Genomic DNA, 144,179 nt, shown 5'->3' on the forward strand with positions numbered 1-144,179 from the left:
TGTGCTTATCAGTGGCTAGCATCGTCATATCTCTTTTATGAGAAAATCACTCTGACATAGCTACTGAGCATGGGAATGCCCAACTCCAGACATGCTTTTAGTTGTTTTATATATATGTGTTGTATCAGGTTTCCCATACTGCTCGAAGCTCCAAACCTCTCTCTCTTTTTGTCAAAGAAGGAAAATTACAATTAACAAAAGTATTTCGGCCATTGTCGTAGCCTCTAATCTCACACTTTAGGGGGAATCTATTATATATAAAAATGACCTCCTCATCATCTCGGAGGAGAAAGACATGATGGTTGAAGCAATATCAAAAATCACATGCCTGGTTTCCACATTAACGTTGTCTATACACTGACAACATGCTTTATAAATCTTCTCTGTAAGCCTAAGGGAGCCTTAGTGACCCTACTAACTCTACTTGTTGGTTCGGGGATAGCGTTAGTGGATCCTAATGAGAATCTAGAGGTCAAAGGAGTGAATTGAATCATAAATATCTCTATATTCCCTCCTAAATCTACTCAGAAAGGCAAGGAAACATCTAAAGTTCAAACAATTTGTGGGATTTCTAATCCTAATGAAAGAGGAAAATGGGAAAGAGCTCAAAAGCATGGCAACATCATTTCTTTTACCTAAATAAACTCATGGAGGAACTTGGCAACCCTAACTTGAATGCTACATAAGCAGAGTGAGGGCTATTGTGATAGAGGTCAGATCATTTGAAAGGATAGCTTACTTGATAAGAAGTTGGTAAGAAGGGAGAGAGAGATAGAAGTTGGAGGGGTAAGGGAAGGCTCATGCAACCGATGGTTGTAATCACTCTTCTGACATTAATATAGAACTGCAGTTGTACTATCTACTCTATGGTGTTGGTACTATCATTCATTTATTTGTTTGTCTAATACCTTTTAGCATGAGTAGCTTAGTTATGTGTAACTATACGTCTTTTATATTTTCATGTATTAATTATCAAAGTTGTATGTTGTGATTATGCTTGTCTCTTCTATGTGCAGGACTTGATCTGAAGCTGGCTCAGGGGACTTCCACCTAGCTACATTGTGGTCTCCAACAAATCTACATGGAGGCTTGAGGTAATGAATCAGTTTTGCTTTGATAGTTAGTTAAGGATTATGGACATACATTTAACTTTGTGACGGCTGCAAATAATCTTACTATCTACTAAGGGTCCTGGGAATACCCTTGAGGGTATCCCCATTCTCCATACACCGTGCATTTTATCCTATAGCATAAAACTCCCTTATTGAAACTTGATATTGAATTCGAATTTCCTATGTACAATGGTGAGGTTAATGCTAAAAGACTAGATAATTGGGTTAGTCAACTTGAAGTATATTGTAGGAAACAAAACATCAAGGATGATGAAATGAAGATTCAATTGGATTCATTAAGGTTGGAGAGTGCAACATTGATTTGGTGGGAAGCCAAAACACAAGAGTAAATGAAAAAACATGGTAAGGTATCAACCTCTTGGATTGATTTTGTTGATGCACTTAGAAGATAGTTTTATTCATTAGCTTATATGCAGAAGGCTATTATGGAATTGTAGAATTTTAGCTTATTAAAAGGACAATGTGTTCAAAATACACTCAATATTTTAGGATAAGCGCACTAGTATTGGGTGTAGATTTTTCATCTCAAGGCACTGTTAAAATATATTGGAGGTTTACATAGATACCTTAGGCACACTATTCTCATGTTCAACCCCACAAATTTAGATGAGGTTTGTGTTCAAGCCACACATCTAGAAGCAGGAGGGGAACATGTTTCAAATAAGGAAATTGAGAATTCCCTTGAAATTGGAGAAAAAGGAAAGGGTAAGTTTAAGGGAAAAGGGAAGAAGAATGATTCTATTAAATTGGAAAAATAAAAACTCACATGCAAACATTGTTTGAAAAATTGCCATGATGAAGACCATTGCTAGAAACTCCATCCAGAGTTGAAACCCAACAAACTTAAAATAAAGAGAATGATAAAAGAACTGCAATTATAGAACATGACTTAGGTTCCTATTTACGAGATGAAACCAATATTACAACTATGGATTTGAAAGGTGTTAGTCCTTACAATCTCCTAGGTTGAGAAGGGAATCGACAAGGGTAACCTCAAACCACTTCAGCTCAATAGCTAGCCCTACTGAGCATGAGAGGGATCTCTCTAAGTCTCGTATCAGTGATATGAATTTAAACCAAATGAATTTTAGGCTAGATATGTGTATTTTTTGGTTTGTTTGTGTAGATTTGGTTTTTTAAGGATTTGCTGAACTTAGGGTTTGGAGCCACAAGTAGGTCTAGGCTATGGGAATGCAGGAGAAAACATAAGGAGCTAGATTTTAGAAGCCATGGTGTAATTTGAGTATTTTTTAGTGCATTATAGATGATATAGAATGGAAAAAACTAATGAGCATTAAAAAATGATTTCATTAGCTTAAGAAGACAAAACACATAACTATGAAAACCAGATAATAGAGCTTGGAAAACAAGAATTTTGGGTATTTTATCACAAGGTATCCATAAAGAGAAGAAATATAATGTGTGTAAAGATGTTTAGACCATGATAAAACAAAAATATTTAAACACAAAAACCATGAACTCATTGGGCTAGAGTTCCTTGAAAATAGCTGCAAATTGTATCTGTATTAGTTGAAAGATGATTACAATGCAAGCCTCCTTCACAAAAAGTTCAAAATTATTCTCCTGAAGTGAGATAGTACTTATAGACTCTCCTAGACCACTTTCCCACCTTCAGGAGTCAAATTCCTTGGTGGAAGTACTGACTCTAAGATTCTCTCAACCAACAGGTGAGAGTGAGAAGGTGCAACTCAAACACCTCATGAAGAGTTTGATTAGGAGTTTGCTTCTTTTATGAGGCCTAATAAACATAAAAAACAACCTATGATATACATTTATTCATTCCTACATCACCTAGCCTCATAACTTGTGCCATTACAAAGAGAATCTTGACTTTGACCAAGTTTGACTAGAAACTAGAAAATTTACATAGTGAAATTTTACAAATAAAACATAGAAAATGTTGAAGCACAGCGCTGACTTTGAGCTGATTTTGAGGTGCCTTCCAGGGGTAAAAATGAAAATATGGGAGAATAGTGAACTATCTCTTCAAGACTATCTTCTAAAATAGTTTGAATTTTTGAATTTGTCGCACAGTAAGACCTTCCAAAATCCATTCTCCCAAGGTCGCTCCAGAAGCGCAGTGCCTATCAAAAAATGGTCCACAATGCTAGTTTTTTGCGAATTTTTTGCACTGTTCTCCCAAAATAAGCCTCCTCTATAAAATATGGGCAAACAAGTTTTTATAGGATGTAAATACCTTTCCAAAAATGTAGACCTTTCTTCAAATGGATTCCTGAGGAAAAAGCGCAACGCCAAGGAGCTACGCTTCTCGACAGGCCAAATTTCTGAATTTAGACCAAAATTTGCCAAAAAAATGTCAGCTGCTCATAAAACCCTACTTCAGTTACTATTTTACAAAATTCCAAACAATGAACATCCTCAAATCATTGTTTGATGAAAGGATAGCGGTTGATTTGGTTGCAATCTGATGGTTCATATCTAAGAATCCTCCCTCCTTTGTGTTGTCTCTTCCTTTCTAGTGAAGATTCAACCTCCATGATGACACAAAGTCCTAACAGCAGGAAGTGAAAATAGATGTGAGGTGAGAATGAAAATGAAGTGATATGTTAGAGATTTTGACAAAATGATGGGAGGGGTTTTATGAAAGATGAGATGGCTTTGAAAAACTGATGGAAATGAATGAGGAAAACAGTTAACAAATGTGGTTGCTTGTAAGTGAGACCAAGAAGGTTTATGATGAGATTTGCCCAAAATAACTCTAGGAATGAGCTAGGATTTTGTTTCTTTAGTGTTTAAACTTTGTTTGGAGGTGGATGAACTGGTCAAAATGACTCATCAGACATGTGTGCAAGTGTAGAAAGTCAATTTACATGTTTTAGAGATGAAAAGTTATGATGACCATTTCTACCCTAGCATTTCCCATGGAACTTTTGCTACGAACCCTAGCTTGAGAAATTATTGTCATGGAATGCAAATAGGAAAGAAAATATGGATGGAAATGATGTACTTACTTGTTCCTCAGCCTTAGAAATCAATTTGACTGAGCTTGAAAGCAAAAATTTTGATTTTTGGGAAAATTTGGGTGAGTTTCAGGTACTTTGTCCTGCGCATAGCGCATTTCTCCTACGCGCAGTGCCAAAGCGTAGCACAGTTCACATACACGCAGTGCTTGCCTCAAAGGCACAACACAGTGTATCTATGCGTAGCGCCTGCAATTTTTGGTCAATTTCTCAAAAGGAAAGAAGTTTTTTTCTTTTTTTGGGAGAGTGAGCTTGGTGATGAGGAGTGAATGAGACATAAATGAAAAGGTTTTGAGTCTTTTTGAGTTTATATAGGGATAATTTCTTCACTTTTTCAAAAAGAGAAAAGAAACTAACCCTCCTTTGTGAACTAATTTCACTTTCTGAAGATAGATTTTACCTTTACCATTTCAAATGTGCTTTTTTACATCTCCTGAGTGCTGGAGCTTCCTTCTTCTAAAACCTTTGATGTCATGAGAATATGAAGAGTGTGTGAATGAATCATGATTCCATTTTTCCACTTATTTCTGGTTTTTTATGGATATGGTGGACCTTAAAGACCCTTGTGAGCTAATGGATGATCTAAGACCTAATGGAATGATGATGATGACTTGAGCCATTTTCATGGTGTATGAAAAGAAACCAACACGAGTGAAATTTCAGACAATGACTCCATCTTGGACGTACAATACAATGACCAAATTTGTTGTGTAAACTTAGTAACAGAAAAATTTGATGATGAAAACCTGAAAAGATCATGGTAAAAGCATTTTTTCATCCAGGTGGCAGGCTAACAATATTGACACTTAGAAAAAGGTATGAACATAGCAAGAACTAGTTATTCAAGTTGTTCAAATGATACTCAAGACAATGACACAAGAATCAAATTTTTTCACATCAGAGTTGTTTCAAAGCATATCAAAATAGATGCACTATTTGATAGTGGTTCTCAAGCAAATTTGATTTCTAAAGACTTAGTCAAGAAGTTAAATCTAGAAACTGTTGCACATCCAAGGCCGTATCCTTTAGGCTGTATATGTAAGAATGAAAATTTTTTGGTGACAAGGAAGTGTATCCTAAGATTTGCAATCAATGTAAGCTTTCTTGATGAAGTTGAACTTGATGTAGTTCCGCTTGAGATTTCAGGTATTGTTTTGGGAAGCCCATATATTTATGATAGGAGGGAAATATTTCGTCGCCATGAGAATAAGTACCACCTATTCAAGAATGGAAATGAGTACATAGTTAGAGCACATAGAAAGAAGATGAGTTTATCTCTTATGCATGTGGGACAAATGAAAAGAATTGTGAATGCAAGTCAAAAATTTTCTTTGTTAGTGTTTAAGCATAAAGATTATGTGAATGAGGCCTTTTGAGGAGATGCATCAAATGAACAATTTGATTTCATTCAAGTTTCTAACTGTTGTAATAAGTTCTTTCAGGGCTCTAAAATGTTTCCTTCCAAAATAGGTAAACAAGATGAGAAATAATCACAACAACATACATCATTGTTGAACAGTGGTGGGAACATGATTTTGGTGCTAAAGGGTGAAAGGATCAAAGAGAAAGTGCCAAAGAAAACCGATAAAGAAGGAATAGGTTCCAAAAGTTCTTATTGGGGGTTTCAAAAGGGTACATGGCAATGGTGAACACACTTGGTCAAGAGTTGAGCCAAGTATAAGGCAAGACAAGCTAAATATCATCAGGTCGATACTGTTTGAGGTGAGAAAGATGTCAAGTTGATTAAGTTTCCTTTGATTGACAACCAATGAAGGAATATCTTTGTTTCTTCAAGGAAGGTTTGTTGTACTGTAAATTCTGGGAAATTGCAGCAAGATGGTATCTACAATAGCAACACATGGTCTCAAGAATCAAGGAAAAATATCAGTTTTCATGAAAAGTTCAAATCGTTGAATTCAAGCAAATCTTAATGGATTGAGACTAGAAGGGTGAGGAGGATGTACCCTCATCTAATTGTTCAGTAATAAAATAGAATTTTCGGTCTAAAATATTTTAATCGGAACGAGTGATCAGGTGCTCAAAAATGAAATTTTTTGTATTGACGCGAAGCGTGAATGACCATGTAGACATAATCCTCCTGAATCCTCCGCAACTCATTTCGTGGAAAACGAACATCGTATGCTCTCAAAAATGAGTTCTAACTGATTTGGCAAGCATTCAAATTTTTTTACAGAGTTCCCCAGTAAAATGTTCATATTCCTGATGTGGCATGCTGATTGGGCCTACTAAGTTTGCGAACAACTAGGCTTCAAAAAGAGCCAATGACAGCTCGCCACATCTCAGAATATTTTCGGTGCTGAGTTGGTGATTATTTATTGGTCAGTTTTTTGTTGGTTAGGTGGACCAACTGGAGGCCACCACACGGCCTAGCTAGAGGATGCCACATGGCCACTTAAATTTTTTTGGGGCAAGCTAGATTACACTCCGCAGGATTCGAACACTGCACCGACCTCCAACTAAATTCCACACATACCAACACACCACACATAGTCCTTGTGCATAGGACGCACATAATTTATAGAAAAAAGAGAAAAAAAAAGATCTTAGGTGAAAACCTCCTTTGAGGCGCCTAGGCAGACCTACTAGTTGAAAACCTCATTGAGGCGGCCAATAGGCCCAGAAGAAAAAAAAATGAAAAAATAAAAAATCTTTGCTCCATGTATCTCTCTGATGAATGTAGATTCTCTCCAACATCTGCAAGCAACAAAAACAAGTTGGCACCAAAGAAAAAAAAATGGTTAAAATTCTAGTTAAAGGAAGTCAAACTTGGACTTTCTCCTCCTTCGCTCAAATGCTCCAGAAGGGCAAAGGCCATGCTAATCCATCACCCTCATATATTTCCACCATGCACTCATCATTCCCAAACTTTTACCACTCATTTTCCTTGTTGTCCTAAAAAGCTACAGGAATGCTCTGTTTTACTACAGGAAACAGCAATACATATAGTAGAAATTTATTTTTGTCATATCTTGAAAACCCTGCATCCATTTTCCATGTTGTTTCAGGTGCAGATGCCTATGGATAATGGTAACATGCTCAAGTGATTTCAGCAAATTCCAGTGCATAATTTTCGATAAATCAGTCTCCATCACCTATAACAATTTTTGAATTTTCTCGATATTTGTGCATCCATTGACCAAAATTTTTTTATGGGGAGGTGCATAAGGATGATGGAAACATGCTCAGAAAATTTCAGGTCAATCCAGTCTACCGTGTGGGAGATATGGACAAAACAAGTCTGGTACAAGAGGTTGTCATGAATTACTACAGGAAGATCCTGTAGTACTAGAGGATGGTCGAGAAGAAGCTACAAGAGGAAATATGATTGGAGAAATGGGTCAAAATGTAATTTACTATTTAGGGAAGGTTGATATAGGTCCCCCAACACCACTTTCATCACTCATCCACTCCATCTAACTAAAATCCATCTTCAAATTCCACTTTCCCTTACATGAAAAAAAATAAAAATGTCATCAACTTTTCCACCACCTACACCACCTCTTGATGTTTTTAACCATTTCCTTATACCTCTTATGACTTTACATAATTCCCACATGCATCAATGAGGTCTCAAAGAGGAATTAAATGAAGTATACATGAAGAGGATTCCTCCTGTAAGAAATTTGCACAGTTACAATAGATTTCAGCATCAATTATTTTTTCACTCACACAGTAGAAGATCTAGCCACCTTGAGCAACATGAACCCAATTCTGAAGATTGAAAAGGGGGAACACCCTCCTTAGGAAGCAGTCCATCCACTCCACCAGCAAAATATTGAACACTTGAAAGAAAATTGCACACAACAACCTTATCAGTCAAAGAATCGGCAAGCTATGAAGGCCTATGCAGAAGCAAGCAAAGAAACTTAGCACGTCTAGGGAAGAAAATATCGATTATCAACTCAGAAGTAGTATGCATGTCTCTCCAACAACCATCAGGTAGGCATAGATATGAAATATTCTTGACCTCTTCTCTTGAGCATATTATAGTTATAAATTTGTTGTCAATACGTGAGAGATGAGGTTTTATAAGCTAAGGATGGATCAGCAGTCTCAACTGCATTCAATTAGTTAATTGCATCTCACTCCTTCACTCATGCAATGTGGAAAAGCCAAATTATGAATCGTGATCATTTTGAGGAATGGGGAAAATAGTTAAAAGAAAAAAAATCTGCAAAGGCCAAGTCACCACAACACTCCAGTCCCTTCATCCACTTCATATCCACTATCAATCCATCATTCATCCATCCCATTTCATAAGAAAAAATTGATATTTTTCAAGAACAAACCCTACACTTTGTCTCACCCTAAAAATTTCTTGAAAAAAAAAACAAACAGAGCATCCTCTCCATTTTCACAAACCTACACTACTCCCTTTGAGCCCTAGCATCATCCTCCAAGCCCTCTACATCAGTTCTGATCACTCCCATATAGTTAGAAGACCCTGAAAGAGGAGGAATGACTGGTACTAGAAGGCAGAATGTTGCTACAAGAAGGAAGAAAGGAAAAAATTATGCTAAAACCCAAAATGGCAATGCCTAAGAGAGACCTAATCAAAACAGAGAAATCCAAGGCCATTTGGCAATCATCTAGGCCACAAAAGAGAAGAAGAAGACAATAAAAGGAAATAAGGTATTCACCATCAAAATAGAACTCAAACTACAGTTATGAAAAGAGGTTTTCCAAGATGTCTCTATTCTCTTTCTAGCTTTTGTCTAAGGCTTAAAATATGTTATAGAAATGGGATAAAGGAATGGAAGTCAAGCTGAGGGCCTACCCTACATTCAGACTACCATTTCTGCTCAAAACAGGTTTAAACAGGGTTTCCTATAGCACAACAGGAACCGCTGCAAGGTTTCCTATAGCTTTTATAGGAATTACTACAGGATGTTCTAGTTCACATCTAAAGGCATTTTGAAGGTTTCAGAGGTTTCCGAATGGTGGAAAAAGGCAGCATAAGGTTGGAAAAGGATGTGGAGGACCTTGCCAAACTGAAAAATATTCAAGAACCCATGCTGAATAAGGGGAAGAAAGCAGGTTAATGGTCTCAAGAAAATTGTGATTTTTTTTTCTGTGCACAAACAGTTTCGGAAAAATGAGTGAAAATGGAATGAAGGTTTCAAGGGAGAGGATATGAATGAAATGAATCTACAAGCCAACAAATTTCACTTGCAAAGAGAAAAGTTATGTCTTTTTTGCTTGAAAGACTATTAAACAATCATGATCAGAACAACTACATCTTTATGCTTTTCCTTGCTGTAGAGCATTGGGAAGGTATGTTTTAATAAATAATTTAGTGATGTTTTAAGCAATAGTTGTAATCTTTTCTTTATTATAAAGTAGGGAAAATGCAACGAGAACGAGTCCAAAATGATCCAATCACTAATAGTTGTCTTCTCTACGCAGGGAAAGGTAAAAGCAGGAAGGCGCAACGCAAAACGAGAATTTGATGAGAAGATAACGGCTATCCCTCCAATTCTAAATAAGGTTCAGACCAGGTCGAGTAAATCAAGGAAGATCAGTCCGGAACGAGATGAAGGACTGCCAGTTCGGAAATACAGGCCGAGTAAAGGAAGGCGTTAATAGTTTAGCAGATCACTCAGGATCTTTGATCCTGAGGGATCGCTACGTTCAATCGTTTTGTCGTCTGGTGAACTCCGCCGTTAATTGTATAAAAGGGGGCAGCATTGAAGATTAAAGAGTTGGGAATTATTTTGTATCTTTAACTTTCTGTTCACGGATTTTACTGTCAGTTGAACTCAGACTATTGAGTCTCTCTGAGACTTAGTTTTGTACTCTCGTTGATGCGTTAATATAATATCTTTGGTGTTAATTTCTCCCTGCGTCTGAAGTAGTTTACGGCAGTGCGCCATTGGAAGCTTTGGGCCCGGCTCCAACGGACACTGGCTGATTGTACCATTACAATTCTGCTTTGTGTGGTTTGTTTCTTATAATCCGTTATGATTGCATGTCGTTTCATACTTATTCATCTATAGCTTTCCTGTTATAAATCTCTGTAACAAGTTTACATCATACTTTCAGGATTCTTCGCATATTGTTGATCTAAGTTGTTTGCATCAATTACAGAATTCATAAGTAGAATATTTCAGCTACAGGTGATTGGGGGTAATGGACTATTGGTGATTATCGCAGATCATGTACATATGATTGACGTTTCCTGTCTTTAATGATTTGCTGTTCCATTTGATATGTATATGATTGACGTTTCCTGTCTTTAATAATTTGCTGTTCCATTTGGTTAAGCTGCAAACTTGTATAAACGATTGCTTTCCCTTTGTATGTAAGTGTCTGCCAAGGATTGGAAGTGTTGACCTCGCGAGACTTAGTTTCTTTACTGCCGTTCCATTTACTGCCGTTCCTTTTATTGTTGTTCCATTTCTGAAGTTGCTGTTCCATTCTGTTTTCTTGCTGTTCCTTTTTGCTTGCATTTATTGAAGTGGCATGAGAGGAGGATCAAGGCTGTTGTGAGATACAGCAGACGCTATAATGCTCCCAGATCGTGATCCATACTCCTTCATCAGTTTCTAGGGGGATAGGTTACTAATTCCATACCCTCGACCGATGAAGTTGCTACGTGTGTGATTTCTTTATGCAAAAGTAATTTAGCATAGCTTAGAATCCATTTACTCTTGTATTCTTTAGATCTATACTACGAAGCATTATCCTGACAAATAGCCTCAAATTGAGATATCCTTTACAATAACAAAACGCTCCCGGATTGACTAGTAATGTGAGATAACTAGAGGTGAAAAAGACCCTTGTTACAGCCCCACATTTTGGCGCCGTTGCCGGGGAAAGGGTATAGCCATTTGTCTTTTAACAGGGTAGTGTGCGAATCTGTTAGGGGAGAACTGGATTTTAAAAACAGAAGGTAAGAACCTGCGTGCGGAGCATGTAAAATCCCTGCTCCACCGTCCGCTTTCCTAGCAGAATTGATTTAGTAGTTTAATTGGAGTGCATGACTAAGCAGGAAAAGCCAGAAAAGAATCAAAAGCCTCCATCCAAAATCGAAAAAGCCAAGGGTTCGGCGACCCTTGGACGAAAGACCTTTATAGACAAAATTTATAAGAAAGTCGAATCTCAGCCATCAGTAGGTTATAGGAAAGTAAACTCTAAACAACCTGCTAGTTCCCTTCAGGCCTCAGAATCACCATCTGAAGCCTTTGCTGAGGTGCACAGTCAGACAGAGGAGCAGGACTTTCAAGAACTTGAAAATTCGACTCCTGGACCAGTGTACGAAGGAAATTTTAGCAACCTTTGCGAAGGAGAAGGAGAAACAGGGGAAATCGAGGAACCTAGATCTCCTATTGAACCAAACCAGCCTTTAAACAGTCCGGATAAAGGAAGCGCTGCAAAAATCCTCGTTGAAGGAATTCATTCACCTCAGACAGTAGGGGCCATCATTATCCCTGATAAAGGGAGTGCTGTAAAAACAGTTCCCGCTAAGATTACCCCTCCTCAACCAAGGAATACTCTCTTAGAAATTCCTGAAGATTACTGGCATATATTTGATTCCATGGCGCAGAATCAGCCAAATACCCAAACCTCTACTTTGCAATATCCCATAGTAGATTCCGCTGTGAATGCACCAATGAAGGCAATTCCGCTTCAACATATCCCGACGTTTCATGGACTCACATCAGAAGACCCTGATGCGTTTTTATTTGAATTTGATGTGTTATGCAGGGGATACGATTACACCACTGACCCCCAGAAGCTAAAGCTGTTTCCCTCTACTTTGAAGGGAGCAGCTCTGAGATGGTTCATGGGTTTAGGTGGTGGAGTCATAAACAATTGGGAAGAAATGAAAGTGGCCTTCTTAAAAAAATATCAGGATTACTGTAGATCAAGAGAACTAAAGGATGAAATCTTTCAAATGTCAGCCAGACCAAACGAAACTTTAGAAGAATATGTAGAACGTTTCCAATATAACTTGCAAAGATCTCCCTATGCATCGTTACCTCTGCCCGATAACGTGTTGAAAACTGCATTGATTAGAGGTATGAAAGAGCAATGGATTGAAACGTTGAATATTATGGGAAAAGGAGACATTTATCAGGAAAATTTTGCTGACATCATTAATCTGTGTATCAGGAGCTCAAGAGGCAGCACAAGGATAAAACCAGCAGAATATGATCGCTTCACTAGAGACAATAGAACATCAACAGAAGGAGTATCACGAGTGGAACTTGGAAATCTACTAGAAAATTTTAAAACTGATATCATGGGGACATTAACTACACAACTTGATATTGTGCAGGCTAAACAGAAGCAAGCAGAGGTGGAACAGAATCTGGCAATTTTCTGCCCTCGGTGCAGAAAGAAACATAGCCAGAAAGAATGCCCGCTCGATACAGTTCAAATATGTGCTATTTGTACCAAGGACCATCCGACTGAAAGTTGTCCCTCGCTTCCTGGTTTGAAGGCGGTGTACAAAGAAGCAGAAGAGGAACCAGAATCAGCATATTTTATTAACCAGCGTCGTCAATGGCAGCCTAGGCAATCTGGTATGTTTCAAGATCCCTCCTCTTCTTTTCAATCTCCGCAATTTAATGCTCAGCAACAGAATATGTGGCAAAATCAGTCTCAGCACCCGTTTTCAAATTGGTCGCCTCAAATGTTTCCTACTCCGAACCCTTGGATGAACCAAGCTGGTTGGCCAAACTTTCCTTATCCTCCACCATGTTGGCCAAATAATTCATATCCTCCGCAGTGGACCCCTTCCACTTCGCAAAGTTCACCCTGGCAGAGCAACTGGCCAAGATCGACATATCAAACACCAGGATCAATTCCGCTCCCTCAACCAACTCTGCCAGCCTTGCAACAAAATCCCCAGCCCAACCTAAGACCGTAGCTCCCAGCCCAACCCAACCCTAATCCAAATAATCGACCAGTTCAATCTCTTCAAATTATAGAATCTTCCGAGATTGAATCTGCTCTGCAGGAGTGCAATGATCTTCAGTTGAGATCTGGGCGAATAATAGAAACTGAGGGACATAGAACCGCTCATATTGAAAACCAGTTACCGATAGAACAGCCATCACAACAAGAAGATGTAAGTAAAGACCAGGATCATCAGCAAGTAATTACATCTTCTCCACCTTTCCCAGAACGACTGGCCATTCCGAGACAAATGCAATATCCGGATTTTGATATTCTGGGAGAACTCCAAAACTTGTATATAAGAATTCCATTCCTTCAGGCTATACAGGATATCCCCATATATGCAAAAACCATAAAAGACCTGTGTAGCAGAAAATCAAAAAGAAATATAACCCCTAACCCTAGAGTCCAGGTAGTCGACACCTTATCCGACCTCTTATCAGGGAAAGAAACACCAATTAAATATGAGGATCCTGGAAACCCAATTGTCACTGTTCAAGTCCGTGGGCAGACCCTGACCAACGTTTTAGTAGATCTAGGGGCTGCAATTAATATCCTGACAACATCAACCTGCCAGAAGCTTGGAATCACATCGGTAGAGCCTACTTCCACTTTACTAGAGCTAGCTGACCGATCAGTAATAAGACCAGAAGGCACCTTGTATGATGTCATGGTTTCAGTGGACTCTTGGGAATACCCGACCGATTTTCTGGTGATTAATCCAAAAACCCGACTAGATGGACATCCGCTAATTCTAGGTAGACCATGGCTCGCTACTGCTGACGCCTACATTGGATGCCGGCAGGGAAACATGACCATAACCAGAGGGCCGGATATCAAAAATTTAATCTTGTACCCGCCAGCCCAGCCAAGCATCACACCTCATATATCACTGACCAATCTGCGCCCTGCCTCATATATTACTGATAATATTAGACCACCATTAACAGTCCAGGAAGCGCTAGATTTTAAAGATCAAACGGAAGATGATGCCATCAATAAATTCATTAATCAAACAGAATCCACATCGTATACACAATGCTTTATGATAAAAGCGGCATTTGATAACGAATTAGAGGAAGATCCTCTAAAAGATGACCATGACCCAATTATACCTGTAACCTCTGTTGCTAACAGCAATGTAGTGCAAATTGAACCGGGCAAAACTTTAAATATTAACACTAATCTGACACCAGAGCAAGAGACCAAACTCATCCAGCTCCTACGAAAGTATCAGGAGGCATTTGCTTGGGACTATCCCGATATGAAAGGGATTGATCCCCAGCTATGTACACATCGTATCTATACCGAGAAAGATGCAAGACCTGTTCGCCAACCACAGAGAAGACTCAATCCCCATTTAAAAGATGTTGTAAAAGATGAGCTGCAGAAATTATTAGACGTTAATTTTATTTATCCTATTTCTGACAGCAAATGGGTCTCCCCACTTGTGGTAGTACCTAAAAAGAACGGGAAATGGAGGATCTGTGTCGATTACAGAGAATTAAACAAAGCCACACAAAAAGATCACTTCCCTCTCCCTTTCATAGACCAGGTATTGGACACCTTAGCAGGCAAGAAATTCTTTTCTTTCTTGGATGGCTTCAGCGGATATAACCAGATTCAGATTGCCCCTGAAGACCAGGACAAGACTACCTTTACTTGCCCCTGGGGAACGTTCGCCTACCGAGTCTTACCCTTTGGATTATGTAATGCTCCGGCCACATTCCAACGGGCTGTTCTTAGCATCTTTGCAGATTTAATTAATGATGGATTGGAAGTCTATATGGATGATTTCACACCATATGGAGATGACTTTGATCCAACCCTGGACACTCTCGAAAAAGTTCTAGAGCGCTGCATCGCTACCAGGCTTTGCTTGAGTCACGAAAAATGTTACATGATGATGACCGAAGGACTCATTCTGGGACATTACATCTCAGCAGCTGGCTTTCAGGTAGACCCGACTAAAATTCAAATACTCATGCTTATCCCAACCCCCACTAATCAAACAGAGGTACGCAGTTTTCTTGGTTTTTCTGGGTATTATAGACGATTTATACAACATTACTCACATATTGCCGCACCTCTACATGCATTAACTGGAAATGTTGATTTCTTATGGACAGAGAAATGTGATCGAGCCTTCACAGAATTAAAGAAGTTGCTATCTACAGCTCCAGTTCTCAGAGGACCTAATTGGAACTTACCATTCCAAATTTCAACCGACGCCTCAGACACAGCAATCGGTGCAGTTTTGGGCCAAGAAGAAGAGAAAAGACCATACGCTATCTATTACATCAACAAAAATTTGGCTCCGGCTGAATTAAATTACACTGTCACCGAAAAAGAATTTTTAGCTGTGATACATGCTATTAATAAATTTAGACACTATATTACAGGCTATCCCGTTATTTTGTATACAGACCATTCTGCTATTAGGTATTTAGCAAACAAGCCTGTTACAAATGGAAGAATAACCAGGTGGTTGATCTTGTTGCAGGAATTCAACATTACAATCAGAGACCGACCGGGGAAGGAGAACCCTGTAGCTGATTTTCTTTCACGAATACCAAAATCAGTTGAAACAGCAGCAGTTGAGGACCAATTCCCAGATGAACACTTATTTGCTGTCGCTGTTCAGACTCCCTGGTACGCTGATGTGGCTAATTATCTTGCAGTAGGTAAGCTTCCAAAACATTTAACTCCCAATGAACGGAAACAGATCGTCCAAAAAAGCAATCGATTTTCGTGGGTTGGGGGCTATCTGTTTCACACAGGCGCAGATATGGAAATCAGAAGATGTATTCGAGAAGACGAAATCTTTGATATCTTGAAAGCCTGCCATGACAGGCCATGTGGAGGACATTTCGCTGAACGAAGAACAACACACAAAGTATTACAAACGGGATATTACTGGCCTACAATTTTCAAAGATGCCAAAAAATTTGTCCAGGCCTGTGATAGTTGTCAGCGTGCAGGACGACCTGGCCCAGCAGACGAAATGCCTTTGCGGCATCAATTAGTGATCGAACCTTTCGAACGCTGGGCTCTGGACTTTTTCGAACCCATCAACCCCCCATCAAACCAAAAAACCTACATTTTGGTGGCAACTGAATATGTTACCAAATGGGTTGAGGCGGAGGCATTACCCAGAGCTACAGAGGAGTCGGTAATACAGTTCTTGTTCCATTTGTTTGTACGTTATGGTCTTCCAAGGGAAGTGGTTACAGATGGAGGACCACAATTTGTGGGACATAAATTAGCTGCAACACTCAATAACCATCACATCCACCACAAAATTACTACCCCATACCATCCGCAGGCAAATGGGCAAGTCGAGAACAGTAATAAGATAATAGAGTCAATTTTGACAAAAACTGTTGCCTCACATCGCCGCGATTGGGCCGCCCGACTACCGGAGGCACTGTGGGCTTATCAAACCACATGGAGAAGTACCACCTGCCATTCACCATATCACTTAGTGTTTGGAAAGCAACCCATTTTTCCTATAGAATTTGAGATCCAAACCCTGCGAACTGCCCAAGAAGTCGGATTGGATTTAAGTGAAGCACAGAAAAATCGATTACAGCAAATTAATGAGTTGGACGAAACAAGGCTCGCTGCATTACAGAATACAGCACTCATCCAACAGCAGCGAGCCAAGTGGCATGATGCGCTCATCAAAAACAAGATATTTCACGAAGGAGACTGGGCTCTGTTATATGATTCTAGATTTCAGGATTTCCCGGGGAAGCTTCAGACTCGATGGTTGGGACCATACGAGATTCAAAAATTCCATGACAATGGGACCCTTACTTTGATTACAATCGATGGATCTGGATATACATTTAAGGTAAACAGCCACCGAGTTCGTCTGTATCGCAAACCGCTCACTCGGGAATCATTTTGCCAGCAGCTACGCCAAGATACTAACATCGAGATTATGGGAGAGGAAGCAAAAACTTCCTCCCCTATAGATTGGTAAGAAGTTCATTCTTTATTACCACATTTTGTATATAAGATTGTAAATTTTGTATATATGTTTCGAGTGTGTGTTTTCGCTGTTCCTTTTCAAAAGGAACAGCACTTGCGTGTTTTGCTGTTCCTTTTCAAAAGGAACAGCACCCTTGAGTTTTTGCTGTTCCTTTTTCAAAAGGAACGGCACCCTTGAGTTTTTGCTGTTCCTTTTCAAAAGGAACATCACTTTTGAATTTTTGCTGTTCCTTTTCAAAAGGAACAGCACTTTTGAATTTTTTGCTGTTCCTTTTTAGAAGGAACAGCATTTGTGTGTTTTTTTCAGTTCTTTTTTTTAGCAAGCAGCATTTGAGTGCTTTTGTTATCTTAGGACATTGCATCAAAAGAACCCTCCCACCCTCCCTTGTAAGAAAGAAATAGTATGCCCTCGTCCTTTCTATAAGAAGAAAACGTTGTCCATCCTTTTCCCGAGGCCATAAGTAGCAGCTATATATTTATGCAACAAATATAAAAGGCATGATATATCGAGATCAGCACATCATAAATCACTATCTATAACAGCCCTAGTATTGATGCAACAAAGGAAGGATCCATACACTCATCATTTTTTTCAGCCATAAGTCTCACCTCCTCTGCCCTGTTGGAAAATTTCATCATGTTACGTTCCTCCAATTTTCTTCATTATTACTTGGAAATAAGAATAGAAAATTTATATCTTCCTATTGGGATAACAAGACTTCTTCCGCCATTCCCACTCTTAAGGAGGGCTGAACCACCCTTATGTGTAACTATACAAGAGCAAAAGTCCATCTCAAAAGAAAAAAAAAAAGCAAAAGCAAAATAAAAAGAAATTATTTGTCAAATGCAGGATAGGGGGTTTCATTAAAGAACCAGCCTACTATGATCATAAGATTGGAAGCGAAGTGGCATTCCCATCATGGCCACCACACCAGGGATATGGTCCAACAGGTTCATTATATAAACAAACCTTGGAACAGGGGGTCTCATCACGAGCCAGCCTGCCCACGTTTCGCGCCTCTCTGGTGAATGGCGTCATGGTTATCTGGTTACCAAGCCAGCATGATGGCCTGCATATTGATAAGAATTGCTCTTCAAAACTACACAGAGGACTATGGTTCCGGGGTGAAATAAACAACTCTGCCACGGTTATAAACACCGGTCGGCAACAAAGCTCTGTTAATGGTATTGGAGTCATAACATATACACCAATTTGGATCTTATTAAAAATTTCTTTCTATCCTCGTAATAATTATATCTTACACCTTAATGGATACGTCACATGAACATCTATCATTACCAATTATGGCAAAGGCATTGACTATGACTATCTCAGACTTTCCATGAGTGCTAGACGTCCTATCCTTATGTTCTGCATCACATCACGAAGGCTTATGTTAAACGCGATCTATCTGTCGCATCGATCTCGGTATTTCTTTGTCTAATCTGAAACATGGCAAAATTCTATAAGCTGTTCCATTATGACTCGGTGACGGGATGACCGCCTTCTTCTATTTGACGGCTGAGGCAGCCTATCATTTCGCGCGGGGGGGGAGGTGACTTCATTACTCCGCCGGCCACGTGTTAACACATCATTCGGAAATGATATGATACGAAGGTACGATATGCGTTAACGGCATGACAATGCTATTTTTGCAAAAGTTGTTATTTATGATCAATTATTCATGCATGCTCTGTGTCTCTTCTTTTTTTTGCCGCGATTACGTTCTTTGCATTGCTGTTCCATCTAGACCCTGAAACAGAACCATGGGGGGAAAGGCTATCAGAAGCGAGCCTAGCGAGCTAGTAGTCTCCGAAGCCACTAGGAAGATCTTAGAAAAGGCAGGGTGGTTAACTTATTTTGGCCGCCTGCGCAAATCAAATGAAATAGTGGCCATGGAATTCCTGCAGAATTTGCAGGAAGAACACTCAGTGGTAGGTGGGAAGCAGATAGCAGTCACGAAGGAAATAATCACGGAAGTAACCGGATTACCAGACTTAGGTCCAATATGGACGACAAAGAAAGAAAGACTGCAAAAGATCGTAGAAATCTTCCAAGATGAAGGGCAGAAGCTGACAGTGAAGGGAAAAGGAGTGCTGCCGGCAACACTGGGAGAACCTTGGAGCGAACTGGCAAAGGTAGTACAGAGCTACATCACCTACGAAGGGCGAAAAGATGTGGTAAGGCCGCGTCACCTTAAGCTCTTAGCTGTGTTAAAAGGAAAATGTGCTGTGAATCTCCCTGCATTGTTAAATTCATTGCTGCATGATGCCTCTCGGAGCCTGAAAAAGGCACACCATGAAGACGCAGTGGTTAGCCACCACAGGTTGATCCGCCTGATAGTGACATACAGTCTCGCTCAGCAGCAGAGTAGCTGGCGGGAACTTATTACAGCAATTGGAGGGGAAGTAGCATCACCATCCCCAAAGGCGAAGCACCCCGCTAGCACCTCTGAAACACCTAAAAAACCCAGAGAATCGCCAAAACCTAAGCAACCCTCGGGCACAACCGAGCAAACGAAGAAACGCATAAAGCTAGGGAAACAAAAATGTACCCCTAAAGTAACTAGACATGCAGAAAAACGTAAGGAATTGCCCGCAGAAAGACGTGCTACCTTAAAGCAAAGGCATTCCTCTGGCATGCCAGAACAGTTTGAAAAACGCAGAAAGGTGGAGGTGGAAGAACAGGTGGCCAGCACACCCGAACAGCCCGAGAGGCCTAGAAAGTCAGCTCGGTTGGCAAAGATAAGAGGTAGGCTGGAAAAAATCCAGCCAAACATTGACCAGCTGATTGAAATAATAGAGGAACCTCCAGCGCCAGAACAAATACCTGGGGAAAATGTGGGACAAACAGAGAACGAAGTAGAAGCTGAAGAAGGAAATAAGAATGATGACTCTGCGGCCGAGACCAGCTATCCAGAGGCAACTACTGAGCAGCCAATTCAGGAGAAGGAGATGGAACAATTGGGGGGTAGCCATCCACAAACCCCTGTGGAGGAAGAAGAGCTGGCCACCATCTTGGCCAGCCTTAGAGGTTATCCTTCACCCTCCAGTCCGGCAGAGCCTCCCGAAGGACCCTCTGAGGAAGAGACGCGTGAAGAATTGCATGATGGAATGGCAGGGGAAGAAAACCCCCCTGTCGTTGACAAAGAAAATGTGAATACCAATCAGGAACAAGCCGTTCCCAAAACACCAGAAGGAAATCCACCTGCTGATGGCGTGGAGAATGAAAATGTTTGTCGGGAACAGGACGTTCCCCGAATGACAGAAGAAACCCTCGATGAAAGAGGAGCAGAACTGAGGGCCGCTCATGTGCCCACAGCCGAGGCAAGAGAAATTAAGAAGTTGAGAAGAAAACAGCAGAAATTGCTGAATATTATAACCCAGCTTCGGCAGAAAATTCGAAGTCTGAAAGCCAGCTTGAGAATAAGGAGGACTGTAAGAAGAAAAAGAAGGACAAATACAGCTGGGTCCTGTCAGAGGAGAAGGCAGAGCACTTATAGGCATCTAGTAGGTCGATATTCTGCCAACAAACCTGCAGCTGTTCCAATTAGTACTGAGGAACAAAATGCTGTTCCATCTGGAACAGAGCACCAGAATGCCGTTCCTATTGACATAGAGGAGCAGGCTGATATTCCAAACAGCCCATTAGAACCAACTGTCGTTCCAATTAAAACTGAGCCACAAGACGACATCCCATTTACAGAGGGACCACCGTACCCCTTTATACATGTCAAGAAGGAAGGGGAAAATAGAGCAGTTCACACTGAGACACCACCTTCAGGGAAAATTAAGCGACGAAATGTGAAGGTCCAGGCGAAACTTCCTGCCTCCAAGGAATCATGGGAAAGGGATCCAAAAACCAAGGCCTTGCGCCGCGAGATAAGACAGGCCCAACAGGAGGCTGAACAGCTACGGGAACAAATGATTCCTCGAGAAAAATACGAGGAACTGCAACAAGCAGTTGAGCAGAGGATCCCTCGAGAGAAATATGAGGAACTGCAACAAGCAGTTGAACAAATGATTCCTCGAGAAAAATATGAGGAGCTGCAACAGGAAGTTGAGCAGAGGATTCCTCGAGAAAAATACGAAGAATTGCAGCAGAGGGCTGAGCAGTTAGAGGAACAAAGGATCCCTCTGGAAAAACATGAAGAACTGCAACAGCAGCTGAGAAACATGAGTCAATCGGAGAGTCAGGCTTTTGAAGGATGGCAGAAGGAACAGGAAAAGGTTGCTAAGGTAACACGTCGACTAGATGTTGTTATTAAACAATTGGACACTGTATGTTCGCTGTATGATGATGTTTTGACTTGCAGGGCCCCCGCGAAGAATTATGCTTTATTCCTCCTTGAAAGATACTTAAGATTGAAAATAAAAGCTGTCAGGGCAGGTGCCCCCATTCAGATTAATACTGTTAATGATTTTATTGATTGTTGCAAACATTATGGGGTTAAGGTCCAACGATTATTATGCGAATTTTATTTGCACAATATGGTGCTTGAGCAGGAAACTGATCTAAACCCTGGTCCCTTTGTGGGAGATATACAGCTGCAAGCCTTTGTTTCATTCGGGGTCAATCAGTTAAAGTGGCTCAGGGCTTACAATGCCTTTCAGAGGCAGGAGCACAGCCTAGATCTATGGGTCAGGGCTGAGCCTCAAGACCCAGTTCGCCTATGGCAATCACACAAAAGCCTTATGAGAAACCCAGGCGTTATAGAACTACTAGGACCCATGCATGAGGAGTTGATCCGAAATAGCTTAGAATACTTTCTGGTTATTAAAGATTCCGCCTTGGAGGCTGCCAAATTCCGTTATCGGATTTCCACCCCAAGCATCCAGCTCAGGGAGCCCTTCAAATATGAGAACTTTGAGCTGGCTGCTGAACGATTGCCCTTTTATGGCCAGTGCATTCTGCAAGCTGGACCATCATGGTTAGGATACCGGTTCCGTAGCCCAATTATCTGGCACCCTGCACCGGGGTACCAGGCCTTGTATAATATGCCTGCAGATCAGTTGCATTACTTCTTTGATAATCTGGTTGCCTATCATGGTTGCAGACCTCCTCATGAAGTACCCTCTCCAGCCTATTCTCTTACTGCTCTCCATGTTAATTATAACGTTTTCATGAGGCCATGAAACAGAGTAAGTCGGGGGGTGTGTAGAGCATTGGGAAGGTATGTTTTAATAAATAATTTAGTGATGTTTTAAGCAATAGTTGTAATCTTTTCTTTATTATAAAGTAGGGAAAACGCAACGAGAACGAGTCCAAAATGATCCAATCACTACTAGTTGTCTTCTCTACGCAGGGAAAGGTAAAAGCAGGAAGGTGCAACGCAAAACGAGAATTTGATGAGAAGATAACGGCTGTCCCTCCAATTCTAAATAAGGTTCAGACCAGGTCGAGTAAATCAAGGAAGATCAGTCCGGAACGAGATGAAGGACTGCCAGTTCGGAAATACAGGCCGAGTAAAGGAAGGCGTTAACAGTTTAGCGAATCACTCAGGATCTTTGATCCTGAGGGATCGCTACGTTCAATCGTTTTGTCATCTGGTGAACTCTGCCGTTAATTGTATAAAAGGGGGCAGCATTGAAGATTAAAGAGTTGGGAATTATTTTGTATCTTTAACTTTCTGTTCACGGATTTTACTGTCAGTTGAACTCAGACTATTGAGTCTCTCTGAGACTTAGTTTTGTACTCTCGTTGATGCGTTAATATAATATCTTTGGTGTTAATTTCTCCCTGCGTCTGAAGTAGTTTACGGCAGTGCGCCATTGGAAGCTTCGGGCCCGGCTCCAACGGACACTGGCTGATTGTACCATTACAATTCTGCTTTGTGTGGTTTGTTTCTTATAATCTGTTATGATTGCATGTCGTTTCATACTTATTCATCTGTAGCTTTCCTGTTATAAATCTCTGTAACAAGTTTACATCATACTTTCAGGATTCTTCGCATACTGTTGATCTAAGTTGTTTGCATCAATTACAGAATTCATAAGTAGAATATTTCAGCTACAGGTGATTGGGGGTAATGGACTATTGGTGATTATCGCAGATCATGTACATATGATTGACGTTTCCTGTCTTTAATGATTTGCTGTTCCATTTGATATGTATATGATTGACGTTTCCTGTCTTTAATAATTTGCTGTTCCATTTGATTAAGCTGCAAACTTGTATAAACGATTGCTTTCCCTTTGTATGTAAGTGTGTGCCAAGGATTGGAAGTGTTGACCTCGCGAGACTTAGTTTCTTTACTGACGTTCCATTTACTGCCGTTCCTTTTATTGCTGTTCCATTTCTGAAGTTGCTGTTCCATTCTGTTTTCTTGCTGTTCCTTTTTGCTTGCATTTATTGAAGTGGCATGAGAGGAGGATCAAGGCTGTTGTGAGATACAGCAGACGCTATAATGCTCCCAGATCGTGATCCATACTCCTTCATCAGTTTCTAGGGGGATAGGTTACTAATTCCATACCCTCGACCGACGAAGTTGCTGCGTGTGTGATTTCTTTATGCAAAAGTAATTTAGCATAGCTTAGCATCCATTTACTCTTGTATTCTTTAGATCTATACTACGAAGCATTATCCTGACAAATAGCCTCAAATTGAGATATCCTTTACAATAACAAAACGCTCCCGGATTGACTTGTAATGTGAGATAACTAGAGGTGAAAAAGACCCTTGTTACAGCTCCACACTTGCAAAACTTACTTCCAAGATTCTTAAGAGAAAGGACTGAAGAATGCACAAGAAAAGGGCCACCAGGGCCATGAATAAGGCACAATGAGGTCACTAAGTTGCTGAGAGGATGAGCAACAATTTCAGCAGGGGGTATGATGAGCCCTTAAATTAGACATAATATAAGGCCCATGCCTCTAAATTAAACATAAATTAAGACCCTTCTGACCATCCTTCAGCACACTAAACCTCTCTTTTTGCATTAGATAATGTATTTTTAATTTTAATATGTTCTTTAGGAAGGTTTATGAATAATTGCATATTTGTGCCTAATATTATTTATTTTTGTTGAATATTATGAGAATATTGGGCAGATTATAAAGATTTGGAAGAGATAATTTAGGGACTTTCTCCCTAATACATGAGGATCAATATTAAATAATAAATCAACAAGATATTATGGAATTATGGCATAGATTGTGGAACTCCAATGATTGAGAAAATCTAGGAATGTGTTCCATGCCATTTAATGCAGATTCCTAGCATTACGAACCAAATCCACTAATCAAGGGATTTTGGCGGGGAGATCTTCCTTCTTTCCTGGAGAATTATTCCTAATCATTTTTCATAAGTAACAAGTCAAATTTACCTCTAGAGGTGGATTTTTATTAGTCTTCTTGTGGAGAGAACTTGTATTTTTGCAACTCCATTGTAATTTCTTGCAGGGGTGTAATTGTATTGATGGAAATAATTAATATTGGTGACATGTTTGGCTTCTAGATATTGGTCTCCTTCATAGGACTCTGATTTTCCTTGGGCTTGGCCATACCAAGATCCCTAGAGCCCTTTCTTTTCTTCTTTTTACTGCTTATTCACATGCATCTCTTATTCTTGTTTCTTTCTATTTCTGCATTTAGTATTAATGATTTCTTCTTGTAGGATTGGGTTAAATGGTTGATATAAGTTATTTTGCACAATCACAAGCATCATTTTATCTTTGGAAAAGCTTTTGAAGGTCATATTAATCATTCATCTACTTGGATTAGTTTGCTTATTCCCAAATCTAGATTTTTGGAACTCCTTTGTGGCAAAGAATAGTAAATTTCAGCTATTTTTTGGATCATGCTAACGAGTTTCAATCGAGTTGGTTCCACTTTCATTAGATCACAAAAAAAATATAGTTAATAAAAAAAATTACCCCATTGCATTTTCACTTGATTAGCTTAGTCATTTGATAGATTTACTAGCCCATTAGTTCTTGAATTTCTAGATTTTATACTAGTAATTTTTCTGCTATTTTTTAGCATGGGTTAATAGAGGTATTTTTGAGTGATTCCACTAGGAATGGAGACCTAAGACATCCTATTCAATCAAAAAAATATTCTCATCCAATTTGGATTTGGTTTTCTCGATCATTATATGAATTATAACTTCCTGTAGTGTTATAGACATTTTTGTGCCTTACAGCATTTGAGCATGAAATGTCCATAATCCAAGGGATCCAAAGTCCCTAAGCATGTTGTTCCTACCCCTAGAGGAACAAGGCTAACAAACCACAGCAATTCACAGAAGTTCTCCACTAGAAACTGCTCAAAAACAAGTCAATTCAGGATCAATTCAGAGGCTCCACTAGCTGTCTGCGCTGAAATGCAAGGCTTACACTGGCTACCTGCACTGCAACGCAGGTAGAAGCACTACCAGGGTGCGTTGAGCGAGAAATGCCAAATGGCAAGGTCATTTAGCAAGGTGTCAAAGCACTGGAAGCTTCCAGAATCTTCCTCAATGACACTTGCCTCAGTGAATTCGACTAGTGATGAGTAAGAGGTTCTCAACCTCCAAGTGGAAGCAAGAACCTCCAAGTGGAAACAAGAACTAACAGAGGGAGAGGACACTAGTCAGATCTCAAGCTGACTCATCCTCTCTCCAAACATCTATATATGGATCTCTCACCCAGAGGTTCAGGAGGCTGGAATTTGGTATTTTGCAGAGAATTGTTGTTGGTTTGAGATTAGAACTATTGGGTGATTTTCTTTGAAGGAGGTGAAGAAGGGATTCCATTTGCTGGGAAGGTGATGCTGGATTGGGCCTCACTTGGTTGTATCTCTTCCTGAACTTTGTTATTTCATCAATAAAACCATTTGAGTTTCTCCTATATGCTTGTATACCAATGATGTTTTGTTATATTTGCATATTTAGTTTATTCTAATCCTAAACTAGTTATGAATGTGAATCCATATCTTTTGTGTAGTTTTCCTCTCTTGTGATTTTGCAGGAACTTGGTGTAGCTGGGCTAGTGAAGGAGCAAGCAGCGGGAAGCAAACAAAAGAGAGTGAGATTGGATCGACAAACTAGCGGAAGACATCGGTTAGTTACATCCTTCTCCTCTATTTACATTTCGTAAAGAAGAATACTCAGATAGTTTTGTCTTGTTTGTTGCTAAGGCACTATCACTCCTTAGAGTGGGATAGGGGCATTCCGTGTTGGATACTTTTCCCAACAACAAATTGGCGACTCCGCTGGGGAGAGTATCCTGTTGGTTTATTTGTGTTTTTGCTATTCATTTCATAAACTCAAAGAGTGTCGAATCGAACTGCATTTGTCTTCTTCAAATGCAAAGTAGAGAGCAGCTACTCTAGTCCACCCACTGGGCCTGTTTATGATCTGAAAAGCTGATCCACAAGTGCTCTAACAGCTCTTAGTGATAGATCTTCATCCTCCTTTGAATCATCCCTTAGATTCTACCTGATTGATAGCTTTTATTTGGCCAAAAACTGTGAATTTTACTGCAAACCGTAACCCAGAACCTAGAAACAATTCTCGTTTCTGCTTCAGCACAGACCTAGAGAAGAGGTTCTGCATTTCAACGTAGGTCCCGTGAAGGCTACCTGCGTTGAATGTCAAAACCTCTATGTTAGACCTGCACTGAACAGTCTTTGCCTTGTGCAGCTGTGGTTCCCTGTTTCCTTTTGCCCAGTTTTATCCCTGTTTTCTGCAGCCTGTTATCAGTCAGTGTTCCTATCTGAAGCCACTTCTCTTTGCCTAAATTCCGCCTCAGTTGTATAAAGAAACTGTATTTGTTCTTTGTGTATTTGTTACATCATTTGCAGTTTCCCATTACGAAAGTAAACTAGTCATACTGTCGCCCTTAGATCTAGACCTGTCATCAATGTCGTTTTGATCTTAGGAGTGAGTTTGTTTGTTGTTCACAGTTGATTTAGCTTTTACTTTCGTCGTTTGGTTTGAATTTATGTATTTCTAGTGTCCAAACAAGTAAATCATAAGGTGTCGTAATCGTCTTTTGATTTTGAAAAAGGAACTTGTTTATGTTTTCACTTGAAATCGAATTCAAAGTTATACAACATCTTTCTTTATATAAGCATCAATATTAAGAAAGAGAAAAGAAATACATGCATTTGTGCATTTGCATTTTGGCAGCTTGTATGTTGATTTAGGAAAAGTGCATTACTGTGTGCTCTATGCTCTGTGAGAAAAGATGATGTCTTTCTTTTCCCCTTGTAGCTAGGATTTTCATCTGTTGAAAAGATATAAAAAGCTTGCTTATCATCTTTAGACTGCATTTAGGAGTTGTACCATACATCTCGTGGTGATCCAAAAAGGAAAACTTCTAAAAAAGATCAACCTAAAATAAATTGAATGAACTTAACAACGCTTTGTAACATAACGCACAACATAGAGGTCTAGGCTAGAGACGTGTTCCGGCGTCGTAAAGCCTGATATCTTACCGTTGAGTGGTTGGGTGATTCCTCCACGGTGAAGCGATAAGTATCAGTACGGATTGTGCTCCCACATACCGTCGCGTATATATTGGGAGACCCCTATAGGAATAAAGCCTTTATCCATGGGAAGTCGTGTTGGTCGCCCTACTGATCGCAATGCACTGAACACAGCATTCAAGAAGATCGACCGCCCGTACCTTAAAAAGTATTCTGCGGTTTTGCGAAAAGTTTGGCACACCCTCTACCTAGAACTCCAGAGCAGTTCCTTTTGGCCTTTTTCAGACTCTATAACGGAAAATTTCCATCCGAGCATTTGTCACTTCGGGCTCGTTAAAACATCGAAGGAGACTAGAGTCATCTTTAGCTTTTTCTCGACTCTTTAAAATTGAAAAAGAAAGTTGTGTCTAAAGCGTCGTTAAAATTTATTTTAAACGGAACAAAATCACCCCCTTTTCCTGCGTTGAACTTTCAGTTGAGAAAATGGAACACACCAACCAAGGAATTCCCCTTAGTGGAAATCCTAGTCCCTTCTCCTCTTGGGGAGATGTTGGTGCGCCCCATATGGCCACATTGTCGCTTCCGGGACTGACAATTGGCTTGCCAGTCTGGCTCTTCTCAACCAATGTAGTTCAGAACACCACTATTCCTGAACAGTCGAATCGACAGCTAGATGAGTCTAAAGTTGCTCACCAGCCTTCTACCTCTTCTAACTCTTCCTCTCCTCCTTCCTCTTCGCTTGAAGGAACTGGTAAAGCTAAAAACCAAGTTCCTAAGGAGAAGAAGGAGAAGAAGAAGAAAGAGAAGAAGAAGAAGGAGCCAAAGGTGCCTGGGGGCAAACAGGAGTCGTCTAGAAAAAATCCACACACAGCACTGACCGGGCCTAAATCGTCATGTGTCATATGTAGAGGAGACCACTTCCACAGAGATTGTCTCTGTATTCCCCGGTGTTATAGACAATTTTGTGCCTTGCAGCAACAAGCATGAATTGTCAATAATCCAAGGGATCCAAAGTTCCCTAAACATGATTTTCCTACCCCTAGAGGAACAAGGTCAGCAAACCAACAGCTCTCAGATCAGTTCTCCACCTGAAAACACTCAAAAACAAGCAATCCTGAAATCAAAGCAGGTGCTCCACTGGGTTTCTGCGCTGAAACACAACTGCCCCATGGTGTACCTGCGTTGCAAAGCAGGCAGAACAAAGCCCACCTGCGTTGGGCGAGTTTGGACATGTGGCAGAGTGAGTCATAGCTTTGGAATCTTCCAAAATTGACACTTGGATCAGGTATTTCGCCTTGTGATGAGTCAGAGGCTTTGTTTCTCCAAGTGGAAGCAAGGTTCACCAAGTGGACTCAAGAACTGAAGATCAACTAAAGATCAACTGAAGAGAGAGAGGACACAAGGCAGCTACACATCAGTTGCAAGCTGACTCATCCTTTCTCAATTCATCTATATATTGAGCTCTCTCCTATGAGCTCAGGAGGCTGGAATTTGGTGCAAAGTAATGATATGCTGTTGGTTTCATTCTTGAGCTATTGGGTGATTGTTTGAGAGAGGTGAAGAAGAGCAATTCTTTCTGCTGGGAGGTGTTGCTGGGTTGGAGCCTGCAATGGTTGTAATCCTCTCAGAACCTTTATTTCTTCATTAATAAAAGCTATTGAGGTTCTTCTATGTGCTTTTGTTCAATTATATATTGTGATGATTGCATGTTTGGTTTACACTAATCCATAAACCAGTTATGATTGCATGCCTCTTGTAGTTTCCTTCTTTGTCATTGTGCAGGATCTCATTGTAGCTGGGCGAGCAGAAGGACAAAGAGCTAGGAGCAAGCGGCCAAAGAGGGGAGTTTGGATTCGACATTAAGCACAAGGCAACGGTTAGTGCTTCCTCCATCCTCTTTTGCTTTCATAAAGAAGTAAACTTTCATTAGTTTGTTTTACAGTTGTTGCTAAGGAATTGTCACCCTTAGAGTGGGTTAGGGTCATCCAAGTCGGATACTTTTCCCTACAACAAACTGGCGACTCCACTGGGGATCGTATCCATTTGATTGTGTTTGTAGTATCTTTGCTATTCATTTCCTGAACAAAAGAGTACCAAATCGAAAAGCTTTTGACTATATCAAAAGCGAAGTAGAGGGGCAGCTACTCTTGCTCATTTTCTGAGCAGATTCATGATTTGAAGAGCTGATCTACAAAGATCCTTGTAAGCTCTTAGTGATAGCTTTGCACCTTCTAAATCATCCCTTTGATTATACTTGACTAAATGCTTCTGATTTGAGCAAAAACCGTACATTTTTGAGAAAATTATAACCCGGAAACTGTGAAAACGCAACTCTCGTTTTCCAAAGCAGGTAGTACACAGGCTACCTGCTTTGCAACGCAGGTCCCGAACTGACTACCTGCGCTGAGAGCCAGTTTGACTGTGCAGAGCCTGCGTTGACCCAAATTTGCTTACTGCATTTGGGGTTTCCTCTTTTCTCTTGCCTGTTTTCACTTAGTTTTGCTGCTAGGTGTCAGTCTTGTGCCTGTTTTGAAACCAATATTACTTGCCATCATTCTGCCTCTGTTATATAACGAAATTGTACTTGTTCTTTGTATTTCTTGCTCATTTACAATTTCCCATAACGAAAAGTAAACTAGTCATGCTTTTGGCCTCTTAGATCTGAACCTGTGTTAGGCGTTTTGCTGGTCTAAAGAGTTAGCTTGTTTGTTGTCCATAGCTGGTTAGTCATTTTACTTTCGTTCATATGGTTTGATTTCATGTATTTCCAGTGATTAAGCAAGTGAATCTTAAGGTGTCTTTTGATTTTGGACAAACTTGTTTACTTTCGCTTTAAATCGAAATCAAAGTTATATAACCACTTTCTTTTTGTATCCATCCACATTAAGAAAGGGAAAAGAAAATACATGCATTGTGCATTTTGCATTTGACTGTGTGCTTGACGATTTAGAAAAATTTGCATTTTAGTGTGTGCTCTATGATCTGTGTGAAAAGATTTTCCTTTCTTTTCCCTCAGTAGTTAAGGTTTTCAAAGTTGAAAGATTGAAAAGTTTGCTTCTCATCTTAGATTGCATTCAGGAATTTCTTATATACATCTCGTGGTGATCCTTAAAGGCAAACTGATAAGCAAGATCAACATTAAAATAAATCCAATTTACATAACAACGCTTTGTAACATAACGCAAACACATAGAGGTCTAGGTAGAGACGTGTTCCGGCGTTGTTAAACATAGTGACTGTCGATCTCTACGAAGGTGGGTGATTCCTCCTGAGAGTCGGTGGCACTAATACGGACTTGTGCTCCCACGTACCGTCGCGTATATATTGGGAGACCCCTATAGGCAATTATCCTTTATCCATAGGAAGCCGTGTCGACCGCCCTACTGATCGCGATGCAGTGAACACAGCATTCACGAAGATCGACCACCCGTACCGTAAAACGTATTCTGTGGTTTCGCGAAAAGTTTGGCACACCCTGTGCCTAGAACTCCAGAGCAGTTTCTTTTGGCCTTTTTCAAACTCTATAACTGAAAAAGTCCATCCGAGCATTTGTCACTTCGGGCTCGTTAAAACATCGAAGGCGACTAGAGTCATCTTTAGCTTTTTCTCGACTCTTAAAACATGAAAAAGCAAGTTTGTGTCTAAAAGCGTCGTTAATAAAATTTATTTTAAGCGGAACAAAATCACCTGTTATTCCCACGTTGATCTTTCAGTTGAAAAGTATGGAGCCCACCAACCAAGGAGGCAACCTTGGCGGAAGTACAAATCCCTTCTCCTCTTGGGAGATGTTGGTGCGCCTCATATGGCAACATTGTCACTTCCAGGATTGACAATTGGCCTACCTGTATGGATCTTTTCAACTAATGTAGTCCAGATCGCCACTAATCCTGAGCAGTCGAATCAACAATCAGACCAGTCTAGGACTACCCACCAGCCTTCCACTTCTTACAATACTTCCTCTGATCCTTCATCTTCGCGAGGTAGAACTGGCAAAATTCAGCCTCCCAAGGAGAAGAAGGAAAGGAAGAAGAGAGAAAAGAAGCAGAAGGAGCCTATGGCGAAGGCGACTGGGGGCAAGCAAAAGACGGCTGACAAAAACCCACACACTGCACCGACCGGGCCTAAATCGCCATGTGTCATTTGCGAAGGGGCCCACTTCCATCGTGATTGTCCTTGTATTCCCCGGATACTAAGGGACTGGTCCCCAAGATTGCACAATCCGGTAGCATCAACCTCTGGCAGTCATGTTGATTGCAGTCCGTCAACTAGCGAGAGTGAAGGACGAAGAGGGAGACCAAGATCACCCTGTATATTGTGTGAAGGCGAGCACGCCATCCACAAATGTCCATTCTTAGATGAGGCAAAGAGAGTTTTGGAAGATCGTCCGGTTTCGCCATTACGACTTCCTCCTGGATACCAAAAACTCGCGCCTAATCCCTCGATAGTTGAAAATCCAGCTGACCCGCCCAAGTGGTCAGCTGAAGTGTCGGTCATTGAAAATGAACCTACTGAATCCAGACCAGACGAAAGTCTAAAGGTCGAAACGGCAGTTGACCCGGTTCTTCCTTCAGAGGTTTCATCGTCCAATGACTCTGTCATTGAAGATCCATCTTCAAATGACACCCTCACTGAAGAGGATAAGGATGACACCGTCCATATTCTTTTCATCAACACAGACTCTGATGAGCATCAGGGCAATGCGCCCATTCCTTTATCGCAGGAAGGAACATCGTCAGGGTCGTATCCGGCCGTATATTCGGTCCCACCACCAAGCAACCTAGTTGTATCCTTTGATTGGAATCAACTAGGCAGACCCCGGTTACCAGCCAGTATCCCATTCAGAATCATAGTCCAAATCTACAGAATGGTGATGGCTGGAACTATCATTGATGAAGGGGCATCTGTGAGTATCCTTTCCTCTGTTGCTTGGAAAGCACTGGGTTGCCCGGCGCTTTTACCTGAGATGAGAAATCTATCAGGTTTTGATAAAGGAACCAGTCACCAGTTAGGGATTCTCCCCAATGTTCCGCTTACATTGAAAGGGAAGTCAGTTCGCATGAACATCATGGTCATCCAGGGACCCTTGGCATATAACTTACTCCTTGGACGAGACTATATATATTGCATGGAGGCAATAGTGTCCTCGCTCTTTAGAGTCATGTGTTTTCCGCACGAAGGAAGAATGGTCCAGCTAGTAGACCAACTTTCATTTCCAGGATCACGCATTGTAAATAGTCAAATACCATCCCTTAACGGTTTATTCGCTCAAGGAATGCCACCGCCTCCGGTTCTACTTCCCGATGAATGCGAGTAATCAGGAAAGAAAGAACTGGGACCCAGGGGGCATGCACCCTGGCCTGCCTCGGGCAGAGAAAACCTTGGGTATAAAGTTAATTTCCGCAGAAGAATGGACTAGTCCGTACCCCGTCCGGCAGTGGAAGAGAGGGTTGTTCTAGGGTAAAATTCTTTTGTCAAAGTTATGTGAGCGAAGCGGTCGCTCCCTTTGTCTAAAGAAGTGGGCTCTCCTAAGGAGGGGGTCTATTTGTGGCAGCAAGAAGCCACCATCTTTGAATGTCAAGCCTCACCCATTAAAACAAGCTGTTTTGAAGGATAAGTAGGGGCAGTCTTCAAAGAAAGAGATGAAATTGCTGCAACAAGTGGTCACCATCCTTAACAACCTAATGATAGACATCGCCGAAAAGAGAGTTTAGTTTGCGGCAGCAAACAAAACCATTTTTCGGATAATAAGTAAGAGATGGCAGAATCTCGAAATTATACTTTATACCTGGGGGCATGCAAACCTTTTGGAATGCAAGCACGGGACGACTATTTATTTTTTTAAATTTTTAGGTCCTCCTTTTAAACCTGTAGGTCTAACCCGTTAAACTCGTAGGATTAGCCGTTTCCAGCTTGCATAAAGAAAGGATGAAGGGCAAAAGTTAAAACCTGCCAATTTGGAGTAATTAGTGAGGTATCGCTCCTTAAATAAGATTACCTCACCTAAAGCATTCCTTGTATTAAGACTGGTATAAATCGAGCAGTTTTAGCAATGTTCATGCTCGTTAAAAAATAAACGCAAGAATTGAGCAGTTTTGGCAATGTTCATGCTCGTTAAAAAATAAACGCAATCATCGAGCAGTTTTTGTGCAGAAGTTCATGCTCGTTAAAAAATAAACGTAGATTGTGAGCAATCTTTCCCTAGCAGTTCAAGCTCACGCATAAAAAATGAACCGGTAAACAACCTCGAGAAATGTAACCTTTGAAAGCCATATTAAAAGCCCTTGGTCGTGTTTATATGCCATCACCTCCATCTGTTCATTTGGCCAATCGTTCACCTCCATATGTTTGTTTACCCATTTTGAGGAATAGCTGCGAAGAGTGATTTCACTTAGCCATCCTTGTGACACTGCCATGATTGGAGAATTCCAACCTGTACCTGGAATCTGCTGCTATCCCTGTTCATCACTCGTTCCTCAAAAGACGAGTCTTCTTTGAGCTCTTTTCACTGACTCGTAAAATATGAAAAGTTTGCCGAGTTTTGGCCTTCCAGCTCGTTAAAGCGACCGGAAAGCTATCCCTCCTCTAGATTTTAATCTTTTTGGACCTGAGGGATTATTGCACAAAAAGATCGAGCGCTTGTTTTGTTCGGCTCGTTAAAGCAACCGAAAATTCATCCCTTCTGTATTGTTTTATACTTTTTTGGACTTAAGGGATTAGATGACGAAAAAGGAATTTTGGAGTTAACTTTTCGTGCCTTTTCAGACTCTCTAAAAATGAAAAGGACCGAGTTTTCCTTGTCGTTAGACTCGTTAAAATGATTAAATAGCGACAAACTTGTCTTTAGACGAGAACGAGTTTCCCTATCGCTAGGCTCGTTAAAACATAGCGATGGGCTTGCCCGAAGGGCAGGTTATAGAACAAGCATATGTTATCCTCCTCAAGCTTGACAAAAATAAAGAGGTACTGGTCAGCAATGACTGGGGAAAAATTGGGAGAACCTCACAGTATTAATGGTAGCAAGTCGCTCTTGAACATGACACTTTGTCCTCCATCCGCTTCGGGTTGGGTTGTTTCATTCACCGATCGCAGAATCATGGTCCTCGCCACACCATCCACAATTGGGGTAATGCTACCAATCCATCACATCAGTGTCGTTATATGTTCAAGAGATGTGGTTCTGTAAAGAGTCAACCCTGTTCCACCCACTGCCATACATTATCCTTCATCCACTTCATGACCGCCACCCTGAATCATACATCACAGTTTGTTTTCACCTCATCATTATCACTAGCTCCGTTCCGTGTCACTGATGTGGGATTCATTAAGGCCCTCCTTTGACGGATCGCTCCTTGTCGACATCAGCTCATTATCCAAGGAGTTGATCTAGGAACACCCCCCTCAGTACTTTGAAGCTTGCATGCCTCAATGGCAATTTTCTCACTTCCGGCGACAGGTATACATTAATGACCTTCGACCAGAAGATTTTGCATGGTGGTCGACGCCAAGTCCTTTATTCCCACCATGTAGATTGTACTGCCGTACCTTGAGGGTCATCATCCTTATCGGTGATTCCTCTCGCGCTTGTTAACGGTTTACATTATTGACCGGTAATCAAGCGATGTCTTTCCATGTTCGACTTCAAGAAATTCTCACATGGATCGACTTGTACATCGAGTGAAGATCGGAAGAGATTGAAGACCCCGGATCTAGTTTCATCCATCCGGGCTGCGATATATATTCAGGACATAAAGACATTTGATATGTACATCATTGCAACAGATGATCATCCTTCTCAAAAGATGATAAATTCGGCAGAGAATTATCAGTGAAGGATGATAAATTCGGCAGAGAATTATCAGTCTAGCATCAGACGATCGTTGTTCTATGTACCAAAGTGTATTTATAAAGCTGAGCATGGGAATGCCCGCCTCAGCTAGATCATGAAAAATGTATGAAAAATAATGTATTGTATTGTATCTTATTACAGGACACTTCTCAGCAGATTGAATGAACTTCGGATCCTCTCAATAAAGCATTTCACCCGATAAACGACCTCATACTTTAGGGGGCATCTGTTATAGACAATTTTGTGCCTTGCAGCAACAAGCATGAATTGTCAATAATCCAAGGGATCCAAAGTTCCCTAAACATGATGTTCCTACCCCTAGAGGAACAAGGTCAGCAAACCAACAGCTCTCAGATCAGTTCTCCACCTGAAAACACTCAAAAACAAGCAATCCTGAAATCAAAGCAGGTGCTCCACTGGGTTTCTGCGCTGAAACACAACTGCTCCATGGTGTACCTGCGTTGCAAAGCAGGCAGAACAAAGCCCACCTGCGTTGGGCGAGTTTGGACATGTGGCAGAGTGAGTCATAGCTTTGGAATCTTCCAAAATTGACACTTGGATAAGGTATTTCGCCTTGTGATGAGTCAGAGGCTTTGTTTCTCCAAGTGGAAGCAAGGTTCACCAAGTGGACTCAAGAACTGAAGATCAACTAAAGATCAACTGAAGAGAGAGAGGACACAAGGCAGCTACACATCAGTTGCAAGCTGACTCATCCTTTCTCAATTCATCTATATATTGAGCTCTCTCCTATGAGCTCAGGAGGCTGGAATTTGGTGCAAAGTAATGATATGCTGTTGGTTTCATTCTTGAGCTATCGGGTGATTGTTTGAGAGAGGTGAAGAAGAGCAATTCTTTCTGCTGGGAGGTGTTGCTGGGTTGGAGCCTGCAATGGTTGTAATCCTCTCAGAACCTTTATTTCTTCATTAATAAAAGCTATTGAGGTTCTTCTATGTGCTTTTGTTCAATTATATATTGTGATGATTGCATGTTTGGTTTACACTAATCCATAAACCAGTTATGATTGCATGCCTCTTGTAGTTTCCTTCTTTGTCATTGTGCAGGATCTCATTGTAGCTGGGCGAGCAGAAGGACAAAGAGCTAGGAGCAAGCGGCCAAAGACGGGAGTTTGGATTCGACATTAAGCGCAAGGCAACGGTTAGTGCTTCCTCCATTCTCTTTTGCTTTCATAAAGAAGTAAACTTTCATTAGTTTGTTTTACAGTTGTTGCTAAGGAACTGTCACCCTTAGAGTGGGTTAGGGTCATCCAAGTCGAATACTTTTCCCTACAACACCCGGATACTAAGGGACTGGTCTCCTTGTTTGCACAATCTGGTAGCATCAACCTCTGATAGCCATGTTGAATGCATACCGTCAACTAGCGAGGGTGAAGCTCCAGGACAAAGAGGGAGAGATAGATCTCCCTGTAGACTGTGTGAAGGCGATCACGCCATCCACCGTTGTCCCTTCTTAGACGAGGCGAAAAGAGTTTTGGAAGATCGTCCGGTTTCACCGTTACGACTTCCTCCTGGATATAAAAAACTCGTGCCAAGTCCTTCGTTAGTTGAGAATCCAGCTGGCCCGCTCAAGTGGTCGGCTGAAGCATCAGTCATTGAAAATGAACCTACTGAATCCATACCTGACGAAAGTCAAAAGGTCGAAACGACAGTTGACCCGGTCTTGCCTTCAGAGGACTCATCTTCGAATGATACTGTCACTGAAGAGAAGAAGGATGACACCATCTAGATTCTTTTCATCAACACAGACTCCGACGAACACAGGGGTACCCCTCCCATTCCTTTATCGCAGGAAGGAAGTTCGTCAGAGCGATATCCGGCCGTCTACTCGGTCCCACCACCAAGCAACCTAGTTGTATCCTTCGGCTAGAACCAACTAGGCAGACCCTGTTTGCCAGCAAGCATACCATTTCGAGTTATCGTCCAAATATACAGAATGGTCATGGTTGGCACCATCATCGATGAGGGGGCATCTGTGAGTATCCTTTCCTCTATTTCTTGTAAAGTGCTTGGTTCGCCAGCGCTTTTGCCTGAAATGAGAAATTTGACAGGCTTCGATAAAGGAACCAGTCGACCTTTAGGGATCCTCCCCAATGTTCCCATAACATTGAAAGGGAAGACCGTTCAAATGAACATGATGGTCGTTCAAGGACCCTTGGATTATAACCTACTCCTTGGACGAGACTATATATATTGCATGGGAGCAATTGTCTCCTCACTCTTTAGAGTAATGTGTTTTCCACACGAAGGAAGAGTGGTCAAGCTCGTAGACCAACTTTCATTTCCGGGATCACGCATCGCAAATAGTCATATACCAACCCTAAATGGTCTGTTCACGCAAGAAATGTCTCCACCCCCAGTCCTTCTTCCTGATGAGCGCGAGTGATTCGGAAGGATGTGACTGGAACCCAGGGGGCATGCATCCTGGTCTGCTTCGGGCAGAAAGAACTTTGGGTATAGAGTAGGTTTCCGCGGGAGAATATGACTAGTCCGTACCCCGTCCGTGATCGGAAGAGGGGTTGTTCTAGAATAAGATTCTTTTGTCAAAGTTATGTGTTTGAACTAAGTCACTCACCTTTGTCTATCTCGGTAGACATCGCCGAGGAAGTGTTTTATTCGTGGCCGCGAATAGAGCAATCTTTGGTAACCTGAAAGAGGTAGGCCTTTCCTGCTGAAGCACATGTTTCGGCGGACAAAGTAAGGGTAACCTTGAAACCATATTTTATACCTGGGGGCATGCATACCTTTTGGAGTGCAAGCAAGGGGCGACTATTTATTTTTTAAATTTTTAGGTCCTCCCTTTAAACCTGTAGGTCTAACCCTTTAAACTCGTAGGATTAGCCGTTTCCAAACTTGCATAATGGAAGGATTCGGGGCATAGCTTCGTGAGATGTAAGCTCCATAAAAAATAGCATCTTACAGGAGACATTCTTATCATATGACTGGGTAATCGAGCAGTTTTAGCACACAGTTCATGCTCGTTAAAAAATAAACGCAAGATCCGAGCAGTTTTAGCACATAGTTCATGCTCGTTAAAAAATAAACATAAGATCGAGCAAGTGTTTCAACCCGTGTTTAAGCTCGCTAAAAAATGAACTACCCGGTAAATAACCACTACGAAAGTAAATTTATCAGCCATTAAAAGCCTTGGTCGTGTTTGCACCGTCACCTCCACTTTTCATTTGGCCGATCATTCACCTCCATTTGATTGTTTACCCATTTTGAGGAACAACTGCGAAGAGTGATTTCATTAAGCCATCCTTGTGACACTGCCGTGATTGGAAAATTCCAAGCCTTACCTGGAATCAGTTGCTGCCTCGTTCATCACTCGTTCCTCAAAAGACGAGTCTTCTTTAAGCTCTTTGCATCTGACTCGTAAAATATGAAAAGATTGCCGAGTTTTGGCCTTCCAGCTCGTTAAAGTGACCGGAAGAGCTATCCCTCCTGTAGATTTTAATCTTTTTGGACCTGAGGGATTATTGCACAAAAAGATCGAGCACTTGTTTGGTTCGGCTCGTTAAAACTATTGAAAATTCATCCCTTCTGTATTGTTTTATACTTTTTTGGACTTAAGGGATTAGATGACGAAAAAGGAACTTTGGAGTTATCTTTACGTACCTTTTCAGACTCTCTAAAATTGAAAAGGACCGAGTTATCTTTGTCGTTAGACTCGTTAAAAGCATTAAATAGCGACAAACTTGTCTTTAGACGAGAACGAGTTTCACTATCGCTAGGCTCATTAAAACATAGCGATGGGTTTACCCGAAGGGTAAATTATAGAACAAGCATATGTTATCCTCCTCAAGCTTGACAAAAATAAAGAGGTACTGGTCAGAAATGACTGGGGAAAATTGGGAAGAAACTCAAATAACTTTATTGGTAGCAAAGTCGCTCTTGAACATGACACTTCCGCTTCGTGCCTGAGTCGGGTTGGGTTGTTTCATTCACCGGTCACATCGCCATGGTCTCACCATACCATCCACCTTTGGGGTAAATTCTACCAATCCATCACACAAGTGTCGCCGATATGTTCATGAGAAGTCATCCAGAGAAGTCAACCGTGTCCCATCCACTACCATACATTGCCCTTCATCCTTTCATGACCGCCACCCTGAATCATGTATCATCAGATCGTTTTCACCTCCATCAAAATCATTTGCTCCGTTCCGTGTCATTGATGTGGGATACATTAAGGCCCTCCTTTGACGGATCGCTTCTTGTCGACATCAGCTCACTATCCAAGAAGTTGATCTAGGGACAACCCCCTTCAGTACTTTGAAGCTTGCATGCCTCAATGGCAAGTTTCTCACTTCCGGCGACAGGTATACATCAATGACCTTCGACCGAAAGATTTTGCGTGGTGTTCGACGCCAAGTCCTTTATTCACACCACATGAATTGTACTGCAGTACCTTGAGGGTCATTATCATTATCGGTGATTCCTCTCGCGCTTGTTAACAGTTTACATCATTGACTGTTAATCAAGCGATGTCTTTCCATGTTCGACTTCAGAACAATTCTCACATGGATCGACTTGTACTTAGAGTGAAGATCGGACGACATTGAAGACCCCGGATCTAGTTTCATCCATCTGGGCTGTGATATATATTCAGGAAAAAGTAAAGACATTGACATGTACAGCATTGCAGCAGATAATCATCCTACCAAAAAGGATGGTGATTTCATCAAAATCATCAGTCTACCATCAGACGATTGTCTCTTCTATGTACAGAAAAATGAATTTATAAAGTTGAGCATGGGAATGCCCGCCTCAGCTAGATCATGAATGAAGTATGAAAAATAATGTATTGTATTGTATCTTATTACAAGTCATCCTCCCAGCATTGGAAGAACTTCGGATCCTCCTAATAAAGCATTTCACCCGATAAACAACCTCATACTTTAGGGGGCAACTGTTATAGACATTTTTGTGCCTTACAGCATTTGAGCATGAAATGTCCATAATCCAAGGGATCCAAATTCCATAAGCATGTTGTTCCTACCCCTAGAGGAACAAGGCTAACAAACCACAGCAATTCACGGAAGTTCTCCACCAGAAACTGCTCAAAAACAAGTCAATTCAGGATCAATTCAGAGGCTCCACTAGCTGTCTACGCTAAAATGCAAGGCTTACACTGGCTACCTTCACTGCAACGCAGGTAGAAGCACTACCAGGGTGCGTTGAGCGAGAAATGCCAAATGGCAAGGTCATTTAGCAAGGTGTCAAAGCAATGGAAGCTTCCAGAATCTTCCTCAATGACACTTGCCTCAGTGAATTCGACTAGTGATGAGTAAGAGGTTCTCAACCTCCAAGTGGAAGCAAGAACCTCCAAGTGGAAACAAGAACTAACAGAGGGAGAGGACACTAGTCAGATCTCAAGCTGACTCATCCTCTCTCCAAACATCTATATATGGATCTCTCACCCAGAGGTTCAGGAGGCTGGAATTTGGTATTTTGCAGAGAATTGCTGTTGGTTTGAGATTAGAACTATTGGGTGATTTGCTTTGAAGGAGGTGAAGAAGGGATTCCATTTGCTGGGAAGGTGATGCTGGATTGGGCCTCACTTGGTTGTATCTCTTCCTGAACTTTGTTATTTCATCAATAAAACCATTTGAGTTTCTCCTATATGCTTGTATACCAATGATGTTTTGTTATATTTGCATATTTAGTTTATTCTAATCCTAAACTAGTTATGAATGTGAATCTATATCTTTTGTGTAGTTTTCCTCTCTTGTGATCTTGCAGGAACTTGGTGTAGCTGGGCCAGTGAAGGAGCAAGCAGCGGGAAGCAAACAAAAGAGAGTGAGATTGGATCGACAAACTAGCGGAAGACATCGGTTAGTTACATCCTTCTCCTCTATTTACATTTCGTAAAGAAGAATACTCAGATAGTTTTGTCTTGTTTGTTGCTAAGGCACTATCACTCCTTAGAGTGGGATAGGGGCATTCCGTGTTGGATACTTTTCCCAACAACATGTAGTAAATCTATAACATCTTGTAGTTTCCAGTAATAGCCTTCCAACATGCATTTACTTGCCCAAATTCACTCAAGAAGCTTGGTTTTGGTCCCTTATGGTTGAATCATGACCCCTGGGATTTAAATAAATTATTATGGAAGACTAAAGACTGCTTAGGATTTTCCTTTTTACCAATACAAAACATTTCAGAAATTTGTGTTAATGGACAGATTTATGGATTGGATAATACAATGATGATTTTCTTGATTGCCGCCTCCAATGAACTCTGTTAATTGATCTAAACTATTTTAAATGTAATATTTTACATTTATTTCATTATATTTATGAAATTAAAATAGGTTTCTTTCCTTGTATTTTCTTTCTTGCAATAGGTTAAGGTTTCCATTTCGAGCATTTCATTTTCTACAATTAGTTTAGGATTTGACTTCAATACATGCACTCCATTACATCATGACAACAAAGGAAGGACACATTGTATGCTATACATATAGTGTTAATACCTCTTAAGTTTGTATGAACCCTGGGTTGATAATTAAAGTTGATAGCCTTGGGAGTTGCAGCATTCTTGTTGCAATACCGAGGCTCATCATAGATTTTAGCCATTATGTCACATTGAGGTGACCATAACATTTGCAGCTACTCTATAAAATTTGGCTCACGTACAGTCCAAAGATGACAGGGCTAATAGATTCGTTGAGTGCATTCAACACATCCACTATTAGGTCCATGATATATTAGACAAATATAATGCGAAGTAAAAGAAGTGCCATGATCAGCATCAGGTGCCACACAAGTTCTAGGTGGGCGACTAAGTTTGGCTACATTTGCAGAAGGAGTTCTCCACTAGACCCCACCACAAGCTTTTCCCACTCTGATATGGGACATACACCATCATGAAGGCTATAGGGGAAAATTCCTTAAAGCTCATCATTCCATCATTCCTTGATTTGCACCCAGTGTTCAATGTGGACCGCCTTTGCCCATACTTTCCACCATTGTTGGACACATCCAACATTGTAGAACAAATCACAACAATAGAGCTAAACCCAGATTTTATGGAACATAACACAATTGATCACATCATGGACACATAGATAAACAACACTCGCCAACATAGGATCCACCTATATCAAGTTTTCAAAGCAATCCAACTCCTTCACCAAGGCAAGTGGTTCACCAAGGACCAGGTTCAACAGAAATTTCCTCACCTCATGGAGGATTTTCACACAATGGGGACCATTTCTTCCTTAGGAGGGAGGAATAATCTAGGTGGATATTGGTGGCCACCTACCTATTCCACCTCGACCTCAAGTCAGTTTCATTTGTTTCCTTGTTTATTGCAACATTTACTATTTTAGCAGTTTTGGGTCATGAACTTCCGGAGCAGTTTTGACCCCCTAAACAGAATTTTTTTTAGGTCAAAAACAATGCTATAGCTTTGTGGTTGTAAATCTTGTAGTACTCAGATAGACCTTTCCAACAAGGTATCGTATGCGCCAAACAGAGATAATATGACCAAGTTACGATCCCAGCAAGTTGGTTGCCTAAATAAGCCCAACGGGGCCTACAAACTATTAGCATTCCATCTCTTGGGGTTAGTGTTTGGTTTTTTAGGGTTTTCCCTTGTTTTTTAATATTAAATAGTCCCTTGAGAATAATTGTAACACAGTTGGGAGGCATGTAGCCGCCACATCTCTTCTCAAAGATAAGCAACCATTGCCTGAGCTAGTTTATTTCCATTTTGTTTGTAAGAATATTTCAGTATTTGCTATTAATGAAATGAAGTGTTATTTCTCTACATCTCTATATTTATGGTTATTTTAAATTGTGATTTGTTGTGTTCTTGTTTAAGTTCAAATCGATGGTATCATAATGGTCTTCTCTTTCTTTATTTTTCTTTGCATGTCCCCAACAAGGTCGGGATATAAGCAGTTAGGGCTCGAACTAGTCAAACATTTGCAAGACCAGCCTCAACAATCTAGATGGCCTCCCATGGCTGAAGAGAAGAAAGATGAGGGGGTAGGATATCCTTTCAAAATCTTTCTCGAAGAAGCCCTCGAGTGATAGAGGAATGCAATGATGGACAACTTTGCCTAGATCCTTCAGTGGCTACCCAAAGGCGACGCATTGTTTTCAAGCAACCACTCTAACAGCCCCACAACCTTTAAGGTACAAGTTAACTTTGACTTCCCCATATTTGAACATAAGATAGATGTGGATGTCATAGATAAATGGTTAAATATGCTAGATGGATATTTTTATGTTCATGATTTTTCAAACTAGGAAAATATTACTTTTGGACTTCTTAAAGTTGCCCCCCATGTCAAGGACTAGTGGGAAACCTGTTGTGAGAAGAAGGATGAAAGTACACCCTCATTATTTTCAGCTTCACCCATTGGAATTCATTTTAGGATGCCATCAAAGGAGCAGTTCTAACCTGTCGGGAGCTATGAGGATAAATACATAAAGTGGACCATACTATGGCAGGAAAGGGACCAATACGTGTCGGAGTTTACCAATTTTTGTCTTACCCTTCGCATGAAGTTAGGTATCAATGATTATTAGTGGCATTTGGTACTCAAGTACCATAGCTGTCTACGTGGATATATCCAGGATGATATGGAGTTCATGTACATCTCTTTGCTCGGCACAACATACCAATACACTGTCAAGATTGAGCAGAAGTTTAAACAAAAGAAGTGATACTTTGGATATGTGAATATGAAGCAAGGGAAAGGCACCCCCATACCACAGAGTAAAAGACAAAACTAAGGCAAGGTGACCTAGGATAACTTGTCGAAGAAGCAAGGAAAGAAAAACACCCTGAAGACAAAGAAGGACATGGGAAAATAGTGTGAGTTCCATAAGTGCTCCACTCATAACACAAGTGACTGTCGATCCAAGAAGTCACTGGTGGCAGAGCTGAAGGCTTTTGAATCAGATGCATGTTCCAAATTTGAGTCAGAACCCGACAAGGGGAATGACAAAGGGAAGCAAATCATTGATGCAGAGCCCAGTGCCACCATGGATACCACCAAGATCTAGAAGAATGAGCTTGAAGATCCAAAGGATAGGGAACACCTCTTCCACTTATAGATGTCGGTGAAGGTTTCTTCGTTGCAGTTCATTGTCAGTAGTGGGATCTAAAAGAATCTCATTTTAGTAGAGATCATGAAGCGGGTGGGTCTATCGACTAAAACACATCCACATTCATACACCATCGGGGGGCTTCACCAAGGACGAGATCTCTATGTCAACCAACAGTGTCTCCTTCCCTATAAAATCAAGCCCTTCAAAGATGAGGTACTGTGTGATGTTTCTCCCCTTGACTTTTGTGATGTATTATTAGGAAAAAAATACTTGTGGAAGCGACATGTTGTATATGATTCTAGACCTCGCTCTGTGTTTATTACTTTGGGCAATAAGTTGTACAAGATACCGAAGGTAACCCCACCTACTGTTATCTCTTTAATCTCTACAAAGAAATGCAGTAAGATCATTCCACAGACCAGGAAATTTGATTTCCTTATGATACACCCTAAGGGAAATAATAATATTGTCACCATGACTTCCAAATAGGGCTCCACTACACAAAAATAGTAGATGGACAACGTCTTGGAGTAGTATGGGGGCATTTTCGCCTCACATATGGGGGTACCTCTGCACGCTTAGGTCAACCACTCCGTCGATCTAACCCCGAACGCGTCACTACCCAATGGACCGATCTATCAACCCTCGATTCTAGAGAATGATGAGATCAAGAGGTAGATTCAGGAGTTGTTGTGAAAAGGGCACATCAGGCCAATCTCTTCACCCTGTGGGAGCGTGATTATATTGTTACAGAAGAAGGACAGAAGCTAGAGACTATGTATTAACTATCAAGCATTGAACAAGATCACTATCTAGAATAGGTACCCAATCCCACAGATTGATGACCTTTTGGACCAGCTCAAGGGGGTGAAATATTTTAGCAATATTGACTTGATGTCCAATTATCACCGGGTGGCTATCGAACCCTTTGATGTGTAGAAGACTGCCTTCAAATCCAAGGAGGGCCTTTTGGATTCCCCTACAACCTTCATTAGGTTGATGGATGACATATTGTGACCCTTCATCAATGCATTTGTGGTGGTGTATTTTGATTATATCTTGATCTTCAACCAGAGTTGGGAAGAGCACATCCACCATATTCGGCAGGTCCTCCAAACCCTATGACAACATAAAATGTGTGCCAATCTCGAGAAATTCACTTTTGGAATGACCCTGGTTCAATATATAAGGTACATCATTGATGATCATGGTGTAAATGTGGACCCATCCAAGATACAAGTCATTCGGGATGGTCTAACCCCAACCACTCTAATAGAGCTTCGCAACTTTTTGAGCCTTGGCAATTTCTACCACAGGTTTGTGTTGGGGTTCTCTCATATCACTTGGGCCTCTAAGTCAAGTCACCAAGGGTGGAGCAAGAGAAAAAATATATTGGTCTGAAACACAAAAGGAGCTTTTTCTGAGGTTAAGAAGTGTCTCTACTCTGCACTAGTGCTCACATTACCTGACCTACAACAACCATTTGAGATTGAGACAAATGCCTCTGACTACTCTATTGGTGCAACAGTTCTTACTCAGTAGGGGAATCCAATGGATTACTACAGTGAGACACTTTAAGATAGAGTCCCAAAGTATCCCACCTATAACAAAGAAATGTATTCCATTGTGCAATCCTATCGTTAGTGGAAGAATTAGATTCTGGGGAAGGAAACGATCGCCACACAGACCAACGAGCCTTGTAGTTCATATAGACACAAGTGAAGTTGTAGAACGATCACCATTAGAAATGGTCCACATAATTGCAACAATTCCATTTGAAAATTAAGTACAAGAAGGGAAACACCAATAATGTTGGAGACTGCCTCAGTCGACTTCCATTCATGGCGCTGATGACTATGCCCAATTCCTGTGGGCACGAGACTTTGGGGTGGCCACATCTTTAAAAGAGCGATCGAGAATTTTGCAACACATAATAGACACTCCTAGAAGCTATGCAAGTTCCAATTTTTCACCTCCACGAGTTATGCCACTTGGGAAACATTTGTGTTCCTTCAAGCGAGTGTGCCAAGATGATTTTGGAAGCGCACTAAAGTCAGGTCGGTGGATATTTCATGGTAGAGAAAACAATGGTATTATTGTTGAAGTATTTTCATTCGTCGAACCTTCATCAAGATGCTGGGTGGTACATTAAATACTGCATTGTCTACACCATTACCAAACTAGCCATCAAGAAGCAACGCCTATAGACTCCTCTGCCTACTCCTAGTCGACCTTTGGAATCCATATCCATGGATTACATGTTGGGCCTCCCTTCTACTACGCACGAAAATGAATGTGTTTTCTTGGTCATCGATAGATTATCTAAGATGGTGATTATGGTAGCCTACAAGAAGAGTATCACAGTAGAGGCCACTGCTAACCTCTTCTTTGAGCAAGTGTGAGTGCACTTTGGGATCCCATAGTCCATTGTCTCGGACCAGGATAGAATATCACTAAGTGCATTTTGGTCAAGTCTTCAGTTAATTTTGGATACCAAACTTACTAATTCCATGACTTTCCATCCCTAAACTGATGCCCATATAGAGATCATCAACAGGATGATCGTACACATTCTTTACATGTACAACTCGAAGCATCCATGCACATGGGATGAAAACCTCCCCTATGTCCAACACAGCTACAACAGATCTCTCCACGGCTCAACAGACCACAACCCCTTTGAGGTAGGGTTGGGATTTCAGCCATTATGTCCCATTGATGTGGCCATACCATTTGCAGCTACTCAAATAGATTCAGCTCTCGTCCAGTCTGAAGCTGACAAGGCTATCAACTTCATTAAACACATTCAACACATCCACTAGCAGGTCCATGATATATTGGACAAAGCCAATGCTAAGTACAAGCATCGTCATGATCAGCATTGGATGTTGCACAAATTCCAAGTGGGCGACAAAGTTTGGCTACATTTGCAGAAGGAGCTCCTCACTAGACCCCACCACAAGCTACACCCACTTCGATATGGGCCATGCACCATCACCAAGGTTGTGGGGGACAATTCCTTCCTTCTTATCATTCCACCATTCCTTGTTTTGCACCCAATGTTCAATGTGGACCGTCTTTGGCCATACTTTCCACCATTGCTAGACACATATGACATTGCATAATAACTCACACAAATAGGCTAAACCCGGATTGCACGGAATAAGCAAAAACTAATCATATCATGGAAACATAGATCAAGAACACTCACCAACAAGGGATCCATCTATATTGAGTTGTCAAAGTAGGCCAACTCCTTCACTAGGGCAAGTGGTTCACCAAGGACCAGGTTCAATAGAAATTTCCTCACCTCATGGAGGCTTTACACATAATGGGAACCATTTCTTCCTAAGGTGGGAGGACTGATCCAGGTGGATATTGGTGGCCACCCACCTATTCCACCTTGACCTCCAATTGGTTTCATCTATTTCCTTGTTTATTGCAGCATTTACTATTTTTAGCAGTTTTGGGGTCCTCGACTTCTGGAGCAGTTTTGACCTCTTAAACTGTGTTTTTTTTAGGTCCGTAGCAAGCTCGTTGTCGCAGAGCTACAAATACCTTAGTTCGTGGAGAGATATTTCTGACAAGGTATCGTACGAGCCAAATGGAGATAATATTACCAAGTTACGAACCTGGGAAGTTGGTTTCCTAATTAATCCCAAGGACGCCCACAAACTCTTAGTGTTCCATCTCATGGGGTTAGAGTTTTGGATGTTTAGGGTTTTCCCTTGTTGTTCAATAATAAATAGGCATTTGAGCCTCATTGTAACACATTTCAAAGGCATGTAGCTGCCACATCTCTTCTCAAAGATAAGCTACCATCACCCAAGCTAGTTTATTTCCATTCGGTTTGAGAGCATATTTCAGTATTTGATATTAATGAAATGAAGTGTTATGTGTGCTTCATCTCTATATTTATGGTTATATATGTGATTTTTTGCGTTCCAGATTAATTTTGGTTCAATGGTATCAAAGCGGTCTGCTATTTCTCTTTTTTTCTTTGCATGTCCCCAACAAGGTCATGATATAAGAAGTTAGGGCTCAAGTTAGTTGAACCCTTGCAAGACCAGCCTCGTAAACCCCAACGACCTTCCATGGCAGAAGAGAAGAAAGACGAGGGGGTAGGAGATCCTTTCAAAATATTTCTTGAAGAAGCCCTCAAATGATAGAGTGTTATAGACATTTTTGTGCCTTACAGCATGAAGCATGAAATGTCAATAATCTAAGGGATCCAAAGTCCCTAAACATGATGTTCCTACCCCTAGAGGAACAAGGTCAGCAAACCACAGCTCTGAATATCAGTTCTCCACCTGAAAACACTCAAAAACAAGCAATTCTGGAATCAATTCAACTGCTCCACTAAGCAACTGCGCTGAAAGTCAAGTGCTCCATGGTGTACCTGCGTTGAAAGTCAAAATCAATGAAGGCCACCTGCGCTGAGCGAGATTGGACAAGTGGCACAGTGAGTCATTGCTCAGGAATCTTCCAAAATGACACTTGGATCAGGGAATTCGCCTTGTGATGAGTAAGAGGTTCTGTTTCTCCAAGTGGAAGCAAGATCCTCCAAGTGGACTCATGAACTGAAGATTAACTGAAGAGAGAGAGGACACAAGGCAGCTACACATCAGTTGCAAGCTGACTCATCCTTTCTCAATTCATCTATATATGGAGCTCTCTCCTATGAGCTCTGGAGGCTGGAATTTTGTGCAAGTAAAGAAATGTTGTTGGTTTCATCATAGAACTATTGGGTGATTGCTTGAAGGAGGTGAAGAGGAGATTTCTTTCTGCTGGGAGGTGTTGCTGGATTGGGCCTCTTATGGTTGTAACACTCTCAGAACTTTACTTCTTCCATTAATAAAAGCTATTGAGGTTCTTCTATATGCATTTGTCTCAATGATGTATTGTTATAATTGTGTATTTGATTTATTCTAATCCTTGAATCAGTTATGAATGCATGCTTCTTGTAGTTTCCTTCTCTTGCCATTTTGCAGGATCACATTGTAGCTGGGCCAGTGAAAGAGCAAAGAGCTGGAAGCAAGCAGCAAGGAGAGAAGATTGGATCAACCATTAAGCGCAAGACATCGGTTAGTGGATCCCTTTCTCCTCTTTTGCTTTCATAAAGAAGAAAATCTCAAATAGTTTTGTTTTCAGTTGTTGCTGAGGTACTATCACCCTTAGAGTGGGATAGGGTCATCCGAATCGGATACTTTTCCCTACAACATAGAGGAATGCGATGATAGACAACTTTTCTTAGATCCTTCAACACCTACCCAAAGGCGATGCATCTCTTTTCCAGTAGGCACTCTGGAAGTGCCACTCCCTTTAAGGTACAAGTTAAATTTGAAATCCCCATATTGGAAGGTTAGATAGATGTAGAGGTTGTAGATAAATGGTTAAATCTTCTAGAAGGATATGTTTTTGTTCATGATTTTTCCAGCTGGGAAAAGAGTACTTTTGCACTTCTCAAAGTTGTCCCCCACTTCAAGAAATGGTGGGAAACCTATTGTGAGAATAATGATGAAAGTACACCCTCACTATTTTCAACCACAACCACTTGGAATTCATTCCGAAAGTCCATTAAGGAGAAGTACTACCCTATCAAGAGCTATGAGGATAAATACATAAATTCGACCATGCTGTGGCAAGCAAGGGACAAAGACGTGCCAGATTTTACCAACTTTTTTCATACCCTTCACACAAAGTTGGGTATCAAGGATTCTGAGTGACATTTGGTACTAAAGTACTTCGGTTGTCTACACAAATACATTTAGGACGATATGGAGTTCTTGGACATATCCTCCCTCAACACAAAGTAATGATACACTCTCAAGATTGAGTAGAAGTTTAAATAGAAGAAGCAAGCCTTTGGATATAAAAATGTGAAGCAAGGGAAAGGCGCCCCCAAACCACGGAGAAAAGGCAAAATCCAAGGAGGGGTGACCCAAGACAACTTGTCAAAGCTGCAAGTAAAGAACACCACCTAGAAGATAAAGAAGGAAACGGGAAAACGTTGTAAGTTCCATAAGAGCTCCACTCACAACGCAAGTGAGTGTTGCACCGAGTAGTCATTGGTAGTCGAGTTGAAGGCTTCTGAATTAGAGGCATTTTCTTACTATGAATCATAACCTGATAAGGGGAATGAAAAAGGGAAGCAGATCATTAACGCAGAGCCCAGTGCCACCTTGGCCACCACCAAGATCTAGAAGAATGAGCCTGAAGATGCAGAGGAGGGGGAACCCCTCTTCCACTCATAGATGTGGGTGAAGGGTTCTCCATTTCATTTCATTGTCGACAACAGGAGCCAAAACAACCTCATTTTAGAAAAGGTCCTGAAGCAGTTGGGTCTACTAACTACAGCACATTCATAGTTGTACACCATCAGGTGGCTTCATCAAGGACAGTATCTCCATGTTAGCGAGTAGTTTCACCTTCCCAACAACATCAAGCCCTTCACGAATGATGTACTATGTGATGTTGCTCCTACTAAAGTTTGTGATATATTCTTAGGAAAACCATACTTGTGGAAGTGGCATGTTGTATATGAGTCTAGACCTCGTGTTGTCCAAGAGTATGAGAGAGAGAGAATAGAGTGAAAATTCCAAAATTGAACTGAAAAAAGCTTACACTGACCAGGCCCGAGAAAAAATCTTGAGAAAAAGCTTGCCAAATGATCCTCATAAGCATTTTTATCAGTGAGGTCTCTATTTTCTTCATTTTCTATTATTTTCCTTCAGTTTCCTCCTCATGTGCAACCTGTGACCTTTCACCTTCCTTTTCTCCTAATTTCCATTATTTTCATAAATAAATGTGCCAAAAATGCCATTTTTCCTTTCCAAAGCCTTTTTCATTTCCTTTGTCAATTTATTTAGCCATAATAACTGAAATCAATACCAACTAGGATTTTTTTTCCACCATTCATCTTGGAATACATGTCCCATGACCATGGTCTTATATTGTTATATTTACATGGATTTTTAACCAGGGTTGTTACATGGAGAAAAAATCTTGGAGGATTTTGAGTTGTTTTCCAAGATTTTAATGGTTCCTTTGCTAAAATAACAATATTGTCATCATAAAGGAGAAGAGTTATTACCATACCAGTGAGCATGGGGCCAACACAACTTGCATCATCTAAACACTCTTCTAGCTTATCATTATATATTTAACATCCCTCCAATTTTTCTGAGTAAATAATTAAGAATTACCATACATTAAACAATATTTTTTTAATATATATATATATATTATATCTATATCAATAAGATGATATTTTAATTTTACACACAGAGGGAAAGTATCTCATTGATTTCCATCCTCAAATCTGGTTTATCCTACCTTAAGTAACAATATAATGATCTCTGCAAATTTTTTCTTTTATCCAACTTGGCTCAATTATCTCCTATTGCACAATGTCTCTTATTTTGTTTATAAGTTTTAATACTAAAGCTTTGGCATGCCATTGATTCAACAAGAATTTCCTCCCAATATAATGAGGGGGGGCTTGTCATTTATATTTTTCTTTGTTATTATTACACTTTGACAACCCCTTGTCACACTTACCATATACCATTGCAAACTACAATATAACCATAGATTGATACATAATATACACACCTATATTCGTAATGTTTGATATTGAATAACCAAGTCTACCCATAATATGTGTTTGCATGTATAACTTTTTTGTTAAGTCTTTGCGTTGAAATATATATATACACAATGTTTTGGGATGGAAGTTCTAGATCTTGAAACCCTCATGGCATTTGACTACACATGGAGGTTAGCTAGCGATCCATCAATGTGAAAATAGTTTACATGGAAAGGGGGTTCATGATGTCTGACGGAACCTTATACAAGTGTCATAATTTAAACGATGATTATTTTCTTGTTTTGATCGATAATGGGGATGGTATTTGCATTGTTATGGTAACTACCTACCCCCGGTATCCCACCATATTGAGCTCATTTGGGCTTTGCATTGGTTGAGATCTGAGCGTTGCAACCACATGGATATTTGGTAAGGAAAAAGGTTTTTCTTTTAGCCTTCAAAGGTTTGAAACCATATTTCAATTACCATGTTGACATTTTGATGAGAATGAAGATTGCATTCCTGCTAAAACATAATTGGCACGTTAGGTCTCATAATTTGACCTTCTCATTCTATTTATTCATTCTCTTTGCTAAAGTGTACATATTCTACATATTTGGGTTAAATGATCATAGATTGCATCTTCTAATCTCATGGATTGGTGTTATGTTTCAAGTTAACTTTGGTTCGCACTGAGATTTTCAACATGACGTCAGCCCTTTGTCAAAATTTCATGACCATACTAACGATCCTTCATGGCATTTTCCCCTAGGTAAACATTTTTCCCAGAATTCAATTCAAACTAAAACCCTGACTTGAATTCCTTCTTCGAGGGGTATACATACATACATATATATATATATATATATAGACACACACACACACATAAATAAAAAAAACCCTCGAAGAAGGAATTCAAGTTAGGGTTTTAGTTCGAATTGAATTCTAGGAAATATGTTTACCTAAGGAGTATATATATATATATATATATATATATCTATATATATATATATATATATATATATATATATATATATATATATATATATATATATATATATATATATCTTTCTTCTTTTTTTCTCAGTTTGATGCTTCTCCCACTGTAACAGAGTGGAGTGGAGGTCTACACCTGTCCTCTTTAAGGTGATACTCTGGTTATCTTAAAATTTTCACAAAATTTTGATAAAAGTTTTTATTAATAATTTTTAAAGACAAACTAAGGAGTTATTCTTGTGTCCAGAGGTTGGTTTTCCATCGAACTAGTGTCTATCTTGAGGCATGATTTTGGATTAATTTCCTACAAAAAAATATTATTCACACTTTCACTCTTCAAGTACTTATTGTTTGATACCCTTCCACAAGTTTTGATGCCATATTTGGCTCCAAATTAATGTCAACCGCGTTGTTGTAGTTAGAGTGTAAAGAAAATCTCATTAATTGGATAGGGTTTTATATTGGCTTTCAGTGATATTCTTATGAAATATATTGAGGGTTTTATTAAAAATGGTGGTGGAAGGTCAGGAAAAAGAATAGACCAATGTAAATTGACTGTTAATTAAGGGTTCTTACCCCTCCTTTTCTTAATTGAGATTTTCATACTATTAGACATATTTACAACTGACTTGTGGCCTATTGATGCAATCTTTCATTCTATTTTCAAGAAGAGAAATTTACATTATTTATTTTATTTATTGTACATGATATAGTAGCTACAACTATGGTTTCCCATATTATTAATATTTCCATTTCTTTTTGGGTCCATGTATTTCTTTTAGGGTATCCCTTGTAGACTCTAGAATGTAATGTACATTCAGATTTATGCATAGTTGTGCCTATATACTTGAATAGATAATATGGTAATTGTTTACTTTTATTTTCTTTTTTGTAAGAGAATAAACACAAACATAGGCCAGAGGCCTCATGAACTCTTTTCGTGGGAATCTACTAAAATTATTCTTGAGGCCCTGTTATTGTCTTTCCTGGGACTTCGTGCCCAATAGCCAGTCGACAAAATTCTAGTTTTTGGCTTGTAACATACTAACTTTGGCATAAAATTTATTTACTATTTTACTGTAATTATCTTCTACTAAAGTATGGAAATGAAATAATTTCTATATGACAATGGGATTTATTGTTTTTAACCATATTTCTTATAATTTCTATTTTCTAATTCTACCTAAGATAATTTGTATTTTAGTAAAAACCATCTTATCTTACTTTTCATATTTCACTTGTATGGTAATTATTAAGATTAGTTCTTGCTTAGGGTTTCCTTCTTTCCCAGTTCCTCCAATAGAGGAATGTTTACTCTAGACCTGTAACAACTAGTTTTTCGAGCACAAAAGAACTCATAGATACATACAAATCCATACACATTTTATTTACAGAATATTAGTAAAGTTTAGACATTCCTTCCCTTTAATATAAACAAAAACACTTATAATCATAATAGATTTATATTCATTCATTCAAGACATAGATTCATTTACTTATCTAAAAGTTTCCTTGAAATAGATTAAAGGTTTTCATATTCCTCCCAACCATGAACTACATTTCTTAGTAGTTCCCCCTGTTGTAGCGACTGCAACACCCTCCAATATTTTGGCCTATACTTAAATTTCAGAGCCTACTGTGGGTCCTATGATCAAGCATTCCTTAGTCACTTATTTGGTAAGATGATGATCTCAAGCTTCCCTCTTCGATCTTAAGAGTCATTCACACGTTTATCTTTATATAGTATGTGTCATCCTTGGCTATGGGGATTATCGCTTGTTAGCCAAAGGGAAATTTGTTTTTCTTCAAGGGGAAATCTTTGTGAGAATGGGTTGCCCTCACCACATAGACATGTTTCACACTCATTTCACACACTCTTACACAAGTGTCGCATTTATCCTCCCAAAGTCTATCATCAGAGTCGCACTTGCCGTAAGTTGCCACAAAGGTTGTTGCATTAAGTGAAGTATGTGTTATATGTTCTGGATGGTCTATGGTGTGTCACTAAGTGTTCAATTCTATGATCCTAGTCAAGTTCTATCACTATTCACATCAGTTCCACTGATCCCACACTTAGCCAACTTCCAGAGTTTCCCTAGCAACCTAGCCTCATCTAGCTTTCTTAAACCACGCACTTCGCATATGTAACCCTCAATATTTTCCATTGCCTGCTGGAACTCCACAATGTGCAAAAATCCAAGCCTTCCTTAGAATTAAATATGCACATTGGTTTCCTCCAGTGTCCTTCCCTCAGTCAAAACTCGTTGTCTCCAGAAACTACGAAGTTTGTCCCTTAGGAATTCTAGTTACCCAATTCGCCTTGCATCCTCCCATGGCCTCATCCCACAACATTGCCTTTCATCCTAAAACTGGACATTTTTGTCCCTCAGTTGCCCAGTCTGCCTTGCATCCTGAAACTGCATAGATGTGTCCTCCCAGGGCCTCATCCCACAGTAGTGCCTTGCATCCTAAAACAACGCAATTCTGTCCCTCAGCTGCCTAGTTTTCCTTGCATCCTGAAACTGTGCAATGTTCCCTCTCAGGGCCTCATCCCACAATATTCATTTCCCACTGAAACTACGCAATTGTATCGCTCAGGGGCCATGAAGAAGGATGATCTGCTAGTTGACTCTCAAGGAGTTGAGGAGAAAGATAAGAAGACCAAGGAACCCAAGGTATGATAGAAGATCAATGTTGCATGAAGATTCCACCTGATGCATAACGCTTTGGAGGGTAGGTATGGAAAAAGAAAGCATATATTTTGAAATACACCTCTTAGTGTAGCTTGAAGGATTTTTTATCATTGTCATATCATTTTGTATTCAATGACATGCATGGTTGCAAGCACTAAAATTCATTCCATGTATTTCCCCTACGTGTCTTGCTCCCTTTTGCTTGTTGGATCAATTGTCTTCTGTTGACATGTTTGGTTGTTATGTCATGTTTGCGAACCATTCTAGTGACCTTGAAGGTTGGTATTTGTGTATACAAGTTGTCCTAGCCATGGAAACATCTATCACACTCATAAATAAATTTGTAAGCATTGTCACACAAGTGTTATCATAGTCGTCCAAAGGTCTATCCCAAGTGTCGCCCTTGTCACTTTTAACTCTATACAGTCTCACAGAGGGAAATACTTTGTCTTGTTGTCCTAGTGTTCTATGTTGTCATGTTGTCCAAGTATGCTAAATGTGTGATCACAATGTCAAGTCCTCACAAGTTCACTTGTCTCCCACACTTAGCCATTTTCCTTAAAATCCTTCCGACTAAACAACTCCACTTCACCAGACCCCAACTGAGTTGCATTGTAGTCTCAGCCCTCAATGATGTTGCTCTATTTCCTGGAATTATGTAGTGCTTGAGGCTACCCCCCAGGATAGTTACATTTTGTAATCCCAAAAGTGAGCAGCCTGCCTTCCTTCCTAGAATTGCGCAGAAAGTTCCTCAAATCCTGACCTAAAATGCGCACTTTGCAAGATCAGTCATCAATCCTCCCCTTCGCCTACTAGAACCCCTCAATACACAGAGAAATAAACCTACTTTTCCTCCTAGAACTGAGTAGAGGTGTACTCCCAATGTCTTCCCTCGATTGGGACTCACTTCTGCCAAAACCTGCACAGAACTATCCTCTCTAGTCCCTCTGTCGCTCTGTCTTGTCTTCCCTCATAAAATTGCATAGAGGTGCCCTAGGATCCCACCTTGTAACTGCCACTAGTGACCTCAATTGCGCAATCCTACCTCCCAGTGGCCACTGTGTAGTTTTCCCTGACATTCAAGATTGTATCCCGGAGTTCCTTAGTCAATCGTGAGCTACACTCTACACAGTCTTCGTAACAAGTTTCCCTCCCTGTCACCTAGAACCACACAGTGCGCAATTACTAGCCCCTCTTCCCCAGCCTGTCATATGTACTAGGCACGATCCATGGAAAACAATGCATCATCTTAGACTAGGAGGTTTTGGATTTGATGGTGTCCCATCATGAGTGAATTGCAGGAACAGGTACACTGATAAATCATGTTGAGAGGACGAACGAGATGGAGAAGGAGAAAACATTATAGAAGACTTATTTGCGGCTGGATGGATGAAAGAATCTCATCAAAGAACAAGTGAAGGGAACACAAGCATGCAACCATATTATAAGACCAAGATCATTGAAAACCCTGCAACATTAATCTATGTGGAGGAGAAGAGAAAGTGCATCCAAGAACACATCCATCACTCAGCAACAACAACATCTTGACATTTCCACCACAGCCAGCCAGTCCATGTCAGCATTGTCATGTCAAGTTGTGTCATGAGTTGTCGACGCCACATCACAACTATGGGCCATATCTATTGTAACTGAATGTAATGTAAATTGAGATTCCAACGGACACACAATGAAGATGAAGAGTCGTGTTATTTTAGAATTAATGGAAGTTGAACGGTCATGAGTGTATTTAGGAGTCACAAGGTTCAAGCATCATCCTTGGCTATATATACCCCTCCCATTGTATGAGAAAGGAATTTTCACCTTGGCTCCTCCCATGAAGCATAGATTTTTTTCAGTTACTTCTTTAAGGAGCAAGGAGTGAATCCAATGTCCAATTACTAGGGCTAGTGATGTATGATATTGTACATATGTGTCTTGGAAATTTTTCTTAATATAGAAGCATGTTCAGGCCAGCATGTTTTCATGCATGTTTTGTGTATTTTTGTAAGACTATTCTTTTGGAATTTGTAATTCATGTTTGTTTCACACGTACTAAGGCAGTTGAACTATTTCGGTTGTTTTTGTACTTACCTTGTTGGGAATGTGATGTATCGGTTATCATTGATGTCTCATCCTTGTCAACTACTCAGTAGGATACTAAACAGACCTTCCTCACTTACTGGTTATAATGACCATCACATCCATTGTGGATTACTTTGCGGAATGGTGGACGGGTTTTCCCTTGTACTTTGGTATTAATGGCTATCACATCCGTTGTGGACTATTTTGCTAGATGTTGGACATACCTTCATATTTTTCATGTGTCTCTTCCTGGGTAGTACTATTTCCTCTCCTCACTTTTCTCCCACCTTTTGCAGTAAGAGAACATTGACACAGTTACATTACACACTCACCAAGCACACTTACATTTTTGTTTGAAGATACCAGTGTAACACTCTCATTTGCTAACAACTAAAACTAAGCCATATCTCTAAGTATATGGAAACCAGACATTTATACTAGATGGGAATCCTACACCAAACAGTGTGAGATCTAGTTAGGACTTCACATTGGGGAGATCCCCTTGGTTGGCGGATTTCCAACACCATCAACAAAATGGTGCTAGAAGGAGGGTGAGACAATAAGATGTGCCCGTATAGTCTGGTTTGAATCTCTTATTTAAAATGGCTCTTCCTAAAACCATAATCCTAGGATGTTTTTCTAAAAATCTTAATTGTACCATCCCTGTGGAAGTTATTCATGACCTATCCAAGTTGACTTTCAATGGTGAGGGTGAATCACCTTTTCATGTGCATCTGATTCAAGTTATGACTCTTTGTCATCATGACCAAATAAAGTCTAAATATGTTTGGGCTATATTACTCACCCACACATTTAAAGGTTGTGTTAAAAAATGGTGTCATATATTACCCATTGCTTCTATCAGTTCATTCGTTTTGCTTGCTGAGATGATGGTTAAATATTTTGATAAGTACAACCACCAAGAGGTCTATGAAAAAATATATCGTTTAAGAATGGAGCCTGATGAATTAGTTGAGGACTTTTCAAATCAGCTCCTTCACATCTGTTGTGAAATTCCTGATAATATTTTGAGCATAGATTTCTTGAGACAAGAGTTTAAACACTTGGTTCATGTCTCCCAATAAAATGAATCCCCTAATTTACCTTCCTCCCCAACTCTTGCGGATCATGAGGTAGCTCAGATTGTAGACTAGGAGCCGACCACCTCGTTTGTTCCTTGTCCTCCTTTTTTTTCAGTCCCAATGTGGGTGCCCCCTTACAATGATCATGAAGCTAACAAATCTACGAATCAAATCCCCAACCCATGTTCTCATCCATCTTCTTCTTCAATGGAGGAAATTCCATAATGGCTCAGGAGGCCTACAACAAAGACTCACTCCTACATTTCACAAGAGTATGTCACCATTCACAACTCTAATCTCAAGATTGATCTAGATTTTTGTTGTCCTCTATCTCCTCCGCATCATGGCTACTTTTACCATGACTCGCTTAATCAATCTATTTCACCAACCAATTTTTCACATCCTCTTGTTTCTCAAGCTACTGGCTCAAATTGTGATCAGGTGCAAGGCAGTCGCATTACACGGGTAGAGGAGGAGGAAGGTGAGGACACTACCAATTCTTCCTCTCTGTTTAAAAATTGTCTACATCAAAACAACAAGTTTCCATTCTTGAACGATTCTCAATATTCTAATATCAGTGGAAAATTAAGTCCAATCAATTCTTTTGATCAACCCCTAGTCTTGGGCAGTAATCACTCCCATGCTTCCATATATCGTGATAAATTCCCAAGCATATCATGTGATCTTCTGGTTTCTCATGAAGACTCTAACTCAGATCTGGAATCTGCTTCAGTCAAAGAAGATGTTCATATTGAAACCTCCTCTTCACCTCATGTAGGGCGATTTAATGGTATGCTAACTCCCTTGTCATTTTAATATGTCAACCCGAGTGTTTTGTAAACTTAGAAGCAAACCAAAATATATGGGACCTTAGATGAAACTGTTGTAGAAAGATTTTTTAGGATGGAAAGAGAGAAAGGAAATGCATATTACAAATATAACTAAAGAAAAATGCAAAAGAAATCTCATGAAAGAAAACTAAATTAAATTCTAAAGCTAGAATGAATGAATTAACGCCATGGACTTTCTAAACTATTCAAAAGAAAATTAATCTATGAAAAACTATAAGAAGCAAACAACGATAATCAAAAAAATAGTAAATTAATCCAGAAAGCAGTAAATAGCAACTAGTGATTTAGTTGTCAAGCAAGAAAACTAAGATATTTAGTAAGAAAGCAGTTTAATGACAATCAAATCAAATGTAAGAAAGTAAATAAAACTTGCAGAAAGAAAATCACACTTATAGAAAGTAAAGCACACTTATATGAAAGGAAATAATAGAAATCAAACTATGTTATAGTTGTATGTAGGTTGTGGTTGATGGGGATCCTTCCATTCCTCAATGAACACACAAGAAAAACTATCACATCTTAAGAATCAAACAACACTCATAACTCATGATTTGGAGAAAATGATATTATTCATGTTGAATGAACAATCATAAATATGATGCTAATGAATAATCGACAATTGTTAACCTCCTTTGAAGGATGTTCCTCCTATTTGTACATGAATTAGGGATATATACTCAATAAATGTAGATCCCTTAAATATCTACTAGATCCATACTTGCCTTAACTTATCCCTAAATACTAGATACAAATCCCATGACTCATAAATATCTCCATGATATTTCTCCTTGGAATATGGTCCACCTCTTGAGTTGAAATTCGAATTTGATCTTGGGAGGCCACATAAGGGTGCCTTGGAAGCTTCCAAATGATCTACATATGTCACAAAACTCATAACATATATATATATATATATATATATATATATATATGAAACCATGTTAATTTCCTAGTTTTTAATCATGAATTCACTTTAAATACATAAAATAAATAACTTTGGAAAACAAGGATCCTAACCCATATAATCATAAAGATGGTTACTTGATGTAGGGTTTTAGGCTAGATAGTTATGAAATGAGGGCTAAATGGTTTATGAAAGGATGGAAATATGGATGAATATGGAAGACAATTTTGAGACTCAACATACCCCTGACTGACGTTGTTGCATGTCCTCATGCAACTATTGAATTGATTCATTTATCCAAAAGTTGATTTTTTTTTTTTTGAAATGCTTTGATTCTTTATGAGCTTTTGCTTGTATGGATTCTCTGCAAACTTTGTGTCATCATTTTTTTTTCTTTTGCAAAGTGTAATACATTTGATTGCAACATATATTTTTGATGGTTGGTTCTTGTGTGACAACCGAAATTTTGAGCATTGGTTCTTGTGTAACAATGCTTTTTATTTTTTGTTGCATCAAAGTTCATGAAAACATTGAGAATTTTCTTTTCAAGTCCTATAATAACTATCAATGAATTGATAATTTGCAAAGCATATAATCTTTTGGAATCATACTGCAACAATAGTTGATTGGAAAGAATATGCGAGTTGGAATGAAATGAAAATGTGTGATGGTGTATGAAATGTGAATATGAATTGATGTCCCTTCCCCCCAACTAAAGGTGTTTTTCAGTTTATGACAATATGAGAAAGGGAGTGTAAATGAGGAATTTTCCAAAATTACAATTTTAGCATTTTAAGGAATTGCATGACTAAAAATTAGAGAACCACATAACTTCACTTACCCTCAATGTACATGAGTTGTGGATGCTTAAGAGTGTGGTTGTTGATGTTGTTGGATCATGGAGTATGTAAACAAAGGAATTTGATCTTCTTATTTGTTCTCTTTGTGCAAGATTGGGATCTTTATTGGTGTTGTTACAAATTGATTCCTATTGCAAACTGCTGAAATGATGTAGTCCTCAATCGTTACAAAGCCCGATGGTACAATTCTATTCATGCGAATAAATGTGTTGATGTCAAGCATGAAGATAATTCATTGGATTACCGACCATTGATGAATGTTGTTAACCAATGTGACACAAACTCACCATTAATGTCAATGAGTGCCAAGGTACCTAAGTACATCTTGCGAAGTGCAAATAGATGAGTTGATGTCAAGTTACTTGCAAGATCCAACGATCAAGGGGCATTGATGTATTCCCATGATTGTCAGCAAGAGAACTTGTCATTAATGCATACAAGCCTCAAGGTACTAATAAGGACTCTAGCCTTCAACCTAGATAATGTGTTGATGTCGATAGGCCAAGACTTGTTAGAAGGGAGACCTTAATGAATCCTCCATCATCTACTACGAGCATAAAACAATAATTTTGAAGGACTATGGATGAAAAATTTCGCAGCAGATCAAGGTTTATTTGAAAAAGAAAAAAGGAAAATGGAATGAATCAACTTTGTAGGGGAGCTGAATGGTTTTATTGCTGGGTTATAGGTTAGTGAAAGCAAGGCAGGAAAATGAGATGAATATTTTATTAGCTGAATAAGTCAGAATGCAATGGTAAGACTGGTATTTGAAAGGTTTTGAAATGGTATGATTGATTTGATTTAGCGTTCTTTATCCAAAATCATGTGATCATGCTTTGGATATTTCATCTTTGATGTTACTCTGATCATGTTATTTTTGAAAGAAATTTGGTCTTCAAGAGACAATTTTTTCCTTATGGTTATCTGTTTATCTTCCTGGAATCTGCAAAAAAACACATAGTATTTTTTATTCAATGAAACATAATATTATCACAATATAAAGGTGATCAATGTCTCTATTTATGAAATTTACACAAAAAACTGAGAATTGGTACTAGTAAAACAAATTCACGAAATAAAATCAAATGAATTTTTACCTGTTTCAAAACTAGTGCCTTGGTTAACTTGTAATGTCTTGTTGGCAATTTCTTCATTCTTTTTCTATTTCAAATACTGATGAAAGCTTTTTCATTGTTTATATCTCATCAAGATCTTTCTGTCGACATTTGAATCGTAAAAACTGATGTCGTATGAGAAAGTTACACTTATTTGAAATTTTTTGTGAAACAGTGAAAATTGTCATGCTTAAGTGTGGCATGGGAACATGATGCTTATGTGAAAGATGAAGTAGTCAAATGAGATGGCATGCTACTCATGAATTTTTATTAGAATGCGTTGTCAACAAATAGATCATTAAATTCAGAGCTGCAAAATTATTTTTTAGCTTAGAATTGCACATTACCTGGATCTAAAAAACTCTTGATAGTTGTACACAACTACGCAAGTAATCAGTCCAATCATTGAATTTAATTAGTACCTTCTTTAGAAAAATGAGAAAATTCCTACTTGTTTTTTTTTTTTTTCTGTATAAAGACTAATTCTATTAAGTGGCAAATAGTATAATCAGAGAGCAGAGACAAACTTTCACCTCGTCTAGAAAGGATTCATGCTACAGCAGAAGACATGAAATCACAGACTGACTCATACTACAGCAAATGACTAGAAATCCCGACAGCTAACTGATTTTAACCCCATAGGGTAGAAGCTACAACACATTGTTTTTTCCCTTTCTTTTTGTTAACTTTTGTCCAGCCATTTTGGGAAAACTAAGACAACTTTAGATTGAATTCTCTGACATCGGAATTCCTTTCTGATTCCGAGGAGGTCTCATGTGCACGTTTAGATTACCATGTCCTGGTGCATCCCATATTCTCCATGGAATCCATGAGGTGCCTGGTCCGGTTCTGAATCGCTTATCCCATTCTGGATCTGGAGAGCTGGAGCTCCTAGAAGCGGAAGGGCAGGGACCCAATTGGCTTGGTTTTTAAAGGTCCTTCTTCGATCTTGCAATGCGATGACAGGAGTTCTGAAGGTGCCCTGTTAGATGACAATGGCGCAAAGGAAGGTGTTCATAGTCAGAAGCTGAGTCCAGACAGTGTCTTTGATCTTGAGATTGATTTGCTCAATCCCTTGCTTAAATCTAGCTCACACAAATTCTCGCATATGTAGAGACCCTGCTGTTCGAAATCTCCCATCAAGCAGCCCAAAGTGTTGCCTATTTGCCTGTATACTTCTGTGCGCCACAGGTAAATTGGGAGATTTGGAAGTCTGATCCAGACAGGGGCTTTAGTGATAACTGCAAAGCTGATCAAAGTCTGGAAATTTAGGAAGAGGCCTGCCGAACCCATGAACCAAGGTCCTTCGAAAGGCCTCTTCGTATTCTCGAGATTGTCGAACAGCACTATGAAATATCCTTTGCACAAAAGAAAGTCTTGCAGCGGTGATCCAGTTGTCCTTGATCCAGTCCTGAAGATCCTTTGAGCGGGCCAAGCCCATTGAATCTGCAGATGATGGCCCTTTCAGCAAATTGTTGGGTATCGTCTGCCAGTCAGGTAAGAGATCTCAACAGTGGAACCTCTTCCGATTTGTCCACCTGAAAAGGCTAGGAGCCGTACTTGTGGATCTGACTTTTCAGGCTTCTTAGCATGGACTGCATCTTATATCAGAATGCTTTAGCTGTGGATGACTCTCCAGCAGCTCCTCCCCTCAAACAAGGTTAAATGATGGATGCATCTGTCTTAATGCCGTAAAAACAAATAGAAAGGATCCTCAATGTTTACCGTTATGTAGAAGCCTTGCAGCAGAGGGGATCCCAAGTTTGATGCTCAGAGCGTGCTTGATTCTGCACTAATACGACTGGTTTACCCATTGAAGCATGGTTTCCATTGTAAATGAGCCTGATTTGAATCTGAAATGGGGAAGAATCTGTTTGCCTCTTTCCCTGCAGATCTGTGAAGAGAGGCAGCATGCGCACTTGTGTTTCCGATTCTGGTTTGATGGGCGTATAGGCTTACCATCAAACGGTGCAGTCCTTTCCGTATGCCTCCTTCCCCTACAGATCTGTGAAGAGAGGCAGATGCACGCAGGTTGAAAAATTCCTGGATTGATCTCGCAAAAGAGGCTTACAGTCAAACGGTTCAGCTTTTCATCCGCCAGCCAAGACCAGGAGGAGCTGTGAAGGTTCTGCATGACGCCCTTGCTTCTGCTCTAATCGGGGGTTGGCCTTTATCGCGTTGTGGAAGCAGTAGCTAAGGCCATGCTTCCCATATCTTTCTGAGAGAATCATGCAATCTTGTTTGCTGCACCGGCTGTCTTAAAAGAGCCTCTGCTGTCTGCAGAAGAGAGAGAACCCTACCTGTGCATGCGTATCAAACCATCCGCGCAGGGAGGATCAGAATCCAATGAGGGCAAGAAGGCGGCAGAGCTATTCTTCCTCGAGCCATTCTTCCAGCCATGCCTTGAAATCGTTCCTACTTGTTTTATTGATGCAGTAAACAAATTTTATTAAAAATGCAATTTTTTTTTGGAAAACATATATCCTTCATAGTAGGCTGTAGAATGAAGTCCTCTACTCAATAATTAAAATAAAATACACCTTATCATCCATGAAAATGAAACTTCAAAGCCAACACTTCTACTATTGCAATGGATCATTGTTAAAACCATTGTGGAAAAGAAACCTGTAACTCTGACCCAAGATTGAAAGAATCAATGCTCTCAGTGCCTTGTAGTCTAGGTTATCAAATTCACAGTCACACAGAGCAAGTTGAAGATGATTCACTATGCAGCATTGAAGAGTGATGGAGAGGCATTGCTTGATTACAAATGCCGGAGGCATGGAAACCCTCGATCTCAAAACAATGGAGAACGATACACCATTTTATGTAGGTCGGCTCAAATGTTGTTTGTGAGAATTATGTTTCAACTTGTCAATTACAGTTGGCTTCAGATCCACAAACACAGCACGGGAAATATGGATCAGAGAATCCCTCCAAATCTGAAAAACTTAAAAAAATTCAAAATTTAAGAGGTCAACATAAATTTCAAAACTAATTTTTCTCCAAAAATGGATTTTGCATGCCTCTGTTTTTAAAATCTCTCATTTAACGTGATCCATCGACTTCGTTGTTGAAGTAGTGTGGGCGGCTCAACAACTCAATAACTGAATATTGCACCCAGCTGTGATGAAATCAATTAATTCAATAAGGGTGCACCTACAAAGATCAAATATGAACCCTCCTTGCCATGATATTGTCCTCGAACTGTTATTATCCCAGCTTGGAGTTTTATTCTTAAACAATGCCTCATGCATCGACATTGAAGCTGGGCTTGGTATGGTGTTGCGCTGTGATGTAGCATCCAAAATCGAATATGATCTTTTCTACATGGCCGCAACTTGAAGGAGTTGTGTATTAATTTGAAAATCTGTTTTTTCCACGAAATCTAGAAAATAAGGATCCAAAGAACCCCGGAAATATCTCAAACGGTTACGAATTTGAGGAAATCGCTTTTCGAAAACATAATTCATCCTGTTCTAAGAAAAACCCATGCTTTATTTTTCTGAGATTCATTCTCATTCGATTAAAAAACACGTTTTAAAAAATGTCTGGCCATGTTTTGTCTTATGTTCATTATTTGTTTGTGCAGGGCGTCTAGGCAGCTTCATACAACTAAATTGTTGTGCGTGAAATGGTGGTCCTCCTTGGCTATTGGCTGTGGTGATCTGGAGTGATAGCATGTATGGCATCGTTTCCTATTCCATATGATGGTTGGACCTACTGGTGTTGCGCGTAACCTTACGAGCAACTAAATTCTAAGCTCGGAAGTAGATATACTGATTAGCCCATAAATGAACTCAACAAAAGAATTGAAATATGATTGTGCCACACTACGAAAATATGTAATCAATTGGAATTTTTTTCATATGTCATTTTTCCTCTCAATCATTAAAAACAATTATGGTCAAATTTTCATTGCAATTGTGTGTTCAGAATTACATTCATTTGAATAGGTTTTTGGTGTAAGTTGCATTATGTTAAATAGGTTAGAGACTATCACATGATGTTTTCTTTTGGGGTCGACATAAATCAAATTGCAAAACATAGCTACATAATTATCAAAAGTTGATGTAACTTCCCTCGGCCTTTGGTATTTGTTATGTTGTTGTTTTTCTTTTTTTTCTTTTTTAGAAAAAGAATTTATTTCAAATATATATATTTTTTAACATGAGAATAAACTAAAAAAAATTGTGATTTCTTAGTTTATTTTTAGTTTATTAAAAGAAATAGAAAATAAATAAGAAGAATCGATCCCACACCTGAAATTATCGATTTTTAATGTTCGTTTGTGCTCCTCGTTCACAATCGTTGTTTTATTGCAATTTCCCTGCCAAGGGTTAGAAATGGTTGGCTCTTACTACACAACAAAATTGCAAATTTATCCTAGAGATCACAAAAAAAAAATATTTGTTAGTCTTATTCTATTGAAAAGGAAATGAAACATTCTCTTAAGTATAAGAGAATTTCCAATGCATCCATTTGCATAACAAGATCATTAGTAAACTCATATTCATGTTTACAATATACTCTTTGATATGTACTGGTATATGAGAGACCAACTGCCTTGATTTAAATAATGTCAGAAGATACTGAAGAACGGAATCCTGAGATCCGATAACTGTCTTAAACCAAGATTCAATGTAATCTTGTCTTCCTTGGTTTTATGATATCATGCCATGCAAGTCTTCAAAGTTGTGATCTTCATTCATAGAATCGGGTGATAGACCTACATGACACTTAGGCTTCAACAACTTCTCTTATTTAACATGCATCCATGATTCTTGAAAGTTACGTGAATATTTTTCTTCTTCTGATTATTGTTCTTCAATGGAAATTGGTGCTTTATTTTGGAGTACCTCAACATTATGAGTGGATTAAGGTGTTTTATTGTTGGGGAATCCAAATGGTTGTGCAATTAGTGGAGTGGAAATGGATCTTTGGGTAATTGTGCAGATGGTAATGGTTTAATTGACATCAATTGAGCTCGAAATGTATGTTGTGGTGGAGGTGAATAGTATGAATAGCATTGAGCTTGGCATTGAGGATAGTGAGGAAAATATTGAGGATACAGTGGATTTCTTCTGTAAGGCCCCTGCCAACCTTGTTTCCAAGATTGATTTTAAGGTTGGGATTGAGATGTCCAAGGTTGCCAAGGAAAGGGTGTTTGTCAATTAATTTGAGACTATTGTGCATAACCTTGAAATTGAGAAGTAAGATCTTGCATCATACCAGGTTGATGAGGTTTTCATGATCTTTTTGGAGCTTCATAACAAGATTGTTCCAACATTTGATTTGCTCCTTGGTAAACTGCCTTTAACCCTGGTAATGATGGACAATCTTTAGTAGTATGTGATCTTGCACAAATTTCATACATTTTAATGTTATCAAGTGGAAATTCATGCAAATCATGTTTCTTTTTGCATTAGGGAAGAACATAAATGAAGCATATTTCTCAACTATTTGTTTTCTTTTCATTCTTAGCATATCAATTTGTTCTTTTAAATTACTAAAAATGTCTAGCAAATTGTTAAGTTCAATTTTACTTACCAATACTGATGTCGATGTACCTACTCTTTCCATAACAGGATCCTGAGGGGATCTTGCATACTTTTCTTTTCCTCTTGATATGTTCTTACACAATTCACAAATCTCTTGAAATGACAATTGTGAAACATATCCTTTTCCCACCAGGTTAAGAAGATCAATCCATTCATCCCTTATAGCATTTAGTAGGAGAATTTTTAATGTGTCTGATCCTAAATTATGCAATTTAGCTCTTTTGACATGATATGTAAATCTCTCCACTAAATATCCTAAGCTTTCATCCTCTTTTTGGTTCATCTTAAAGACTTGATTTCTAGGTCATGGTTTATATAATCATCTTTGTATTTTTCCAAAAATACTCTTTTCATATCATCCCATGTCCTTATAGAATTTGTTCCTAAAGTCATGAACCATTTAAGAGCTTTATCCTTCAATGTTTCTAGAAACAAATTCAACTTTTGAATGTGTAATAAGTAGCCATAAGATCTACAAATTATTTCAAGTTCAAACAGAAACGTTTTTGGGTCTTCTGATCTCATACCATTGAAGATAGAAAGTATATATGGAGAGATGTTCTTCATATGAACATTGATATTAGTTTCTTGAATGGGAAATCCAAAAGGATCTTCCTCATCTTCACCATATCCATCCATTTCTTCTGCCTGCAAAACTAGGAATTCATGATATGGATGGCCTTTTTTATGTTTTTATTTTAGTGAATGGGGATTTTGTTTATGAATGTTTTATCATTTCTAATTTATGTCTAAATGCAAATAACCCTAACGAAAATGCTTTCTAAACAATCTTCCTAGCTAGTTAAATCTAAGTATGCTTCCCCAAAAACAGTGCCAAAAATGTAGGGTGATTTAATGGTATGCTAAATCCCTTGTCATTTTAATATTTCAACCCAAGGGTTTCGTAAAATTAGAAGAAAACCAAAATATATGGGACCTTAGATGAAACTGTTGTAGAAATTTTTTTAGGATGGAAAGAGAGAAAGGAAATGCATATTACAAATATAACTAAAGAAAACTACAAAAGAAATCTCATGCAAGAAAACTAAATTAAATTCTAAAGCTGGAATGAATGAATTAACGCCATGGAATTTCTAAACTATTCAAAAGAAAACTAATCTATGAACAAATATAAGAAGAAAACTATGATAATCTAAAAAGCAGTAAATTAATCCAGAAAGCAGTAAATAGCAACTAGTGATTTAGTTGTCAAGCAAGAAAACTAAGATAGTTAGTAAGAAAGCAGTTTAATGACAATCAAATCAAATGTAAGAAAGTAAATCAAACATGCAGGAAGAAAATCACACTTATAGAAAGTAAAACACACTTGCATGAAAGGAAATAATAGAAATCAAACTATGTTACAGTTGTATGCAGATTGTGTTTGATGGGGATCCTTCCATTCCTCAATGAGCACACAAGAACAACTATTACATCTTAAGAATCAAACAACACTCATAACTCATGATTTGGAGAAAATGATATTATTCATGCTGAATGAACAATCATAAATTTTATGCTAATGAATAACTGACAACTGTTAGCCTCCTTTGAAGGATGTGCCTCCTATTTATACATGAATTAGGGATATCTACTCAATAAATGTAGATCCCTTAAATATCTACTAGATCCATACTTGTCTCAACTTATCCCTAAATACTAGATACAAACCCCATGACTCATAAATATCTCCATGATATTTCTCCTTGGAATATGGTCCACCTCTTGAGTTGAAATTCGAATTTGATCTTGGGAGGCCACATAAGGGTGCCTTGGAAGCTTCCAAATGATCTACACATGTCACAAAACTCATTTCACACACGCACACACACACACACACACACACACATATATATGAAACCATGTTAATTTCCTAGTCTTTAATCATGAATTCACTTTAAATACGTAAAAAAATAACTTTTAAAAATAAGGATCCTAACCCATAGAATCATGAAGATGGTTACTTGATGTAGGGTCTTAGGCTAGATAGTTATGAAATGAGGGCTAAATGGTTTATGAACGGATGGAAATATGGATGAATATGGAAGACAATTTTGAGACTCAACACCTCACTTTCAACACATATTTCATTAAATTTTGAAGTATTCTATTACAAGGCCTCCAACAACATTAATTTTTTTTGTAAATTTCCATATTAAATTGATTCAACATTAAAATAATTTGCAAGTAATTTCTAACCAATTAGAGATCATGAATAGGTCAAACATGGGGTTGTTATGTATAATAGTATCAATACACAATAGGAGTGCGAAATCAAACTCTTAGAAGAATTTGATTTAAGTTAAATCATATTCGTATGTCAAACATCCAATCAAGATATTATAGTTATGGATAACATGCTAGATTTATCGATGTTTAAATTTTATGTCTCGCAACTCTAACCCCCTTTCCCCCAACCTACAAGGGATTTTTTGATTGAATGATGGTGATGTGAGGATCTTCCTGTAAATGACAAGGATAGGTGTCCCTTGCATTGCATTGAAACTAATCTATTAAAACCTTAGTAAAATGTTCTTGTGCTCAATTTCCTACGACCCCTTTGTGCATTTATGAAGCACTAATGAGGGGGTCATCATTCATCTTCATAGAATGCAGGAATATACTATAAAGGTTATACATTGTTGATCTACGTATTTCAAGAAGGTTAGGCACCATTGGTCTATCTCCACTCAAATCCAAGTACATCAAATGAGAGTTCTTAAATTGGTATTCAGGTCATTCCATTATGATGGACAGTGTCACAAAATGAAGTAAACAAGAAACTTTAGTGGTGAATTCTTGTAAGTAATGGAGGCAGGGGTTTTCAAATATTAGCACAATTGATGGTCGTGTGGATATTGATCTCTCCTTGTAAACATTGTCAAAACCAATAATAGTCTCGATGTAAATTTAGTGTCAACCAATAGTATGGAAAACCATGATTGACCATTACTTTCACTAAGAAGAGAAAATGATAAGCATTTTTAATGGGGAAGAAATAAATGTGAAACGTAACTCATGTATTTTAGTTGAAATTTATATAAGTCCCCGTGTTCTTTAATTATTAAATACTTAATGTAAATACTTCTAAATTATCATTAAGATATTGATTTTGAAGATTAAATGTGTATTAAAAGGCATTCATCTATGACATTGGATTTTTCATGTAGCATGAATAAACCACTTAAAGCTAATTATCAATTAATCTTAAATAGTTTTGTATAAGATATATCTTTACTTGCATTAATAGATTTATTACAAAAATAAATTACATTTTTAAACTTGTATGAATACATATAACTAAACAAAATTCAATAAATAACTTCCGAGTCTTGTTGGATTCTATGAGATTATTTTAAGTACAAATAGTTTATTTAAGATTTGAAATTTACAAAATGTTAATATTGATGGTGAAAGCATGTCATATGGTGTAAAAAGTTTAAAGGCATCCATTTATGGCCCATCTCTTGAATGAGCTTAAATAGTCTACTTAATGCTCATGGTGAATTCATTAATCCATGTTTTATTAGAAAATTCATTTTCTTTACACGGTTTTTTATTCTAGAAATAACAATTTCACATTTGTACATTCATATTAAACCACATGATAGTTAAATAGAAATTTACTAATGTTTTCTTGACTTATTGACTTATATGACATGATTACATATAAGAATAACTGATTTAATATTGCATAGTTTTTTTTTTTTTTTTCCATTGTTCACGAACCCTGGTCAGTTGATCCGCTACTCCAGGTTCGCGAAATCAGGGTGGACCCCACCCGAAGGGGGTCCACCCCTCAGTCACCACAGACCTAACCCCAAGAGCTTTCGGGTTTCGACCCTGTGACCTCCCATTGGCGAGGCCCCGACTTGACCGATTGAGCTAACCCTTGGGGCTATATATTACATAGTTAGTCAAACTTTCAATTCAAAATAGAATAAACCAGTTAGAACTCATAAATAATTGGTTTTAAATTATTAATTTTCTAAAAATATATATTTTTAACTTACATTGAGATCTTTATTTCAAAAATAAATTCCATTTATACATACATACATTCTAAATATAATTTAATACATACTTGTCTTGTTGGTTTCTATGAGATTATTTCAATTACAAATAATTTATTTAAGAATTGAAATTTACCAAATGTTAATAAAGGTGGGAAAATCAAATGCCATATGTTGCATAAAGTTTAAATACATTTATTTATGACCTGTACCTTGAAATAACTTTAACAATCTACTTAACATTCATTACCAATTAATTATTCTATGTGTTGTTAGGAAAAACATTTCATATTACATGGAGTTTTATTTTAAAAAAAAGTGTCACATTTACGCACTTAGATTAAACCTCATGATATGAAAATAAAAGTCAATAAATGGCTTTATATAGACCACTTAAAACTCATTATCAATTAATTATAATTTTTTTTGTGAAAGATATATATATATATATATATATATATATATATATATATATATATATATATATATATATATATATATATATATATATATATATATATATATATATATATATATATATATATATATATATATATATATATACAGCATTTACATTTAAAAAGTGCATCACATTTATGAACTTCTATCAATGCATATAGCCAAATAGAATTCTTCAAGTCATATTGGATTCTATGAAATTATTTAAACCATAAAGAAACTATTTATGAATTGAAAATGACAAAATGCTAATATGGATTGAAAAATCAATGTCTTATGATGCAAAAAGTTTAAATACAACCACTTTTTACCCATTTGTTTAATGAGTCTAGATGGTCCACTTAACACATTGTTAATTAATTATTCCATGTTTTATTAAGAAGAGAATTTTGTTTTTCATAGAGTTTTGTATCAAAACAATACAATATGAGATTAATACAGTCTTAATAGATTACGTGATAGATAAATAAAAGTCAATAAATGGATTCCTTATTAAATTAAATGAGATGAGATGATTGCATATACAAATAGTTGATTCAAGAATATATGAAGAAAAAAAATATGGGTTAAAAATTGAATGCCCTGCAATTTAACGAGTAGTATTCACTTATGAGTCATAACTCGTTAGCCTAAATAGTCCACTTAATACTTATTATCAAGAAATTAAAAGACTTATTTTTTGAAAAAATGCATCATAGTATATGGCTATTATAATCACATTTATACACTCATATTAATGGACATAACTAAGTACAAGTCAATAATATAATTATAGCTCAAGTGATATAATTTCAGTTTATTTAAAAGACAAATTTACAAAAAAAATGACTTTAAATAATGAAATTAGATGCCTTACGGTTCAAAATTTTCAATGACATAATTAATCCATGATAGTATCTAATCAAACCTTGATAAGCCACTTATCAATCGTTATCCTTATATATATATGTTTTTTTAAGAAATGCAAAATTATTTACAATATATTTTTATCTAAAGAATTACATATCACATTTATGCACTCATATTAGTGCATTTTATATGTAAACAACGAATAACTAACTTTGTGCCTTATTGATTTTCAATATGATATGATTGTAGTTACAACCATTAATTGATTTAAGCATATAAATTTATGAAAACTATCAATTGAGAAGTCACATATCTTGTGATTCAAAAAGATCAAATCATTTACCTATGGCACATTTCTCATTAACCTTAATAGTGAATAATGCATTGTGAATAGTGAATAATGCACATAACATTTATCAAGTAAATTGTTATAATTTCTTTAGTAAGAATAGCACCTTTGTTTGCAAGGAGTTCTATTTGAAAACTTATATTTCACATTTATATATGATTATTGATACATATAATTAAACATAAGTCATTGAAAAAAACATTATAAGATGGTTCATATAAGATAATTTGAATGGCAAACAATTCATTTAAGAACACGCGCACGCACACACACATCTTAGAAAAAAATCGATACAACAGTCATTGCAAAAACATGTATAAATAATAAGAAATAAACATATTAATATAATTGGCAATTTCCATCTATTTCAAAAAATATAAAAACATACAAATTGATTCAACAAAAACTATGTCCAAAATGTATTGAAAATTTGGAATGTACTTTTCAACAAATTTATAAAAGAAATTATCTCCATGAACTACAATGAAGTACATGTTCTATTGAACATTCGAATGTACTCATGTTTTTGTTTGATACGATGAAGTGTCTTAAGAAAGGGGAATAAAACTTGCATAAGCCACATATCTTGCTCTTTTCTTGTATATGATTTTATCAAGATGTGGTTTGATCGATATCCCATGAATTGAGAAGTATGCTTTTCTGTATCTATTAGCAATACATTTGATTCTTCATAATTATCTCCATATTGGCACCACACATCAACCAACTTTTTCTCATAAAATTGTCTTGTTCTCTCTGCTTCCAATTTTGTTTGCAAATGACAATGAGATCTTTCCCATGCAAATTTAAAGTCCTCTATATCAATATTTGATTTTTCAAGTACTTTTCGGATGTACTTGTCAGTGACATTTAATGTCCATATTGCGACATCATAATTTCTTAAGCAATATTTTAATACTTTTGAATGAAAAGGCCTTAAAAAATAGGACCTATCACCAAACTGCCAGTCTGGTTCTCTTTGAATATGAAAATCGTGTTCATCTTTGGTGTATGATTGGAAGAATACTCCTTCCATTTCGAATATCAACAACATCTTTTGACTTGTAGTAATTCCCATCTGCATTTGCACTGCAACCACATGTATGATATTAACATATCTCCACTTCAACACTTCATTGCTTAAGGACATAAAAACCTATCATTTTAAAAATGATGTTAATATTTATTATGAACAGTTTCCATTTGTATGCAAAGGTAATTTTACAATGAGTTCAAAGTATCACAAAATACAAATACAATTGCCCCATTAAAATGAACAAACAAATAATATGTTTACTTTATACATACAACCTAATACCTTTATTTAATTTGTATGGAACAAAAGTATTATAAGAAAGCATTGACCCACCATTTAGATCATTAATTTTAAGACTTATAATGATTTATATAATTGCAATTGAAAAATATAATTATAATGGTCTAGCGCAACTAAACAAACTAATTTTTTATTAATTTTCACATACAATATAACACAATTTTTAAATTTCAAACCTAATTAATTATATGTTAATTTATAGAGTTTCTACCTTAGTTTTTTTTTGTGCTTCTTTTAGTGCAAATTGTATGTTTATTGTTGGTGTTACATACAACTTAATATAATTTTTCAACTTATATGGAATAAATAGGGTTATAAGAATGCAATGGGTCATCCTTCAAATTACTAATTTCTAAGAGGTATAACAATAACTTAAACCACATTTAAAGCAAATAATTGTAATGATCTAATTAAAACAAATAGAACAGTTACCTATTAATTTTACATACGATGTAATCCATTGTAAAACAAAAAATATAGAATGGGAAATTTTGATATGAAAACATTAAATGACCATTCATCTCACCAAAAATAAATAAAATAAAAATATTTGATTTTTAGAAATGACAAACCAAATCAACAATTCTTTTATTAGTGTTGTGAAATAAAAGTAATCAATCATGATGTCATACATATAACATCATGATATAGACATATGTAATCTTAAGGTACTTCTAAATATAATTGGACATCCTTCAAAATAGCTCGCACATCCGTAGCCTTGTTGAGTTTATGCAATATTCTCCATAGCTCATGGATCAACCAATTATCCCCTTGATTTGCTCCAATGAATGGAGGGGCAAGAATCACATTTTCTTTTGGATTCTCTTTCACTCTCTCAATTAAACAATCAACTATAATAGTATTGGTTGCATCATATTGGGTATGCATTTCCCACACTTTTTTCAATGATTTAGTGTGTATAACTTTCGTTGAATTGTCAATGACCTTATGTCCCTTTTGTGGCTTACAGTCTGAAGCAGTCCACTTAAACAGAAATTTATCTTGTAATGTTTCTGAAACCAACTTTTTTAGAAATCTTGTTGTGCTTTGTTTCAAAGCTGTCGTCCAAATTGCAATGTCAAGAGATTCATTTTTGAAACACATTTCAAAAAATGATTTTGCATGTGGATGAATCCAAAATAGTTTTTTCTCTATTGTGTAATCAGCATCAGCTCCCATTTTCTCAATATGCCCTTTGTTTGTTGCTTCATCATCAATGCTATGATAAAAAATGTCCTTTAGTTCAAAAATAACTAGTTTCTTTTCAGTTATTTTGGCTGCAACACAATGGAAAATAATATAGTCAAACCATTTTATTCATGTTACAAAAATTACTAAAAAAATTGTTGAAACAATACACTTACCTTGAGTGGTTTTTTCAATATTTATAGATGAAACAATAAGTTCTTTTATCATTTGGATAGGACCTGGAGTAAACATATTAAACCTTCAATCAAATACCGATTGTACTTCTATTTAAACCTTCAATCAAATACCAATACCAAGAAAAACATTAGTAATGCAACCTTTAAAAAGGAACACACACACACACACACACACTTAAACATTATTTTGATTGTTAATTTTACCCTTTTTATTTGTTCCTATAATAAAAATATACAACATTATGGTAGTTACAAGTATTTGAGTTTGAAGAATAATAAGATAAACAAGAAGACTAGTTATACGTATCTGATATGACATTATCTTCATATTTGTAACGTTGGACCTCATCATCATCTTGGTTAGCTTTATTTGTTTCCAAATTAAACATATAAAATATTTTGAATTGTGAAAATGAATAGAATCATTAAATAACAAGGAAAACAAGTGGACAAATTATAAGTACCTGATGTTATATTTGGTTCTTGGTTGTAGTTTTGTGGGACAATACCTTGGTCATTATATTCATTCTCTTTATTTCCAACTATAATCAACATATGAAATGGATATGAATCACAAAAAAAAAAAAAAAATTAGAAAAATAATAAAATAAAAAAAGATAGAGATACAATGATTAATACCCATTTCTATCTCCATCGTTCCATGGTCATTGTCTTGATTAATTTCATTCATCTCATAATTCCCTATAATAGTCATCCAAAAATATTATGGATATGGAAATTAAATAAATTGAAAAATTATCAAGAGAAAAAACTAAACAAATTATGTACTTGTGTTGATAACTTCTTCCTCTCCTCCTTCTCCTCCTATTTCCATCTCCATACTTTTTTCAACAATATAAGCACTATGTTGATTAATTTGTTTCTTCCCACTTTCATCATTCTCTGTTTTAGAATCTCCATCATTAGTCATTTTAGTAAACACTTTGACAATTAAGAAATATGAAAAAAATAGTATCCAATGTATCATAAGCAAAAAAAGAAATGAATTGTAGTACCTGAATTTTCCAAGAAGTTAATGGGTACTGGATTTGATAGTTGAAAAGATTTGTAATTATTTAACATGATTGTCCTTTGTGACTCTGTTTGCACAACACATGAAATTCTTCTTCCATATGTACAATAGGCCTTGATAAAAAATTTCCCCGCATAAAGAGAAATAACCACTTTTGCATCACTACATTGTTGGTGCTTTTCCACTAAATCCATCCAAAAATCATAATCTCTCTCATTTTCATCAAATGTGTCTTCAAATGTGTGAGAGTATTTTATAGCCTCCAAAATTTTTAATTCTGAAGTATAGAAATGTATAGTAAGAACTATATCATAACTATAATTGTTTTGGCAATTATATTCATAAATGCCACTAGTAATTTTATAATTGAACTTGGAGTTCTTTATCGAAATTTCCAAAGACTGGCGTATATCATTACAAAACCAAAGTTCTACTAAGAGAACTATAGTAAAGTCATTCAACTCATTTTTTTCGATAAGAAATCGAAAAAATTCAATGTAATACCCCTTGTTGAATTGTTCTTTTTTCAAAGCTAGTGTGTCCAAAACAACAAGGTCAGTGTGTAAAACTAGTTGCAACTGACATGAAAAAGAGTGCAAAAGTGTTGACAAAAGATCAGGGCCTCCAAAATGACAACCAAATTCAAAATTGTTATCAACATGTTGAACACTTGTTGATCCATTTATCATTCTGTCAAGGACTCCACATACTTGTTGAGAAAGGGACTCTATCTTTGTATTACGTGTTCCTTTGACATAAGTAGATGCCTCCACCGTGTTGCAAAAATTGGTGAATATGATATCATTAATTTCATAATGCTCAAGAATGTTGAATGTGGTAAGAGTCATCTCATTCAAGTTCTGATCATGACTTTGACAATATGTAACCATTGCATCCAATATTGTTCTGTTGGTTTTCAATTTAGAACAATAATCTTTTATTTTTATGGCATTTGTTGGATGATTAATTGGAATAGAAAACCAAATGGTTCCATCCAATAGCTTATCTGCTACTGAAGCAATTTCTTCCATGGTTAATCCCTGAAGGGGCCGAAAAGTAGCTGCTGTCAAACTGTGTAGACTATTTTTCTTGTAGTTCTCAAAATCAGGTTGGCTTGGAGAACACTTTAATGTGCCTAGTTGGTAACAGTTAAAAACAGTGTCCCATTTATCCCAAATAGGTTCATCAAGATATAAGAGAATTTTTTTATCAGAAAAAATTGTAATTGGACAATCGAAGAATGAGCACAACATTTCATCATCAACCTGATAAAATAATAAATATAAACTAATAAGAATCCAATGTAAAAATGAAACTAAATAAGGTGTTATAATCTAATGTGAAATCATCATAAATATCAGAAAATATGACTTATATTATCGGCTTTAGTAATTTATCTACAATAAAATTAGATACAATAATAAAATTTAAATGTAAAAATAATTAAAATTACATACCTTGTCTTCAGCCGTCTTAGAGCATCCAATCCTCCTTTTCTTTAATTTGTCATTGGCAATTAAGAAATGCCTTGCCGAGCGCACACAATCAATAAATGGAGTTTTATAAAATACCTTATTTGCAGAATTTAATTGACAACAAATGCGGATCACCTCAGTGGGTTCAACTGATGGATGCAAGAATCGAGCATTACATTTTTTATATTTTTTTTTCGCTTCTGTTAATACATTATATTTAGGATTTGTTAAAATTTCTTTTGCTGCTTGAATGGTATGTTGACCATCAACTATCCAAAAATTGATATTCTTAGAATTTAGATCTGTCTCATTTATAATTTTGATAGAGTTGACCAAAGGATCAGGCTCATTGATGTCAAATGGAATCAGAAGAGCATCAGGTAATGAGGTTTGAAATTTTTCTAGGAATGATTTCACTAATACTTGAACATTTAAATCATCTCGTGATCTTAATTTGAACACCTTAGGAGCTTCTTTACATCTTTCAACAGGCACTTTTCTATTAAAGGAGTTTGAAAATAGATAGCAATGCTTGAAAGCTTCATGAATCTCATCACATTGATTTGCAAGGTTAGTTGTCTCAAATTCAACTTTCCTAGTTTTTTGAAATTCTGTAGTGGGCTTGAAATCACTTTCTTTTATATTCTCCTCCAAATCAGATAAATATACTCTTCTCAAAGCAAGTAATTGAGAATCAATTTTATCATCTGGTATTTTATCAAAAAATTTACCCTTTTGTTGTAAATGAAGAAGTACAGATGATGTTTTTTTACTTCTTACATAACGATATCTCAGAACAGTGGTGATGCGTTTTAAAAGATCTGCACAACTATTTAGTCCAGATTTAGAGAAGCTCTCAAAGCTATCCAACTTGAACATTGAATTTTTTATCGTATTTGTTGAATCAGTACTTGAAGCTTCAATCAAATCTGGTCTAAAATTTGTATACTCCACTTGACATGAAATTAATTTTACCTCATTTTCTTTAATCATTTCCACTTGAAAGTCAATGTCATTTTCATTGCAAGCATAGCAATTAATTATTATTCCTAATATCTTTGGTTCATTTCCGTCTATTGATCCAAATAGGTACATATCAGGAAACATATTCATGGGAGTTTCTATTTGGATGTACCAATCTTGCACGAACTCATATTTATTATTTGTATTGTATTTTTTAATCATTTCAAAAGTAGAAGTTGAAGGTGTTATTGATATTGCCTTTTGAGTTGAATAAAGTTTCTTTTTCTTAAGTGATTGTTGTAACATTTCATTTGCTTTTGGGCCAACCAATTCTGCAAATAATAGCAAAAAAAATATTTGCATTAATCAAAATGAAAATATAATTTCAAATATTGTCACATAATGTTCTTATAAATACTGAAAAACCACCTAATCTAACCATTTCCAAGATAGTGTACATAAAATATAAAACCACCATACCAGTTGAAGGAGGCAATGTTTGTACATCACTTTTTTTTTGTCTTTTCTTCACTACTTTACTTTGAATTTCAGGCACACCAGATTCCGCAGTTTCTAGAAAAAAAATTATGGAATACATGAAATACTAAATATTATTAAACAACCTTATAATATATGATTTCCATTTACATGCACAATAATAAACGAGTACATATGCTATGCAAGTTTACTATATGACACCAAAAGTTATCACCTAGGTAAAACTGATAAGAAAAGAAACCACATAATCCAACCATTTCAAAAAGAGTACAAAAAATATAAAACCACCATACCAGTTGAAGGGGGCATCATTTGTAGATCACTTGTTTTTCTTTTTGTCTTCGCTACTTTACTTCGAATTTCAAGCCCACCAGTTTCCACAGTTTCTAGAAAGAAAAATTTAATGGAAGACATGAAATAACAAATAGTATTAAACAACCTTATAATACACGATTTTCATTTACACGCACAATAATAAATGAGTACATATGTTATGCAAGTTTAGTATATGACACCAAAAGTTATCACATATTTAAAATTTCTTGGAAAAAAATACCCATGTTAGTATGGGTTGTCCCCATTAAAACCCCAATCCTAAGGCTATTTCCATGGGTTTTATTAATCAACAACCAGTTATTAACACAATGTCTAACAATTTTAACAAAGTATAAATTAAAATTGTCATACCAATTAAAGAATTTGGTGTCGTGTTTCTTGAACTTCCTTTTTCCTTGGATGCTTCCTTTGAATTCTCACTAGCTTCATAGTCCATGGTATCTGAAAATAAAGTAAAAAAATTGTTATCACAATTTCGAATTATTGAAGAAAATATGAATTTATAAATACTACAACTATTCGCATAATTATATGTGTAACAAAATGAACAAGAACAATAACAATTGTATAACTCACAATAATAGCTAATCAAGGTTAGAAAAAGGGCACCTCGAAATAATTTTTTATATTATTTTAATCGTGAATATAGGAAAGCAAATATCTACTAGGTTTCCTTCCAGCACAAGCATAAGAACATTTCCAAAAGACATTACATTGTGAATAAACAAAAAAAATTGTATAGACCAAAATAACAACATATATACACAAAATTTATCTCTTATAGTCATGTATATTCTTAGTTTGCTTTAGATAAAATAATAGCAAAACACAATGAAAGAACATTAACTATGGCAATCATTATATTTTCTTCTAGATCTTTGTCTAGCACAAAGACAAACACATACCAACTTTGCAAGGTGAAATAAATATAGAATGTGATATAATTACTTCTAACATGAACAAAAGCATATTGCATTTGCATCCTAGATTTATTTCTATTACAAACGCATGGATATTGTCAAAAAAAAACATTGTAAGGTGAAAGAAATCTAGCACGTGCTAGAATTATTTTTAGCACGAACACATTCATATTTCCAAGAAAAACATTGCAAAACAAAATAAATATAGCACAAGCTAGATTTCCTTCTACCACAAACCACAAACATATTGTCATTAAAATATTGCAAGGCAAAGGAAATGAAACCCATGCTAGACTATATTCTATCGCATACAAGAAGATTGCCAACAACAACATTGTATTGTAAAGCAAAAACATAAACACAATGTCAATAAAGTCATTGGAATAATAATATTTCTTGGGACATTTGACCTTGCCTTTTAGAGACTATGAAGTTTTAGTCCATGCCTACATAGACTATTGTTACAATATAAAAAAATTTAAACCTTGAAACGATTAGAAGGCCCTTCATATGGAATATGTGGTCTAAGAATGGGATAGTGTACAAAGATTTCCTCCTATAAAAAATACAAGAACGTTGCAAATAACAACATTACAAGGTGAAAGAAATATAATTCATACTATAATTCCTTCTAATGCGAAATTAATCACATAACAACATTGTAGGGTGAGAAAAATTTACTCAGAATTACATTTACTTATAACAAACATATAAATATCTCCAATGACAACACTACACGACAAAAAAATCTAGCACAAGCTAGATTTTCTTTTAGCCTAAACAAAAACATGTTAGCATTAACAACATTGCAATGTAAAATAAAATCTAACATGTGTTAGATTTCATTTTAGTGCAAACTCGAGCACATAGAAACATTGTAGAGTGAGAAGTCTATCAAGTGCTAGATTTATGTCTACCACAAATACAAGCACGTTGCCAACAACAACGTGGTAGAGTATAAGAATTCTAGATTGTGTTAAATTTTCTTCCAACACAAACACAAACACATTTTAATTTGAAAGAAATTTAACACATGTTATATTTCCTTTAAACGCAAACACAAGAACATAACAACATTGTAAGACTAAACAAGTTTATTGTGTGCTAGATTAACAACATTGCAATTTAAAATAAAATCTAACATGTGTTAGATTTTCTTTTAGCGCAAACTTGAGCACATAGAAACATTGTAGAGTGAGAAATCTAGCAAGTGCTAGATTTATGTCTACCACAAATAAAAGCACATTGCTGACAACAACATTGTAGAGTATAAGAAATCTAGCTTGTGTTAAATGTTCTTCCAACACAAACACAAGGACATTTAAATTTGAAAGAAATCTAACACATGCTATATTTCCTTCTAGCACAAACACAAGAACATAACAACATTGTAGGACTAAATAAGTCTATAATGTGTGCTAGATTAACAACATTGCAATGTAAAATAAAATCTAACATGTGTTAGATTTCCTTTTAGCACAAATACAAGCATGTTGCCAACAACAACATTGTAGAGTATAAGAAATCTAGCTTGTGTTAAATTTTCTTCCAACACAAACACAAGCACATTTAAATTTGAAAGAATTCTAACACATGCTATATTTCCTTCTAGCACAAACACAAGAACATAACAACATATTAGGACTAAATAAGTCTAATGTGTGCTAGATTAACAACATTGCAATGTAAAAGAAAATCCAACATGTGTTAGATTTCCTTTTAGCACAAACTCAAGCACATAGAAACATTGTAGAGTGAGAAATATAGCAAGTGCTAAATTTATGTCTACCACAAATAAAAGCATGTTGCCAACAACAACCTTGTAGAGTATAAGAAATCTCGCTTGTGTTGAATTTTCTTCCAACACAAACACAAGCAAATTTAAATTTGAAAGAAATATAAAACATGTTATATTTCCTTCTAGCACAAACGCAAGAACATAACAACATTTTAGGACTAAATAAGTCTAACGTGTGCTAGATTAACAACATTGCAATGTATAAGAAAATCTAACATGTGTTAGATTTCCTTTTAGCACAAACTCAAGCACATAGAAATATTCTAGAGTGAGAAATCTAGCAACTGCTAGATTTATGTCTAACACAAATGCAAGCACGTTGCCAACAACAACATTGTAGAGCGAGAAATCTAACATGTGCTACATTTATGTCTACCAAAAATACAAGCACGTTGCCGACAACAACGTTGTAGAGTATAAGACTTCTAGATTGTGTTAAATTTTCTTCCAACACAAAAAGCAAGCACAATTTAATTTGAAAGAAATCTAACACATGTTATATTTCCTTCAAGCACAAACACAAGAACATAACAACATTGTAGCCTGACTAAATAAGTCTAATGTGTGCTATATTAACAACGTTGCAATGTAAAAGAAAATCTAACATGTGTTAGATTTCCTTTTAGCGCAAATTCGAGCAGATAGAAACATTGTAGAGTGAGAAATCTAGCAAGTGCTAGATTTATGTATACCACAAATCTATCCTACCATCGAAAGCGGAAACAAAATCTATCCTACCATCTCAAGCTTTGGATAGAAAGCTTGGTAAAAGAGATGGATTTGGTCTGGGATAAGTCTCTCTATAAGGAAAAGAGGTCCTCTACATGGAGCTGGCAGAAGGGAGTTACCTAAAAATCTATCACGAGTTATCTAGAAACTCCATACGAAAACATCACATGTGTTTTCTTATCAAAGGATGGGCTTCCTCTCATAAACCAATAATTCATTGCTTCCCTGTATCCCTTGCAAAGGCTCTATCTTTTGACCCCGTTGTATAAAAGGCTCTTTCACCCACTGTTGATAATATCGGCGATATTCGAAAATATTGCGATATTTTTGGCAAAACGATATATCGCCGAGAAAATATCGCGATATTTTTTTGTTTTGAAAATATCGCGATATTTCCAAAATATCGGCAAATATCGGCAAAATATCGGCTATGTTTAAAATTTTGAAAAAAAAATATTTTTTATGCTTGCCGATATTTTGTTGATATTTTCGCCGATATTGCCAATAAGATGTTTTCTGGACCCTCGCCGATATTTTGCCAATACCAATATTTTCAACACTGCTTTCACCTACCCTGTTGATCATATGCTCCAAGTACAAACTCAAAATAATATATGGAAGACACATTATCCTCATGCATGGGAGACATAACATATACGTTTTCTTGGAGAGTTTCTTTCCATGTCATTCTTACATTCTTCCTCATGCTGAAAGAACATATCTCATTCTTACATTCTTCCTCATGCTAAAAGAACGCATGCCTCCATAGTTGGAATTCAATAAAACCAACCTAAGAAGCCAATGATCTTGAAATATGTGTGATTTTGTGCCAAGATAGAGGTGTCGTGGCATAAGTGGAAGGAAGGAATTTTTCTAAATTTGAAGACAGAGTTTAGTAAAAAAACATAAAATCTCATTACGCACTAGTTTAAATCAATGTTCACTGCAAATAAGATAAGGTGTCCTTCAAATCACATTATAAACTAGTCTGAATCATCACTGCATTGAGCCACGGTATACGAATTGTAAGGATACCCAAAGAGTAGCAGTAGCTAAAAAATTTTATGCCAACACTATGGAACTAGAGGGAATGGATTCAATGGAGATCAAGACCTTGCGTTGTGTTTTTCTGAGTGGAAGAAGTCCCTAGAAATTAAAATTTTCCTGGAGATAGGGACAAGCAACTAATAACAAACGGAAGCACTAACAATGTATCAAGGAGTCAGGTTCCTGAAGGACATTGTGCAAAGGGATGTAGTTATTGTTGAGGACTCCAACATAATCACAAGATCACTGAAGCAGTTCCCTCCTCCTAAGCCCTGGCATGCATCTATCATAAAATGGTCCTGCTACTCAATGCATTTAAATAAGTCCACTATTTTCAGGTTAGAAAAAGATTCAACTCCCAAGTCAATCAGATGGCTAAGCAAGCAATTTCAGTTGAGGACTCCAACACAATCACAAGATCACTGAAGCAGGAAAGAGCTCCTTCCTCTTAAGCCCTGGCATGCATCTATCATAAAATGGTCCTGCTACTCAATGTATTTAAATAAGTCCACTATTTTCAGGTTAGAAAAAGATTCAACTCCCAAGTCAATCAAATGGCTAAGCAAGCAGTTTCAAAAGACAAAGGAACTCTCTGAGTATGTATCAAGGGGGAGGAAAATCCCTCTACACCTCAATAACATCATCAATAAAAAGTCCCAAGGAGAGGAAGCATGAAAGGTGGCACTCTCTACCCAAATTGTGATACATGGAAACAAAAGGAGTTTGGCTCACCAGATAAGAAGGCACAGGGACAGTTTGCTAACAGAGAGTTTGATAACCAGGACAGTTTGCTAACAGGGACAGTTTGATCATATGTTCCAAGTACAAACTCAAAATACTAATGGAAGACAGGTGATCCTCATGCATTGGAGACATAACATATACGTTTTCTTGGAGAGGCCTGAGACTGAAGCATAGCTTGACATTCTTTTTTATTACAGATTTCCTTGACAACACGTTAGCATTCTTTTTACTTGCAGATTTCCACAAGCTTGGGGTCCTCTGGAAATTCTTCTGGAGTACTAGCTTCTGGGTTATGATCTTCCAGTGATTTTTTTTCTTTTTTTAATTATTTGTGTTTATTATTATTATCTTCTCACTAAACGTCTTGGTAGGCTAAAATTTCACCTCATCCCACTCTAAAGTAGAATGATTTAAAGAAAATGATTTGTTGATATTCCTACCTGGGAACAAAACTGGCAGTTAAGTTCTCATATTTGGTTGCTCCTAGGATTAATCATTACATCATAGGTGTGCATAGGTTATACATTAGAAGATATATACAGTCATGTATATCCCTTATCACTGGGAAGTGCAAATGTCATAATTCAATAGAGCACATGATGTACTACCGTTAAGGTGCATTACAAAACACGAAGTACAAGTTTGATACATCTTTGAAGTCAAGTCCACTAGGAACTAGGAACTATGTCTGATCAATGAGATTTCTATAGGTCTAACAAATCCACAGTTGTGAATAATTATTCCCTACAAATACATGCCCAGGTGGACAAAGTTGCAATGGATCTTGAGCATTTTGTTAGCTACTTGAGCACTGAAGAGGTGCCTTTTGCATAATGAGTAGGGTCTCGGCTGATGATCATCAACTTTGCTACTTGTGCCATCCCAATGCTCAAGACAAGGCTTTGAGTAGTGACAAAGTACAAGTCAGTGAGTGTGAGAAATAAGGGAGAGGTGCTAAGTTTGGCTATGCCACTGCCACAACTACATCTAGTAGAGCATACTTTGGATGAAAAGGTACCCTGCATCCTCTTGGGGTTATCTAATATGTGGTGACCTCAGGATGATGGTAATGAAGGATGGAACTTCCAGTGATATTTATGTTTCCCAATGTTTTGGGATGGCCTTCAAAGCTAATCAATGATGACCCTCCCTGTTCTACTACGGTGCAGGTGTTCAGGTGCCATATCATTTATTGTTCATTGTTTTGTTGATGTGACTCACCCTTCAAGGTTTTAATTATGTTGATGGTTGTACTGGACTTTGGGCCAAGGGTCTATTTTGTTCATAACTTCAATTTCAGTTGGATCTAGGCATTTAGTGCATAGGGGATTTTTAATGTTGCTCCTATGTTGACATTATGGTGGTGGTCCATCTATTCAAGCCACACATTCACACAATGGGTAGTGGATGATGGATCTAGTGGGCAGGTATGGGTTTGTTGGAGGGTTACATGTTTGAGGCGGCATTTAACTGGAGGGAGGAAGATGGATAAAATCAAAATCTGTGACCAAGTTCCTGGTGCAGACAGGGAACCTTGGAGGGGCTGTTAAACCAATCTTTGTACGAGGAAGAAGGGAGGCAGCCCTGTGCCCCCAACATGGCTGACATAGAGGGGATCAGAATATATGCAGAAAAGACAGAAGTCAAAGGCCAAGGAGAAAGCAGATGAACCGAGTAGACTGCATCAGATCTTTATAGGGGTGCTCAACACAAGCTACTGCACCTGTTCAAGTGAACACAATCATATTAACTGCAAAAAAGGATTTGAATAAAAGAGAGAAGCATCTTTATGTTGGCTGCCTCCAGAAGCAACAAAAGAAAATATTAGAGTGTGATAGGAGAGGGTATTTTCATTTGAGTGCAATGCTTAATAAAACTTAGACGACCATTTTTTTCCTGAAATGCAATAAAGAGAAGCATTAAAACTTACTACACTGGAATTTTGCACAAGAGACAAATAAGCTCGAACAGGATAATAGGATAGTGATTAAAACACAGTTAACAGACTTATAAACATTTATCAAATACCATCACACAATTGGCATGGTTAATATCAGCAAAAGGCACGGCTATTAGTGCAGCAACGATGAAGCATTTGGCACACGAAGAATACAGCAATGCAGCAGCTAGATATAGTATTTGAAAATGAAAAATAGAAGATACTAGAATGCCATAGTTGACATTGTAACATAGTGCTTGGCACAGTTAAGAAAGAAAATAAACATAGTTAGAAAAGGCTACTGATTGCAGCAAAGTAGGCACTTAGACATAGCGAATTCAGATGTCCCATTTGTGGTTTGATATTCCTTTTTTTTCTCTGCATAATGAATTTCCGGGAGGAAAAACCAGTGGGTACTTCCCCTCTAAATGCAAATGCAAATCAAACCAATCAAACAGTCTAAATGCAAATGCACATGCATGTATTTGTTTTCGGCTTTCTTAGTATGTGAATGATAAAAAGAAAGCTAATGCGCAAATCTGAATTACTTTTCAAGCGACAGTTACTAACAAGTTTCTTTTCAAAATAAAAAATGAAGACAATCACAACACTTTACGATTCGGAAATGAATACTTGCTTTCGACACTAGAAAAACTACAAATTCAGACCAAATACAATAGTAACAGGGTAATTGACTATCAAGAGCAACCAAACTCTCTCCTATGACTGAAAACGACACTTGCGACACTTTCAAATCAAGAAACGACAATACAATTACGTTACTTTTTGCAAAGGAGAACTGAAAATGACTCAACAAATACACAAAAACATTTACAGTTCTTTTGCACAATGGAGGCGGAATATCAGCAAGGAAAGGGTTTCAAACAGAGATATACTGATTACAAACAGCAAAACTCATGAATAGAACTGAAAAGATTGAACACAGAAACCAAAACTGAGGAACAATGCCTAGTCTGATCAGCGCACCTGTAACACAGTGAACTTGAAATGCAGCGCACCTACTACACTCGGGAAGTGCGTTGAATTTCAGATTCACAGAACAGAGCCTGCGCTGGGCCAGAGATGAGACTTTGCTTGGGTTCCGGGTCACAGTTTGCAGTTCAGTTCAGGGGTTTTGGCCGAGCAAATGGTAATCAGTAAACCAACAATCAGGGGTAGATCTAAGGAGGTTATTGGAGCTACCACAGGGGCAATTAGAGAGTTTGTAAATCAGTTGTTTAATTCATAAACAAATCCTGGAGATTGACTGAAGCGGCATTTATCTACTTTGCATTTGCATAGCAAATGCAGTTCGAAAGCTACCTGGCTCGACTTCAGGCTCCGTCTGTAAGTTTATAAAATAAACAACAAGGAAGATAAACAAACAACCTAGTCGCTCCCCAGCGGAGTCGCCATTTTGTTACAGGGAAAAGTGTCTACACAGAACTGCTTATCCCACTAAGGTGTGGTAGCTACCTTAGAAACAAACAAAGTAAAGCTACTTTCGTTTTTCCTTTATGAAATATAGATGAGAGAAGAACAAAGGAGACCAACCTCTGTCTTGCGCTTATCTCCTAATTCGATTCCTCTCTCTCCTGATAGTCCTTCGCTACTTGCTTCCTAGAGAAGGATACTAAGAGCAAGGCTTAATGTGCAAAGGTGGTGGTACGCAAAACAAATAAAGAAAAAATAAGATCGAGGGGATAAACAGAAATGTCTCCTCTCGTTTATATATTTTGTTGATTTGAAAAAAAGCTTACTCATTTTCATTCTTCTTCCTCGTCTGTTTGTTGTCCCATTTTCTGTTGTTGTTGACTTCTTTCTCTTTGAAACCAGCCCATTTCTTTAGCTATTTATGTCCTCATCCATTCTCTTTCAAAATGTTTTGATTAAAGGTTTGCTCCATGAATTTCACATAAACTCGTCATCGATATCTATTGATCTTCACCATTTGAGTCTCAGCAGGACCATTTTTGTCTCTGATACCTATTGCCATGGTTCTTTCATACCTTCAAAGGAGAAGAAGCTTCAACATGCACAACCATGAGAAAAGCACTGGGAAAAGATGAAGAAGACAATGGAGATGTAGGACAGCAAAAATCTCTCTATTTCTAATTGATTAATTGCAAATAAATGATAGTCTCAAAGTGTGGTAATTGAGAGGACAACTGCCTCCAGAGTAAGTTCATTTTTTCCCTTTTTGAATGTAACATGGCATATTAAGGTTTAGGAATCCCCTGATAGGAAAGTATCTTTGAATTTAACACAACATATTAAGGTTTATGAATTCCCTGATTGGAAAGTACTACTAACGAACACTTAAAAATGGAATTACCATACGCTGCGATATCCATGATGGTTGGATCACCAAGAAACTAGTACTGTTATGCAGCATGGATGGACTGTTAAATTTGAAGACAGAGTATAGTAAGAAACATGAAATCTCATTACGCACTAGTTTAAATCAATGTTCACTGCAAATGAGATAAGGTGTCCTTCAAATCACATTATACACTTGTCTGAATCATCACTGCATTGAGCCATTGCTAACAGACAGTTTGATAACAGAGACAGTTTGCTAACAGGGACAGTTTGATCATATGTTCCAAGTACAAACTCAAAATACTAATGGAAGACAGGTGATCCTCATGCATTGGAGACATAACATATACGTTTTCATAGACGTTATCTGTTCACAACTAAAAATTCATTCCCTATGGGCCTTTCCACTATACGTGATTAATTAGCTTTACAAAAAACCCCTTTTCCAATCTATCTACTACCTGAGGTTATATAACCTTATCTTCTTCAAAAAAATCCTTACTTTATAACATAAGGGACATGATAGGAAGACTTCAAAAAGAAGTCTGTAGAATCTTTCATCACACCGTCAAGAACTTGTAAATATTTATGGCAACAGGGGACAAAGTCAAAGTCCCCTTTGATAACTCATTTGCTGAAGTATTGAGTTCATGAAGAATGTCCCTGAAAGAATATTTGTCAAAGTCTGTTGAAGTGTTGAGTTCGTGAAGAATGTTCATGAAAGAATTTCATTTAAAAGATATAATTGAGTTATAAAAGTCCACCAACAAATGACATAGATTTATATTTATTAATTGATGCTTTCCTATTGGCCTAATCAATACAAGGTTGGAATCACTCATGATCTGCAACTTCTTAACACCTCTAAGCATAACAACCTCAATAAGTTTTCTTAGGGAAGTAAACTATGCTTGGTTAGTTGATCCTCTATCGAGAGAATATTGAATATGGAAATAGTGATCAGGAATGAGAAAAAGAACAACACATACCCCACAAATGCAGGGATGGTCTTAACTAACACCATAAATAAATAAACTCAAAATCCAAAGCTATCATTACTGATAGCTTAGGCTTCCTTGTGGGTATATCCTCCAACCTTTAATGCGCTAGATATAATAGAGCCAACAGTAATAGAAAGAAGAATGTCCTTGTCTTGAAAAATGCTAGAGTTCTTTGTTTACCAAATACCATATATGAATAACACTACAAGAGCTTCAAAGCATTTAAGAAACTTATTAAAGAACCAAACTTATGCACATTCCATCAAAATAACATAGGACCAAGGAACCTTTGGCTTGAGCTCAATGAAAAATTTAAATAGGATTTGAACAATATAACGACAAGAGATAAACAAATGATGAACATTTTCCTCATTGTTTTTGCACAACAGACATTGATGAGGCCCAACCTAACCTATTTTAATTCCACTTGCCCAAGTGAGAAGTTAATTTGATAAAGCTAACTACAATGTAATTATAATTTCCAAAGGAAAATGCAGTTATCATAATAAATCCCACCACCACTCACTTCTCTTGAAAATTGAGATTCCATAATTACCTTATACCTTGTTTAATAGTGAAATCACTTCTACTAACTTTTTGACACCAAATTGGAACATCTTTTATATCATCTTTAAGATTTCCTTGATCTTAGGCTTGACATTCTGGGTTATGATCTTCCAGTGATTTTTTTTTTAATTATTTGTGTTTATTATTATTATCTTCTCACTGAAAGTCTTGGTAGGCTAAAATTTCACCTCTTCCCACTTTGAAGTAAAATGATTTAAAGAAAATGATTTGTCGATATTCCTAAATGATAGTCTCAAAGTGTGGTAATTGAAAGGACAACTGCCTTCAGAGTAAGTTCATTTTTTCCCTTTTTGAATGTAACATGGCATATTAAGGTTTAGGAATCCCCTGATTTGAAAGTATCTTTGAATTTAACACAACATATTAAGGTTTAGGAATTCCCTGATTGGAAAGTACTACTAACGAACACTTAAAAATGGAATTACCATAAGCTGCGATATCCATGATGGTTGGATCACCAAGAAACTAGTACTGTTATGCAGCATGGATGGACTGTTAAATTTGAAGACAGAGTATGGTTGGATCACCAAGAAACTGGTACTGTTATGCAGCATGGATGGACTGTTAATTTGAAGACAGAGTATAGTAAGAAACATGAAATCTCATTACGCACTAGTTTAAATCAATGTTCACTGCAAATGAGATAAGGTGTCCTTCAAATCACATTATACACTTGTCTGAATCATCACTGCATTGAGCCACGGTATACGAATTGTAGGGATACCCAAAGAGCAGGCAGTAGCTAAAATTATTTATGCCAACACTATGGAACTAGAGGGAATGGATTCAATGGAGATCAAGACCTTACGTTGTGTTTTTCTAAGTGGAAGAGGTCCATAGAAATTAAAATTTTCCTGCAGATAGGGACAAGCAACTAATAACAAGCGGAAGCACTAACAAATGCATCAAGGAGTCAGGTTTCTGAAGGACACCTCGAACTGATGATCTATATCAGTGTATGTCAAACAAAAAATAAATTCAGACCACTTATAAAATTCACATCTTATGATAAATAAATGTCTTATCAACCAAAACAGAGCTTATAAATGCAGAGCTTATAAAACAGAGCTTATAAAACAAAGCATTTATCAACCAAAATTAAGACATCACGTCTGTAAAATGCCAGTCATTGTACAATTGTTCTCTTCTTAAAAAAGTACCATACAAGTATTCCAAACAAAAACTGTGGGGATTTTTGTTCTATATCAATAACATCGTCTAGTCCAATTGGCGAAAATACTAGTTGGTTTTGTCCTAAGCTATGTGGCCTCAACTAAACAGGTTATCAAGAGCAAAATGTTGGACTTATGGTTGAATCAACCTTCACAACAAAGACACAGTGAATTATTTCATTCGACTTATGTCTCGATTTGTAGATGGAAATGCAGTTTGTGTGGAGAACTAGTGTAGTAAGGGTATCTCAGATGCTAGGGATAGGTCACTAAAAGAACCACCAATTTGTATCTTTTCTGGACATAATCTGGGTATCTCTCATATCAAGCGTTCTTGTGGTAATATGCTATTGAAAATAAGAAGACTTGTGGTAATATGCCATTGAAAATAGACCAATTTGTATCTGTTCTGGACGTAATCTGGGTATCCCTCATCTCAAGCGTTCTTGTGGTAATATGCCATTGAAAATAATAAGACGTCCTAATATTTCTACCCAGAAAGTGCATGGTGAAGATGTTTCGGAAGCGATAAAGGTTTTTCTGCTTATCAATGTACTGCAAAGAACTTCAAGGCAAGACAAAATGATTTCAAGTAGCTGGAACAATCTTAAAGAGGACGAGGATATGGAAACAACAAAATGTAAATTTATTTTATTCCTATCAGAATGATATGTCAAGTAGCTTGTATTTTTCAATCTTGTAGAGGACAACTGCCTCCAGAGTAAGTTCATTTTTTCCCTTTTTGAACGTAACATGGCATATTAAGGTTTAGGAATCCCCTGATAGGAAAGTATCTTTGAATTTAACACAACATATTAAGGTTTAGGAATTCCCTGATTGGAAAGTACTACTAACGAACACTTAAAAATAGAATTACCATACGCTGCGATATCCATGATGGTTGGATCACCAAGAAACTAGTACTGTTATGCAGCATGGATGGACTGTTAAATTTAAATGGATGGACGTGATTAATTAGCTTTACAAAAAACCCCTTTTCCAATCTATCTACTACCTGAGGTTATATAAGATCTACATCAAGATCTTGGAAATAAGATGGCCTAATTCATAGGTTGATGTAGATCATTGAAGTGACTATCCTAAGAAAAGAACATGTTAATCAAAATTTAACATGGTATCAGAGCTCAGGTGAGGACAAGCCCAAGTAAGAGAAAAAACAATCACTTAGAAGTTTGTTGATAAGAATTCATGATCACCTTCTTCTGGAAATCTGAAGGTGGAAGTTGCAGTTCTCTGAAGCAAGAACCCTTACTCAATACTTTGAACAATTCGAGATCCTTCAACTCTGCTGTCTTCAAATCCTGAACTTACTATTTGTATCATCAAGTCTAAAGCAGAATCCTAAGTAAATTGAAGGGCATCCATTTGCTATTGTCATACTGGATTATTTCAAGGACCAAGGGATATATTTTCAGCCTTAGTTATGAACCTAATTTCAAGCATGGATCCATTTCAGATCTCTGAATCATCCTTGGACCAGGACAAAGCCATTACAGCTGTGAGAAAATTCTGAAGCAAGTCATGAAAATCAATATTAGAGTTATTCACTTGGCTTGATATTATTCTGGAAATTTGCCTCAATAGAAAACTTTAGATTTCTTAATAGCTTACATTTATATGCCTACGGTCCTATTGATGTCACTTAGGTGAGACAATGGCTGAAACATTGAGGCTCAGAATTATGGTATCTATTAGCCCTTAATTACGACAGACTTCCGAAGCAGTCCTTATTGTAAATGAGTCAGAAACATGATCACCTTCTTCTGGAAATCTGAAGGTGGAAGTTGCAGTTCTTTGAAGCAAGAACCCTTACTCAATACTTTGAACAATTTGAGATCCTTCAACTCTGTTGTCTTCAAATCCTGAACTTACTATTTGTATCATCAATTCTAAAGCAGAATCCTAAGTAAATTGAAGGGCATTCATTAGCTATTGTCATACTGGATTATTTCAAGGACCAAGGGATATATTTTCAGCCTTAGTTATGAACCTAATTTCAAGCATGGATCCATTTCAGATCTCTGAATCATCCTTGGACCAGGAAAAAGCCATTACAGCTGTGAGCAAATTCTGAAGCAAGTCATGAAAATCAATATTAGAGTTATTCACTTGGCTTGATATTATTCTGGAAATTTGCCTCAATAGAAAACTTTAGATTTATTAATAGCTTACATTTATATGCCTGCGGTCCAATTGATGTCACTTAGGTGAGACAATGGTTGAAACATTGAGGCTCAGAATTATGGTATCGATTAGCCCTTAATTACGACAGACTTCCAAAGCAGTCCTTATTGTAAATGAGTCAGAATCTGTGGACTCCTTGTCACAGTAGGGATTGAATCCTTGATTAAGGAATACACACTATTTGATCTACAAATCTTGATCCATAACTGCCATCTGAATTTCTGAAGCAACGATAAAGCATTTGGCACACGAAGAATACAGCAATGCAGCAACTAGATATAGTATTTGAAAATGAAAAATAGGAGATACTAGAATGCCATAGTTAACGTTGTAACATAGTGCTTGGCACAGTTAGGAAAGAAAATAAACATAGTTAGAAAAGGCTATTCATTACAACAAAGTAAGCACTTGGACATAGCGAATTCAGATGTCCCATTTGTGGTTTGATATTCCTTTTTTTTCTCTGCATAATGAATTTCCGGAGGAAACCCACTGGGTACTTTCCCTCATTCTGAGAATGGTAGCCAGGATAAACTGGATTCTTCAGGGCTCAAGGCCAGCTCAACTGTCAGCAATTAGCTCATGAAGACAGCAAGCATGTCACAAAGTGGAATATGAACCCAGATGTAGGAGGATAACTACTTTCCTCTCAACAACTAGAGCTACACCCAATTGACCTATGGTTTGATAATTGGCTAAATTTGATATATTTTTGTAAGACAGTTCTCTCATGGGAATTGGGTACAGCGGATGGAGAATTACGTTAGATCAAGTCAGAAATGTGAGAGTAAATAGCCATGAGAGAAAAATCTATGGGAGACAACTTTTTCGTGTATGTAGAGAAGGATACTAAGAGCAAAGCTTAATGTGTAAAGGTGGTGGTACGCAAAACAAAGAAAGGAAAAAAAAGATCGAGGGGATAAACAGAAATGTCTCCTCTCGTTTATATATTTTTCTGATTTGAAAAAAAGCTTACTCATTTTCATTCTTCTTCCTTGTCTGTTTGTTTTCCCATTTTCCGCTGTTGTTGACTTCTTTCTCTTTGAAACCAGCCCATCTCTTTATGTCCTCAACCATTCTCTTTCAAAATGTTTCGATTAAAGGTTTGCTCCATGAATTTCACATAAACTCATCATCGATATCTATTAATCTTCACCATTTGAGTCTCAGCAGGACCATTTTTTTCTCTGATACCTATTGCCATGGTTCTTTCATACCTTCAAAGGAGAAGCAACTTCAACATGCACAACCATGAGAAAAGCACTAGGAAAAGATGAAGAAGACAATGGAGCTGTAGGACAGCAAAAATCTCTCTATTTCTAATTGATTAATTGCAAATAAATGATAGTCTCAAAGTGTGGTAATTGAGAGGACAACTGCCTCCAGAGGAAGTTCATTTTTTCCCTTTTGAATGTAACATGGCATATTAAGGTTTAGGAATCCCCTGATAGGAAAGTATCTTTGAATTTAACACAACATATTAAGGTTTAGGAATTCCCTGATTGAAAAGTACTACTAACGAACACTTAAAAATAGAATTACCATACGCTGTGATATCCATGATGGTTGGATCACCAAGAAACTAGTACTGTTAGCAGCATGGATGGACTGTTAAATTTGAAGACAAAGTATGGTTGGATCACCAAGAAACTAGTACTGTTATGCAGCATGGATGGACTGTTAAATTTAAATGGATGGACGTGATTAATTAGCTTTACAAAAAACCCCTTTTCCAATCTATCTACTACCTGAGGTTATATAAGATCTACATCAAGGTCTTGGAAATAAGATGGCCTAATTCATAGGTTGATGTAGATCATTGAAGTGAATGTCCTAAGCAAAGAAAACCCACTGGGTACTTTCCCTCATTCTAAGAATGGTAGCCAGGGTAAACTGGATTCTTCAGGGCTCAAGGCTAGCTCAATTGTCAACAATTAGCTCATGAAGAGAGCAAGCATGTCACAAAGTAGAATATGAACCCAGATGTAGGAGGATAACTACTTTCCTCTCAACAACTAGAGCTACACCCAATTGACCTATGGTTTGATAATTGGCTAAATTTGATATATTTTTGTAAGACAGTTCTCTCATGGGAGTGGGTACAGCAGATGGAGAATTACGTTAGATCAAGTCAGAAATGTGAGAGTAAATAACCATGAGAGAAAAATCTATGGGAGACAACTTTTCCGTGTATGTAGAGAAGGATACTAAGAGCAAAGCTTAATGTGTAAAGGTGGTGGTACGCAAAAATCTGCAAATGGACCTCATTTGTCAAAATTGATCCTAAATGTGAATATGTTTTCTACTATGCCTGCGATTATCAACTCTTTTTGTGCCTTTGTGTAAGAAAGGTTGAATTTTTATTTTGTATGAGCACAATGATGACTCGGTACTCTGTCTTGTGTGTCAGTGTCTGATCTATGGAAAAAGATAAATATAGATTTTAATCACTCTTGAATAGACTGTAATTTTTTTTTGGCATTGCATGATGTTGAAAATAGTTAGGTGGATTAGTGCAGAGCTTAAGAAGATATTGAGTTTAATGTCACAACTGACACCATGAAAGAATCTTTGGAACAAGTGGTGGAGTAGATTGTGCATGAGCAAAGGGTTGCAACAATGTATATGAATTTGGAAAAGACCCCATGTAATGGTGGGTAAGCACATCAAATCAAGTTTCACTCATGGCATGATATGATAGAGGTACTTAATGATAAAGGCCTACCAGAAATTGGGGCTCCACTAGGTAATGACATTTTGGAATCCAGTTCTGTCAACCAGCCCCTACAATTCGGTGGTACGAAGTCATTAGGAGATATAGGAGGTTCATATTTAACTATGGGTTCATAATTTTATGCAAACCTTAGATCCATTTCCAAAGAAGTGATATCTTGAGGTAAAAATGCAGTGGCAGACAACTAGCTAGGTTGAATTATGAGAAAGGTTCTACAACACTTTATATAACTCTACAAGGAGGAGGCACAGATTGCAAGTTTGATAGAGTTCATTTGGTGTTTCCAATAAATGGACCACCCACAAAGTCTAATAATAGGATCCCCAAAGGAGTACCCCTTAAAGGAACTTTGCCATCTATGGTATAAAGAAACCGATTCCCTTTTGAAACTATTGATAATGTGGTAGGTGGTATTTCTCTGGAAATGAAAGTATTGATCTCCTTGTTGTTTTGCGAGTTAGTGATGGGGAAGATGGTGAAAATAGTGGGGAATAAGATAGATCTACATTCTATTTAAAGGATCATTTTTCAGCAAGGAATGTGTTGTAGTGTAATTAAATCTGCATGTTGTTCCGAAGATTTCTTAATCAAATAGATCTACAATCTTTTTAAAGTTTATTTCCTTCCAAACTCAGTGAATATCCAGTGTTGGGTTGTGAAAGTGTGCTTGATATCTAACTTGGACGGATCCTAGCTGGTGTAGAGTATTCAGTGTTGGGTTGTGAAAGTGTGCTTGATATCTAACTTGGACAGATCCTAGCTGGTGTAGAGTCCCCCTAAGGGTCCACTCAAGCTCACTACTATGTTATTGCTAATTCACTAATTTTTTTTGAAGCAGCACTAGCAGTTCTAGTTCCAGTAGTATATCTAGTAGTATACCTAAGAGCATATATATGCATACGTAGCAGCAGAACAAACAGAGTAAGTATATGAACCTTGAACCAAGCTAGCATCATGATCAGCCTCTGTTAAGGAAATATCTCCACATGTTGTGGGGGTCTCACCACACCAAACGCATCTTAGAGACCCTTGTCATGACCAGGTTAGCCCTGTAACTTCACTGCCTTCTAACGTGTTTGGAGGTTGTTGTTACCACTAGATGTTGGTTTCATTTGTTGTTCACAGGTAGTAAACTTTCACTACCATATTTTGTTGAGAAATATCAGGAGCCCTGAAGGAGGAGGGTAGGGTCAAGCCTTGCCTCCATGTACTCGATCATCCTTTTCATATGGTTGATCTTTTGGGGTAGAAACATGGTTTCTACCTGCCTAGAACTGCATATGGGTTGTATCAATGGTGGAAATATTCAAAAAATCTTTATTTCCTCTGTTTATCACTTTTTCATGTAGGAAAATAGAGTACAGGAATATGGGTTAGTCTAACTCGTAACTGTAAAGTTGCTGAGTCTCAATTGTGATTATGTGATCTTGGAAGGTTTTGAGAGTATATAAACTCTTCTCAATGTATGTCCTTTCCTTGCAAGAATTGGAGAGGGGGATATAGAGTCTTCTTATTGGAATGCAGAGGTTGTTTGACTTTGTATAGTTGCTTATTATCTAATCATATGAAGAAAAAATAGAGTTACAAGAATACAAGTTTAAATGCCAGGCCTTCTTCTACTTATGTTTTGCAGAACACATATCACCTGATCGTTCTAAACAACAAAACACAATAGCCAAACTCATTCCTATACCTCTTTAATTTTTCTCCTTTCCAAATAGGTTGAATGATCCTAAATTCAGTGGCAAAGTACGACCCTTCTCTTCATGCAATCTCAAAACAACTCTGAGGGCCAACCTACCTTCATTGGATGAACGGAAAGGTATTAGCACATCTATTTAGGGTGCATCTTTATGTGCATTTGTGGCTTCTTCAGCACAAGCATACACCATAGAGATGATTCGGTTTTGTGCTTGTGCTGAGGTGAGAAATGGCATTTTATGAACAATGCTGCTCAGTGTTCCTTGAACAGAGTTTATATTGTTATAATCCTTGTGCAATTCAGTACTAGTTTGGAGAATTGATGGCTATTTCATATTTGTACAGGTCATGCTCGGAGGCTATTTTTCTTTGGAAAGAGTTGAATATCCATCTACAGATTTATTGTATCCATTTCCATTTGGGATCAATAAACCATTAAAAATTTTTTTCACCGCCTTTGGAAGTAATAAATACCCTATTGATATTCATTTTTATCTCTAGTATATCAGCATTATTTATGGAGGAACAGAAAAAGGGACTGATGTAGTATGGTCGGATGTGTGCCAGCATTTGCTTAATTATAATTTATCATTTATATTCCCAGAATGACAGTCTGCAACTTGGTAAAACCCTGAAGTTGGACCAATGAACTAATTAGGCTGGTGAATTGGGGTCTCTGAATTATTTTTGTTGTCTTCGGAAGCAATTAGCAATCTATTTATTTCGATATTTATCTCTATTATATGAACATCGTATATAGAAAGGCAGAAAAATAGGACCCGTCTAATATGTTTGTGGCAGTTTTCAGTTATAATTTAGTTTTCAGCATGGCACTACTGTTGTGTGCAATTCAGTACTAGTTTGGAGAACTGATGGCTTGGACTTTCCTTGATTGGATATGCTATGCCAATAGCAATTTAGCATGTTCTGTGATGATTAAGGCTAGATGTAAGAATTATTGATTAACATTATTTCATGCAAAAGCAAATCTTCCCACAATCATATTTAGGGAGGGCTAACCAAATTCATTTGAGCAGTGAATTTCCTTTAAAGCAGTCAAGGTAGTGATTGTACCGTGATTCAAATAGTTGAAAGACATTTATTTATCATAAGATGTGAATGGAAATGCCTCAGAAATCACTGAAATAATACTAGTATTCATGCTATCATAAAGGTGAATCCAATTTACCTCATTGGCCGAGAAAATAATTGTTCTTCTGACAACTAAGTTGAGCCATCTTCACCCAAGCTTGTAAGGGCACAGTCTATGGATTCCTATCATAGCTAATTCTAGGTGCCCATGCAGTAGTTGCATGAATAGTTAAATAATTCCTCTTCCTCTTTGATCTGCTCCCTATTGACAGTCCATGAAACAATGATGTTGATCATTTAATTTCTGCAAGGTGGAAGAAACAAAATACCAAACCCAGGTAGTGGAATTACTTCCTTGCCATTCTCATTTTTTTCTTGGAGGCCTTTGAAAGATGACATGGTTCCTTTATTGAGACTACCGAATGCAGAAGAGGTAGACTCTTCTTGACATCATTAACAACATGTGCTATCTATTTTCTAGACTGTAAGTTATCATAGACATTCTCCTGTCTCCCCTCTACCTCCTGGCCAAAAGGTTTTCTTGCTTATCATAAAGACAAACACATATAACTAGATAGACAGATAGTTCGAATAGAAATTGCCTTAATGTATTTTGTAAAGTTTAAAGCGAGTTTTCCCATATCTATCTTCTCCATGAACATGTGGACAATCATTCATGCACTAGATTTTTAAAAGGAAATGTAGACAACAAACCTCTAACAAATCCACATGAAGTCAATGCTAAGGGACAATTTTGGGCATGGAAAAGGTGCACTCACAGGATTAAATCACAGTGAAGAGAGGCTCCTTCGCTGTCCCAAAAGAAGGTTCTTCATCACAGCAAGGAGGCTTCCATACGCTGTCAAAGGAAGCTCCAAAAGAGCCCTAGTTGCAGTTTTATATTCACAGCTAAGACGCAATCAAAGGGAGCCTAAATGAACCCCTAATCCACAATAAGAAAGAGAATCAATACACAGTCCTAAAGGATGTGTTTTAGGTGTTGTTCAAGTAAAGAGACCTAGCACGTCTTAGTATTTCAGTGGCAACATGATGATGACAGCATTGTGATTGAAACTATTCCTGAGGACTGTTTATAAGGTTGGTAACCTACAGTCATATTATATTAATGAAATCTGTCCTAGACCAAAGTTCAAATCAGTACACTCAGATTGAGTCAAGTCCTTGTACGACTTATACTATTGCATTGACAGTATTTGTTGACTGAAGATCAGAGGCCAGACTTGCTGCTAGGCTAGACCACAGGACATAGCTAGCAGCAAAGGTATTGACTTGAAAGTGTGACAATGGTGGAGCTGCACCTCTAGGTCATGGATTGGTAACTAACAAAAAAAATAAATTCAGACCGCTTCAGTCCAATCCTAAAAAAAAACTTATTGTAGGCAAACAAATTTGCAACTAACAAACCAATGTGAAATGAATTTTCAATGAAATTATCAAATGTACTACACAAATTGATGATATATATATACGAAAAACGGAGCATTTATCAACCAAATTAAGACATCACGTCTGTAAAATGCCAGTCATTGCACAATTGTTCTCTGTTTAAAAAAGTGAGTACAATGAGGAGTACCTGTATTTTTCATGAACTCTAGCTTCCAAAAGAGGAAAATCTGAACTGCACTTGTAAATTTCAACAGTTGTTCTTCTGAAAATCAGACAAAATCGTGCATGGAAGTAAGTTTAACAGTGCAGTTGTGGCGGGATCAATCCTGAGATCAGAACTGCTCTATTTATACTGAGTGATGATCTAATCAGATTAGATGATGGGGAGGGGTCAACGGTTAGTTTATTATGAGAAACTTTATTCTTACTAACATTTACTCACAAAATCGTGCATGTATTTGCTGACAAAATAGTGCAGTAGATACAGGTTGGTATTTGGAATGGAATTGTAAGTAAAATTTCCATTTTTTATTTTTTATTTTTTAATATCAAATAAGGAATTTAGAAATTACTAAAAGAAAAAAATTAGAGATTTTTCCTTATTTCAAATAAGGAACTAGTTCAAATAAAGAATTTAGTGGTTATTAAAAAAGCTAAAAGTAGAGTTTTTTCTTTATTTCAAATAAGGAATTTAAGAATTTATTAATTACTCCCTATCTCTATTTTTCTAGCAATATATACTTGTCTTATATAAAACCTCAAGTAATAGGCTTGGCAACACCCCTGAAATAATATTTTCTCTCATTTATTAAATATTTTGTATTTCCACTTTTTAACTTGAGTCACAAAGAAATAATAAATCTAGTTAATATGCTAATATTGAGGACAAGTTTGACATGGCATCTAGGTTAGTTGGGGCTTTTTGCACATTTAGGTGATCGGGAGCACTATTTTCCATCATTATAAACCAAATTAATATAGATGTTGTATGGGTGTTAATGTGAGGATAATTTTGCCCCTGGACAAGGATGGGTATGTTTGGGGCCTTGGACATCATCTAAGGAGAAACACCATTATTATCCCACGGCATACGAGTGGTTTTAGTTGGTTAAGTAATAGTACAGACTGTGCACATGGTACAAAACCACCTCCTAGTGCCCCTAAGGTGAACGGTTGGCCTAGTGGTGCTCATGGCCAACATCAAGGTTTCTTGTTGGTGGCTAGTGTCCTACTTACTAATGTCTACTACCCAATATTGTGACATTTTGATAGATCGATGTACCAACAACTAATACATTGCATTAGTGTTGGTTGACCTTGAGGTGTCCTTGATACAGTTAGCCCGAAATTTGACCTAGACTTGATGGACTATAGTCCCCAACCATGGAGTGAGAGTCCTTGAACCCCCTATCTAGATGAGCTAATGGATAATGTAGGATGATATGCTAATATTGAGGACATTGAGCTTAACATGGCATGTAGGTTAGTTGGGGCTTTTTGCACATTTAGGTGATGGGGAGCACTATTTGCCATCATTATAAACCAAAGGAATATAGATGTTGTATGGGTATTAATGTGAGGATAATTTTGCCCCTGGACAAGGATGGCTTTGTTTGGGGCCTTGGACATCATCTAAGGAGAAACACCATTATCATCCCAGGGCATATGAGTGGTTTTGGTTGGTTTAGTAATAATACAGACTGTGAACATGGTTCAAAACCACCTCCCAGTGCCTCTAAGGTGAACGGCTGGCCTAGTGGTGCTCATCGCCAACATCAAGGTTTCTTGTTGGTGGCTAGTGTCCTACTTACTAATGTCTACTACTCAATATTGTGACATTTTGATAGGTCGATGTACCAACAACTAATACATTGAATTAGTGTAGGTTGACCTTGTTAAGGTGTCCTTCATACAATTAGCCTTAAATTTGACCTCTCGATGGACTATAGTCCCCAACCATGGAGTGAGAGTCCTTGAACCCTCTATCTCCATGAGCTAAATTATGGAGAATGTAGGATGACATGCTAATATCGAGGACATGTTTAACATTTTGATAGGTCGATGTACCAATAACTAATACATTGCATTAGTGTTCGTTGACCTTGAGGTGTCCTTGATACAGTTAGCTCGAACTTTGACCTAGACTTGATGGACTATAGTCCCCAACCATGGAGTGAGAGTCCTTGAACCCCCTATCTAGATGAGCTAATGGATAATATAGGATGATATGCTAATATCGAGGACAAGCTTGACATGGCATGTAATAATATCTTATTATCATCCTAGGGCCTATGACTGGTTTTGGTTGGTTTAGTAATAATATAGACTATGCACATGGTACAAAACCACCTACGAGTGACTCTAAGGTGAATGGTTGGCCTAGTGGTGCTCATCGCCAACATCAAGTTTTCTTGTTGGTGCCTAGTGTCCTACTTACTAATGTCTACTACCCAATATTGTGACATTTTGATAGGTCAATGTACCAACAACTAATACATTGCATTAGTGTTGGTTGACCTTGTTAAGGTGTCCTTCATACAGTTAGCCTAAAATTTGACCTCTCGATAGACTATAGTCCCCAACCATGGAGTGAGAGTCCTTCAACCCTCTATCTTCATGAGCTAAATTATGGATAATGTAGGATGATATGCTAATATCGAGGACATGTTTGAAATTTTGATAGGTCGATGTACCAACAACTAATACATTGCATTCGTGTTGGTTGACCTCGAGGTGTCCTTGATAAAGTTAGCTCGAACTTTGACCTAGACTTGATGGACTATAGTCCCCAACCATGGAGTGAGAGTCCTTGAACCCCCTATCTAGATGAGCTAATGGATAATGTAGGATGATATGCTAATATCGAGGACAAGCTTGACATGGCATGTAGGTTAGTTGGGGCTTTTTGCACATTTAGGTGATGGGGAGCACTATTTTCCATCATTATAAACCAAAGTAATATAGATGTTGTATGGGTGTTAATGTGAGAATAATTTTGCCCTAGACAAGAATGGCTTGTTGGAAATGATACTGAGAGGGGGGGTGAATCAGTATTATCTAGCAATTTAACAAATCTTCCTTATTTGATCTTTTGAATTATTCTTGCATATCAGTACCATAAAATAAGGAGCATGAACAAGGAAAATAGACAGTCACACCAAAGAACACAAGATGTAAGGTGGGAAACCCCAATGTGGGAGAAAAAACCACCTTGCTGCAATATGTTTCTATCTTCTTTCAATTAGAAATTCTTTTACAATGATTTTTGTATGGTGCAGTCCTTTACCAGTACAGGCTGCAACCTGCAGAGAGCTAATACTCTCTTCTCGTTTTCCAGTCTATCCTGGAAGGGAGCTACATCACTACTTCTTTTCATCAAGGACCACTTTTCATAAATTTTCAACTGGACTCATAAGCATTATTGATTCATCAAGTGTAAAGAGAATCACCAATCAACTGTAGTAACAAGCTTCAACAATAATAGGACCAAAAACCAGAACACAACAATGATGAAACTTGGATTTATAAGAGAGGAAGCACCCTGCTCAACTGCCAGCCTGACTCGGACTCACCCTGTTCAACTGCTAGCCTGAGTCCCTGGACTTTCCCCTGATCAACTGCTGACTGAGTCCCTGGACGACCCTGATCAATGCTAGCCTGCGTCCCAGACGCAACCCTGCTCAACTGCTAGCCTGCGCCCTCGCACTGAGGTCTTTGAACTGCCTGCGTCCCGGCGCACCAGAACCCTTACTGCCACCTGCGTCCGGCCACCTGAACGCTTCGCTCCTGCGTCCCGGACGCACCTGACCCTTACTGCACCCTGCGTCCTCTGGGAAAGGCGATTTCAAGACTTTAGAAGTACCCAGACAATCAGATCTTCAGATCCGAGCAAGAGCCAAGAGATCTCGGTCATCAGATTCGCCTTGTTTAGATCTAGACCAGAATCTTACCCTCATAAGATGTTCAACCAAAAACATGATTAATCCAAATGAACTCCTTTGCTTTATATAGGCAAAGCTTCCTCCCCAAAACATGGAACAATACCCGAGCCGACTCCCATAGAAACACAAAAACCGTTCGGCTAGAAACCACACAAAGAAACCCCACGTGATTTTCTCTGTCTTGAAATGTGTGACTGGGTGTGACGCACCCCCTGAACACGGCTGGCGTGCTCGTCCCTGGACGAGAGGGTTCTGCATGGTATACCTGCGGGGACGCACTTTGGTGAACAGATTGCCTGCGTCCTTCTTAAAAATAGAGAGCTGATCATCAAGAATAGTGATCTATCACCTGAATGGGTTGCCATCAAGGACAAACCTGAATCATTTTGCCAACAATTTGTTTGGGGCCTTGGACATCATCTAAGGAGAAACACCATTATCATCCCAGGGCATACGAGTGGTTTTGGTTGGTTAAGTAATAATACAGATTGTGCACATGGTACAAAACCACCTCTCAGTGCCCTAAGGTGAACAGTTGGCCTAGTGGTGCTCATCGCCAACATCAAGGTTTCTTGTTGGTGGCTAGTGTCCTACTTACTAATGTCTACTACCCAATATTGTGACATTTTGATAGGTCGATGTACCAACAACTAATACAATGCATTAGTGTTGGTTGACCTTGAGGTGTCCTTGATACAGTTAGCTCGAACTTTGACCTAGACTTGATGGACTATAGTCCCCAACCATGGAGTGAGAGTCCTTGAACCCCCTATCTAGATGAGCTAATGGATAATGTAGGATGATATGCTAATATCGAGGACAAGCTTGACATGGCATGTAGGTTAGTTGGGGCTTTTTGCACATTTAGGTGATGGGGAGCACTATTTTCCATCATTATAAACCAAAGGAATATAGATGTTGTATGGGTGTTAATGTGAGGATAATTTTGCCCCTAGACAAGGATGGCTTTGTTTGCAGTATTGGAGATCATCTAAGGAGAAACACCACTATCATCCCAGGGCATACGAGTGGTTTTGGTTGGTTAAGTAATAATAAAGACTATGCACATGGTACAAAACCACCTCCCAGTGCCCCTAAGGTGAATGGTTGGCCTAGTGGTGCTCATCGCCAACATCAAGGTTTCTTGTTGGTGGCTAGTGTCCTACTTACTAATGTCTACTACCCAATATTGTGACATTTTGATAGGTCGATGTCCCAACAACTAATACATTGCATTAGTGTTGGTTGACCTTGAGGTGTCCTTGATACAGTTAGCTCGAACTTTGACATAGACTTGATGGACTATAGTCCCCAACCATGGAGTGAGAGTCCTTGAACCCCTATCTAGATGAGCTAATGGATAATGTAGGATGATATGCTAATATCAAGGAAAAGCTTGACATGGCATGTAGGTTAGTTGGGGCTTTTTGCACATTTAGGTGATGGGGAGCACTATTTTCCATCATTATAAACCAAAGGAATATAGATGTTGTATGGGTGTTAATGTGAGGATAATTTTGCCCCTAGACAAGGATGGCTTTGTTTGGGGCCTTGGACATCATCTAAGGAGAAACACCATTATCATCCCAGGGCATACGAGTGGTTTTGTTGGTTAAATAATAATAAAGACTGTGCACATGGTACAAAACCACCTCCCAGTGCCCCTAAGGTGAACGGTTGGCCTAGTGGTGCTCATCGCCAACATCAAGGTTTCTTGTTGGTGGCTAGTGTCCTTACTAACTAATGTCTACTACCCAATATTGTGACATTTTGATAGGTCGATGTGCCAACAACTAATACATTGCATTAGTGTTGGTTGACCTTGTTAAGGTGTCGTTCATACAGTTAGCCTGAAATTTGACCTCTAGATGGACCATAGTCCCCAACCATGGAGTGAGAGTCCTTGAACCCTCTATCTTCATGAGCTAAATTATGGATAATGTAGGATAATATGCTAATATCGAGGACATGTTTGACATTTTTGATAGGTCGATGTACCAACAACTAATACATTATATTAGTGTTGGTTGACCTGAGGTGTCCTTGATACAGTTAGCTCGAACTTTGACCTAGACTTGATGGACTATAGTCCCCAACCATGGAGTGAGAGTCCTTGAACCCCCTATCTAGATGAGCTAATGGATAATGTAGGATGATATGCTAATATCAAGGACAAGCTTGACATGGCATGTAGGTTAGTTGGGTTTTTTGCACATTTAGGTGATGGGGAGCACTATTTGCCATCATTATAAACCAAAGTAATATAGATGTTGTATGGGTGTTAATGTGAGAATAATTTTGCCCCTAGACAAGGATGGCTTTGTTTGGGGCCTTGGACATCATCTAAGGAGAAACACCATTATCATCCCAGGGCATACGAGTGGTTTTGGTTGGTTAAGTAATAGTACAGACTGTGCACATGGTACAAAACCACCTCCCAGTGCCCCTAAGGTGAACGGTTGGCCTAGTGGTGCTCATCGCCAACATCAAGGTTTCTTGTTGGTGGCTAGTGTCCTACTTACTAATGTCTACTACACCAATATTGTGACATTTTGATAGGTCGATGTACCAACAACTAATACATTGCATTAGTGTTGGTTGACCTTGAGGTGTCCTTGATACAGTTAGCTCGAACTTTGACCTAGACTTGATGGACTATAGTCCCAACCATGGAGTGAGAGTCCTTGAACCCCCTATCTAGATGAGCTAATGGATAATGTAGGATGAATATGCTAATATAGAGGACAAGCTTGACATGGCATGTAGGTTAGTTGGGGCTTTTTGCACATTTAGGTGATGGGGAGCACTATTTGCCATCATTATAAACCAAAGGAATATAGATGTTGTATGGGTGTTAATGTGAGGATAATTTTGCCCCTAGACAAGGATGGCTTTTTTTGGGGCATTGGAAATCATCTAAGGAGAAACACCATTATCATCCCAGGGCATATGAGTGGTTTTGGTTGGTTAAGTAATAATAAAGACTATGCACATGGTACAAAACCACCTCCCAGTGCCCCTAAGGTGAAAGGTTGGCCTAGTGGTGCTCATCGCCAACATCAAGGTTTCTTGTTGGTGGCTAGTGTCCTACTTACTAATGTCTACTACCCAATATTGTGACATTTTGATAGGTCAATGTCCCAACCACTAATACATTGCATTAGTGTTGGTTGACCTTGAGGTGTCCTTGATAAAGTTAGCTCGAACTTTGACTTAGACTTGATGGACTATAGTCCCCAACCATGGAGTGAGAGTCCTTGAACCCCCTATCTAGATGAGCTAATGGATAATTTAGGATGATATGCTAATATCGAGGACAAGCTTGACATGGCATGTAGGTTAGTTGGGGCTTTTTGCACATTTAGGTGATGGGGAGCACTATTTGCCATCGTTATAAACCAAAGGAATATAGATGTTGTATGGGTGTTAATGTGAGGATAATTTTGCCCCTAGACAAGGATGGCTTTGTTTGGGACCTTGGACATCATCTAAGGAGAAACACCATTATCATCCCAGGGCATACGAGTGGTTTTGGTTGGTTAAATAATAATAAAGACTGTGCACATGGTACAAAACCACCTCCCAGTGCCCCTAAGGTGAACGGTTGGCCTAGTGGTGCTCATCGCCAACATCAAGGTTTCTTGTTGGTGGCTAGTGTCCTACTTACTAATGTCTACTACCCAATATTGTGACATTTTGATAGGTCGATGTGCCAACAACTAATACATTGCATTAGTGTTGGTTGACCTTGTTAAGGTGTCGTTCATACAGTTAGCCTGAAATTTGACCTCTAGATGGACTATAGTCCCCAACCATGGAGTGAGAGTCCTTGAACCCTCTATCTTCATGAGCTAAATTATGGATAATGTAGGATAATATGCTAATATCGAGGACATGTTTGACATTTTGATAGGTCGATGTACCAACAACTAATACATTGCATTAGTGTTGGTTGACCTTGAGGTGTCCTTGATACAGTTAGCTCGAACTTTGACCTAGACCTGATGGACTATAGTCCCCAACCATGGAGTGAGAGTCCTTGAACCCCCTATCTAGATGAGCTAATGGATAATGTAGGATGATATGCTAATATCAAGGACAAGCTTGACATGGCATGTAGGTTAGATGGGGCTTTTTGCACATTTAGGTGATGGGGAGCACTATTTTCCATCATTATAAACCAAAGTAATATAGATGTTGTATGGGTGTTAATGTGAGAATAATTTTGCCCCTAGACAAGGATGGCTTTGTTTGGGGCCTTGGACATCATCTAAGGAGAAACACCATTATCATCCCAGGGCATACGAGTGGTTTTGGTTGGTTAAGTAATAGTACAGACTATGCACATGGTACAAAACCACCTCCCAGTGCCCCTAAGGTGAACGGTTGGCCTAGTGGTGCTCATCGCCAACATAAAGGTTTCTTGTTGGTGGCTAGTGTCCTACTTATTAATGTCTGCTACCCAATATTGTGACATTTTGATAGGTCAATGTACCAACAACTAATACATTGCATTAGTTTTGGTTGACCTTGAGGTGTCCTTGATACAGTTAGCTCGAACTTTGACCTAGACTTGATGGACTATAGTCCCCAACCATGGGGTGAGAGTCCTTGAACCCCCTATCTAGATGAGCTAATCGATAATGTAGGATGATATGCTAATATCGAGGACAAGCTTGACATGGCATGTAGGTTAGTTGGGGCTTTTTGCACATTTAGGTGATGGGGAGCACTATTTGACATCATTATAAACCAAAAGAATATAGATGTTGTATGGGTGTTAATGTGAGGATAATTTTGCCCCTAGACAAGGATGGCTTTGTTTGGGGCATTGGACATCATCTAAGGAGAAACACCATTATCATCCCAGGGCATACGAGTGGTTTTGGTTGGTTAAGTAATAATAAAGACGGTGCACATGGTACAAAACCACCTCCCAGTGCCTCTAAGGTGAACGGTTGGCCTAGTGGTGCTCATCGCCAACATCAAGGTTTCTTGTTGGTGGCTATTGTCCTACTTACTAATGTCTACTACCCAATATTGTGACATTTTGATAGGTTGATGTCCCAACAACTAATACATTTCATTAGTGTTGGTTGACGTTGTGGTGTCCTTGATACAGTTAGCTCGAACTTTGACTTAGACTTGATGGACTATAGTCCCCAACCATGAAGTGAGAGTCCTTGAACCCCCTATCTAGATGAGCTAATGGATAATGTAGGATGATATGCTAATATCGAGGACAAGCTTGACATGGCATGTAGGTTAGTTGGGGCTTTTTGCACATTTAGGTGATGGGGAGCACTATTTGCCATCATTATAAACCAAAGGAATATAGATGTTGTATGGGTGTTAATGTGAGGATAATTTTGCCCCTAGGCAAGGATGGCTTTGTTTGGGGCCTTGGACATCATCTAAGGAGAAACACCATTATCATCCCAGGGCATACGAGTGGTTTTGTTTGGTTAAGTAATAATAAAGACTGTGCACATGGTACAAAACCACCTCCCAGTGCCCTAAGGTGAATGGTTGGCCTAGTGGTGCTCATCGCCAACATCAAGGTTTCTTGTTGGTGGCTAGTGTCCTACTTACTAATGTCTACTACCCAATATTGTGAAATTTTGATATGTCGATGTGCCAACAACTAATACATTGCATTAGTGTTGGTTGACCTTGTTAAGGTGTCCTTCATACAGTTAGCCTGAAATTTGACCCATCAAAGGACTATAGTCCCCAACCATGGAGTGAGAGTCCTTGAACCGTCTATCTTCATGAGCTAAATTATGGATAATGTAGGATGATATGCTAATATCGAGGACATGTTTGACATTTTGATAGGTCAATGTACCAACAACTAATACATTGCATTAGTGTTGGTTGACCTTGAGGTGTCCTTGATACAGTTAGCTCGAACTTTGACCTAGACTTGATGGACTATAGTCCCCAACCATGGAGTGAGAGTCCTTGAAACCCCTATCTAGATGAGCTAATGGATAATGTAGGATGATATGCTAATATCGAGGACAAGCTTGACATGGCATGTAGGTTAGTTGGGGCTTTTTGCACATTTAGGTGATGGGGAGCACTATTTGCCATCATTATAAACCAAAGGAATATAGATGTTGTATGGGTGTTAATGTGAGGATAATTTTGCCCCTAGAGAAGGATGGCTTTGTTTGCGGTATTGGTCATCATCTAAGGAGAAACACCACTATCATCCCAGGGCATACGAGTGGTTTTGGTTGGTTAAGTAATAATAAAGACTATGCACATGGTACAAAACCACCTCCCAGTGCCCCTAAGGTGAATGGTTGGCCTAGTGGTGCTCATCGCCAACATCAAGGTTTCTTGTTGGTGGCTAGTGTCCTACTTACTAATGTCTACTACCCAATATTGTGACATTTTGATAGGTCGATGTCCCAACAACTAATACATTGCATTAGTGTTGGTTGAACTTGAGGTGTCCTTGATACAGTTAGCTCGAACTTTGACCTAGACTTGATGGACTATACTCTCCAACCATGGAGTGAGAGTCCTTGAACCCCTATCCAGATGAGCTAATGGATAATGTAGGATGGTATGCTAATATCGAGGACAAGCTTGACATGGCATTTAGGTTAGTTGGGGTTTTTTGCACATTTAGGTGATGGGGAGCACTATTTTCCATCATTATAAACCAAAGTAATATAGATGTTGTATGGGTGTTAATGTGAGAATAATTTTGTCCCTAGACAAGGATGGCTTTGTTTGGGGCCTTGGACATCATCTAAGGAGAAACACCATTATCATCCCAGGGCATACGAGTGGTTTTGGTTGGTTAAGTAATAATACAGACTGTGCACATGGTACAAAACCACCTCCCAGTGCCCCTAAGGTGAACGGTTGGCCTAGTGGTGCTCATCGCCAACATCAAGGTTTCTTTTTGGTGGCTAGTGTCCTACTTACTAATGTCTACTACCCAATATTGTGACATTTTGATAGGTCGATGTCCCAACAACTAATACATTGCATTAGTGTTTGTTGACCTTTAGGTGTCCTTGATACAATTAGCTTGAAATTTGACCTAGACTTGATGGACTATAGTCCCCAACCATGGAGTGAGATTCCTTGAACCCCCTATCTAGATGAGCTAATGGATAATGTAGGATGATATGCTAATATCGAGGACAAGCTTGACATGGCATGTAGGTTAGTTGGGGCTTTTTGCACATCTAGGTGATGGGGAGTACTATTTGCCATCATTATAAACCAAAGGAATATAGATGTTGTATGGGTGTTAATGTGAGGATAATTTTGCCCCTAGACAAGGATGGCCTTGTTTGGGGCCTTGGAAATCATCTAAGGAGAAACACCATTATCATCCCACGGCATACGAGTGGTTTTGGTTGGTTAAGTAATAATAAAGACTGTGCACATGGTACAAAACCACCTCCCAGTGCCCCTAAGGTGAACGGTTGGCCTAGTGGTGCTCATCGCCAACATCAAGGTTTCTTGTTGGTGGCTAGTGTCCTACTTACTAATGTCTACTACCCAATATTGTGACATTTTGATAAGTCGATGTGCCAACAACTAATACATTACATTAGTGTTGGTTGACCTTGACATGTCCATGATACAATTAGCCCGAAATTTGACCTAGACGTGATGGACTATAGTCCCCAACCATGGAGTGAGAGTCCTTGAACCCCCTATCTAGATGAGCTAATGGATAATGTAGGATGATATGCTAATATCGAGGACATTGAGCTTGACATGGCATGTAGGTTAGTTGGGGCGTTTTGCACATTTAGGTGATGGGGAGCACTATTTTCCATCATTATAAACCAAAGGAATATAGATGTTGTATGGGTATTAATGTGAGGATAATTTTGCCCCTGGACAATGATGGCTTTGTTTGGGGCCTTGGACATCATCTAAGGAGAAACACCATTATCATCCCAGGGCATACGAGTGGTTTTGGTTGGTTTAGTAATAATACAGACTGTGCGCATGGTACAAAACCACCTCCCAGTGCCTCTAAGATGAATGGTTGGCCTAGTGGTGCTCATCGCCAACATCAAGGTTTCTTGTTGGTGGCTAGTGTCCTACTTACTAATGTCTACTACCCAATATTGCGACATTTTGATAGGTCGATGTACCAAAAACTAATACATTGCATTAGTGTTGGTTGACCTTGACGTGTCCATGATACAATTAGCCCAAAATTTTACCTAGACTTGATGGACTATAGTCCCCAACCATGGAGTGAGAGTCTGTGATCCCTTTATGTTGATGAGCTAATGGATAATGTAGGATGATATGCTAATATCGAGGACAAGTTTGACATGGCATGTAGGTTAGTTGGGGCTTTTTGCACAATTAGGTGATGGGGAGCACTATTTTCCATCATTATAAACCATAGGTATATAGATGTTGTATGGGTGTTAATGTGAGGATAATTTTGCCCCACAAGGATGGCTTTGTTTGGGGCCTTGGACATCATGTAAGGAGAAACACCATTATCATCCTAGGGCATACGAGTGGTTTTGTTTGGTTAAGTAATAGTACAGACTGTGCACATGGTACAAAACCACCTCCCAGTGCCCCTAAGGTGAACGGTTGGCCTAGTGGTGCTCATTGCCAACATCAAGGTTTCTTGTTGGTGGCTAGTGTCCTACTTACTAATGTCTACTACACAATATTATGACATTTTGATAGGTCGATGTACCAACAACTAATACATTGCATTAGTGTTGGTTGTCCTTGAGGTGTCCTTGATACAATTAGCCCGAAATTTGACCTAGACTTGATGGACTATAGTCCCCAACTATGGAGTGAGAGTCCTTGATCCCTCTATCTCGATGAGCTAATGAATAATGTAGGATGATATGCTAATATCTAGGACAATTTTGACATGGCAGGTAGGTTAGTTGGGGCTTTTTTCACAATTAGGTGATGGGGAGCACTATTTTCCATCATTATAAACCATAGGTATATAGATGTTGTATGGGTGTTAATATGAGGATAATTTTGCCCCACAAGGATGGCTTTGTTTTGGGCCTTGGACATCATCTAAGGAGAAACACCATTATCATCCCAAGGCGTACGAGTGGTTTTGGTTGGTTTAGTAACCCAACACGACTTCCTAAGAATAGTAAATCCTCCTTACTACTGCTGCGTGGTGATCGAGGAAACAAGATCTGGGTTTTTATTGCTTATCGGAGGGAAAGCATTCCTCTACTCAAGGAGTTTTCCTCCTATCCACTTGTACAAACAATAGGCTTGAGTAAGATAATAGGCTTAGAAGAAAATCATAGGAAAACATGTGAATAATATGAGAGGTTCAGATTCCAAGATTTTTTTGTAACTTTGTCATCTTCAAAGTTACAAACAACATGTTTGTTAATTGAAGTGATATTTGATTTCAGCGCTTAGTTTAGCTTTCTTCTAAGGTTTTTATGTTTCCTTGTGTTAACTTGGCCCATTGACCTAGGTGGTCAACATCCCTCTTGTATCATTTATGTTCACATATTTGTTTATGAGCAATTTTTTCTTACAGCTTATCTTAACATTTGTTGATGATAGTTGTAGCACTCTTACATTAGTTAGATAGAATTTTTACTTTGAATTTAGTTCATTTGCATTACTATTTTTAATTTTTTTGGTTCATTATGTGTTATTCATTGTTACTTACACTCTATTCTATTTTGCAACTACAAAAAACACTACAACCTCAACCTTGCATTTTGGTAGATTAACCCTACCACAAATTGTTTTAATGCATTGGATATGTTCACTTTCCAATTTTCCAACTTCTCATTAGCATCATTGCCATCCAATACCACATTTAGCATATTCACCTTCGCATTAGACTGTTTCTTGTAGAAAAATAAGGACACTTGTAGCAGTTTGCAACCCGACTTCCAAGCTTGCCCAAATTCACACGAAACATAAGATAATCTGTGATTCAACGATTTGGGAAACTTTTGAACACACAGATAATCAGTGATCCGTGTGCTTTGATAATCCATGATCCGTGTGCTTTGAGGAGTGGATTCACACATTATATCCAATATGGTCGGGGGTATCTTGTAGCATTAACAGGTGAGGCGCATCTGTCAACAACCCTTTCAGACGGCCAAGGCAGTTTTATAAGCTCTACATTTAATTCCATTTTTTTTCTGTGAGGCCGATCTTCCATAGTTTTTGCCTAAAATAGGTATGTGTTTAGGCTTTGTGTTTGTTTTATTAAAAAATATCTCTTTGAATAAATTATTATCATATCCTGTTGCCTGTTCAGATTGTTGGGGCTACCTTTAGATTATATCTTTTTGATTTTGCAGACTTTAAACACATATCCAATCCATTTCCTTGTAAGCTCTACTAAGCATAGGATGATAAAACGTTGCATTTTCTTGGATCAGATTCTAGCTTAGTTATTTCCTCTGCTTTTGGGCATATGTAACGTTAAGTGCATGTTAATGGAATTTGATTACTTGTTTCTTTGTGTTAAGTACATTGATAAGCAGAAAAACCTTTATCGCTTCCGAAACATCTTCACCATGCAATTTCTGGGTAAAAATGTTAGGACGTCTTATTATTTTCAATGGCATATTACCACAAGAACGTTTGAGATGAGGGATACCCAGATTACGTCCAGAACAGATACAAATTGGTGTATTTTCAATGGCATATTACCACAAGTCTTCTTATTTTCAATAGAATATTACCACAAGAACGCTTGAGATGAGAGATACCCAGATTACGTCCAGAAAAGATACAAATTGGTGGTTCTTTCAGTGACCTATCCCTAGCCAGTTTCTCAACAATAACTTTCACATTTTTCTCAGGAAGACTAATTTGAGAGGCTTCCATCTTTATACGAAACCACCCTCTTTCTTTTTCATGAATTAGAAGATTTTGATATCATTGGGCATGGACTATCTGTTGTAACAAGTCCCAACATAAGTCATCAAAATGGTCATATATTTTGTTCAATAGCACAATGACTGACCTGCAAAACATAAACCCTGTTTGTTAATAACATCTGGAGCATTAAAAAACACATTTTCCTTCACAATGAAGCAACATAGAAACCCTCAGAATTGAAAATATCCATTCTTACAAGTAGTGGAAAGACTGAACTGTAAGTCCCATCATAAGTCATCAAAATGGGCATAGATTCTGTTCAATAGGACAATGCCTGACCTGCAAAACATAAACCTCGTTTGTTAATAACATCTGGAGCATTAAAAAACACATTTTCATTCACAATGAAGCAACATATAAACCCTCAAAATTGAAAATATCCATGCTTACAAGTAGTGGAAAGACTGAACTGTAAGTCCCATCATAAGTCGTCAAAATGGCCATAGATTTTGTTCAATAGCACAATGCCTAACCTGCAAAACATAAACCCCGTTTGCTAATAACATTTGGAGCTCCTTCTATTAGGGGATCTCCCTTCTACTAATTATTTCCAAAGCTCATAGTTCATCTCAAATTCTGGGCTATTTATATATTGTGTCATCCTTTCTTGTCTTCCTCATTGCAGTCTTTTATTATCAGGTGGAAATGTGCTTCTGAATTGGGTCTACATGGTCTTCTAGCATATGAATGGGACAATTTTATTAAGAATCTTATTCTCAATGGTCTAATCTTATCATAGGAGGATGGTTCAATTGCTTGTGCTTGGAACACCTCATTTGGGAAAATAACTTCTTGCCATGCCTATAATTCTATATCAGCATGTTCTTCCCTTCCCATGGTAAATTGGTGGTATAATAAGTTCCGGGACTGGCTTATTGCTCCAAAAATGAAATTATTCATATGGTTGGATTTAGAGAATTAGATATAAACATGGGACCCTCTATTATGCAAAGGATTATCTAGGCCAAATATATGTATCCTCTATTCAAAGGACTTTGAATATGTCAATCACTTATTTTTTCTGTGTGATTTTTCCATGGAACTTTGGACTGCAACCCTCACGTTATTTAATATTTTGGACCTTGTTCCAATGTATCATATTGACCATTTCCTTTTCTTATGTGAGAAAAACATGGGTAATTATAAATCCTTTCCTATCTTCATCGCTTGGGGTGTCTAGAAGGTTCAGAATAAACATATCTTTGAAAGCAGAGATCTCTGACATCCTGCCTCATATTATGGGTTTCTTCTTTGTATGTCAAGCCTTTGAATCCTCCTCGTAGTCACTCCTTATGCTTCCCTCATAGTCCTCTATTTATAAATGTAGGTTTCTTTGATGATGCATATCATTTAGGTGTATGTGGAGGGGGTGCCATCAGTTTCCTCCCTAGAAATGGGTCTTATCATATTTGGTTGAATATTGGTTCAGAGTCTAATACCAAGGCAGAGGTTTCTGTAGTTTGGGCCCTTTTATATATTGAAACATCATTGAACATTATCTCCTGTCAGATTTATAGAGATTCCAAGTGTGTGATGGACTGGATAATGGAGAAGGGGAATTTTAAGGTTCTTTCCCTCAAGCACTAGATGTAACATATTTAAATTCTTAAGGGTCTCTTTCATAATCTATTATTCTAGCATATTTTGAGGGAATGTAACCAACATGCGGACTATATGTCCAAAAAATATCTACAGGTGGAGGAAGGCCACTTTTTATTTGAAGAACCAGGAGGCTTACAATTATTGAGAAGGGGATATGTTCATATCCCCAGTGATCTTCAGTTGGCTCACTTCTTTCGATATGTCAAGAAATTCTATCCTTTTTCTCATCTTATGAATAAAATATTTTTGTTTGAACTGGTTATTCTTGTTTGTAACTAGGATTTTAATGTTCCATACTATCCGGGTTTTTATCTTTTTTAGTAATTTTATCCATGTTCTACAAAGTTTATAGATGTTCTTTTCATGTCCATTTTTGGTCCCTGTTAGTTAATTTTGTGATGGATGTTGTTGTTGGAATTGGTGATGTCCATACCTTTGAGGTTTTTTCGGTCATATATATGTAAATGTACTCCTCTTTCTTAATGAAAAGGATGATTTATCTTCTCTAGAAAATATTACCCTATAAAAGGGTTGGTGTTTAGGAGTTACGAGACTCAGCAATTCTTCAGTTACGAGTCAGACTAACCCATATTCCTGTACTCTGTTTTCCTACATGACAAAGTGATAAACAGAGGAAATGAAGATTTTTTGAATATTTCCACCATTGATACAACCCATATGCAGTTCTAGGCAGGTAGAAACCATGTTTCTACCCCAAAAGATCAACCATATGAAAAGGATGATCGAGTACATGGAGGCAAGTCTTGACCCTACCCTCCTCCTTCAGGGCTCCTGATATTTCTCAACAAAATATGGCAGTGAAAGTTTGCTACCTGTGAACAATGAATGAAACCAATATCTAGTGGTAACAACAACCTCCAAACACGTTAGAAGGCAGTGAAGTTACAGGGCTAACCTGGTCATGACAAGGGTCTCTAAGATGCGTTTGGTGTGGTGAGACCCCCACAACACGTGGAGATATTTCCTTAACAGAGGCTGATCATGATGCTAGCTTGGTTCAAGGTTCATATACTTACTTTGTTTGTTATGCTGCTACGTATGCATATATATGCTCTTAGGTATACTACTAGATATACTACTGGAACTAGAACTGCTAGTGCTGCTTCAAAAAAAATAGTGAATTAGAAATAACATAGTAGTGAGCTTGAGTGGACCCTCAGGGGGACTCTACACCAGCTAGGATCTATCCAAGTTAGATATCAAGCACACTTTCACAACCCAACACTGGATACTCTACACCAGCTAGGATCCGTCCAAGTTAGATATCAAGCACACTTTCACAACCCAACACTGGATATTCACTGAGTTTGGAAGGAAATAAACTTTAAAAAGATTGCAGATCTATTTGATTGAGAAATCTTTGGAACAACATGCAGATTTAATTACACTACAACACATTCCTTGCTGAAAAATGATCCTTTAAATAGAATGCAGATCTATCTTATTCCCCACTATTTTCACCATCTTCCCATACACTATCAACAACTCGCAAAACAACAAGGAGATCAATACTTTTCATTTCCAGAGAAATACCACCTACCACATTATCAATAGTTTCAAAAGGGAATCAGTTTCTTTATACCACAGATGGCAAAGTTCCTTTAAGGGGTACTCCTTTGGGGATCCTATTATTAGACTTTATGGGTGGTCCATTTATTGGAAACACCAAATGAACTCTATCAAACTTGTAATCTGTGCCTCCTCCTTGTAGAGTTATATAATGTGTTGTAGAACCTTTCTCATAATTCAACCTAGCTAGTTGTCTGCCACTGCATTTTTACCTCAAGATATCACTTCTTTGGAAATGGCTCTAAGGCTCGCATAAAATTATGAACCCATAGTTAAATAGGAACCTCCTATATCTCCTAATGACTTCGCAGTAATACATGTATCCCATTGGATTGGAAGTACCACCGAATTGTAGGGGCTGGTTGACAGAACTGGATTCCAAAATGTCATTACCTAGTGGAGCCCCAATTTCTGGTAGGCCTTTATCATTAAGTACCTCTATCATATCATGCCATGAGTGAAACTTGATTTGATGTGCTTACCCACCATTACATGGGGGTCTTTTCCAAATTCATATACATTGTTGCAACCCTTTGCTCAGGCACAATCTACTCCACCACTTGTTCCAAAGATTCTTTCATGGTGTCAGTTGTGCCATTAAACTCAATATCTTCTTAAGCTCTGCACTAATCCACCTAACTATTTTCAACATCATGCAATGCCAAAAAAAAATTACAGTCTATTCAAGAGTGATTAAAATCTATATTTATCTTTTTCCATAGATCAGACACTGACACACAAGACAGAGTTCCGAGTCATCATTGTGCTCATACAAAATAAAAATTCAACCTTTCTTACACAAAGGCACAAAAAGAGTTGACAATCGCAGGCATAGTAGAAAACATATTCACATTTAGGATCAATTTTGACAAATGAGGTCCATTTGCAGAGTTTTGCATACCACCACCTTTACACATTAAGCTTTGCTCTTAGTATCCTTCTCTACATACACGAAAAAGTTGTCTCCCATAGATTTTTCTCTCATGGCTATTTAATCTCACATTTCTGACTTGATCTAACGTAATTCTCCATTTGTTGTACCCACTCCCCATGAGAGAACTGTCTTACAAAAATATATCAAATTTAGCCAATTATCAAACCATAGGTCAATTGGGTGTAGCTCCAGTTGTTGAGAGGAAAGTAGTTATCCTCCTACATCTGGGTTCATATTCCACTTTGTGACATGCTTGCTCTCTTCATGAGCTAATTGCTGACAGTTGAGCTGGCCTTGAGCCCTGAAGAATCCAGTTTACCCTGGCTACCATTCTCAGAATGAGGGAAAGTACCCAGTGGGTTTCCTCCGGAAATTCATTATGCAGAGAAAAAAAAGGAATATCAAACCACAAATGGGACATCTGAATTCGCTATGTCCAAGTGCTTACTTTGCTGTAATGAATAGCCTTTTCTAACTATGTTTATTTTCTTTCCTAACTGTGCCAAGCACTATGTTACAATGTTAACTATGGAATTCTAGTATCTCCTATTTTTCATTTTCAAATACTATATCTAGCTGCTGCATTGTTGTATTCTTCGTGTGCCAAATGCTTCATCGTTGCTGCACTAATAGTCGTGCCTTTTGCTAATATTAACCATGCCATTTGTGTGATGGTATTTGATAAATGTTTATAAATTTTGATCAGGAAATACCAATTAATCATAGTTAAATGGTTAATTACATGTGTGGTCTCAATTGCACGTTTTCTTTACCCAAATAAAGGGGGTTTGAAGAGTTTATTGTTGCCAACGATCTTCAAAACAATTGAGCTTACTGTTTCCAGGGATAATTATTTAGATAGAATGCTTATTATTTTTTCCTGAAACTTTATATATTTTTACTGTTTAAATTTTTGTTTTAAGAGCCACAGCATATCTATTGTCTATGACTTTTGATTTCCAAAGTTGGTTAATAAGGTATCCACAATCTAAATTCACTTGTATTTACTTGTATGAGGAATTACAAATACAATGCACTTATTAAATTGGAGATGAAAACCGAATTACTAAATAGTTTGAGTTAACAACATTTCAATACCGAGACAATCTTCTATTACAAGTGAAAAGAGTGCTTAAATATGGGCATTTGTTTCGAATTCACTCTATGTGCCACTGTACCCAGTTAGTTTTATTGTTTGTTTATCTAGTTTTACTTATAACACTTAAAAAGAGGATGAGAATGGAAACAGTAAAGGAGTAGAGAAACATCTTCCTCTGCGATAACAATAGCTATGGTGGAATGGTAAACGCTCCTCGCATATTCACACCTTTGAAACCTTATCTCGAAATGAAGCTAGTCCTCACTTGCATTAGAGCAAATCCATTTGAACCTTGTTGGGCCTTGAAAGAGAGATCAAATTTCTCCAAACACCTCGTAAACAAATATTCTTGTAAATTTTTTATATTTTTTAATACAAAACAGTTGAAAGGTAAGATAGGCCCCATATAGTTGACTCAGTAATAAAATTTAATTATTTTTAAATTATATTTTTTTCATACAAAACATGTCTCCTTGAACAGAACATACTGAAAAGGAAGATAACCCGATAACCTCATATAGTTGACTTAGTAATTAAAATTTTAAGTTTATATGGTATCAAATTCCTCATCAAATTTCTTTCCACATCATCCAGTGGTAAAAAATATATCGAAGAATTCAAATATTTTAATACACAATATATATTTTTTAATTTTTTTACATAAAATTTTATGTTTATCATATCAAATATTTTATATTTATAAGAAAGATTAAGTTTCTAAGAGTTTAATATCTTTTAATATGTAGCATATATTTTTAATATCTTTTAATATGTAGCATATATTTTTAATAGACAATATATTAAAGGGAAAAATAATAAGATGACTTTTTTGTAAGTTAGTAAAGTTTCAATATATTACTAAATAAACATACAATACAAAAATAGTAGCTGGTTTACCAAACCAGTTGTAGAAGAAGATTCTCTTTGTCACACATTTAACCAGGCATGCCATTAGATTTTTCTGTCTTTACTTTCCCTTATATAGTTCAAAAAAGTTCCCCTTCCCACTACTACTATATGTAGGTCTGCCTATCTAAATAGCTATATAGCTCTGATCTTCAGACCTAAACTTGATAAAATAACTACAATACTACCTATATAAACATAACACAAAACTAAACAAAAGATTGGTCGATGCCATGATCAACTAACACAATATTATTTGCTTGGAGTTGTTATCGTCGTTGGCCCCATTGTTGGGTCCTCCACAAGGGTTGTCGCTGGAGCCTCTAGGGTTGCCAGTGGACAGCCGCCTGCAGTGCAAGCCTCTCGAACTCGATACTTCCTCAAGCGGGCCAAATCTCCTATCTCTACACCCATCGATATATCCACATTATCGATATAATTTAGATAGATTGAGAACATTTTGTTAAGATCCCCAATTCTACCAACATGCAATTTCTCTATGTTAACCAAACCCTTGAGAGCCTCTTCAATTCCTTTTAGGTGTTGGTCTATAGATTTTAACTCGATTTTTGTCTCGGGTTGCCTCTTTTTCCTCTACTCTGCTGCCTCTGTTTGCAGCTTTTCCACTAGAGTCTTGACATGCCAAGCGGTCTCCAAGGTCTTTTGGTACACAGTCATCTATGTTTTGGATTTCCCTGTGTTGATGATCCAATCTCCTTCCTCCTCTATTCTACCATCAAAGATAGCCCTATAATGTCTTCGAACCTCACTCTCCCAGATTTCCACTATATCCTTCCCTTTTGTGTGACTGTTTAGCAACAACCTCCGCTGCTTCCTCCATGCATGTCTGTTTGCAAAACTCAAAGCCCTGAGCATCCGCTCAGGAACTACCTCTTGGCCTACTAGCATCACTCTAGCTCTTACTCATTGCACTCCCTGATAACTGAATTTCCCTCATAGAAATTACTATCACCAACTCACAATTACACCACCTTTCAGTGTTTTGCCTTATGTCGATGAAGCCTGCTCCCTAGCTATGATTTAAAGATGACACCCCAGATGAGACTTGCCTCGCCGATATTTGAGTACTTTCCCTCTCCATTTTTAGTAACTCTGACCTGCTAGCGATGTTGTTGTTCATTCGTGTGTACTTGTGGACGTCCTTCCTCTCATTTTCCCTTGCGAGCGGTTTGTTCAAAATCATAATCACCCTGACCTTGCTCTTGTATGTTCCCCTCTTGATTTCATACCTTCCCACTCCTCTTGCCACATCTCCTATTAATGAGACAATCACACTAACAATCTATTATGGGGGAAATCCTCTCCTTCCCATGATTAACCATCACTATATCCTTGTATTGCAGACACATACCCCTTCTCGTTTCCTAAGTATGTCCATAATGAAGGATTATTTGTTCGTATGAACTGGTAGATCACTGTCCTGATTCGGGCCCACCCCTTCTCTATCAACCTGCCTTAATGGCGTGGAGTGATCTCTCTCTGCCAACCTTTGGCTTTCCTCCTTTAGCTAGCCCTCTGAAAACTTGCACATCACGTCAGTGAGCAAATGGACATTATCTACCCCTTTATTTTCCACCCTATCCACCAACACATTCGAAAACCACTGAACTAAGGTGAATTCCATGGTTTTCAACACCTCCAGATGTTTTTGAATGCGTTGGATTAATGGTGGCAAGTGCCAGTTCCATGTTACTTTACTTATTTGTGTGCCACATTGTAACTTACGTGTCACTTGAATGATAAGAGGTGCGGTTCCTACTAGGTCTGGTTCCATGGGAGTTTGCATGGGCTTACAGCCATTCATATGGGATTTCTCAATAAGTGTCTTGGAATATTTTCTTTTATATACAAATATCCAGTGATGTGTCTGTCACACCTCCAAACCAAGACACTAATGCAATAGACCAAGATAGGTCATGTCAAAGGACCTTTTCAAATCTTGCCAAAATTCTCTTCTCATAACTACCTGTGATTACTAAGTCATCGACATACACAACGATGATCACAATATCCCCCCTTGATCTTTGCAGTAGAGGTTAGGATCATAAGGGCTTCTCTTTCAACTGTGCTGTGCAAAATGCTCATCAATTTGTAGAGAAAGTTCCCACAATATATTCCGTTTAAGAAAAATATAATGCTTAATATTTTGCAAAATAGATACAAATGGATTACTGCGATGTAGTAATATCTCCGAAAGAGTATCTAAAAGCATATTTTCAAGATATTTACACCATGCAGAGGTAAAAAACCAGGGCATATATGTTTAAATCCCTCCCATCAAAGTACCTTGAGGTCCCTCTAATGGTGCAATCCTAGAAGAACTCCAATTAGGAAAAAATTGTATCAAACCTTGAGGATAGGGTGAAACAATGGAATGTCAAAGCTCTAAACCTGGGTGGTCATCTGATTCTAACAAACACAGTGCTACAAGCTATTCCAAGGTATATGTTATCTATCCTCCCTTCTCCCAAAGGAATACTACAAAAGATCTGGGACATCCAAAGGAACTTCTTGTGGCGAGGGGTAGAGGTGAAACGAAAATGGGCGCTAGTGGCCTTAAATAGAGTGCAAACCAAAAGATACAGGTGGGCTAGGTCTTCAAGATCCAGAGGTAACCAACAAAGAAAATGGAGCAAAATTATGGTGGAGATGGTTAAAAGGGGGGTCATAACCTTGGGAAAGGCTTTGGAAATCAAAATATGCACCTAATTTCCATACAAAAAAGTTAGTTTGGTTATCAAGTTCCACTCAGGGGTTGGCAATTTGGAATTTAGCATGGAATAAAAGAGGTATCATGCAAAAATACTATTCTTGGAAATCAGAAATGGAAAGGAGGCCCTATTTTGGGATGATGTGTGGTAGAAACAAGCTAAGTTATGCAGGGAGGAATGAAATCCCTTCAAACTAAGCACAGAAATATAAGAGTATAGAGAATTCCACCAATTCTAGGATCAAGGACTAGAAAATAACAAATGGAGGCGATGGAATTTTAATATCTTTCGACGGCCAACCCAGAATGACTTAGATATTCAGTATCTAACAGAGGAACTAAGAAAATTAAGAATTATGTTCAATAATGACCAAGACCAACTCAAATGGGGGAAAAAAGAAGATGTGGAGTTCAATCTCAAGGAAGTCAAAGCTTATCTTAGTGAGGGATATACTGGTACAAATGATCCATCGTGGAGAAAATTGGATGGTGCCACATTGGCCATAAATTTAAATTTTCATGTCATTGATTTTACACCGGAAGGTCCTAACTCAGGACAAACTTATAAAGAGAGGATTTATAGGTTCCTCTTCGTGTTTCCTCTCTGAAAACACAAAAGAGAGGCTTAATCATTTACTCAACACCTGTAACTATATGGAGGCACTATGGGACTAATTAGCCTCAATATTTAGATAAAGAAACCAAAGTCGAGAGAGCATACAAGAAACAATAAAGAAATGGCGGGTGCATTATACAAAAAACGAGGTGGTGAACCTTACCTGAAATTTCATTCGAGGTTTCATCCTTTGGGAAATTTGGAAGGAGCACAATAGATGAATATTCTCTTATAATAAGCTTCCTGTTGACAACCTAGTGGAAGGAAAAATGTGTCAGCTAAAGGAAACATTAATTAGTATGGGAAATCAACCATTAGAGGAATAACCACCCCCCCAAGGAAACACAAATTTTGAAGTGATGAGGCTTCATGTTTTTCACCCTGTTTTCCCCAAATAAATATATTCTAGCAGGAAGAATTATTCATTACTTTCCCCTCTTACAAGCAAACACTCGGCAAAAAAAGGATTTCACACCTCGGAGTTTTTTTGTAGGATAAAGGGAAAGGTGAGTGGGTATCCTGCAGTAGCTGCATTGGTCTTATTAGCATTACGCCACTTTTCATATGGGTCTTCACAACAAATAATCACCATTACACTTTGTTGATTTGTTTTAAAAATAAACATAACACGCAATAGATTTCTTTTGGGATGCAATGTTGTTGTTGGTAGTATGATTGTATTTGTGCCACATGTAAAGCTAATATGCCTTAAATTTCTTTCACCTTGCAATATTTTTATTGGAAATGTGCTTGTGTTTGGACTAGAAACTATGCTAGATTTCTTTTGCTTTGCAATAATGTTGTTGTCAATTTGGTTGTTTATGATAAAAGGAAATCTAGCAAGTGTTAGATTTCCATCACTTTGGCAATGTTATTGGAAATGTTGTGCTTGTGTTTGGGCTAGAAGTTGTGTTAGATTTCTTTTGCTATGCAATGTTGTTGTTTTCAATTTGGTTGTTTATTATAGAAGGAAATATAACACGTGTTAGATCTCTTTCACCTTGGTAATGTTCTTTTGTTTGTGTTAGAAGGAAATATAGCATGCACTAGATTTCTTCTGACATAAAATGTTGTTATTGGTAGTATGCTTGTATTTATGCTACATGTAAATCTAGCATGCGTTAAATTTATTTTACCTTGCGACATTGTTGTTGGAAATGTGATTGTGTTTGTGATAGAAGTTGTTGGATTTTGTTGGCTTTTGTTTGCCCTACAATGTTATTGTTGCCAATGTGCTTTTGTTTGTGCTAGAAGTAAATCAATCGTATGCTAGATATCTTCTACACTGCAATGTTATTTTTGGCAATGTGATTGTGTCTGTGCTACAATAAACTCTAGAATGTGTAAGATTTCTTTTACTTTGAAATTTTTTTGTGAGTAATATGCTTCTATTTACATTAGAAGACAATTTATCATGTGGTGGATTTCCTTCGCCTTAGAATATTGTTATTGGCAATGTGTTTGTGTTTGTGCTAGAAGGAAATCTAGCATGTGCTAGATTTATTTGACGATGTAATGTTGCTTCTAGCAATATGCTTATGTTTATAGTAGAAGGAATGATATTGATTGTTAGCTTTCATTTGAGGAACAATGTTTCATTACATACAACATGACAACCATAATATTTTATTTTTGCATTTATATTACTTTTTCGGAAGTTGTGTGTTTTTGGGGAAATATAAAGTCACACTTTACACGGTTCATTCTTTTAATTACAAGTTACGATGTAATTGTTGTTACAGAATCGATGCAAGCTACAATGGAAAATATAATTTTGGCAAAAGGGGACTATGTTGATCTCCTTATTAATGATCAAGTCATTGGGCTAGCAAGGGTTGAATCTGCAGAGTCTGGAACTTATTATGTTGGAAAAAGGGTTAATGTTGGTTATGTTGCAATTTTGATAATTGATCTCATTCAACCACATTTGATTGATGATGATGTTAATGAAGGGGACATACATCCATGGAAGATTGTGGATTTGAGACACCACATAGGTAAATCAAAATATTGAAGCATGTGTTATATATTTTTGATACTATAATAAATGTTCTTTTTTTGAGTAAATACTAACATTATTTACATTTGTTTATAGGTACAAATGTTTCTTCTACATTTTCTATTAGAGACAAGGTAAATCTTCTACAACATGCAGTGAAGGTGGGCAAGGGCTCCATATTCAATACAGAGCTTGGGCATAAAGTGCATGGAAAGATGGTAAAGAAAGGATGCATAGTGGTTAAAATTGAAAAGGTGTTAAAACATAATGCTCCTCTACCACATCCAACAGGGTTTGAGCATACACTTGGGGGTGCATTAGAATCTTATGAAATTTGGCCAGAATCAGATTTAGAGCCTCACTGTCATGATCATGCCATAAATATTCCCCAAGATAGGGTTAAATTCATATGTGCAAAGGTTTCTCTTACACATGAATGCATGGGAACAAGCATGTGCATTGCCAAAGGAATGCTAGTTCATGTCTGCGAGGATGACATTGTTGAGGGTGAAACACTAGGTGAAATGGATTTTGGTGTTTTTCTAGAAGAGATAGATGGAAATTGTGAGATATGCAAAATTGGAGATAAGTCTATACATTGTTTGGTTAGATGGCCAATAAATAAGTTGGTGGACAACAAAGGTGTGATATTAAGGGTCAAGGAAAAGTTCAAGGAACCACCCAAAGAAATGGTGATATGGGATGTTATAGAGGAAGCAAATCCCTTAAACAAATGGGATGGGTACCTTTGTAATGAAAAAGATAGAAACTCAATTGATATGAATGTAACAAGGCCATATAAAAGGATTAAACGAGTTATGGCTACAAAAAAAACTGCAAAATGTCAAACAAAAATAGATGAAGAGAAAGAAATTCGACTTTTGGCAGCAGATGTATGTTGTAGAAAAGATTGTCTTCAACATGTCGATAGGAAGGCCATTGCAAGTGCTAGAAGGGGTATGAGACAAATAAATACAAATGGTATTAGAGAATTTGTCTTGAATTCACTCATGTCAAACACAGTGATGTCAAGCGGCCATGGCCATGGCCATGGCCTACCACCTATTGCTAGAAATGTAAAGGACATGAGATTTAATGGGAATATTATTTGTAAGAAAGCATGGTATAAGATACATAAAATTCCTCAAAGCACATTCTATAACTACCAGCATTATTTCCAACATGGACAGATCAAATTTATTCATGGTAACACCAACACATGCAAAGCACGAGCTCACACAGTGGTAGCTATAGAAATATTGCACAAAATTGTAATGGATAATTCAGATTTTTCACCAAATCAAACACGTTTAGTTAAAGAAGATGGAACATCTGCTCCTTTAAGACTGCTTCCTTCGACTTACACACAAAATTCTTTGTTAAAAGAGATCAATGAGGCTCTTCAAAATCTCAATTACCCATCAATATCACAACCAACAATGAGCAAGATCTGGAATACTAAGTTTCGAGATGTGGCATTTTCAAAGAACACCAACTTCAGTAAATGCAGTGAATGTATTGTGTTGAAAGCACAAATGAAGTCAGCAACTACAAAAGAGTTGGAAGAAAAGGCACGAGGTAGGTTGACGAAACATAACAAGATTGTTATGTGTGGAAGATATTGCTACTATGCCCATAGAATTATGTCAGAGAGGTTTCCAAAGGAGTATTTGAGCATTATCCATGATAAAATTGACAAAACAAAGACATCAATCCCAAGGCTACATGTCAAATCAAAATCTGTTGTAGGAACAAATTTGAGTTTGTCATTGACAGGTATGCTTACACATGGGCATAAGGCGAGAGTTTTTGGTCATTTCTCCTTACCATTTGTCCATATGGGATCACAATTTACTATTACATCCCTTGCAAAGTGCTTAAGAGACCTTGAAGACCCACAAATGGATATGTATGGTGATCTACTTTATGAAAGTGGAATTTCAAGAAACCCACTTACAAATTCATTACTTGACACCTCTATTTACCCAAAATGTCAAGGGTACAAGGATGATTTTATATCTCATGGAAGTTCAAAAAGTCAAAATGTTGATTTTAAACCTCTTCCTCCACATTTGTTGTTACAGTTGGACAATGCAGTAAGTGATAATAAGAATCGTTATCTTTTCATGTTTCTATCACTTTTAACTGCACTTGGTGTCTTCATCACTATTGAGGTTGGGTTCTTGCCTGTGGGGCACACCCATGAAGACATAGATGGAACCTATGGAAGAATGTCTTCCAACCTAAAAAGTAAAGATATTTATTCTTTACCTGAAATGATGGATACATATCGCATAATTGAAGAAAATAGAGTGTTTCCACCTACACTTATTGACAAGGTCTATGAATTCAAAAGTTTCCTTAATGGATACATTAAGGAGGGAAAAAATGCACTAGTTTGACATCTTAATGTTCAATACCTCCAATTTCTTATACTCAATGATGTTCCAGTACTAAGGTATAAAGAATCAATTAGAGACTCTGAGTGGTCAGAACCAGTTGAGTTATGGAATATAGATGATGAAGGTCGACTTATAATTCCCATAGGGAAGCCATCTTTCTTAGCTTCCAAACAGAATGATGTCTATTTAAAAGAACTAAAGGAAGGGATAACATCATACATAAAAATGTGGAAAGACACTATTGGGAATGAGGATTCACCAATTGTTACAGAGGAATGGAAAAATAAAGTGGTGTATTGGGAAAAAGTTCTTGATACATTAGATGGAATCTATAATGATCATAGAATAATAGATGGAAATGATTCATCTTCTAAGGATTTCTGGCCCAAGACAAGGCACATTGTTGATGTTGATCGTAATGCACTCCAAGTAATCTCAAGTATTATGGATGGAGATTTTGATAATGCAATAGATGAACCAATATATGTTGGACCCAAATGCAACAAGCCAAAGCCAACATTCAATCTGATGATTGATGTTGAGAAAGGAAAGATGTTGCTAGTTAGATCAGGAAATGAGGATGCAGGTGAGATGATTTGGATGGAAAAATCCATCTCAAATATCTTTAGGGATAATGAAAGTGAGAATCTTCATGTAAAGGTTGATTGGTGGAAGCCTATGTCAGGGAAATACAATGGAAATTTTTTAGAGCAATATTGGGTACCAAATCCTGATGACAAAGAACTTGGCTCTATTCCAATTAATACCATAGTGTGGGCATGGATGCCGAAGAAAGAACATTGCAAGAAGACCAAGATAAATAAATATGGTGTAGAAGCCATTCTTGATCTACTTGAGCGAATATCTTAAGAGTAGGTTTATATGATACATAAATGTAATTTTTTTTGGAGGATCTATTAATATACATTCAGACACACTTTCCCATATTTGTTGTATAAATATTCTCTTCCTATTTTTTTTGAAGGAGTTTTATATTATTTAATATTTCAATGTAATCATGTGTTATACAAATTACATGACAATGCCATAAAATATTTAAGTTTTCAAAGCTTTATTTGACCACATGACTTCTCACCATATCAAATATGCGTAATAAAATTCAATAATGCACCTAAAAACATCTTCTAAACTTGTTATATTAAAACAATAGTGGGTACCTAATTAGTATTCTATTTAATATAAACCATTTAAACACTTAATGAATAAATGCTAGACGCTTGATATAATGTTTGAGGTGAGTTTTCCTTAATTTTCCTTATTATAATTGATATAATCAAATTCCCTATCTTGTTGCACGTTGATTTATAAAAAAAATTATTTTGATCATTGAACAACACAACTAGAATTATAAAATATTTCTACTTATAGATTTTGAAGTGGTGCCAACATTATACTAGTATAATTAATTTGTACTCAACTTAGGAAAAGTAGTTAGTGTCAATTTAAAATGGTCAATAATAGTAAGAAAAACAATATTAATATATTGTTAAATAACTTTATAGGTAAGATTTTTTTACACAATCTAGTATTCATGGTCATATTTAATACATAAATATAAATGTTAATGGTAATAGAAATAATGTAAGGAATTTAAGTTTTAGATGAATGTTAATATGTTCTTTTCAATATAGTATCCTTAAACATTACAGGGATAAAAACTAAACATGTGTAATAAATATCTTAATCATTTTTCTCTCTTTCTTGTTGTATTTGAAAATAATCAAATTGTACTACTTTGTTACTATTCTAATTCATGATTGATTTTGATCATTAAAATGATTAGTAATTGAGACGAGAGGCTCATTTTACAGCCCAATATGGGGGGATGTGTAAGTTTGTCTATCCATCTGTGCCAGTTTAAAATAAAAATTATGTTCTAAATAGAAAAATATAAAAAAAAGAATATTTTGTAAAGTAATTAGAAGTAAAAAAAATGTGTGAATCAGAGGTTTAAATCTTATAATTTTCAAAAGTAACTATTTGAAGATTTATGTTAACTAATTTATGTCAATATCAACTTCATATATATCTATATATATAAAAAAAAGTTTCTTATGGTTAAAATTATTATTTGTTCGTATATATACTCTATTTAGCATTCAAAAATATAGTTTCAACAATTAAAAATAACACATTGTATCTTTCACTCTAAATGTGTTTACACTTGAAATTTGATCCCTACATCTGCACTTAAAATGGATCTATGATGGTATATATTGGACACATTACTATGATCATTTGTCACTGAATAACTTTATACTTAATATATAGCTTGCATATTAATATATTATTGATTAAGTAAGCCTCAACCAACTTCGTTTCTTACATAAAAGTACAAATAATAAATAAAAATAAATTATATTCAACATTTAATTTGATCCTAAAAAAATATTTTCTCCTTAACTCTAAAATAGTGCAAACTTCTTACAATAGTATGTAATGATGATGGTGATAATAATGATTATCATCCACTAAGACCAAATATGGTATATAAGAAGGTAAAAAGATATTACTAAAAGTTATTTTGAATTTTAAATTGTGCCAACATTGTTTTAGTAATAATCGTAAATCAACATATACATGATATTTACTATATCGGATTATCGGTTAATAATAGTTACACACACATCATTATTTTCATAAAATAACCTTAACAAACTTATCTTTTTAATATAAACCATAAAAATATTGAAATAGATAATGTAAGGAATCCAAGATTAATATGTGAAATATTTTCTTTTTCAAGTTTATATAAATTTGTTTTATAAAGTTTATCATGATAATTTTTACACAAAAAAATGGTGAATATCTATATAAAAATTAGTGAACTAAGTGACTTTCTAATTCCTCATTTCGAAAAAAATATAATCTAGTTAAAGTTCTAAATAATGGTATATATTGGACACATTACCAAAAATTTCATTTGACATTAAATAACTTTATACTTAATATATATCTTGCATATTAATCTATTATTCATAAAGCGAGCCTCAATCAACTTCTTTATTAACATAAGCGTACAACTAATAAATAAAATAAATTATGCTATTACTCACATTCAACATTTAATTTGATCATAAATTTATTTTTCTCCTCAACTCTAAAATGGTGCAAACTTTCTACAATAGTATGTAATTATGATGGTGATAATGATGATTATCATCCACTAAGACCAACTATGGTAAATAAGGAGATAAAAAGATATTATTAAAAGTTATTTCGAATTTTATTGTTATGCTGAAAAAACATTAAAAGAAGTGTTTCAATATCATCATAATTTTGTTTAGTTAAACAATCAAAAAGGTTGGTACTGTCACAAATATTTTGAAATTTAATTCTAATATGAGTATAAACTCGATGATCTTTGAGGGTTTTTTAATCTTCAACCATAATATAACTAGTGTTGCAAAGGTGATAGACTTTTAAATTGTGCCAACACTGCCTTAGTAATAATCATGACTTAACACATACATGATATTTACTATATCAGATTATAATTAAATGGATTAATAATAGTAACATATGCATCATTATTTTCATAAAATAACCTTAACAAACTTATTTTTTACTATAAACCATAAAAAATATTAAAATAGATAATGTAAGGAATCCAAGATTAAAATGTGAAATATTTTTTTTAGCAAGTTTATATAAATTTGTTTTATAAAGTTTATCATGATAATTTTTACACAAAAATGGTGAATATCTACATTAAAATTAGTGAATTAAGTGACTTTATAATTCCTCATTTTGAAAAAACTTAATTTAGTTAAAGTTCTAAATTCTAGATCCACTGAATAATTCCATATTTAATGAAATATGTGTTTTTCCCTTGTGTCCTACCATTTGCAATGCATCTACATGCGGCAGAGATACTCCATGTTATCTTGCTTCTTCATCTGATGAGTTATCTCCTCGATTGACACAACGCAGTGAGGTTTTCCATGATAAAATTGAAAATAGTCTAATCATAGAGTATCCTTCCCATTCCCCTTCATCCCTTCTTTTGCATGAAGACAATTCGTCAAATCAACTTGCTCATGTGAGCTCACCAATACATTTATCTTTGGATGTACCATCAGAACAGCCTCTTCAATTGAGAAATTTGATTATTTTTTAAGCTAAAAAAATCTGGTGAAACCTATGACAAAGATGGCTTCCATCCAGATAGAAGTTTTGAAATTAGCAACAACAGCCACCCTCAACCCATGCAAGATATGGTTCAAGCTTCAAAATTTGATTCTACAATTATGGAAAGTTATGGTATGTGCTAGGGAGTCGAGGCACTTCAACATCTATCGATGGTTATGTCAGGACTTCGTGACTCTAGTAAGTGGCCCAAACCAAATCAGATCTGGTTTTTCACGCACAATCGTCTATGTGCATGGTTTTAGTTAATGTGGATTCCCATGTAAAAAATGTTTGTTATTCCGACTGTGATCTTTCAAATTTTCAAAATTTCATGTACGACTAAATTAATGAATCTATCGCAATGAATTCATCTTCATGCAAATCTCTTACATCAAACTTAGGTTGGGGATGTCCATCTCTCACGATGTCATGGGATTATGAAGTTGATCATCTCAAAGACTATATTTGTCAAGAATCATACTTATCGAAGTGCGCCCTTACTGGTCAGCTCCTCAGTCTTCTTGTGACTCTTGTACTACAAAATTTTCCTCTCGTCACACCAAAAATATCCCTACGTGATGATGAACTCACAAGCTATCACACGAATCAAGTTCCTCTCCATCTGCCATGCCTCAATTAGTTTCATGCATTCATGGTGCTAGCATCATTTTTAAATTCTTGTGATGACCATGATTCTTGCGCAATTGGTCACCAATCGCAGGAAGGCGATCCGTCATATCTAGCTCACAACAAACTTGGTTCGATTGTTCAGATCATTTTCAAGAATGTTCAAATGGATTTTTTTGTGTTCATTTCAAACTGAGAATTTAATTTTTCAATCAGCCCATTTGACCAATTCTCTATCTTGGGTAACTGTCATTTAGCTTATCATTTTCTTATTAGGACATCCAATGAAAATTGCTTCACGCTCTCTGATATTCATTGTTTAACATCTCTCTCTTCATATTTATGTCAAGCAGGTAAGCCACTTCAACTTTCGTTGATTATTATGGAAGGTGCTCACTGTCTTGACATGACTGTTAAGAATTATCAGATTTCATCTTCCCATACAAGATTCCCATCGTGATCTCGTATCTCGAATCGAAAATTCATCCTTCCAAATATCACGAGGCTTTCAAGATGGCCGTCATGAATTTTATGATCCAATCGCTGAATATTTGGAACGATCTTACTTGGCAAGCTCTGTTGCAGGCAGCAAGTTTCAATCCTTCCTCACGCTTTCTAAGAAGCTCAGTGAAGATGAGGACACACTCGCAAGAGGATTCTGTGGTTTGTTTAAAATTGGTATCCATAAAATAGGTAAGCATGTTGATTGGGTAAAAGTAGTGGTTGTGACACGTATTTCTGCCCACATGCAAGACCTTCCCTCCCTTGTGCAAGTTTTTCAAGTTTTTATATTTTATGTTGCACATCACCTTTTATCTGTTTAATCATTCATATATTTGTGGATGCAGCTCAAGAACAATCATGGTGGCTTCACTGGAAATTTCATTTTATGTGAACCTGACCTTCTAGTTGTTAGGTTAGGAGTAGGATTAGTTGCATCTTAGTTTTCCCTTCCTTGCACTCATAGTGCATCTTGGATCTCTTATTCTAGTTTTACACCCTATTTGCTTTGGTCATTTTGTTCACTTTCCTTTTGATTTTGTTTCCTAGTTCTATGTCTTCTTTCTTTTTTCTTTGTTTTCTTCCTTGTTGAGTTTTTCTTTCATTTCCATTAAGTGAATAAGTGTTGTGCCTTACTGTGTCCTGACTTCTAAATTTCTATGTGGCTAAAGTTCAAAGAGTCTTGTGACACTGCAGCCCGTGTCTAGTCATGTGTTCATCTTCTTTATGTTTGGTTGTAACTTTTAGCCTATGAAGTCTTGACGGAAAACATGATCCATATGTAAAGAGTGTTTTGGTCCAACCATGAACCTGTGTCCAGTCTGGGAACCTCGTGCCTATACTCAGTTTTCTGCTTTGTTTTTTTCAAGCTTATCCAACTCGTAGAAATGGAGAAGGGGAAAAATCTAAATGAGCAAACCTAAATCAGAGGTCTTTATATGATTCCTTGAAGGAACAAACTCTCCTACTCTCAATAAATTGGGATCCCTCTTCCATCCCAAAAATAAATTAGTGCTTATGCACAATTCTCTTTATAAAAAAAAATAGCAAAGGCGAAAGAAGAGAAAGGCTTCATGCGCAGAGAGGTGAAGCAAGCAACTCCACTAGGATATTGTATAGGCTCGCTGGCTGTGGAGAAATGTTTGTGTTCCTGCGTGACTCCACCGAGGTGCTTTCCAGGCCTACTGGCAGTGAATCAACACCAGAGATGAAAACTATACTCTGAAAATCTTAAGCTTGTGAGCTAAACTACCCTTCCCAATTTGAAACATTACGATCTAGATGAATCTTATGTTGTGTTCAACTTAGAAGGTACAAAGGGGACCATGTCTACCCGTGGGGTAAGTGGGGAAGCCAAAGTAATTTTCACGATGAACCAATACTCCCTAAAGGACAAAGGCCATGCACTAAAATGAACCCATATAAAGAAGTTGGTATTCAACTGCTGTGTCGCCAAGTGTTGTAGCTGCTACAACACCCTCCAAAATTTTGGCCTATACTTAAATTTCAGAGCCTACTGTGGATCTTGTCATCGATCATTCCTTAGTCGCTTATTTAGTAAGTTGGTGATCTCAAGCGTCCCTCTTTGATCTTAAGATTCGTTCACGCTTTTATCTTTATATAGTATGTGTCATCTTTGGGCATGGGGATTATTGCTTGTTATACAAAGGGAATTTTGTTTTTTCTTCAAGGGGTGATTTTTTTGTGAATGGGTTATCATCACCATATAGACATGTTTCACACTCATTTCACACACTCTTACATGAGTATTTCCTTTATCCTCCCAAAGTATATCATCGGAGCCGCACTTGTCATAAGTTTCCACAAAGTTTGTCTATGTTATGTGTGTTATATGTGTTATATGTTCTGGATAGTCTATGTTGTATCACTAAGTGTTCAAATGAATGATCATAGTCAAGTTCTATCACTATTCATTGATCTCACACTTATCTAAATTTTGAAGTTTCCCTAGCAACCTAGCCTCATACAACTTTCCGCACTTCGCATATGTAACCCTCAAGCTTTTCCCATGCCTATTTGAATTGCACAATGTGCAGAAATCCTAGCCTCCCTTAGAATTCAAAACTGTGCAGTGTTTTTCTCCAGTGGCCTTCCCTCAACCGGAACCCACTCTCTCTAGAAATTGTGGAGTTCTATCCCTTAGGCATTTCAACTTCCCAATTCACCTTGCTTCCTAAACCTATGCAGATGTGTCTTCTGAGGACCTCATCCCCCAACAGTGCCTTGCATCCAAAAACTATGTAGTTTTGTCCCTGAGTTGTCCAGTCTACCTTGCATCCTGAAACTGCACAAATGTGTCCTCTTAGGGCCTCATCTTGTAGCAATTCCTTGCATCATAAAATTTCACAGTTTTGTCCCTTAGCTGCACAGTCTACCTTGCATCCTAAAAATACATAGATGTGTCCTCCTAAGGCCTCATCCCGCAGCAATCACTACTCACTAAAATTGCACAATTGTGTCTCTTAGGGCCCATGAAAAAGCATGAGATTCTATATGAATCTCAAGGAGCTAAGGAGAAATATAAGCAGACCAAGGAACCCAAGGTATGATAGAAGATCGAGACCACATGAAGACTCCATTTGATGCATAACCCTTTGGAGGACAGGTATGGAAAATAAAGCACATATTTTGAAATAAACCTCTTAGTGTATCTTGAAGGACTTCTTATCATTTTCATATCATTCTATATTCAATGACATGCATGGTTGCAAGCACTAAAATTCATTCCATGTGTTTCCCCTACGTGTCTTGCTCTCTTTCACTTGTTGCATCAATTGTCATATGTTGACATGTTTGGTTGTTATGTCATATTTGCGAACCATTCTAGTGACCTTGAAGGTTGTTATTTGTGTATACAAGTTGTCCTAGCCATGGAAACATCTATCACACTCATACACAAAGTTGTAATCGTTGTCACACAAGTGTCATCACGGTTGTACAAAGGTTTATCCCAAGTGTCGCACTTATCACTTTTAACTCTAGACAGTCTCACAGAGGGAAATTATTTGTCTTGTTGTCCTGGTGGTCTATGTTTTCATGTTATCAAAGTATGCTAAGTGTGTGATCACAATGTCGACTCCTCACAAGTTCACTTGCCTCCCACACTTAGCCATTTTCCTGAAAATCCTTCCGACTGAACAACTCCACTTCACTAGATCTCGATTGAGCTACATTGCGCAATATTAGCCCTCAGTGATGTTTCTCTTCTTCCTGGAACTACGTAGTGCTTAAGGCTTCCCCCTAGGACAGTTGCACTACATAATCCAAAAAGTGAGCAATCTGCCTTCCTTCCCAAAATTGCGCAGCAATTGTCTCAAAGCCCGACCTGAACTACGCTCTTCACAAGAGTAGTCATAAAGCCTCCCCCTTGCCTATTGGATCCCTGCAATGCACAAAAAATTGAACTTTCTTTTCCTTCTAGAACTACGCAGAGGTGTTCTCCCAGTGTCTTCCCTCGGTTGGGACTCACTGCTCCCAAAAACGATGCAGAACTATCCTCTCTGGTCCCTTTGTTGCCCTGTCTTATCTTCCCTCACAAAACTACACAGAGGTGCCCCAGGGTCCCACCTTGTAGCTGCCACTGGTGACCTCAACTACGCAACCATGCCTCCCAGTGGCCACTACACATTTTTCCCTGATAGTGAAGACTATACCCCGGAGTTCCTCAGTCAAGCTCGAGTTGCACTCTGTGTAGTCTCAGTGGCCAGTTTCCCTCCCTATCACCTAAAACTACGTAGTGCACAGTTACTGGGCCCTCTTCCCCAGCCTGTCATTTGTCCCGGTCCCGGTCCATGGAAAAAAATGCATCATCTTATACTAAGAGGTTTTGGATTTGATGTTGTCCCACCATGAGTGAATTGCATAAATGGGTACACTAATAGATCATGGCGAGACGACGAACGATATGGAGAAGGAGAAAACATGCTAGAAGACTTATTTGCGGCTGGATGGACGAAAGAAACTCATCAAAGAACAAATGAAGGAAACACATGCATGCAACCATCTTATAAGACCAAGATCATTGAAGACCCCGCAGCATCAAACTATGTGGAGGAGAAGAGAAAGTACATCCAAGAACACATCCATCACTTAGCAGCAACAAAATCTTGTCATTTCCACCACATCCAGCCAGTCCATGTCAGCAGTGTCATGTTAAGTTGTGTCATGAGTTGTCGAGGCCACATCACTACTATGGGCCATATCTGTTGTAACTGAATGTAATGTAAAGTGAAAGTCCAATGGACACACAATGAAGATGAAGAGTCATGTCATTTTAAAATTCATAGGAAGTTGAATAGTCATGAGGGTAGTCTAAGAGTCAAAAGGGTCAAACATCACCCTTGGCTATTGTAACATACCTCGGTAACCTCACATGAAAAATGCACAGAGTTAGAAAAAATTTCCACAAATTACCCACAAGTAATTATCCAAATCACTATTCCAAATTCCTCATTAACCATTAGATAGAATGTTCATTAGTACATAAAGTAACTTTAGTATAGGAATAGTAAGTTTCATAACCATTAACAACCACTCTTGTAGTATATTAACATAAACGGTATGATGTGACTTTGCATCCATTTCATGATTCCTTTAACCACATTAATTAATCACATACTTGACATTATTAACATCACATTATGCAAGGAACCAACATCAAAGCAATCACATCAATGAACACTTATATACCCTTGAAACTCTGTAGGGTGAAAACCAGCAAACATTTAATTTTATTATTAAACGCTCGTGAGGGTATTTTCCCCTCACTCAACGGCTTACAAGGGAGTCCATCCCTTAACCATTGTCACAAAATATTACAATGAAATATCATTAAAATACAACATGCCTAGCTAAAAGCTATTACAATGATCATGAAACCATTTACCCTCAAATGACCACTTTCTACATCCTTGTGGCATGATTAGTCCATCAATGGACTATCCTGCAACTCGTACTCATCACCATGGACCATTAGTTTTTATCTACCATAATGTTAAACATAATTTTTCTTTTGCACAAATCACCATCCTTCCCTGTCATTGTTGTCTTCAACAATTTTTGGTGACATGATTAGATAAAGTATTAATCAATCAATAATCATTCTTTAAAAGTGATCTTTTAACATCTATTCATATGCATACATGAGATGTAAATATAATATCATAACATGCTTCTTCTAACAACATTGTGCATATATAAACAAATAATTATCAAGCATGTCAAAATAATTACCCCATTACTATGATCATACTTGCACCAACACATGTTCATATCCAAAAGAAACCACTGTAACTATCCATTTCACTTAAAGGATACTAGAAAATTATCTTTTTTCTTTCATGCATGTAATTAGATAAAAACATATCCAAAGAGAGCTAGCCCCTTAGCTTCTTCTTTGTTCTTATAACTAAGTAATCTTTCCAATACCATAGATGTTCCCTTCTAAGGTGAAGCTAACATGATAGACATTAGTTTCATGCATGCAAATGTAAGTCCTTTTTCGAAAAACATATTTTCCAAGATAGAGCTAATTACAAAATCTATTGTATGCAAAAAAACATGCATTATTCTAAACTAGAACTAATGTGTTAGTCATTATTTCTTGCATGCAGATATATGTATTTTACAAAGGAAAGCTAGTACGTTTATTCCAAGTAACTACCTTTTTTTCATGCGGATATATGTATTTTACAAAGAAAATCTAGTACATTTATTCCAAGTAACTACTTGTTTTACTTTCCATAATACTTACTCTTTTCTACACACGAATCCATATTTCTCTTTAAAATATCTAACACAATAGTTCTACAAATCCATGTTTCTCTTTAAAATATCTAACACAATAGTTATATCTTCATACATTTAATCAACTATTGTTTCTATGCTTCTGCATATGTGTTCTTTCCACATAGTTATTTTCAAGAACCCAACATAGTTTCTCTATCATTTATGTACAAAGTTATTATGCGTTTGTTTCCAAGAAAGTATCATAAAAAAGTTCTCATGCATTCGTTTTCAAGAAAGTATCATAATCAACCTTTCTTTTGGGCATACGAACTAAGATAATAATAATGGTAACTTTTTATGCATTAAACCTTCCCCAATTAAAAAAATATCCAATATGAAACACACAAATTATTTACCTTTTTACTCACCAAAACATGTAACTTTTTCACATCTTGCAAAGGAATTAACAACATTAATGTATCCTTCATGCACAAGAAAAACATATTCTTTCCAAAGAAGATTCCTATGACTTCTATTATCTCTGTTAATTTCATCTATGCATAGTTTATTATATTTTTCTCATAACTAAGTATTATTTTTCAAAAGAACTCTCTTACCCATTGTTAGGGTCCCACCCTAACCCCCTTATTTATGTAATGGGATCGAGTCATAGTCAAGAGTCAATAAAGCCCATATTAATAATTGTAAGTGGTTAACCCGCAATTAATGACGGGACCACAGTTAGTTGCAAATGGGCCATAGTATTAGATAGATGGTATTAATAAAACCCATGGTATTGATCCTTGGTATTGCATGTATGAGTCATATATAAAGGATAGAGACTCCCTGTGAGGAGCATCGTGTCTTATTTTTGAATCGAGCTCTGCTCTATTAGAGGTTGCCCCCTCGAAGATGCCAGTGAACATTGCTTTCTGAATAATAAAATATTTGATGTTGTCTCTCATTAATCTATGTTTTGGGTATCTTTCTTCGCATATTTTGTATTTGGGTATCTTTTTGCAGGTTAAGAGCATAACAAGTGGTATCAGAGCACTTTCTAGGGCCGGTGGGATCTCCATTTCTTAGCAAAAAAAATTTTGGCTAGAGACATGTTCTGGCGTCTTTAAACCACGGGATCTGTCGTTGAGCGCATAAACCTGCGGATTTGGGGAGGCATGCACGCAGGAAATACAAGAGGTGGTCACGCTTGTTGGACTCCCTTGTAACCCCTGTGGGTACCCCTTCGAGTAGTAGCGCATTAGACAGAACCACATACGGACTGTCTCCCAAGTACCTTCTGGGTATATTGGAAGCCCCTTAGCTCCTCTGCAACCTCGCCATAGATAAACGTCGGTCATCTTGCTGCTACAGTACACTGAGAACAGCACTCGGAGAGATTACTCGCCCATACGATAGTAGTCGGGTTGTACGGCTAAGGGTATGGTTGATCCTCCTTAGTTAGAGCCCTAAAACATTGGGCCGAGTACTACTGCCAGGCCCTTATGTATATTGCGATCTGTAGCACCTGACACTCCTCAAGACCATAGTTTCCTTTTCAATCTTGGGATCACGCATCATCTCTGCCAGATCCGCTCATGCAAAGGGGTACATCAGCAGCAGACATCAGTCCCGCAGTTCCGGGTTAGCAGACCAGCCATTCCGATCTATTCGATCCATCAGAACCGCAACAGTAGTCTGTTTCGCCACCCAGAGCTATCTGATCCACCATTCAGATCTCTCAGATCCACCAGATCTGAGTAGTTGTGTGGGGTTCCTATACTTGGGCATAATTTTCGCAGGGATTTTGGCAGCATTTACATTTTGAGGATTTGGCGACTGCAGTATTCATAAGGAAGGAGTAAGGACGACGAGCTGAGCACAGTGGTACCATTCAATTCTTACTGAAATTTTTTTTTTGGGCAGTCCCAAATCTCAAGAACATCTGATCGGTGCATGGTAGAAACTAGAGCTCAAGCTATGGCCAATGAGAAGATTGACAAACTTGAACAAACCTTGCAATCCATCCAGAGTCAACTTGACAGACTATCTCTCCTAATCACGAAGGGCAAGGAGGAAGCCCACGAGGAGGCGTATAATGGTAATGGACACAGTGAGGGTGAGTCTAGCCACTCTCCTCACGTCTGGCACACCCACCAACAATCTCGTCAGCAACCTCCCAAGTTGGATATGCATAAATTT

This window comes from Pinus tabuliformis, chromosome 4_2 (genome assembly GCF_031772625.1).
Source record: "Pinus tabuliformis cultivar Carrire ecotype Pingquan chromosome 4_2, CPIR1, whole genome shotgun sequence".
NCBI lineage: Eukaryota > Viridiplantae > Streptophyta > Pinopsida > Pinales > Pinaceae > Pinus > Pinus tabuliformis.